Source organism: Lontra canadensis, unplaced genomic scaffold (assembly GCF_010015895.1).
Source record: "Lontra canadensis isolate GAN:19392208 unplaced genomic scaffold, GSC_riverotter_1.0 scaffold6, whole genome shotgun sequence".
NCBI lineage: Eukaryota > Metazoa > Chordata > Mammalia > Carnivora > Mustelidae > Lontra > Lontra canadensis.
Genome location: NW_022631000.1, coordinates 12,999,068 through 13,143,246, shown reverse-complemented (window position 1 = coordinate 13,143,246; position 144,179 = coordinate 12,999,068). Strand labels below are relative to the sequence as shown.

Genomic DNA, 144,179 nt, shown 5'->3' with positions numbered 1-144,179 from the left:
ACTGTATGATAAATGAATGAAGTTACTTGGAAGACAGTATGATCAACTGTCTATCATGCTTCTTTCCTACCTGCTAAAGAAGAGGCAAAAAGAAAAGAAGAGGTAGGGTACATAATACAGATTCATTGGTAACCAATAAATATGATTTGGATTGGAAAGAAATACAACAGAATATCCATATTTGTATATGGTTAATCCTGCCCAAGGTGCCTGCTCTCATAAACACACAGGCTTGGGACTCAATATACAGGGGCAAGTTGTATTTATAAATCCACAGAAATTCAGAAATCAGCCGCTAACATTTACTACATCTAGTGCTAGGTTGTAGCTGGGGTCCAGATACAAAAGGAGTGGACAGTCTAATTAGGAATATAACACAATGAAAATGAAGAAGTAATTTACAATGTAAACTGTTCCATAAACATCCACATTCCATTATTGCATAAACGTCCAGGCATTCATGATAGTTAAAGGAGTTTATAGGAAGAAAAGATTAATTGTGATTGAGATGGTCAGGAAAGGTTTTCTAAAAGGTAAGATATGAATTGGAATTTGAAGGAAGGTTATGCCAGGGGAGATGGCAACAGAGTGATGAGAATGATGGGAAGGATGAAAAACTTTGTGGAGACAAGAGAGAATAAAGTATGTGGGAGCCTATGGGCACAATAGCTTGCTGGAGTGATTTATTTAAAGGAGATATGGCAGAGAGAAATGTGAGAACAACAAAGTTGAGAACAGATTAAGAAAGGTCTTGAATGTTAGGCTACAAAGGTTGGAATCGATTCTGTTAATAACAACAACAACAACAACAATAATAAAACTCTCGATATTTTGAGAAGAGTACATTTTAACAAAAGTATTTTAATAAATTGATTTCAATAGCCCAAGTGTAAGGCATAATTAGGACGGTGGAAAAGGATACCAACTACGTGGGATAGAAGAAGTCATAGACTTTAATGACTGATTATACTTAATGGATGGGCAGTGACTCTGAGGCTTGAAGTTCGTAGAATAGAAAAAAACACTGTGGGAGGGATTCAATTTGAGATATTTTAAGTTTTAAGTACTAGTGCGACAGATAAGTGGAAAAATCCAATAGTTTACTAGAAGTGTGACAATGTTACCCTGCTGAGATATGGCGGGAACTGATGTCCTGGGAGTGAAAGACATCTCTAGGGAAAAGCACGCAGACACTGAATCTTGGGAAATGCCCGTATGTATGGCCTAGAGTGAAGAGGCAGAGGCACACAGAGAATGAAAGAAGAGAGGGGAAGATGGGGGACGGCCGAAGGGAGGGGCCGCAGCATCGAATGCCGCAGAGGAACCTAGCATGACTGGATCAAGGGAAGGTTCCCTCAAGGCTACTCATGCCTTTCCCAGTGTGGACAACACAGAGCGGAAGGATGGAAACCAGATGACAGGAGATTAAGGGGTGAGCAAGTCATAACAAAGTTAGAATTTATGGACTTCCCTTTAGATAAAAGGAAAAATAGAATGGAACCCAAGAGGGGAAATTAAGACAAGTGCTTTTGTTGCTTTTTCACTTATTATCACGGTGACCCAGATTTCTTTGTTTATTGATTAAGGGAAAGGCAAAAAAGGGAGGGAAAAAATGACATCTTAAAAACCGCAGAGAGACAGGAATTTGAAGTGATAAAATACTGCTGGAGATAGGCCTCCTGGTGAAGGGTGAGCCCTATAAATGGCAGCAAGACCAAACCAAACAAAACAAACCTACACCAAAAAATTCCCTAAACAACCCTGCCTCCATATACTTGAAAGAAAAGGGGTACAGGCTCCTGGGAATACTGTCACCTCAATCCTGTGAGACTTGTTTTCAAGTTCTGGGTATGGAAGTAAAGTGGAAGAATGGAGACTATTTGGACCAGCCATTGTTTTAGGAAACTGGCCAAAGGGGGATAGAAATAACTGCCAAACAATGGTTGAGATGAATGTTAACTGGCCAAAAAAGCACAAACACACACCTAAAGATGGTACATAGTGGGCATGACTCAGGGGTATGGAACCAACACCATAGACTGGGGACCATGAAGCACCAGACACAAATGGTTAATAACCTCGACAGGCATGATCCAGAAACTATGGCATATCAACCAGAGGGAGATGATTAAGAATGCTGAACCAGAGCTGCTATTTAAAAGAGACTATTTGAAAAGCACTTGTTTTGAGTCAAGCAAAGGACAATAACTTACTGAGCTCTGTACACGCAGCACTGGGCTTCGGCATGTTGGGATTACAGAAGAATCACCGGGCAGTGTTCCCTCAAGGAGCTTCAGTGTATTTGGGGAGCGGAGAGGAGCACAATCGAACCCTAAGAGCACATCCACATTGTGCCGCAGAGACAGGCTTTCAAGTGCCATGAGGAAGAGCTGGCTGGAGCAGAGCCGGCTGAGAAGCAGCCAGAGCAGTGGAATGGAAGTGGTCCCCCATCCTGCCTTCTCCACAGCCTCACCCAGGGTCACAGCCAAGACTCACACGGGGATACCTGTGAGATCAGAAATGCAGCTGAGGAAAGGGTAAGTGTGACTTTCTCCTCATGTGAAGGAGACCTGAAAGTTATACTCTCTCTCCTCAGAGAAAGAGCTGAAAGCAATTCTCATCATCTTCCTGTTCCTGGTGTGGGGTGCTCTGCTCGGCACAGCAAGCTGTGTTATGAGGAAGATAGGAGATTTGGGAGTGGTGAGAAGTCTGGAGTCCTTTTAAAAAAATCTTTTTACTGATTTCCCCCCAGGTTTCTTGAAATATAATTGACACAGAACAGTAGATATGCTTAAGTGTACAACACAAGGATTTGGTATCTGTATATATTGCAGAATGATTACCACAAGATTAGTTAATACCCATGACCTCACATACTGATGTCTTTTTCTCCTTGTGATGACAAATGTCAAGATCCACTCTCTCAGCTCCTTTGGAATACACGGTGCAGTACTATTGAGGATAGTCGTGGTGGAGTCCTTGATGAGAAGGCATCTGCCAGAAGCCAATCGACAGCACACAGCCACTGAATGCCTGGGCTGCCCTTAGGAACATTCCTCTGCGCTGTGCGGAAGCTGCTTCCGCAGTGCTCCCTGCTCCAGGGGTCTCTCTCCACTTCCGAGCATGCACTCTGGGTCATTCAAACCTCGGGGTCAGTTTTGGCTCTGCGATTACCAGCTGGGTGGCCTTGGGTTAGCTGTTTAAGACAAGTGAGTCAAATATTTGCCTCCAACAGGGTAAGAATTCTTGTAGGAAAAGCGTGTGGTATCAGGCAATTGCTTGATGTTATTGTCATTTCCAAGTACTCTCTCCTTCCCTTATGTTCACTGCTTGGGAAAGAAAATGGTAGTTTCCTCCTTCCTATTTCTTTCCTTCAGTCACACTGCTCGGCAGTGGAGAGTCCTCCCCTGATCCAGCGGATCCTGCTCAAGCAACTGGCCATTTGCTTGGCGTGGACCAGTGCCTGTTATTTGACTAATGTCCCTCTGATCCAACACACACACACACACACATACATGAGGCCTAGAATTCATATTTTTAAAAGTTTCTGCTCCTGATTAAAATTGTTATACCCACTCAGACTCAAGAATGCCATGAGAACACATAATGATATTGTATGAAAAATAGGTGAATTGTTTTCTATCAAGCCGACTAGGTTTGGAGGTGGCAGCTGCCTCAGTCGTAGACTTGGGAATACATTGAAAGGGATTTGTCTTTTGGGGACTTGACATTTCAGAGAAGTCCATCATCAAAAACAACTTCTTTTTATTTGCTGCTTTTTAGAACAGTCTATCATGCAGGCTAAGGTTAGCCCCAATCTTTCTGCTTTTTTGGGGTTGAAAATTATATTCACTCCATTGTGGATCTTTCCTTTACCTGTGATCATGTGACTCATGTCCTTATAAGGAGTCAAGGACCCAGGCATCTGCCAAGGAGGAGTGGAGAAGTGTACCACAGAGGATGGAGGGAGCAGAGGCTGAGTATGGGGTGGTAGGAGAAGGCAGGCAAAGCAGTGGGGGTCACTGGCTGTGGGCTGAATGTCCCATATGTACAGCTCTGGCAGGTGGATGTTACATTCAGCAAGTCTGACCCAAGGAAAAAAACTTTTCAAATATGTCTAAAGTCTTGCCCAGTGTCCCACACTTTTAGAGGTGTGTGTGTGTGTGTGTGTGTGTGTGTGTGTGTGTGTGAGAGAGAGAGATGGGGGGTGGCTGTATACTCAGAGTTGAAAATAAAAAAGCTCCCTCTATTGACTCCTGAATGGCTGAGATAAAGAGAACCACATGGGACCCATTGTCAGAAATGAGAGCTCAGAAGCTGGCCTCCTTTTTCCCATTATTGTGCTATTCTCCTCCTTCCCCCTATCCCTCCCACCTCAAAATGTTTCCCCAGCCTCCACCCAACCCCCACCCCCCCTTCCCCAATAGCCCAAAGACCCTCTTTTCAAGCTCCCACTGTTGAGGCCCCCTCCACGGAGCCCAAGACCTCCATTCAGAGTCACTGGTTTGGGTAAAATCCCTTATTCACCCCCTAGTCTCCCCCCGGCCCCGTCAGCTGAGCCTCAGTTTAGACCTCACAAAACAAAACAAAACCAGCCCATAGAATTGATGGTTGCTGCTGGAGGACCCCCCTCCGCTCTGTCCTCCAGGGGCTCCTGCCCAGGCAGCTTCTATTCTCAGTGTTCCCTCCCTCCCTGCCCCCAATCCTGCTGGATTTTTGTAGTTAACAAGCGCACACTGTTATTATTGTGCCCCCTATCATATTTATTCCCTTTCAGAGCTGATCTGCACTTTTGTCAGAGGCAACCCAGGCATCTTTTGACATTTTAGCCTTTCTGTCTGCCGGGGAGTGATGGCATTGGTGGCAGCAGGGGTGATCCAGGCTTCTAAGATGAAGTAAGCAACGCAGAAATGAGGAAGAAGAGAACAAAACCTCAAAACAGCAGGGACCGGAGAGGAAAAAGAAAAACATTGTAACTTGTTAGTGACCCAATGTGAAAGAGGTAAGGGAAGGAGGACACTGAGTTTGAGGACAGTTGTATTTAAGAGTTTTATTTCCCAGCAAGGCTGCAAGTTGGCTAACTTTGCAATAACCCTCAACTAAGCTTTCATTTTCACAAGTTACCTAAATTTGGGAGAAATGAGAAAGGGAAACAGAGAGAGTGAGAAGAGGTGAAACCCAGGGAGATTCAGAGAGAAATACCAACCGAAAAAAAAAGGTGTTCTTAATATAACACATAGTTCCAAGTGGCTAATAGATTTGGCAAAGGTCTTTTGTGCTTTTTCTAAATGGAAAGCTTAGGAAATGTCACCAGAATCCCAAAACTTCGGTGATTAGTAAATTTCCCAGATTTTTTCATATTCATTCCATTAAGAATTTTGTAGTCAAGGGCTAGAAATAATATCTGAAAGTGTTGTTCCAATTAATGCCAGCAGAGTCCTGAAATGTCAATGGAGAGAAACTTCAAGAAAACACAGATAATTAGTTTTTACTTGACCTGGCAGAGAGGGGCATTTTTATTCCAGTTGTACATCTGAGGAAAGGAAGTTGAACAGCACCGTGATTTGCACTGGCCCAAGGTAGAGCAAGGGACAGACAACATCTGACTGCCGGGCCCCCAGCCAGCTCCTTGAAAAACCACAGCCTTCATTTTTTATGATCTTATTTCTGGGAAAGAATGCATTTGTGCTGATGAGGAAATCTGAACGACAAAATTCCAACATACTCCTATATTCCAACATACTCCTTCTCCTATAGGAGAAGAGCATGTATTGAGAGAACGTTAAGGGAAGAGATTAGCCTGTGGGATTAGTCATCTCCTGACTTGATTTTCTTTCCTTATAAGACAAAAACAGAGGAATCTCATGGACAGTCTACATAGAGGGAGATGCTCCAAGTCCTCTCTGATCATAGTCTTTCACTTTTCTAAATAATCTGTTGTATCCTTAAAGACTTTGTCCTTCCAAATTGCTCAAAGCACTCACAACCATTAATCGAAATTCAGGACAGTTGTAGGTGACATCACCCTCCTCTTTCAGATGGAGAAACAGGCTTAGAGAAATGAGGTTTCTAGTAACTTTTTAGAAACTCTGTAGTAGAACAAGGTCTAGAATTCATCATATCCAGGCTGAAATCCACCCATGTGAGATCAATGACATCCAACAGATCTTCCAGCAAAATCTCCAATGGCCAATTCTTATTTTTAGACCCAAGTTTTCTCTTGTCTCCTCCTTCTGCAAACTTTAAATGGTGGCCATTACACTTTTTATAATCTTTCCTGAGATATGAAATCTAAGATTCTCAGGTTTTGCCTCAAAATAAACCCTTCAGCCTCTTCTTTATTCTCCCATCATATAATTTCTATTCACCCTAGGTTTGATACCTTCCCCAGTTTCCCTTTCTGAGTACAGTTACCCCCACTGGTATTAGTACAAAAATAATCCCTCCATGATATTTGGATAGTGCTTCATGGTTCATCAGAAGGTTTCATTTAACCCTTCTGTTGAACTTCACTATAGTCCTAAGACTTTTATAGACAGGCAAAGTGAATCAGGCTTAAAGAGGTTATGAGTCTAAAGTCACATGGCTAAGAATTTGTGTGGAGGTGTGTGGGTGGGTGTGGGAGACAAGAACCAGGTCTTCTAGGGCTCAGATATAGAATATTTCATGTTAATATTGGAGAGAGCCACTGGAAGATGAGTTTTCTGTATATACTGAAGAAGTCAAGAAGGGCAATAGTGTCTGAAAATAATTCAACTTTGCAGACAATTTGTAGGTTTGATCTAGTAGAGTATTCCTTAAGTGTTACTAAGGAACCTAGAACCACTACTTGAGAATCAGGAATAGTGTAACAAATGTAGGGTAAACTGTAATCTATTTGGGTGCAAGGACCTGAGGTTTAGTTGACATTGAACATTCTTCTACATTGTGGGGGATAATTCATTCATGTAACTGGGACAAGTTTTGAGATGAGTTATCACCAATTTTAAGAAAAGAATGTATGTTCTGTAGATGTTGTATGAAATGTTTTAAAGTATTAATTAGGTCAAGGTGGTCAATAGTGTTGTTCAAGTCATCTATGTCTTTACTAATTTTTTTTGTCCAGTTCTGTCAGTTACTGAGAAAAAGGTGTTCAAATCTCCTACCATGACTGTGGACTTGTCTATTTCTCCCATTAATTCTGCTTATTATTGTTTTGTATATTTTGCAGCTCTGTTATAAGGTGCATACTCATTATTTTATGGCTTCCTGATGAATTGACTTTTTATTATTATGGAAATACTCATTATCTCTGGAAATACTCTGCCCTGCAATCTGCTTTATCTGATATTAATAGAGCTTTCTATCATTTTTAGGTTTATTTTGCATGGTATATCTTTTTTTTAAACTTTTTAAAAAAAAAGTTTTATTTATTTATTTGACAGACAGAGAGAGATCACAAGTAGGCAGAGGGGCAGGCAGAGAGAGAGGGGGAAGCAGGCTCCCTGCTGAGCAGAAAGCCTGACGTGGGACTCTATCCCAGGACCCTGAGACCATGACCTGAGCCGAAGGCAGAGACTTAACCCACTGAGCCACCCAGGCGCCCATGGTTTATCTTTTTTACCTACTTACTTTCAACCTGTATCATCTACTCAAGATCAAATACATCTAAATTTTTGACTATATAAGAACTTTTGTAAATTTAATTAGTTTTAGTGAGATACTGAGAGTACGATCATCTCTGGATGAATCAATAAAAAGGGAATTTCTGAACTTAGCTAAAAGGTTAAAATCAGGTGCAGGAGGTCCAGTAGACAGAAGTGGCCGCTCCTGTGACCCATGTTCAAGACTTATTATCTGAATTCTCCATATCTTCTCCTCTCCTCAACTGGACTTCCCCAGAGTCTTCTCTCCCTTCCCATTGCCATCTTTTCCCCTTTCTCTCCAGAAAGTAAACGCTAGTCTATGACCTTGTCACTTAGTCCACAATCATTAAGTTTTCTTTTTATCTTTTTATTTTTTTAATTTAAATTCAATTAGCCAATGTCTAGTACATCATCAGTTTCAGATGTAGTGCTCAATAATTTATCAATTGCATATAACACCAGTACTCCAACATCCCTGCCTCTCATCTCTTCAACCAAAAGACTAAAGCAGGGAGTCTCATTGAATTTCTTTCTTTCCTGAGACTCTCTCCTCAATGCTCCTTTTGTTTCCTTTTTAACCCCTTGGTTTGGTAATAGCTCCCACTTTTGATGCTCCTTTATCCCTTTTCAAATCCCTCCATAAAACTTACTTCTTTTTCTCAGTCTCAGTTTTTTTCCTCCTTTCCAGCCACATCAACTCAACTAGATGTCTCCCTGTTTATTCAGTGTTTTGTTTAAGCCTAAATCAGACAGTCAACGCCTTGACACTGGGGTTTCATGCTCAGAATTCTGTGCTTTCCAAAACGCCATCTGCACTTACCACACTCTACAAATAATAAATAATCAGACCAAAGAATCAGAAAACCGGTGCCAGATCACTGATTAGCATAAGTCCTCAACACATAGAAAGAGCTGCTGCTGCTGCTGCTGCTGCTACAGAAACATTTTCTCCAAGAAAAAGAGAGCAGTGAACAAGAACCTTGGAAGAGATACTTGGTCACAGTTCAATTTGGATGATGTAGAGGACAAACTGACTGTGGAGGGGAAGGCCCCCGGGGCTCCTTCTCCCCCATTGTGTCTTAAGAAACTGTAGCCTGAGAGCTCTTTCTAGGCCTTATTCTTCCTCTGTACCCAGTCCCTGGTACAGCACCTGACATGAAGGAGGTGCAGGATAAACATATTCTTGAACTGCTGACTCGCACCTAAAGATTTAGGGGAACGGTGAGCTCATTCCAGTACCTAGCTATGGAATTGTTCTTTCAGACAAGTCTGACTCCTGACTGATTTATAGATATCCAATTGCTATAGAAACTGGATTACTACATTAAACCATATTTGATATTCATAATTTGATGCTCTGAACATAGCGCTGTGCAAGGGGGTCTGGTTAAGAAGGCAGATCTCATACGTATAACATTTTCATTTGTTAAGCACAAATATATATTTATATATGTTTATATTTATTTTTATAGATAATAAGTGAAAAAATCTGTGAAAATGAATACATCTATATCTATAATTTCAAAATGGTTCAGTTAAAATATTTGATCCTTAAAGGGACACATCCTCAGTTACATAGAAAACTCAGATTACAGAGGACTTGTAAGGAAGGCCCCCAGTGGGTGGGGTCTGAAATTTCAGTTTATTGTCATTATATAACCTAGCTATATACTGAGCACATACCTTTCTAACTTGCTCTAGAAACACCTGTACTATATCTTTTCAAATGAGATATGGAGTTGGGGTTCTCCAACTACTAAGCTGTAGGGTTCAGTGCTCTGGGTACTGGTAACCTCAACACTCACATGCAACAAGGCTGAGAATGACCATTTATCCATTCATTCAGTACACACTTCCTGAGCTCCTTCAATGAACCAGTTCCTTCATGAGTAAGATAAGGTGCCAGCCCTTTGGAAGACTACAGCAAGGCCTTCAAGTCCTGCAAAAGTTGGAAGTTTCTTTTCTTTTCTTTTTTTCTTTAAACATTTTATTTATTTGACAGAGAGAGATCACAAGTAGAGAGAGAGGGAGAGAGAGAGGAGGAAGCAGGCTCATTGCCTAGCAGAGAGACCGATGTGGGACTTGATCCCAGGACCCTGAGATCATGACCTGAGCTGAACGCAGAGGCTTAACCCACTGAGTCACCCAGGCAGTCCTGGAAGTTTCTTTTGATGTAGCTTTACTTTGGGATGGGAGGTAAGTCAAGGCTGATAAAGACATGACACTGATGAGACCTTGCTTGTATCTTCTCAACTCTGAATATAGAAGACTCCTCTTTCATCTGGGAAAAACCTGCCTACTGACTGGACTAACAGGCAAAACCTTAAGGGCAAAAACAAGGCAGAAGCAAAAGAAAAGACTGAACAAACAGATTGGGGGAGAGGAGGCAGAGATGAGGAAATGTATACCCATGACTGGTCCAATATGAATCTTACAGACATCAGGTTCATGCTTTGGGGTCCAGGGTTGTTCAGATCTGTGCTCCCTTTCTTGGCCTGAGTGGGCCTTGCACCAGACAATGTTTAGCTAGAATAGAATGACTTAGATGGAAATACTAGGCTAATTCAGACAGTTTTAAGCCTCTGGAGAGCTGGGGTATATGCCTCTTGTAGGAAGGGAAGTCTAGAAAGGTGATTTATAATATACATTTTTTGGCTGTGTACAGAAGATTTCCTCAAGAAAACTCAGCTGGCTCTTCATTTAAGGGCCTCTGGATCTCAAGACTGGCTTCTGTTTAGAAATTGGTTGAGGGGCCTCAAGTCTCTATTATGGTGGTTTAACTCATAATTCTCCTGAGCAAACCTAGTTTTTCTGCTTTTACAAATCTAGTAAAACTTTAGTAGACTATCCATCTATTTAGCTTTAGAAACAGCAAAATTAACTAGCCAATGCCAGTGACCTCTGAGGTTCAGAACGTTCTATTTATTATTTTGGCTCACCTACCCAGTCTAGTAATCATACCAGCCTTGCCTTTGTGATTGTCTACCACTTAGCCCCTACCACTCCTGAATCCCAGGGAACCAGTTATGGCAACACAGAGCAGGTTGGGGCTCTGGATTCTGCAGCTCCCTTCGTGAACATATTTATCTCTTCTAGACTTGAAAAATGGGGAGTCTTCTGGATTCTCTTGTGGGCCATAGTTGGAGAGCGCATGTCTTACAAGATAAATCCACTTTAGTATTCAGATGTCCTGAAGCCTTTGAATACTTTCCTCTGTGACAACTGATCTCAAACTTTTTGGTCTCAGACTACTTGACATTTCTTAGAAATTATTGTGAACTCCCAAGAATTCTTGTTTATTTGGGTTACATCTATTGTTTTTTACTGTATTAGAAATTAAAACCGAGGAGTTTAAAATATATTCCTTTGATTCTATACCAGACCTTGATAAGTGGTAGTTTCTTGAAGATTACATTATAAAATTTATTTATTTACTTTTAAAAGATTTTATTTATCTATTTGACAGAGAGAAAGAGAGAACAAGCACAAGCAGGTGGAGAGGCAGAGGGAGAGGGAGAAGCCGGCTCCCTGCTGAGCAGAGAGCTGGATGAGGGAATTTATCCCAGCACCCTGTGATCATGACCTGAGCTGAAAGCAGATGCTTAACCCACTGAGCCACCCAGACATCCCTAAAATATCAAATTTAAATGACATCAATACATTTTTAAAATTTTTTAAAAACCACTGGTCTATCTTGAACTTTCAATGATACGGAATGATGTTGACTTATAAGATATTACAGGGTCATGCATTGGTCATTTGGAAAATATTGGTTCACTGACTTATACCGATCTTCTAAATGTTGATACACGTTATTGTACAATATTGAAAATCGCATTTCTTAATATTATAAATTAAAAGCTATCAAGCTTTAGCAGCAGATACAAGTTTTCTGTATCTCTAATTTTCACTAGGAAGTTCGAACTTTTATCATCAACAAATGCTGCCAGTTGTTTTCACAGAAGTGACACGAAATGTCAAGAGCCTACAGTTTGTCAGGTTTTTTTTTCAAGTAAAAGATCGTATGCCATGAAAAAGAAAAAAAAAAACAACCCTGCTAGTTCAGCTCCCAATCCAAACAGTCACACAAGAGCTTTTCTTAAGACGACCTTCATATTTTAGCATGCAGCAGAAGTGCTTTATAAATACTTCCTATTTGGGGGCACCTGGGTGGCTCAGTTGGTTAAGCAGCCAACTCTTTATTTTGGCTCAGGTCATCATCTCAGGGTCATGGGATCGAGCCCCAGGTTGGGCTCCCCACTCAGCATGAAGTCTGCCCCAGGACTCTCTCTCTCTCAATTCCTCTGCCCCCCTCCCCTCCCTCCTCCACCACTCACACTCAAACACACACTCTCTCTCTCAAGTAAATAAATAAATCTTTAAAAAAAATTTCCCAGTGCATTACAAGAATATTAAAAAGATGTGCACTAGACAACTAAAACCTAATATGATTAATATTATTACTACCTCATCAAGGCTATTCTTAAGTGCAATTAACTCTTTTTATTATGAGTGTATGGCCGTGAAGACCACAAGGGCGACTGGTATAGTTTGGTGATCTTACTGGATTCTTGCTGACACACTCTACCCTAATTGCTTTTGCACCATCAGTGCAACATAGTGAAACATGGAAATAACATCTTAGTATTATTATGAAAATAGTTTTGATCTTACGGATTCTGTGAAAAGGTGTTGGAGAACCCCAGGGCTCGGTGGACTATGCTGTAAGAACTGCTGTTCTACAGCGTATCAAAGAAGTTCTGACATTTTATTTAGTACAGGCCACCTTTGCATCCAGAATTCAACCAACCAACCCATGGTAGAGCCGTTTCCAGCTGCTCTTGGCTGATCAAGCTAGTATTTTGAATCTAGAATCTCTGTTTAGTGCACCCATATCAATGAATTAGGCCATGTCCAACATTATATTCCTTCCACCCTGACCTGTCACTTTTAGGATCTATGTAGGATTCCCATACATTTTCCCCATTTTCTGTGAAAATGGGCAAAATTGCGCAATTCTTTTGGTGTATATTTCACCTTCTTGTGGATCGTCAATTCTGTACATCACTCTTTGGGCCCACCGGGAATTGAATCTGGTCATAGGTCTAGAAGCAATGAGACTGTGTGAGGGAAGTTCTAGAAAAAGACCAGCAGTCTCCTGCAAGGCCACTACCTCAGGATTGCCATTTCAGATTCCTTAAGTGAGGGAAGACTAAGCTCTTCCCTCAGGGAAGGAAGGCAGGCAGGCAGGCAGGCAGACAGGTAGGCAGGAATGCAGGCAGTTTTCTTTCAGCAATGAAGACTTAGCAGAATTTAGGGGTTTAAGGACAGGATGTGCCTATATGTCTTCATTACAATGTGAGCTGAGAATCTGAAGCTCTGAACTCACCATTTTCTTTCTCCCAAGTTCTCCAGCTTCTTAAGAAGCATATAACTAGCTCCTTTATACTTCTTATCTTTATGTTCTATGACAACATCTGTTTGTTCATGAAAAGCTTCAACTTCTGTTAGCAGTTGATTACATGTGTTTGCAGGTAACAGGTGATAATACAAATTCTGCATCGGCATGACAGAGATGACCAGTGTTCCCCCCTTTACCATTGGCAGTAGGGTAATTGATACCTTTAAATCCAATCAGATCAAAGTAACAACTCCAGAAAACCCAAAGCTAAATCAGAGAACCCATCCTTAAGGCCCTGATGCTCTAAAATCACTTCCAATACTAATTTCCGTATCAGTAAGAGTTTGGAGAGAAGCACACCCATAAGTGACATTGAGTAAGGGACTTTTAATATGGATTAGGTTTTGCACAGTAATGGTTAAGCAGTCTACTTAAGGCCCTGTTTCCATATCTCATGTGGGGCCCCAAGTCACCAGGCCAATAGTTAGGAAAGAAAATTAGACATAAACTGGGGAGAGCAGATATTCATTAAGGGCTTATTATCACATGCCCTCTGCTCTTCTGGGCCCCACAGTGGTGTCCTTTGTTCGCCTCATCCCTACTGATATTGCTGGCATTCATGGCTAATGCCAGCGTTTGGTGTAATGTTCACATAGGTCCCTTTTGACTCAGCTATGGATAGTAATCATGGCTGGCAGTCTTGCCTCACACGCAGACCCCTCTGAAATTGAACCAAGACCTATATTTGCCCTTGGTTCTGGTCATCTCCTCTGCTGTGTATAATCCCATGTCAGATTGGCAGGCCCTCTGTGGCAAGTTCTCCAGATAGTTTGAGTTCTGCATGCCCTGGGTAGCTGCATGCCCTGTGTAGCTGAAGGTGGTTTGGACAAGCTATATTTATATGCCTTCCTCTGTTCCACTACACCGTATCCCTGGGTTTACATTAAAGTAACACGTTGATGAAGGGCGGCACAGGAAGTTGTCTTCCAGAGCCCTAAGTGAGGAGTCAGAATAAAGATTACTTTCCTCAGAATTCACTTAACTTTATTGGGTGCTTCTAAAGCACCCCTGCCATTTCAGCTTATGGTCTATGTACAATATGTGCATAATGGGTGGGATGGGGGGCCAGGGGGGTAGAAAGAGAGAGAGAGAGAATAAGTTCTATGGATCCAATGGATCCAATAGCGTGTTGGTCATCTGGCTCTGTGATAGAGAAAAGCTCTGGCATGTAGTGTTTGCTAATTTCTGGGATGAAATGGCTGGTTTCAAGCTAGCAATGACTTAACGAACTGCTCAGAAAATTTTAAAAAAGTAACTTGGCTAGCCAGGATAAGCTGACTCCAGCCTTCAGCTGCCTGGAACGTTCTTTTATCTGTCTTTGTTTCCTCCGTATTTCTCTATTGTCTCTTACAACTCCGCAGCCACAAAGTGTAGGCTTTGTTTTCTTTTTTTAATTTTTTAAAAGATTTTATTTATTTACTTGAGAGAGAGACAGAGAGAGAAAGTGAGCAAGCATGTGTTTGAGCACACGAGCAAGGGGGGAGGAGTAGAGGGGAGGGGAAGAAGACACCCCGTTAAGCAGGGAGCCAGATGTGGAACTCGATTCCAGGACCCTGGGATCATGACCCTAGCCCAAGGTCGATGCTTAACTGACTGAGCCACCCAGGCACCCTGGGCTTTGTTTTCTTTCCAGTCTATCACATCCTTCTATTTTGGAGTATTAAGCCTCTTAGCTAGGGAAATCATATAATTTATCATCTGAATCAGGACTTTTTTGAGAATGAAAGGGAGCACTCTTAATTATTCATCAGGATAATAGGAATAAACCAATACTGTCCCAGAAAACTGGAATATGTGGTCACCAGACTCATGACCTAGTATTCATAATGAGTAATTGTATCTTCCATAAAATATAGGAATACTCTATGACCTGAGTTCTCCATGCTTCCTTCCCAACGAAATTTAAGAAATCTTTTATATCCAAAGCCTAGTTTTCAAGCCTGTTGTCTTGTTAAATAGGCCTCCAATGTGGGGGGCTACAAGGAAACATCCACTATTTTAATATTTTTATCCCTTCCTGTCATTAAATATAAATATCCTTACAGACTGTTGAAAGTGAAGCCCTGTCTTTGAAGTCAGACTGGGATACAAATTCAGGTTCTGCCATCATATAGTTTGTGATCGGGAGCAAGTTTCTCAATTTCTTAGAGCATTAGTTTTGTTGTCAGTGAGTTGGGGGATGGTGGAACTGGAGTTTCGTGGTGTTACCAGATCTTCCTGATTCACCCCAGACTATCCTGATCTTAAAACTAAAATTCTGTATCTCAGGAACCCTCCCAGTCCTGGGCAGACATCCCAGAACAATTGGTATGAAGCTCACATATCATGTAATAGTGCATCTCCTCTAGATGGAACTGCTACCCCCAGGGGAGGGTGAGTGAGTGGTCAGAGATCAACTACCTAGGAGATCTTTTTAGTTTTGCCTTATTCTGTGTCTCTATTGTTCTACTTTATTGCCCCCTCTGCCAAGGGAGTTACCATCTGTTTGATGGACTTACTCACTGATGAAGAGTTTGTCCTTTGTCATCTCAGTAATGTGATTAATTATTAGGCACAAAGTAAGAATTCCAAAGATGAATTGGATATAATTCTAGCCCCAAAATGACTCTTTAAAGAAAACCTCTGTATTCCTCTTGCCAAGAAGTCTATGCTGCCAGTGGTGGACATTATCCTCCTGTTACTTCTGTTGGAATGATCACCGCAATCCGAGAGGCAGAGGATCAATCAAGCAAGACATTCCATCCACACCTCTGGGGACCAGTATGGTACTGTTTTCTCACAAAGGCTTTATTTAGACTGGCTTAATAAGAGCCTCTCTTTTTAAAACAAAATGTGAATTTAATACTGATGACAGGGGCTAGACGGCCAGTGCAGAAACGAGTCTTCTATTACCTGAGAAGGTTCAGCTGGTGTAGCTACAACGTGAGTTCCTCTCCTCAAGTCTGAGTGGTGCAACCCTGACAGGTAGGAATTAGCTCTCGAGGGGCCTGTTTGGTCTCAGAGACTCATTCCAACTGTGACACTTTGGCCTCAGCTACCCCATTATGCGGGGTGGAGTAAATGACTCTTGCAGAGGCAAGACTTGGGGTGACATCAACCTTTTTCCATCTGGAAAGAATTGAAATAATCAGCTCATTTTTGGTAGTTTTCTAGGGAGTAAAGTTTGTGATTTAAGAAATTATGACTTGAAACTCAGTTTGGGACAAAAGATGCTTTTTTCTACTTATACCATGCACAACACCTTCATTATCATCTCTTCAAGCAAACATCCCTTTTCCAAGTTGGCAGGCACTTCACGGTTGGTGTTAATAAACCCAATTCTTCTTGAAACAACACATATTCCATGCACTGGCTGGAAGGAAAGGATTAACGAACTTCCATTCTTCCTTTAATTCCAATCTGCCTCCCATTCTTGCGAGTAAATCAAACTGGAGGTAGCAGTAGGAAGAGCAAGGATTAGGAACCATCACAGTGCCTGGCACGTGGTAGAGGTAATGAATGAGACCTAGTGCTGCCCTGGCCATGCCATTAACTAGTTGTATGCCCTACAAGTCCTTCCACCACTTCGGTTCTATTTCCACAGCTCTAAGTGAGGGGTTGGGCTGGGTAGTCTTTAAACCCTGTCCCATCTGTAAAAGCCAATGAGTTGCATGCTTCAGCAGCTTTTCTACTTTCTCCTTCTTTTTCTGGTTTGTGTTCCTCTCTGCCCCTCCTTAGAAACTGAGTAGATTGATGAGATGGCCTTTGTCAGGGATGAGGAGGGGATGGTGATTAAGCCTGGTTAGGAAAAAAAAAAAAAAAAGGATGACTCTTTTATACTCCACAGTCAAGTACTGCTTTCAACAGAAGCCTCTCCAAAGCACCAGTTGGATCTGCCCCCTTCTGCAGACATGGCTTCCATCCTTTCTCGCGTCAATCCTCATATTCCTTCTAACTCTAAATCGATCATCTCCAACCTCGGGGAATGTCCCTTTATGGTTACTGGCAGTGTGTGCTGGTAAACCGGCCCTCTTAAAATGAAGTCCTAATTTGTAGTGTTTGCTCATTTTCATGGTATAAATATTATTTCTGTGGCTGATTTCAAGCCAACAATGTTTGAACAACCTGCTCGAGAATTTCCTGAATATTTAACTCTGTTCTTATGAGCTGGTGTGAGCTGATTCCAGCACACCACTTGGCCTGGCATAGATTGTAAATAGAAACCAGACCTTCTACTTCTTACTTTGGTCTATAGTATCGACACAATGTGGCACACATAGTAGGAACACAAGTGAAACCACTGGTTGACAGAGCCTCTTTGCACCTTGTTTAGTACAATCTTTCTTACTTTCTGCTGTAGACTGAAGGCTTACATCTTCCCAAAATTCATATGTTGAAACCTAATCCCTAATGTGATAGTATTAGGAGGTGGGGACTTTGGGAGGCTGTTAGTTCATAAGGGTGGGGCTCTCATGAATGAGATTAGTGCCCTTTCAAAAGAGACCCCACTGAGCTCTCTCACTCCTTTCCACCACATGAAGACACAGTGAAAAATGGCTGTCTGTGAACCAGGGAGGAGACCCTCACCAGACACCAAATTAGCTGGTGCCTTGATGTTGGGCTTCCCAGCCTCTAGAATTGTAACAAATGAATTCCTGTTGTTTATAAGCCACCCAGTCTATCCTGTTCTCTTATAGCAGCCTGAACAGACTTAAGTATCTCCATAATCTTTCTTAGGGACAGTAACTGTAATAATTTCCAAGCTGGTCTTGGCCCCAACCCCTAATTTATTCTATTTATTGTGACTTTCTCTTCAGCTTATAAATTAGTCTGGTTTGCTTTTTTTTTTTTTTCCCCTGTTCCTATCCTCTTCTGGTACTTTGATATTTAATGCACACATACACACCCATAAAAACAAAATCACCTTTAAGCTTCCCTGTTTGTATCTTGGGAAAAAGAAGGTACACCCAGAGCTTAGCTTTAAGTCTTGTGAACTCCACCTCACACTGGAGTTTTCTTGTGGTCCATGTCAGTCTGTAAGTTACTCAAGGATTCCTTCTTGAAATGCCATCCAAGGTGATCTCTGGGAATTGCACATCAGGTCAGAGGAATATTTTAGAGACCAACCTATTATTAGCAAATCAGATACTGACTACACAAAAGCTTTAATTAAAATTAAAGAACTGCCTCTGCTGCGCTCTTTCCCCTTCCAGTTCTTTCCTTGTTTAACTTTTGCCCTAACTTTGTTATGCAAGCTTACTTTGTAGGGCTGTGCCAGTTATGGCTCTGGGACCAAGTGTTCCTTTTTCAGGCAGAGATGTTTCATCTGGAGCCAGCCTTGACTTTTCTTGCAGCCATAATGTAAGCATGAAAATATGAAAATGAACAGCACAAATAAGGTTTTATGGCTTTCTCCAGCGATGTTGGAAGCCGAGAAAGGCAATAACAGAATTCAATCCTTCATCCTCCTTTCCTATTAACTTGATTTCAATTTCTCTTCCAGAATAAATAATCGACAAATTTCTTCATTAGTGTGGAACTGGAGGAAGTGTGGTCATTTTGGCTAAGGCATGTCAGTACTGTTCTTCCCTGCCAGTTCTGCTTTGTGGAGTTTAGTGTTGGGTTTGCAATTTCTACCAGGCTATATGGCAAAGACTAAATAAAGAAGGTGATGAGGTTGCTGTGTAGGGGTCCAAGAACAGATATCAGAGGTCAAGGCTGAGATGCGCTGGCAGAGATGAGCTCAAGACCAAATTGTGCATGCACTGGCTATACTCATGCTCAGGGGTGCAATCCATTCTCCAAAGTGGAAAAACACAAGAAAACTACCAGAAATAGTGAAGTCTTCCACAAATTAAAAGCAGTCATATTCTTCCTAGACTTCAGGAGTCAAAGCATTAGGACCTATTTAGCAATCTAATTGCAAATTTGAGAGCAGAGATACATATACACATTCCAAAAGGGGCACACGAGATAATTTTGAGGAGAAGGCATGGTGAGGGCCAGCCTGTAGCAAAATTATATGGTTACTTTTGGCATCCCCAACTTCTCTGTCCTACCTTCTTATCTTGTTTCTAGAGTCTTATGACTCCCTACCCTTTCCAGGACCTTCCAACTCCACCCATTCAGTGAGATGGTGGATTCTTGCTAAAACAGAGATGCTTCCAGGAGAAGCCAATTTACACGTAAATATCACCCTCATTTTGCGCTCTATTCCAATGATGTACAAATGTGCATGCATACTTAGAATAATTTGGGAAGCCTTTCAAAATGCCAATCTATTCCCTTCCTTTCTCACTTTCATCCAAGGAAACAGGGCAGTAAAGGGGCGGCGGTACTATGAGGATGTGGTGGTGGGAGGCAGCCTGATGGCTGAGGAACAAAGTGAGAAGATGTGGAGGTCACAGATGGAGAAGGCAGCTGGAAGGCTGTGCATTGGTTGCTTTTAACAAATAAGCTAATTGAGAAAATGGGTAAAATATTGAGGATAGTCAATTGATATTTCTCACCATCTGAGGCAAGATCTTCAAATGTGGAAATAGGGAAGACCAGAAAGATCCTGAGGTGTTGGACTGAAGCTGTAAATAATGGTATAAACTCATGAATTCTTACATATATACATATATATACACACAGGTATAGAAATAGTTTGAGCATACCATGTCCCCAGATCTTGATTTTTACACTCTTCCTCCACTCAAAGGAGCTGGGCTCCTTAGAAGAATGGCTGACTATAAGGCTAGGGTAAGGAAAGAACCAGATGAACCTGAATCATCTTGTTGTGACCAAAAGTAATGCTCAAAGAATGATGGGGATATATCAATAGGACAGATAAGTCAACTTGAAGAGCTCCCACTAGCCAAATCTAGGACAACTAAAACATCAAGTAAATAAGGAAAACACTGGATTGAAACTCAATGAATAAAATAAGAATCCATAAGTTCACACTCATATAAATAAATGTGTAAACAAACAAATGAAGGAAAAGAAGTGGTTCTTCCTTACATTATAGTTCCAACTATTAAGTGTACAAATTTGATGTATAGTATATCAGTGTGATATTGGACTGTCTCCCCACAAAATACTAATTGAATACAAAGAAAAGCGGTGACTTTGCAGTGGAGAACATGGCAGACATTTGTCCAGATGATCAAGATTAACATCACCAATAGTGGGAGAAGCCATAGTGTAGCCTCTGAATGTGACATGCTGAGAAGAGCATAGCAGCTTTTCTTCAATTTTTCTGCCAAGAATGCATGGCTTGTGTCTAAGGAAACATCCGACTAATCCAAGTGGAGGGTCATACTAGTGAATGAAAAGTCTGTCTCTTTAAGACTGTCAAGTACACAGAGCCAGGGAAAGGAAAGACTGTTCCAGACTGAAGGAGAACAATGAGATGATGGGTGTTCCTAGAGAAGAATGAGAAAAGAGACATTCAGACAGTTGGAGAAATTTGAATGGGGTCAGTGGATTGGAAGGTGGTGTTGTGTTGATGTTGATTTTTGATTGGGACAGTGGTCTAATGGTTTCACAAAAGAGTGTTCTTGTTTTGTGAAAGTCGACATGGAATATTTAGGAGTCATGAGTCATGATGGAAAAAAGACTGTCTCTCTCTGTACATATACATACACGCACACACATAAACATATACACAGACATATACATATATACATATCACTTATATTTATACACAGATAAGCAAATAAAAACTACGTATTTATTAATAACTATAAATATACAATTATATCTGTATGTGTGTTAGAGTTACTAAAATTAGCACAGATATATAAAGCTCTTGGACATTAATGGAGAAATGAAATGGTAACTTCTGAAATTTTTTCCATCTTTACTTGTCATCATTTGCATCAAATGCACACAAGATATCATGGACCCATTAACTTCCTCAGAGTTCATGAAATACCCCTTTTTGGTCATCACATTAGAATGAAAATCTGTGACACCAAACTAGTCATTCATTTAAAGTTTTTTTTTTTTAGAGTGTGTGTGTGTGTGCGCATGAGTGGGGGTAGGGGCAGAGGGAGAGACTCTTTAAGCAGACTCCTCTCTGGGTGAAGAGCCTGATGTGGGGCTTGATCTCATGACCCTGAGATCATGACCTGAACCAAAAACCAAGAGTTGGATTCTTAACTGACTGAGCCCTCCAGGTGCCCTTCATTTATACCAGTATTTTAATAATCTTTCAAAACCACAAGTAGCATTCATTCACGCAGTATTTAATGAGCACTTACTATGTGCCAGGCCCTGTTCAGGTGCTTGCACACATTGTGAACAAGTAAGATCCCTTGCTTTTGTGGTATTTCTATGTTAGATGGTGATTTCTGTGTGCTGTCTATGACATAAGGACAACGGTCATCTGGTGGATACCAGATCATGAAGTTGTGACCACACCATAGCAGTGTTAACACACACTGTTTTTATTCTGACTGAAAATGGAAACCGTTCATACTGTGCCTACTGGCGAAATCTTTCCACAACACCAGGCAACTGAGAAGCTCTTTTATAACATAACCGTGTTCCCTCAGTGTTCTGCATGGGCTACACCTTTTTGGGCTGTGTTGCACACAGGTGACTTTCAAAATTGTCCAAAACTTTTCAGCACCAGCTCTCCCCTGAGAGAGCCACATGCTCTCATGTGTCTGAGGCAAATATGTTTTCTGGACTGGAAATCAGAACCCTGTGTCTCCATTCTTGTGAATTCCCAAACATGTGGGCATGAAAGAGGTGAACACAAACCCTTACTTCTGTCTTTACCTGACTGTGGCTCTGACAGGCTCTGCTGACGAGGCTTAATGTGTTACCAATCGAAGAGAAGCTGAATATCTAGGCCTTGGACCCTGGAGGGAGACTGGGCATGCCAAAATGCTTCCTCTTCTCTGGGTCAGCTTTGGTAGAAGCCCTGGCCTTGGCCTTGAGCCCGACATCTCCCTGGCTGCCCTGGCAATGACCCCAGCCTGACCTGGCTGAGCTTTCCTCCCTCTGCTATGAAATGCAGGTTAGGGAGGCTGGGGCAGGCCAGAGGGGTAAGCGGCTCCACTAAAAGTTTCTTTTACCACAGTGTAGACATTGTGGTTTTGTTGGAATCACATTTAGGTTTATGTGCATTTGGTTTTATGAAATACCCAGGGCCATTTGCCCAGGAGTGAAATGAGTTGACCCAGCTTGGCCACAAATGACATTCTGGTTAGAGATAAGCTCCTACAGGGAAGGGAAAGCCTACCTTCTCTAATGTTAAAAGTTCTCAAGGGGACAGTGTGATGAGGGAGAAACAACACGAGGACCTAGGTTCCGCCACCGCTCTGCTGCCAGTCAGCTGTGTTACCAAAGGTAGGCCACTTGACCCCCCTGTGTCTGTTTTCTCATCTCTAAAATGCATGGGGGGTGGTACTGGTGTCCTCTTAAACCCCCTCAAACACTCTATGATTCTATTCAGGACTGCCTACATAATTTGCAGGGTCCAGAACAAAAATGAAAATGCAGAGCTCCTTGTTTAAAAAATATTAATAATTTTATGACAGCAACAGCAGAACATTAAGGGATGCATACGGTCGTTCCAGTACAGGGCCCATGAAGCCTTGATTCTGTGGGTGTCCCCATTACTACCCTTCACTGATTACATTTGAAGGAGCATCTGCTTGATATAGTGGAAGCACATGGGCTCTGCCATCAGAAAGACTTGGTCCGGGAGCCTGGGTGGCTCAGTCGGTTAAGTGTCTGCCATTGGCTCAGGTTATGATCCCAGGGTCCTGGGATCGAGCCCTGCATCGGGCCTCTCTCTCTCTACCCCGCTTGTGCGCTCTCTCGCTATCTCTGTCTCTCGCTCTCTCTCAAATAAATAAATAAAATCTTAAAAAAAAAAAAAAGAAAAAGAAAGAGAAGACTTGGGTCTTTCATGTTGGTCCTGTGTACTAGTGTGTGATCTTGGGTTACTCACATAACCGCTGCTTGCCTCAATCTCCCCGTGTATGAAGCAGAGCGCCCCCCACCCCAGCAGGCCTGCTGTCAGGGATAAAGACCAACGCAGAGGGCACGCAGGAGGGGTTCAGGAAGCAGCAGTGCTGCAAGGTGCCATGTATTCACACGGAACGGAATTCCATCTGAAGGATGGTTTTGTGGAGCTACAGCTTTTCAAAGCAAGTTTATGTCCTGTTAGAAAGACAGTCAGATTCAAAACAGACTTTATTTTTGTCAAAAAAAAAAAAAAAAGTCACAAATGGTTTTTTACAGTAACTGTGTCTGCGGCGCTCTGCTTTCTGGACCACACACTCTCTGATTTAGGAAGGCATTCTGTTCCCAACTGTAAATTATCTCCTGGGCCCCTTACTTTTTGCACTCAGTTCCCTGTCCTCCCACTCTATCTCCTGCTATTCAGGACTGCACACAGCTTCCGAGAAAACCATCTGAGTTTCACATTTATTCCACGGCTATTATTCTTGTTTGCTTTCCTTCATGTGCCTGCAGACGTGCAGTCTTTCCCTGTTCCTGTGCAGCCAGAGATGACCACCCTCGCCTTGGGTCTCTCTCTGCTCTGCTTAATCCACCCAGCACAGGTCAGCTTCTGCCGAGGAGGGAATTCCACTCATTCATTCCTATGCTCATTCTTCCCACCCTTCACTCACTCAGCATTTTTCTAGCACATACATGCTCTGGCCATGTTGCCACGTGCTGGGAATATAGAGATGAATTAGGACTTTTGAGTAGCTCCAGAGGTAATGGGAGAGATGGATGAGTGAACATAAAACCCCAGATACAAGGTAAATACCTTTGGAGGGATTGCAGGAATGGGGTGGGGGAGAGAGGACTCCCATGAGTTTAGTTTCCACCTGGGTGAGTCAGAGAAGGGAATCTTTGGGGCTGGGTCTTGAAGTAGGAGTAGGAGTTTTCTAGGAAAAGATATGTCCATCTGAAAGCAACCCTGCAACCTCATTGCTGCTTTGCCATCCTTTAAGTCATCCCTTGACATTTCCCTGAGACATCTGTCTGAGGGTTACCCTTGGGAACTGCAGGTTCACACACTGGACAGGCCCTGACACACACTCTACCATCTTGCTCTAGTGGATGAGAATGTCTAGAGGTGAGGACCCTCCACTCTCCTCTTTTCCTTGGTGCTGTGGTGCTTCATTCCTTCCCCTTTTCTTTCCTTTTCTCTCAGGGGAAGATGTCCTTCCTCCTTCCAAAGGCAGCTCTTTCTCAGGGACTCCAAGCCAATATTGACAGAAAGAAATGAGAATAGAACTTTCCAGGTGAAGAAAACAATTTCAACAACTGGGTAAAGATGGGAAAGTACCATGCATGTTTGGAAAATAGTGAACAATCCAGCTTTGCTGAAGCTATCTAGTTTAAATTAATCTACTTGATGAGTATGAAAATCTACATATTCCTTTAGGGAAATATATAAAAAATGACATAACTTAGGACTTTGGTTTATGCTTCAACAAAAACATTTATTTGTTTTATGTTTTTGTTAGGGGATGTACACACACATGCACACACACATGAGATCATGAGGAGGGAAAGGAAATTAAGTTGGCATGGATTGTAAGGGAAATAATGCAGATAGATTGCATTTGACATAGACCTTCAACAAAAGTACAATCTTTCCATGAAAAAGGGAAATGTAGGGTATTTTGGGTCAATGGAACAGGAAGAAATTGTGTGTGTGTATGTATCTGTGTGTGTGTGTGTGTGTGTGTGTGTGTGACTGCATGTGTAGTGGGGTATGGTGTGTGAAAACATGGTCATAGAAGGGTAAGTTGTCTCATGGGCTAGAGGAGTGGTTCTCAAAGGAGGTGAGGTATTTATCCCTGGTGGTTCTCTATGGGGGTGATTTTATGTCCCAGGAAACAGTTGGCAATGCCTTTGGATATTTTTTTGATTGTCATGACCTTGGGGGTGGGGTGCTACTTGCATTTAGTGGGTAGAAGCCAGGGTTGATGCTAAATGTTCTATAATACATAAAACAGCCCTTGACAACTAAGAATTATCCCATTTGAAATGTCAACAGTGCTGAGACTCAGACATCCTGGGGTAGAATATGGCAGTCCTAGAAAGAAGTGACAAGAGATGAGGTTGGGAAGATAGATTAGTGTTAATTTGTGAAAGGTCTTAAATGCCATATAATACAATGGAGTTTTCTAGAAAAGCAAGTTTCATTTTTATTCATTTGATTGGTTGCATTTTACTCAATGATACTCATTTATAATATGGTTCAATTAAAAGTGATGTTTACAAGTAATAACAGAATTTTCTGCACAAAATTCTATTAACTAAAGCTTTGAGATCACTTGAACAACGATTTCTTCCAGAAAAGGGTTCATTCCTGTCCCCTCACTCATTACCAGCTCGATTCCTTTGTCTCCTGCCAGTCCCTCCTCACCTCCCCCTAAGGTGTCCAGGGTCACCTGGACCCATGAAGTACAAGGGTTGAACTCAGGGTAAAATGTGAACTCGGCCCCTTTGCCACTGTGAGTTAACTGCTCACTTTTTTAGTGTTACTGTTAGGTGTGGGCTTTCAAGAAAGATGGGTTCTGATCCAGGACTAATACTGGATGTTTGTGAACAGAAGTCTGAGGATCACTTTTTCTAAGCCTTATTTATATTGGAAAAGCTGAGTTCATAGTCTCCTCACTTAATTCAGTACCCCGCCCCCTTGCCCCCCCCACCCCACTCTTGTATATGAATCCTTGCTCCATCTCCGGAACTGGATGCTGGATCTACTCCATTATTAGGAAGTTGGTAATGAGCTGGGACTTACTTAGGAAACACAGAACTTCCAAGGCCTGGTGTCAACCTTCTAAAATCAGGTATCTGCCCAGAAAGTATTTCCCCAAATATGGGGGGCCCCAGAAGGTTAAGGGCAGGCAGACTCTTCATTCAGATCAAAGATGACTGAGTACCGAAGACTGTATACTAGTGCTTCTCAAACCTTGGAGGCCAGAGAACATTTTCAAATACTAGAGTTTTTGACGGCACACTTTAGGGGATTAAATTTTATCTACTGTTATCACCCCACTATGATGGCTTTCATTCATTGAACTTAAAAGGATACAACCTACATGCCCAGAAAGGAAGAAAGATCACAAACAGAGAGTCAGACAATTCCCTCACCCTTCTGCTCTGAAAGTACATGCTCCAGGGTAGGGCTGCCAGGTAAAATACAGGACGCTTGGTTATTTTTGAATTTCAGATAAATAATGAATATTATTATAGTATCGATGTGTCCCCTGATAAACTCATTTATCTGAAATTCAAATTTAACTGAGCACCCTGTATTCTTATTTGCTAAGTCTGGCAATCCTATCCCAGGGAGAAAATGAGAGGGCAGTCTTCTATTTTATTCAGCCAGTATCTGTGTGCACATACTTCTCAGGGGCAGCCTGCCTTTCTGAATATTATTGCTGTTGAAGATGTACCTCACATGGGCCCTTGACCCAAGACAACTACCTCACCTAAGGTTCTACTGAAGAAATCCTAGTCTTCTTTAATGCTGGAGGTGGAGAAAAGGTTGCCTGGAGAGGGTTTACTCAGAGATACTGGTCTCTGATGTGGGAGATTTCTGAAGCATTTTCTTCATTTGACAGATACTAATTGAGCCCATTTAGTAAGAAAAAGGAACTAAGTAAGAAATACTTAGTAAGAAAAAGGAACTGAGTCACTTCTTGTTAAAACAAAAGGTTCATTCCTGTTTTCATGATGCTTACATGCTTAAGAGGGTAGAGTTTTAATACTAATTTTAATATCCTTAATTTTTATCCCAGAGTAGAACCCGAGTTAGATGGGACTCCATGTGTTGGTTTTGTCACACTTTAGCTTCCTGTTACTATTTGAATACATTGGCGTATCGCCCTGGTCATGTTTTCAAAACTCTTGCTATGTGGCATCTCTCATAGCAGATTTTATGAGAATACATAGTGATATATACTGGTGCGAAAAGGAAAGCTTTTAGGAGCATGACTGTCCTGGGCACTTTTTGTTTCTTGGCTGTGTGCGTGTGTGTATGTGTGTTTGTGAGTATATCTGGGTGCACAGATGGTGAGTCTCTTAAAAATGCTGGGTGTACAAAGACTATCTCCTTTCTGAGTGAAACTTAATTAAAAAAAACAAAACAAAACATTTTCTTGACTAGTTTAGTTGCAAAAGCAAACACATGGAAGATTCCAGTAATGACTTCTTGCACAGGAAAGATGGCCGCTGCGCAAAGCCTGGGTGAGGAGCAGACATTGAAATGTGGCTTGGCTCAGTCCTCTGGCAGAGCACGAGGGTGTTATGTTCCATTAGAGGCCCTGGTACTTTCTCAGAAACCTGCCAAATCAGGCACAGACTTGCTAGCAGCCACAGCCGAAGGATCCTACTGACCCATGCCCAGTTCTCAGGAGGTAACTGGCAAGAGAGAAGAAAGCAAAACAAGCAACCAAATCCCTACGCACGTTATAAATCTGACATGGAAATTTTGCCTCAAGGCTGTCAAAAAATAGTAATAATGATTCCTAGGCCAGTTCTTGGGCATTTAGTCTTTAATGTAGAAAAAAATACATCCAATTATCTGACTATCAACTTGTTTTTTAAGTCTAGCCATTTCCAGGATCAGATGACTCTGGTCCTTGAAAATAAACTTAGGTTATTGCCCCCCCCCCGGCCAAAGCAAGGTCTTCGGGTTACTCTTCAGGAACCATACCTGGAAATCACATGCATCTCCTTTCCTTGTGAGATGTTTCCTTGATTATCTGAATCTCCACTGCCAGGGATAAGTTGATTTGTCTCCATTCCGTCTGAGGTTGTGGAGATAGGTTTCCCTTGGATGAATGGAATGTGGATTAAGTTCCTCTGCTTGGCTTCTAAGTGAAGCCTGAATGAGCTAGAGAGAGTAATCTGGATATGGCCTTTTGCTGCCCTCTGGTGGAAAAGGTGGGGACTGAACTAGCCGTAAAGACTGTTCTTGGGCAAACACTATTAAAGTGTCCACGCCCAGGTCCACGGGGAACAATTATACCTAAAGCTGTTAAGTTAAACTAAATTGTGAATCTACATGTCACAATAGAAAGCTATATTAAATAAATGGAGTTTGAAAGATTTCTCTATGACAGTCTGCTTTCTCAGTAATGGGACTTTAATTCTACCCTCTTTTACATCTCTTTGCTAAGAACTTGTTTCTCACTTTTCTATCTAAATTCTTTTTTTCCCCTTCAGCCATTATTTCATGTATCTTGAGAAAGTTATAAGAATCTTGTAAGGAGTAATCTTCAAACATTTTTAAAAAATGAAAACCAGCATTTGAATGAGAAAAACTAATTCTTACACACTCCAGATGATAAACTGGGATTTATACCTACATGTTCAGATCAAAACCCAAACCAAAACTCACTTCCAGAATTCAAATGAATCATGTTAGTTTTATACCTTCTGAGAGTCCCTCAATGCAAGTGAGAGGCTGTCTTTTTAAGACTTTTGCATGCAAATTGCACTTTGTTTATTTCTAAGTAGACTCCCTGCCCAGCATCCAGTATGGAGCCCAACTCCAGGCTTGAACTCAGGACCCTGAGATGCAGACGTGAGTTGAGATCAAGAGTTGGATGCTTAACCAACTGAGTCACCCAGTCGCCCCTGCAAATTACATTTTGAAAGAGACCACGACTTTTTTTTAAGTCCTAAATATGCCAAAATTCTCAAAAAGTATAGATAGGCACTTCACATTTTAAATCTAGGGCAGAATGCATTTTAGAATCAGGAAAATTTTTGGAGTCTATATTATGCATATAAGTGTATAGCTGACCTTTCAAATGTGTTCCAGTGACTTCCAGAGCTCTTATGTTTTTTGTTTTTGTTTTTGTTTTGAATGAAGAAACTCTTCATGCCAGGCTAGTATTTGGTTCTGTGGGAAGGCTTATTTACTTATGAATTAACTCAGTATATATTCAGCAAGCATTTCCTGAGTACCCATGTGCCAGCAGGATGGAGGATATGTACCTTCTGCCTGGAGGTGCTTACAGAACTGAGTACCAGTGTCTCAAGAACAAGACCAACTGTGGTCAAGATCATGAGAGAGGCAGAGATGAAGTGACATGGAAGTTCAGAGTTGGAAGAGATTAACGCCAACCTTTGGAGCAGGCAAAACGAGGGGCGCCTGAACTGGGAATTAAGGGATGAATAGGATTTGGACATAAAATTATGCCACATGGCAGAAATTTGGAAATTTCTTTGAAAGGAATAATTTTCCTTAGAAAATAAATTATGGACTGCTAATGAATTCCATGGAGATAAACTTTCACCACCCATTCAGGTGACTTCGGATACTGTCAATTCTTGATCGACTTCTGTCCTTTACAAAGAGATTTCTGCTTTCCCCCTCAAAATACTCTTCTCTCTCCTGACCAAAAGCAGTAAAACAAGAGAGGAGGTCGCCATTTTATCCCATCTCTCTGTCCCTATCTTTTCTGTAAGTCACCAGTGCTACTCATTTGATATTTAGCATGCACTTAGCATATGCCTGATACTCTGCCAGATACCAGAAGGCAACAATTAAACAAGCATACCTGATCCTTCGTCCGAAAAAGCATTTACTGGATGGAGATAGCCAAATAAGCAATGGAACAGAAATTCTTAGTGTTCGATAAGAAAACCATACACCCACAGAGGTCAATAACCTGCCTTCTGGTTTAAGGCAGTCTGGATTCGAATGTGGGCTCCATTGAATATACTCGATCATGTGACCTTGGGCTACATACTCAACTTCTTTTCACTTCAAAATTTTTTTTAAGATTTTATTTATTTATTTAGAGAGAACATGAGTGGGGGGGGGGAGGGGCAGAGGGAGAGAGAGAATCTCAAGCAGACTCCATGCTGAGTGGGCAGCCTGACACGGAGCTCAATCTCATGACCCTGCGATCATGCATGACTTGAGCCAAGATCAAGAGTTGGACGCTTAGCTGACTGAGCCACCCAGGCGCCCCTTCATTTTAATATTTGATAGAAATATATTCCTAGCTTACCTGACAGTCTAAGCAATTGTTTCTGGTGTACGATGACTTCCCTTCAGGCAACAACTTCGCCTTGTGAGTCTGCCGTCCTCTAAGGGCATGATCCTAACTGCTGAGCAGGAAAGAGAGAGTGTGGAAGAGGCATAGTTACTTCTTAAAGACACTAGTCTGGGGATGGCATCCATTGTTTAAAACTCAGTGACATGGTCACCCTGAATTCTAGAGTGGCTGGAAAGAGCAGATCAGCTGTACATCCAGGAGTAAGAGGAGAACATGGATCTTGTACAGCTAGCCATCTTTGATACATGGTTTGTATATCACGTGATGAGTTTCAGGCTTTATCGTGGAATTAACATGCCATTGATAGCAAAAGAGTAAAATGATTATATTTTTAATTTTAGAAAAGTAATTCTATCAGCAGCAAAGAGAATGGCTTGGCTGAGATAACCATACGGAGAGAAATGTTATTCAGTCAAACACAGGAAGAGGCGCAAGGTTTCAGGGAGGAAGGTAGGAGGTGAGTTCAGTTTGGGACATGTTGAATATGAAATGCTTTGGCATCATCGGGGGGAAAATACAGACACATGCTCTAGTTACCTTCTCTGAAGCCTGAAGCTCAGGAAAGAAATCTTAGCTGCAGATGGGGATTTGTATTTTCATCTTCCGGATGTAGCCATGGAAGCAGGTAGAGAACACCATATCCAAGGAATGCGCAGAGGGAAAGAGACTGGCAGAGGACACTGAGTGGGAGCATCCCAAGGGAGAAAGAGAACTAGCAGAATGGAATATCAGATGCCACCGGAAGAAATTATTTCAAGTAGGCAGTAGTTGACAGTGTCCAAGCAAGACACTGGATATTTTGAAAAAGAAGCCGCGTGAATGTGCAGGTTATTCTGTTTATTTACCCTTCTCTCCCCTTGTCTGTGCCCCAGAGGCCGAACCCCGTAGACTTTACCATTTGAGCTCTTTTACTCTCTGGCTTCCAATGGGGCTTGGCCAATGGCAGATCAGAAAGTAGAGACGGCAAGGTATTTTCCCCCATTCTCTCCCTGTTTCCTGTCTGGTCTCAGGAAGTAGGTGCACTCCACCTTAACCTCAGTTCCTAGCAGTGTCCCGTTCTCCCTGGTTCTAGTTCTTATTGTTCTACTTCCTGTCCTGCCTCTTCAGCCCCAGGAATGATAATGGCTTACCACTGTCCCTACTCTCTGGGCACATCGCCATTACATGGTTGTTGCCTAATCTCTGTAAGTAGCCTCTTCTTTTGAACCATCTGGAGTGGATTCCACTTCCTTCTGACATACACACTGATAAAATAGTTAGCAGGAAGTTAGAAACCAAGCTGTCGTGGGTTGAAGACTGAGTACCTGGTAAAGAAGGAGTTAGACTCTCAAGGAGTTTGGCCATGGAATTAATTTCTCCCTCCTTTCATTGTGAAAGGAAGGAGTGAGTGGACAACCAGTATAAACACCCTGAAGTGGAGGGGGGAGTTTGTTCTTTCCAAGATGGAAGACTTGTTTATGTTTAAATGCTGATGAGAAAGAGCCAATAGAGAAGGGCATATTGTTGATGTTTAAGAGTAGTGGGTTCATCTATTGCCTAAAGTGTGTGAGAAGGCAGAAGGATTTGAGACATGGAACACAGACAGGCGACCTGTCTTAGGTGAGGGGAGGATTGCCTTGTCCAATGTAACTGCAGGACTAGAAGATGGGATGGGTGGGGAAGACAGGTAGATTTATCGGTTTGGCATTAGGAAGTTGAGAGAGTTCTTGTCTAAGGACTTGTTTTTTCCTGCAATCGCAGAAAACTCAGAGAACGGAACTGATATAGGAGTAGGTATTTGGCAGGCAAATGCAATAGAAATATAATGAGGTGAGGGAGTTGGGAACATTGACAAGTAATAGACCGGGAGGACCTAAGCTGTATACAAATCAGGGTGAAGGGGAGAGAGAAAAGAGTTAAGGACTGGTGCTTCAGGGATGTTTAAGATCAGATTTACAAGGAGTCACTGGAGTAAGAAAGTTGAAAAGATGGGAAGCTGATGTGACAAACAGAAGTGTCTGAATTTATGATTGCAGAGATGGAACAATTGTGGATGACAATAAGATTTAGGACATGACTTGTGAATGAATGACTGAAGTGAAGTGAATGTGAAGGTCACTGGAGATGAGGACAATAAGGTAGCTGGCATGATAGAGGACTTGGGATGGAAAGGAACTAGGGTATTCAAGATCCCTACTTCAAAGAAGTAAAAGTGAATGGAAAAGCATCTCTTCCACATTCCAGGGGTCCTTAGAATTCTCGTCATCATCCTACTCTATGTCTGCCTCAGAATCCTGGGTCTCATATGATCAGGCCAGGCCTAGAAATTAGCTTTGCAACACTTCCTCCCTCCAACTACATCAGGGGCTCACTGACAAGAGAGTGCCAGCTCCTGCTTTTCCAGTGGGAAAACTGGTTCTGGGGCTATGGCAGGGCACAAGCTCCCACTCTGCCTACTGGGGCTTCCAGTGCGGGGAGGGGCAACACAAGCTGAGGAAAGATGTGCTCCTGCTACCATCCTGACTGTGGAAAGCACTTTCCTCTAAGAGTCCTGGGATTCATAGTTGGCCTCTATAGAACCAACGGCAGGGACGGCATGGATGTTGAAGTCAAGTACCTTTGTAGAGCTGGTTCTGGATTCTAATCATTACCCTTTATAATAATTTTATGGGGGAATGCATGCAAACAATGGACTTAGAAATGACTCTTCTAAATTAAAGATTTCTGTATTAAAATTGCATTGGCCTCTCAATACCTCAGAAAATGGAGTGGCAAAAATAATGCTATCAATAACATTTTTTTCTTTACATTTCTATGAGGTTCTAGGAATTGAGATAGAAGATTGACTTGTCAGCAGTGTTCCTTGCTAAGAGTGCTTTGTATTTGCATTTTAGATAGTTTAATGTTTAAAAATATTATTTATCATGTTATAGAGGTCATTTGGGTTCATTGAACACACTTCTGAAAGTAAAAAGAAGAGAAAATGAAACTTCTGTATTCTCACCAATCAGAAATGACTATTATTAACATCCTGGCATCATTTTCACTCCAGATACACATCTTTTTTTGCCTCTTCCCCAGTTTAGAGTCATATTCTGTAGAAAGTTTTATAATCACTTTCATTCGCTTAATATAATGTGGGCATTTCCCTGTGTCATTACACATCTTTAAAAAACGATTGTGGCGCAGACTTTAGCTGTTCACCAAAACCCATTTCCTTCTACTTGGTCATGCACTGGACTACATTTCCCGGGCTCTCTTGCAGTTAGGTGCAGCCAATGGAATATGAGTCAGTGTGGTATGTGCCATTCCTGAGCAAATGCTTTCAAGATGAAGTTGTGTTTCCTATAGGTTATCTATTCCCCCTTCTTACAGCAAGAGACAAATGATAAGGCCCTAGAGGAATTCAAAGTCAAAGGGATGAAAGAGCCTAAAATTCTCAATAATCATGTATTGAATACATTGTGGATGAGAATAAACATCTTTTGTGTTTGAAGCATTGTATTTTTGGATCTGTTTGTTACAGCAGTTTTGCCTACCCTGTTTTTCATCTTATGATAATTTTTCATTTTCTGAAATTTAAAATTGTAATTTATTTTATTTTTACTAATTTTTGAAATTTGAATATAGTTGACGCATTAGGTTCAGGTGTATGACATAGTGATTCAACATTTGTCTATGTTATGCTCACCACAAATAAAGCGTTTTGATAGATGGTCACCATACAACACTATTAAAATATCATTGACTATATTTCCTAGGTTCTACCTTTTATTCCTGTGGCTTATTCATTCCATGTGAAGCCTGCATCTTCCACTCCCCTTCACCCATTTTGCCCATTCCCTACCTCCTTCCCCTCTAGCAACCATCAGTTTGTTCTCTGTATTTATAGGTATGATTTGGCTTTTCATTTACTCATTTGTTTTTTTAGAGTCCACACGAGTGAAATCATATGGTATTTGTCTTTCTTAGTCTGCCTTATTTTACTTAGCATAATTCCCCCTAGGTTCATTCATGTTGTTGCAAATGGCACAATCTCATCCTTTTTAAAGGCTATGTAATATTCTAGTATGTATGTGTATATGTATATTGTGTGTGCCTATATTTATATATTTATATATCACATCATCATTATCTTTTCATCTACCAATAGACCCTTGAGTTGGTCCCCTAAATTGGCTGCTATAAATAAACCTGCAATAAATATAGGGGTGCATGTCTTTTGAATTAGTGTTTTTGTTCCCCTTGGGTAAATTCCCAGTAGTGGAATATATCATATGGTATTTCTATCTTTAATTTTTTGAGGAACTTCCATACCATTTTCCACAGTGGCTGCACCAATTTACATTCCCACCAACAATGCACATCCTTTCTCCATATCTTTGCCAACATTTTTTATATTTTTGTCTTTTTGATTTTAGTCATTCTGACAAGTCTAAGGTGATATTCCATTGTGGTTTTGATTTGCATTTCCCTGATGAGTGATGTTGAGCACCTTTTCATATGTCTGTTGGCCATTGGTATGTCTTCATTGCAGAAATGTCTATTCAGGTCCCCCACCAATTTTTTTAATTGGATGTTTTTTTTTTTTAATGTTGTATAAGTTCTTTATATTTTTGGGATACTAACCCCTTATCAAATATGTTATTTGCAAATATCTTCTCCTGTTCAGTAGGTTGACTTTTTGTTTTGTTGATGGTTCCCTCTGCTGTGCAAAAGCATTTTATTTTGATGTAGTCCCAGTAGTTTATTTTTTGCTTTTATTTCCCTTGTCCCAGGAAACACATGTAGAAAAATGTTTCTGTGGCTGAAGAGATATAATGGACTGTGTTCTCGACTAGGGTTTTCATGGTCTCACACTGAGGTCATTAATCCACTTTGAGTTTAGTTTTGTGTATGGTATTAGAAAAATGGTCTAGATTTCATTATTTTACATGCAGCTGCCCAGTTTTCCTAGCACCATTTATTGAAGAGACTGCCTTTTCCCCATGGCATATTCTTGATTTTTTTGTCCCAGATTAATTGGCTATATAAGCATGTACTTATTTCTGGGCTCCCTGTTCTGTTTCACTGATCCATGTGTCCATTTTTGTGCCCAGCACTACACTGTTCTGATTACAACCGGTTTGTAATATATCTTGAAATCTGGAATTGTGATAACTACAGCTTTGTTTTTCTTTCTCAAGTTTGTTTTGGCTCTTTGGGAGCCTTGTGTGGTTCCATATAAATATTAGTATTATTTGTTCTAGTTCTGTGAAAAATGCTGTTGCTATTTTGAAACTGTGGATTGCTTTGGATAGTATGGGCATTTTAACAATATTTGTTTTTCTAATTCATGGAATATCTTTCCATTTGTTTGTGTTGTCTTCAAGTTCTTCAATCAATATTTTATAGTTTTCATAGTACAGGTCTTTTACTTCCTTGATTAAGTTTATTCCTAGGTATTTTATTCCTGTGGTGTGACTGTAAATGGGATTGTTTTCTTAATTTCTCTTTCTGCTACTTTGTTATTATTGTATAGAAATGCTACCAATTTCTGGGTATTAATTTTGTATCCTACAAATTTATTGAATTCATTTATTACTTATAGTAGGGTTTTGTTTGTTTGTTTGTTTGGTGAAGGCCTTAAGGTTTTCTATGTATCTGCATGTCATCTGCAAATAGTGACAGTTTAACTTTTTCTTTACCAATATGGATGCCTCATTTTGTTTTCTTGTCTGATTGCTGTGGCTTGGACTTCCAGAACCATGTTGAACAAAAGTGGTAAGAGTGGACATCCTTGTCATGCTCCTGATCTTTGAGGAAAACCTCAGTTTTTCACCACTGAGTCTGATGTTAGCTATGTATTTTTCATATATGGCCTTTATTATGTTGAGGTATGTTCCTCTAAACCCACTTTATTGAGGGTTTTTAAAAGTCATGAATGAGTATTGAATTTTATCAAATGCTTTTTCTGCATCTGTTGAAATGATCATATGACTTTTATCCTTTGATTTGTTGATGTGTAACACATTGATTGATTTGTGAATATTGAATCACCTTTGCATCCCTGGAATAAACCCCATTTGATCATGGCAAATTACCTTTTTAATATATTGTTGAATGTAGTTTGTTAATATTTTGTTGAGGTCTTTGCATCTGTGTTCATCAGGGATACTGGTCTGTAAGTTTCTCTTTTTTTGTGGTGTTTTATCTGGTTTTAGTATCAGGGTACTGCTGGCCTTTAGAATGTATGTGAAAATTTTCCTTTCTCTTCTATTTTTTGGAATAATTTGAGGTGAGTAGGTATTAACTTTTCTTTAAATGTTTCTTAGAATTCACCTGTGAGTTCATCTGGTTTTGGACTTTTGGTTTTTTGGTAGTATTTTTTTTTAATGCCAATTAAATTTTGATACTAGTAATTGGTCTGTTTAGATTTTCTACATCTTCCTGATTCAGTTTCGGAAGACTGTGTTTCTAGGAATTTAGTCATTTCTTTCAGGTTGTCCAATTCATTGGTATATTCGTTTTTGTAGTATTCTCTTATAATCCTTTGTATTTCTTGTGGTGTCACTTGTTACTCCTCTTTCATTTCTAATTTTATTTATTTGGGTCCTTGCTCTTTTTCTCTTGATGAGTCTGGGTAAAGGTTTATCAATTGTGTTGATCTTCTCAGAAAACATCTCTTGGTTTCATTGTTTTTTGTTTTGTTTTGTTTTTTAGTCTCTATGTCATTTATTTCTGCTCTGATCTTTATCTTCTTCCTTCTAATCACCTTGGACTTTGTCTTTCTTTTTTTAGTTCCTTTAGGTGTAATTTTAAATTGTTTATTCGAACTTTCTCTTGTTTTTTGAGGTTGGCCTGTAATGCTATATATTTCCCTCCTAAAATGGCTTTCACTATGTCCCAAAGATTCTTGGATCGTTGTGTTTTCATTACCATTTGTCTCCATGTATTCTTAAATTTCTTCTTTGATTACTTCATTGATTCATTGGTTGTTTAGTACCATGTTGTTGTGCTTCCACAAGTTTGTGTTTTTTCTAGTTTTTTTTGTTGTTGTTGTTGTTTCCTGAGATTGATTTCTAGTTTCATACCCTTGTGGTTAGAAAATATGCATGGTATGATTTCAATCTTAAATCTTGTTTTGTGGCCTAACATGTGATCTGTTCTGGAGACTGTTCCATTTGTACTTGAAAAAAAATGTTTCTTTTGTTGTTTTGGATGGAATGTTCTATGTATCTGTTTTGTCATCTGGTCTAATGTGTTAATCAAAGACACTGTTTCCTTATTAATTTTCTGCCTAGATGATCTATCTATTGATGTAAGTGGGATGTTAAAGTCCCCTACTATGATTGTATTACCATCAATTTCTCTCTTTATGTCCACTAATATGTGCTGTATGTATTAGGTGCTCCAGTGTTGGGTGTGTTGATATTTAAACTGTTACATCCTCTTGGTGGATCCATCTGTTTATCATTATGCAATGCCTTTCTTTGGCTTTTGTTACAGTCCTTGTTTTAAAGTCTGTTTTGTTCCATCCATCTTTTCTTCTTTTGCTTCCATTACATGGTAACGTTTTTCCATTCCTTCACATTCTTCACATTATTAAGGTGGAGGTGGAGTGTAGACTGTGTCCCCCAGCCCCTCCCGCCCAGAGAGTGTTCCAATAGCTCCCCTCCTTCTGCAGCTGCCAGGTGGTAGAGTTCTAAGCTTGACTCTCTTTAAAGCTAGTTGCACTTTTAAACCATGGCTTTTTTTCTGTGCCCCAGCATGACTGCAGCTGATGTGGGTTAAAGGACCTGGGGCTTGCTGAAGTGGCAAGTTGGCTATAGTGTCTGGACCCCGCTCAAGTCTGTGATTTCAAGGTGGAAGAGGGAAATAAACCTTGTTGTTCTCCAGATCCTCCCTCTGACTCAGAGAGTGTTCTTGCAGCTTCCCCTACCACTGGAATTCTGGCGGTTGCTCTTTCATATGCCAGTTGTCTTTTAATCCAAGGCTTTTTTTTCTGTGCCCACAGACAGATTCACCTGTCCTCAGTACTATCCCTCTCCATAGCAGTTTGCAGTGTTTGGGGTGGAGTTCCTTTTGTTGGGATTTCCTTTGTTACCAGTGTCTGTCACTTTTGCTATTCTCTTTTGCCATTATCTCTATTTTTTGTTGTGCAAAAGCTGTTCAGTAGGCCCTAAGTTCTTCTTCAGGAGGAATTACTCTATGAATAGGTGTAATTTGGTGTGTTCTGTAAAGGAGGCAAGTTCAGGGTCTTTCTACATCACCATCTTGGACCAGAACATTACCATAATTTTTTTTTTTAAAGAAATGCTTCTTATTAGACTGCAGTACATTGTTAAAAAGGGCCTCCAAAGAATGACTGATGTCTCCATGTGTCTGTGCCTCTTTGCAATGTGTCTTTACTGCTTTTTTCTCAATAAGAGCTAGAGTCTGTTTGCCCATTCTTTGAATCTGACTGCCCTTATGACTTGTTTTGGCCAATAGAATGTGATGGAAGTGGCATTCAGGAACTTCTGAGCACAGACAAAACAAAGCCTGGTAGCATCTGCTTTTGCTCATGGTGCATCCAGCTGCCATATAAAGAAGTGCAGGTTATCCTACTGAAGTGAGTCTATAGGGAGAGATATGTCCTAGAGGATGAGATGCTACATGAGAGAAAAGTCATATGGAAGACAACCAAGGTCCCAGACAATATGTGTGAGCCCAGCTCATGCCATGAAAGGAGAGAGACCCAGACATCCCTTCTCACCCTCAGCCATCTGAGCCATGCCAAAGAGAGTGCCAAAATTGTGAGTAAGGCCATCTTGGGTCTTCTAGATTCAATCCAATAACCTGTCACTAAGTTCTTGATTGTTAACCAGCAATAGGTAACTGAAATACGGACATTTAAATGTTTCCAAAGTTTTGTTACTGTAAGTAACAGCAATGAACATCTTTTTATTGGCTTCCTTGTCTACCAAGGGAATCTATGTTGTTGAACTGTAAATTGAATAAGTCTGTAAATTGAATAAGAAGTCATGTCTCTCCATTTTGGTGTTCAAATGAGGTTTCTGGCCCCTGCTCTACAGATATACAATATTTCATTGGGCTGTAATCTATTCAATTTCCACAGACTCTATCATCAGTTAGCTACTACTTAAGATCTCTGCTAGTCAAAACAATTTGATTACCATTTTGTCCCAGTTGTCTGTTACAGTAAATGCATCAATCTTGTCTCTTATAGTTAATTGGTATCATGTGGCCTTCATTATTCTGGGAGCAAATTTCAAGGGTGGTATCTTCCTATCATCGCCCGAGCCTACAGAAGACAGCCATTACAGAGCTTTGTGAGGATACTGGTAGTAACTCATTAATGTATTTCCCAGTGCCTCAGTGTAGGGAGTGACTTTTAAGAGGACATAGCTGGGGGTTAATAGGTGGATGAGTGTAAAGATCGCAGATTATATATCCATCCATTATTCCAAGCTCCCTGAGAATTTGGATTCCTCCTTCTACATCATGCCAGGAAACTGGACATCTTGCCTTTATTGAATATAAACTGTATAGCTGAGTTCAAGTTTCAATCAACAAAGAAAACTGTCAGACATAGTTCTAACTGCAAAAATCTCTAGCAACTTGTAAGATGAGACTCATATTGACACATTTGGTCCAATCCAGTGTTTCGTATTCCATCTGCTTTAGTTTAATAACCTTAAAATACACTATTACTTCAGTTTCTGTCACTAAAAATTAGCAACACTTCACAATTATTTTGGAGTATAAACTATTTCTTTCCATGTCAAACTTTGTATTTGTCTCCTGGAGTAAACTGAGATTCTACTTGAGGTATAGCTCTAGGGGTTATGGGAAGTGGTTGGGGTGGGTCTTGAAGTTTTTATAGGGTTTTCACACAAGCTTCCTCAGCTTTTCCCAAATCAAATTGGATAATTCCTATTCCAAGTATGAAGAGTCCTTCTTACCAACCAATGTCCTAACTCATATATATGAGACTTGAGAGTCAATAAATTCAATTTACTTTGAAGTTATTCAACCAACAAAAGTAAATTTGGGGGGCACCTGGGTAGCTCAGTGGGTTAAGCCTCTGCCTTCAGCCCAGGTCATGATCTCAGGGTCCTGGGATCGAGCCCCATATCGGGCTCCCTGCTTGGTGGGGAGCCTGCTTCCCCTCCTCTCTCTCTCTGCCTGCCTCTCTGCCTACTTGTGATCTCTCTCTCTCTGTCAAATAAATAAATAAAATATTTTAAAAAAAGTAAATTTGGGGTCAAGTTCAGCCCTGCAGTTATAAGAAATAAGTGATTCTTTCAGGGCCATCACAGAAGCTCTCTGATTCTCTATGACTTGAGCAAAGAGTTAAAGATCTGAGCTTGTCATTTTTTGGTAGGCTCTCTAGGGCACTCAGAAGCATCACTGCTACCATAATAGTCATCTAGTCCTCTTAGGGCTTCAGAAGGCATTTCATCACAATCAGCCTCTGGTAATTAAGCATGACAGTACAGTACAGCATGGATTTATCATGTCCCCTTTCCTCTTGATAAGGAGCTACTGAGTTCAAAGGCTAAGGAACGTGGCCAAACCAACCTTGTACCATTTGAGGGGCTATTTTCCAGGAATACTTCCTGTTCTAAGTATCATAATAGTCAGAATCCATTAATAAAACAGACTCAAACTCTCTATTTCACCAGAGAATTTAACATAAGGAACTGGTTAAATAGGTGTTGAAGAACTGAAAAGCATATATGCAAAAGCAGTTATAAATCCTGGAGCTGAAAAAAACAAGGGGAAGAGTTTGGGGATATCAGAATGTAGACTTTTGGAGGAAGGGATATGCAGAATTGGGACCAAGATTTTGAGCAGAGAACACCATCCAGGTGCTGCTACTACCTTTGAGGGGTCAACAAGTTCTGCTAGTGTGTCAAAAGAGTCAGGGACTAGAACCAACTGCCATTACCCAGGATAAAGAGCTGTTGCAGAGTGATACTGTCAGAAAGAAAGGAGCAAACAGGAAGGTACAAGTCCCTTTTCTCCTCTTTCTGCCTTTCAACCTCCCTCTAGCAGTCCATGTTGATGTAACTACCAGCTGGCAAAGATGATTTGGTTTTGCATGGTCCCAGCCATAGAATCACAGAGGAAAGTATAGAAGGGTAGGGCTGAAGCTGAAAGGCCATAGTAAGATGCATAATAGAAAGCATATATCTCTAAATATACTGTTGTGTGTGTAGAGCATGAGCACACGTGCCTGTGCATGCGCACACACACATCCTAAGGCCCTGGTATACACTATTTTGGCATTAAAAAATATTTTTTCTTGGGGCGCCTGGGTGGCTCAGTCATTGGGCATCTGCTCGGGTCATGATCCCGGGATCCTGGGATGGAGCCCCACATCGGGCTCTCTGCTCGGCGGGAAGCCTGCTTTCTCCCTCTCCCATTCCCCCTGCTTGTGTTCCCTCTCTTACTGTGTCTCTCTCTCTGTCAAGTAAATAAAATCTTAAAAAAAAAAAAAACATTTTTTCTAATTATAATATTAACACATATTTCTTTCCTTATTTTCCTTTCCTTTAAATAAAAAATACACATAAGCTCATAGAAGAAGAAAAGATGTACCCCATTGCTGGAAAGATAATCATTGTTAACACCTTCATTTAGATCCCTCTAGACTTTTTTTTCAATGTATGGGTGTGTATTCTTTCATGAAATTGTATTAAACATGTTGTTTTTTAAGCTCCTTTAAAAAACACCTTACCGTATCACCAAAAATTGCTCATATCAATACATATTTATTTATTTACAACTGTGGGTTTCAAAAGTGTTCCTACGAAGTGTCTTATAACACTTAATGGGAAGGCCTTGCATTCTACCATATACCTCAAAAACTAATTTCACTTTTACTTGTTTTAGATATTTGATTTTTGTGGGGAAAAAATTCAACTGCCAAAATATTAGAAACCAACTGATTCATCATGTAAGTATTAAAATTTTTCCATTTTTATGAAAACAACAAAGGTTAACTTTGTATCTAAATTTTTGTATAAAGTCCTAGTAACATGGGACACCATGCTTTTTAAACTTTTTACTCTGATAACACCTGAAAATCATTTTAACTGGTATTTCTAATCTAATGAGATGGCCAGGGTTTTGTTTATTTGATGGTCATTTGTATCTGTGGCAGTCTTTCTTTACAGATTCTAAATTTTCCAAGCATGGCCTTAAAACCTTACTTTCTGTCTAATGTACAGAGTCCATGTCTCTTCCATTTACCCACCCTCCCCCAGTTCAAGGAAGCTCTGACTTCAAATATCCATCGCTCACAGGCAACCCCATTTTCCTGCCCTCTACCTTTGGTAATGATAGCCAGTTCTCCTCACAGACTACACAGATGCTTTTGCTCTGGTGTCCCTCATCCTCCTAGCACGCCACCCTAAATATCTCCGTATCTAAAGCGATTTTTATTTTATTCCTGGCTTGGACCATAAAGGCTTTTTTGATCTTTAAGTCAACCTCTTTACCTGAATATTTGATCCTATCCTTGTCTCCTCTGGGATATAGTATGGTACCTGGCAAACAACTGATGCTCAAAAACTTTATGGAGTGGATAATGGGTCTTGTTCTATTAATTTTCTCCCCTCTATCTCCATGATATGGCTAGCTTCTCTAACTCTTTGGCTCTTTTCCTTTAGCCTATATGTGAGCAAGTCATTTCCTGTCCGTGATAGTCAATTTTGTGTATCAGTTGGGCTAGGCTCTAGAACCCCATTACTCAGTCAAACACAAGTCTAGGTGTTTCTGTGAAAGTATTCTGTAGATGGGATTGTCAGCTACAATCAGTTGACTTTATGTAAAGGAGATTATCCTGCGAAATCTGGGCAAACCCAATCCAATCAGTTTAGAAAGTCTTAAAAACAGAACTGAGGTTTCTCTGAAAATAAGGAGGAGGAAGAAATCCCATTTATAGACAGTAGTAGCTACAAATCCTGCCTGAGTTTTCGCCTGCTCCTTGTTGGCCTGCTGTTATGGATTTCGAACTTGATTATCCAAACCACAAAATTGTGCAAGCCAATTTCTTTCAAAAAAATCCCTTAAAAAATATATATATATATCCTATTGATTCTGTTTGAACGGTGGAACCCTGATATACTATCTTAAAATGAGAACCAAAACAATACCCTATTACAAGTTAAATGGTCTCCCCTTCTTATCTAACCTTCTAAAAATATTATCCTATATTCACCACTCTATATTCCTCCCTTTGCAATCACACTTTGAGCTATAGTTCCATTTATTCGACTGGTGAATTGGCCATATACTTGTGGACAGCCTGTGGGTGATTTCAAACTTAATATATCAAAAGTTATCTCATTATCTTTGCCACCTCCCTAAATCTGTTCTACTTTTGAATGCTACATCAAAAACTCAAAGCAAAAAATCTAGAAGTCATGCTAGACAACTAAATATCTAAATACCAGACATTTAAATAAGTTCTACTATTCATCTTCAGTGCCTATGTTTGAATCCAGGCTATAACTGTGTCTTGCCTGTTTGCAACAGATTCCTTTACCTCCTTACGCCCAGTCTCATCTCCTTTAAATCTGTTCTTCAAGGTGCTCTTTGATACAAGGTGACTAAAACTGTCCTGCCTAAGACTCAGAGACTCCTTTATCACCTACAGCAAGGGCTCCCCAATCCAAACTACCATCAAAAGGAGCTTAAAAAAAAACAAAGATTAGAGACCTACTCATACCTAATGAGTAAGAATTTCCAAAGTAGGGCCTGATAATTTCTATTTTTTAAAAGCTATCTAGGTTAATTATGATCAGCCAGTTTGGGGAACGACCAGCCTTCAGGGTAGAATCCAAGTTCTGCCCAGAATCTGACACCACCACTCCCAGCTTCACCCCTCAGCACATATCATGCTCCAGCAATACTGACCCAGGACTAGTGCTTCTTCCAACCCATGTTGTTTAACATCATTCTGTCAGGGATGTCCTTCTTCCCTTATCTGTCTGAGAAATTCCTAATCATCTTTTAAAAACTCTATTCAAGCATTATCTAGTCCCTTATTCAATCAGTAAATATTGGCAAACAAATTGTATACATTAAATATGTGTGGTTCTCTTATAGTAATTATACCTCAGTAAAGTTATTAAAATTTATTCAGGTCCTACTAGATGCCAGGCTCTCAGTTAAGCACTAAGATATAAAGATTAGTGAACTATATTGGTTAGTAGGTTAGTATTGCCTTCAGTAAGCTCATATGCCATTGAAGAAGACATACAAATACAACACAGTGAAGTTAATTCTATGAAAGTGTCTATGGTAACTGAATAACGGCTCCCCAAAGATGTCCACATTCTAATCCTCAGAATCTGTGACTATGTTACCTTACATTGCAAAACAGTTTTTGCAGATGTGATTAAGTTAGAGATTCTGAGATGAGATGCTTATACCAGGTTATTTTGGTGGGCCCAGTGTAATCACCAGGGTACTTCTAAGCAGGCAGGAGGATGAGAGAAAGAGAACATGGAGGGAGACTGAAAGATGCTATGTTACTGATTTTGAAAATGGAGGATGGACACATGAACAAAGGACTGCAATGCAAGTAGCCTTTAGAAACTGGAAAAAGTAAATGAATCCTCCACTAGAGCCTCCAGAAGGATCTGGTTCTGCCAACTGTAGTCCGGTGGGATCCATTTTGGACTTCTGACCTCCAGAAATACAGTAAGTCTTTTAAGCAACTAAGTTTGTAATGATTTATTACAGCAGCAATAGGAAGCTAATACAGAGGCCAATTCAAGGCACTATGGTAGTATATAAAGGGGTCTCTATATCAAGTTATGGAGTGGGGATGGGAAGCTCAGGAAGAACTACTCAGAGGTGATGACACCAGAGCTGAGGGAGACTGTATTTCAGAGGCATGATCCAAGTGAGGGATTAGTATTTGCAAAGGCTTGTAGGAAGAGCATGGCCAAGTGATGGCCTCTAAGTTTCTTTGATGTGATCTCGGTTTTGCTGTTGGTGGAGCTAGAGGAAACTTCCTTGACGGTCTTGGACAAAAGAAATCTCTTCTGTGTTTCAATTGCCACACCTTTTATTGTTGATGAAGCTAGAGGAAACTTCCTTGACTGTGTCTGGACAAAGTAAATCCCCTCTTCTGTGTTTCAAATGCCACACCTTCCATAAACCTCTTTATTTAATTTCTTCCGTTCTCCCTAATGTCTGATGCGGAGACAGGGGTGTATGGGTAACCTCAGTTTCTCTTCCGTAAAATGCCTTGAAGTTAATTTCAAACTTCCCTGTGTGGGAGCCTAAACCCAATGCGGATTCCTCCCTCCTTCGGCGATTCTGATTAAGCAGTACTGGGACTGAACTTCCCTAGCTCCCAACCCCAAACTTCCCCAGATGCTTCTGATAACCGGCCAAGCGTTGGTGAACAGAGTCCGGACGACCATCCTCTCCAGTCCACTCTATTGGTACACCATTCGAGAAGGTCCCGCCCCCAATTCCGGACTCCGCCCCAGCCCCACCCCTTGTCCTCTCCCTCCCCCAGATATCCTCTCTTCTCTCCTCCCTCACTCCCTCCATTAGGTCTCGCCGAGCTCCGCCCTTCCGAGCCCCTCCCCGGCCTCCCGAGATGGCTACGGTGCGGCTGGGCCTGGAGCCGTGGAACCGCGTGAGAATCCCGAAGGCGGGGAGCCGCAGCACAGTGACCATACCGCACCCCGACGCAGCTCTGGGTGAGCGGAGGGCCCGGTGAACCGCAGACGCTTCCGGAGGCGGTGTCCGGCCGGGCCGGCGCACGTGCGCGGTGGGGGCGGGACTTCCTGAGCCCTCGGTCCCGAGTTTGCTAGGAATTTTGTAGGGGCTCTGGTTTGCTTTGGAATCCTTCACTAAACCCACTGTGCCTAGGGCACGCCGTGCCTGGAGTGACGGACGCCCAAGGCCCGGCCCCGCTCCCAGGGGGCGGAGAGAGGTGGACGCCGCTGGCGTCTGGGAGAAGTGCTGCCTGGAAAGCCTCGGTTCCCTCAGGCCACCAGCAGCCCCGTTCACCCTGCAGTCTGTGTCCTGATCGCTTAGGAAGGCGCTGGGGCACTCTGTGTTTAGACGGCAGTCTTTCTGGCCTCCGGTTCCTCATCTGTATAACGGGTTAGGGTTAGTGCTCCCTACCTATCACCGGTTGTTGAAAGCGTCTAATGATGTCATTAGGGGAAAGTGCTCTTAACGTGTTTTGTCCGTGGTACGTACGTTTTTAGGCAGTAGGGCCCAGTAGTTAGGAGCGTGCCTCAGGAGCCAAATTGGGTTCGAATCCTGACACTTCGCTCTGCTGGAGGTGGGCAGATTGGGGGGTGTCGTTATTTAACCTTTTTGTGCTCAGCTCATTTTCACATGCGGATAAACATAGAACCTGCCTCAGAGGGCTGTTTTGAGGAAGAGGTACAGGTAGAAAGCATTTGGAACAGTGCCTGATACGGTAAATGGACACTTAAGTGATAGTTAATTTTAAATACAACCTATCTGATCACATCCTCCTCACCATCCATCCAAGCTATGCAATTTATAATCTTCCTCTTCCTCTACTAAAAAAAAAAAAAAAAAAAAATTAACAGGATTCTGTTAGGCCTGGAAATTCAGCAACTCCCCATTCTCAAAGCAGTCCTTTCTGGCCTCACATAGTTGGGACAAAATAAAGTTCTCCCTGTTCTGTGGTAATCTGCCTTTGTAGTCTATCCATCTGGGATGCTAGTGCTTCCCTTAGTGACACAGAGACACACATTACCTCCATTTTCTACTTCACAGCTTTTCAGACTAGGAAGCTGTTTTATCATTCTGAGCACCCCGTGTTCAGTCAGACATTCATCAAATAATGTAACTTCCAGTTACATTACATTACAGTTACATACATTACATAACAGTTGCCACAGTTGTTTCTCTTACCTGAATGTATTCTTACCTGAAAGTAGTACACCCATACCACACCTTTGCTTTTAAGAGTATATCCATTCTGCCTTGCTTATGTAGGTAACAAAATAGGGGATTTAGGGGATTTAGAGAAGCACAGAACAGGTACCCCGCCATCAAAGTACTTAAGCCTAAGTGTACACCAAATGACTGCAAAGTATTCATATGAAAGATTCTTAAAAATCGTAATAAAATGTGATACGAAGATATGTGTTATTGTTTAACAGATGTCCTCTTAATGATTTCTAGACTTTGTATCATCGGTCACCATTTTCCATCTTCTCACATACTTAAAATTGTTAATAATGTTCTTATAGTTAAAGCTGATTATATTAATTTGTTCTTAATCCCCTTAATAAGGGAAGATGTTTCTTCAGAGTATTTTTAAATAATAAACTTCATATAGAAATACATACTAAGTTTTATTAAATATCTCTGGTTTAGACCTTTGTGTTGCAGCTGTAATTAGAGGATGCCGTCTTGTTACACTGTCACTGAAGAACCAAATCTTAGATGCAGAGACAGATGTGCTATGTGCAGTCCTTTACAGCAATCACAACAGGATGGGCCGCCACAAGCCCCATTTAGCCCTCAAACAGGTAAGGAGGAAGCCCTGTGTTTACGACTCAACATGTTTGCCTGATGAAGATGAGATCACACTGCCACTTAATATTTTGTTATTATGGGAAACCCAGTCAATTACTTGTGACTTCATAGATCATCAGTCCACAGTTGCATGTGGGATTTCATTTTTTTTTTTTTTCTGAAACCATGTCAAAAAGCAATTTATTTAGAAAGGTACTATGTTTAATTCTTCGCCAGTCTTGCTTCTAATGGGTAATTTTTATGAAAAATTCCATTATATATAACCTATAATAAATTACAGTACTTTTGCCTAGTTCACAGATACAGTGATTTGAGCAAGACAAAGTGCTGAATTGAGAAACAATTTCCTAATCATAATGAAAATCCTAAAATCATAAAAAGAACAAAGTTGTGGTTTATATATTATAGGGCATATAATCTAATCAGTAATATATTAGACTAAATAGCTGTGTAACAAGTTATGGGAAGTGGTTTCTGTAATTTTTAGAGTTTAAGACACAGTTGGGCCCTCTAGTTTAGGGACTACCCTATACAGACAAGTCTCCTAAGCTGGATTCCTTATAAGGTCATAAATTCATTCACCTTATTAATTCTGCAGGTATTTTTTGTTAAGTTCTATGTGCCAGGCATTGTGCGTGGTGCTCGGAATACAGGGGTGAAACAGACATATTCTCTAACTTTACAGATTTGTGCCCTCTGGTTTTTTCTACTTCCATTACTTAAGGCAAAAAGAATGGCGATTTCTTCATCAAAGAAAGATCTGGGAGCGTGTGGTCTTTCCCTAAGTTTTCCTCGCTGGGGCAGCTTTTTATCTCCTTATGAGTCTTTTACTCCAAAACCAAACCTGAATGTATTTCATGTTGAACATATCAGATTGAACCTATTTTTCCTCCTGGCTTCCAAGCTATGAATAATTATCAGAAAAATTGGGTGTTCTGTTTTCTCTGCATCTTCCTTTTAGGTATCTCTCCCATTCAGTCCATTGATCAGTCAAAACTTTCTCTGCATCTAGACCCTTCTTTTAGTTCTGGCTGCATCTTCTTTCTTCAGAACTTGTCAATGTTTAGTTGTCTTGCTATCCTAATTGATTCTTCCTCAACTCCAGTCTTTCCTCTATGCTTGCATGTTCTATATGCCAAAGCCAGGGTAATCATCCTAAAACAAGGTTTGATATTTTTAATGGTTCTCCATTGTCTTCTGAATAAAAGTGAAACCTCTTAGCTTTACTATCTTGTTTTAGTAGTTTCACTTTTAGAAAGCATGTTTTTCAGAAAAATCTTGAGAATAATCTCATACTTACTTTGGTGCCCTTTATAGCATCAATGACATCCTGACACATAGTAAATTTCTAGTTATAAACTGATTTGAGAAATTTGTTTGGCTGGGTTAATTTCAAATCTTTAAGTAGGGGCAACTGTTTTTGGGCTACATATTACTTTACCCTAAAATGAAGGTATTCTCTTGTGTTGAGTGTATTTCCATACTTTGAACTTTTGCATTTCTTTGCTTTTGTGATCATATCAATAGCCATGTCTGTGTGATATAAATTTGAGCTGTTCTTCCCCTTTCAGGTTGAACAATGTTTAAAACGTTTGAAAAACATGGATTTGGAGGGTTCAATTCAACATCTGTCTGAGTTGTTTTCTTCCAGGTAAGTGGGCCAGTGGCTTTGTAATGGTCTGTGTGGTGAGCTGGGAACTCATGGCCTTCAATGTGATCTCCATTGGACTTCTTTGCTTGGTGTTGGGATATAACCCAACTGGGGTGTTTTACAAATTTTGTTTTAATAAGGGGCACCTGGTATTTGTGATAATCTCTCCTCTGTTGGTTTGTGGGAGGGACTAGCAGGACACTGAACTCTGGGTCAAGATAGATTATATTGAAACATTGTTGTCAGTCAACTCCAGCTAGGAGGTTCCAGCTCATCTGTGCTTGAAAATAGCTGTGTAAGTGTTTCATAAGTAATGAAGTTTAAGAATGAAAATAACATTCTTTTCCATTTTTGTGAAGTGAAAACCAGCCTGTAAATACCAAGGCATGTATCATTCCTAGCCAACCAGTGGTTGAGCTGGTGCTCATGAAGATTTTGGGATCCTGCAAGTTGTTACTTCGCTTCTTGGACTGTTGCTGCAAGACATTTCTGTATCCTTGATCAACTGAAATGCTTTCCTCTGAATTGGAATTCTTTGGATATATTTAATGGTATTTCTGTTTGAAAGCTACGAGGTTATAGGAAGGAGGTTATAGGAAGTTATAACGTATGTTTACAATTTTGCATCTTAGCCTCCTTTTCCTAGGAATTGACTGATACAGCCATTGTCAGAGACTGTCAGTCTCCATCTAGCATGTATTATCCTAAGGGCACTGACAGTTAGAAATTCTACATCATAGAAGCTAAATAATGAGAGCTCTGGAAGAGTGCATATTACTTTAAGTTTCCAGGACTGAAATAGAACATTTTAAGGCTTTAATTTCTTCAAGAAAATTCTATTTCCCATCTGTTTTTTTCGTAAATGTAACTTGCAAAATTCAGATTACTTTGGTTTTGTTTTCCAACTTTAACTTGATTCTCTAGCTTGACTGTGAAGCACCTAGGCTTGCAAGAATTCATTATTTTAAACCTTGTGATGGTTGGGCTGGTGAGCAGGTTATGGTATGTATGTATATAAAATCCTTCATTTCTTTTTCATCTAACTCAGCCTAGGTTTTCATATTTCTTTTCCCGTGGGATGCTGATGGTGCGGGGGTTCTGTTTCTTCACTTGATTAATGTTTTACTTGTGGTGGATTGGGATATAAATGTTAGGTTAGGGATATAAACAGTTGGGATATAAACGGTTGGGTATTTGATGTCTCTCAAGTATTATTTGGGTCTCTCAAGTATTATTTCCAATTATCTTGTTTATTCTGCTTATTCTTAGAGGTGATAAGATTAGAATGAATAACAGCTAATCTATTATTCTTTTCTGTAATGGAAATAGCTTTAATTTTTGCTGATTATAACAATAATACATGCTTCTTTTAAGACATTCCAAAAGAACAGAGACGATGTAGAGAATCTGAAACTTGCCTAAAATCTCACCATGTAGCTAAAACCATACATAAGATATCCTTTGAGACACCTTCCCGTTGAGTACTTTATTTAGTTTTAAGTAACATTTTGTACTTGGATTTTTCTGCTTGGGCTGGACTAATCTCGCTCTTCGCAAATATGCGCTAGAGGATTTTTAATCTATAGTGGCAGACTGATACTTATTTTCAGCTTTGAATCTATTGTGGTTATTATATGAGCTGCAAATTATAATTGCTTGCTAATTCATGACCTCCTGTCTTTTTCTAGGGTTCTCTATAAAGGTGTTTTGAAAAGGCTGACGTCTTTATATGAGCCATTGTTCAGATTGCTTCAGCAGGTCTCTAGGATTCAACCACTGCCTTACTTCAAAGATTTTACTTTTCCTTCTGATATTGCTGAGTTTTTAGGACAGCCCTATTTTGAGGTCTTTAAGAAAAAAATGCCTACAGCTTTTGCAGCTAAAGGAGTAACTAAACTGTTAAATAAACTGTTTTTAACAAAAGAGCAATCACCAGGGTCTAGCCCAGAAACTATACTCAGAATTTCCAAAAACGCTAAACAAATGAGGATCAATACACAGAATAATGTGGATCTTGGACAACCAATAAAGAATAAGAAAGTCTTCAAAGGTAATTTACTGTTATATAGCACAGACTTTTACAAGTCCCTTTATTTCTTTTGTAGTAATTTGGCAAGAAATATCATATACTTAAGAATTTGATTTGAAAATAGTATGCTAATAGTATGAAAATAGCATGATATTGAAAACAGTTTTTGTATCCGTGGTCTCTCCATTTCTACAGAAAAGTCATCAGAATTTGATGTGAGAGCTTTCTGCAAACAGCTGAAGCACAAAGCTACTCAGGTTTGTCTGGCTTCTATTACTATGGCTTATGATTTCTGCTAACTTGTGGAATAGATACCATTTACCAAGGGCAGAGATTGAGTTTCTGTTTTTAATCCCAGCTCTCAGCTTAGTGCCACCTTAGTTTTCCTCCTATGCTTCTGAATGAATAAAGGCCCAAGGGACTGAGTGCATCCAGTAAATTCGGGTTATAGAATGTCTTAAAAAACATTTTACTCAAGAGTTTTGCTAGAATTCTAAAGTGTCTCTAGGATCCATTGTAGGTGTGGATTGTATTAAGAGTATGAGCTTTGGGGGTGCCTGGGTGGCTCAGTCAGTTGAGCATCTGACTCTTCATTTTGGCTCAGGTCATGATCTTGGCGTCCTGGGATTGAGCCTCACATTAAGGCTCTGCACTCAGTGTGGAGTCTGCTTATCCCTTTCCCTCCCCCTCTGCTTCTGCTCCATGCTCATGCTCTCTCTCTCTTTAAAATCTCTCTTTAAGATTTTTGAATAAAATCTTAAAAAAAAAAAAAAGTATGAGCTTTGCAGTCAGACAGAAATGGTTTGAGTCCTGGCTTTAGTTGGTACTAGTGGTGTGACGTTATGTAAGTTTCTTGACCTGCCCACACCTCTGTTTTCTAATACAGTATGCCCCTCATAGGGTTATGCAGTTTCCATGCATGTAAAGTCTTCAGCACAGAGTCTGGAGTATGGTAAGCACTTAATTGTGGTCAGATGTTATTAAGTACTCTCATCGTTACTGTCATCCTCATCTTTTGTCATGAGGCTTCTCTTTCTTTCCCGGTTAGGCTTCAAGCTTTAACATGATTCCTCTTAGTCATTGTCTGTAAATTCTGTTCTGGACCCAGCAACAGATGAATACATCAGGGTTACCCACTTTCATGTGGTAACTACTTGGCTTCTTTTATCACCTGTCCTCAGATTGTTTTCTCCTGGTGTCCTACCTAGATGATACGTTCTTTTCTATTTAAGAATTCTTAATTATTTTTGATAAATCAGAGTTCTTTCTTGAATGTTTACAAGGATTCTAGCTTGGATTTATATTCTGTCCAATTTATGAGTTCCAGAGGGAGGAATCATCATCATCATAGTCCTAATAATAGCTAATATGTGTATTGCATTTACTCTTGAATTGCTTTATGTGTGTTAATTCCTACAATCCTTGCAAAAGCCCTGTTAGGCTGGTGCTATTAGTATTGTTTCCATATTTCAGATGAGAAAATTGAGGCTTAGAAAGGACAAGAAACTTGCTTAGGCTGCACCGCAAGTATGGGGCAAAGCTGGGATTTAAACACAGACAGTTTGGTTTCACAGTCTTTGTTCTTTATCATTATATCAGTCCCCCAAATTGTTTTGTCAACTCTGTCTCAAGAACTGTGGCTCTCTGACCCTTGAAAGTTCTGCAGTCCATCTATCTGTTCCTGGTTGAGCTGGTTTTAAAGCCGGTTGGTTGGTCCCCAGCCCCTATTCATGACTAATCGCTACCACAGTTTTAACAGTTAGCACTAACATGCTCAGCTTGCTTCTAAGGTCAAAGTTCTTTTATCATTTACCAACACTAAGTATTGATAGGTCTCTACTTTTATATTTTCTACTACCTTTTTATGTCTTTCTTGAAAGTGAGAAATTGGGAGCAGTTTTGACTGAAAAATGAAAGCAGATCTAGTAAGTGGCATATTTTTGTAAACAATGAAGGCTGGTACAATTCAGCCTTTACTTGACATAGAAAGATGGGGTTGAAGAGACACATCAAAAGATGGCTGAATTGGAAGTGTTGCTCAGTTAAGCATTTTTAACATACATTCAGCATCATCCCTTTGTGCGTTTTCAGCAACATTTTGGACTCATCATTGAGAAGGGTAACTTCATATAGAAATAAGTGAAAAACAAATTTGTGATAGTCTAGTAGTGTCAAGGGAAAGGGCTCTTCAGTCATTTTTCTTTTCCCTACCAAATAGACCTTGACTAATATTTATTCAGTTTCATTCTTATGTATAGATTAAATAGCTGTATGTGTTAGAATATTTGTATTATGATTCGCATCTGAATTCAGTTATAGATGGGGTCTGTTGTTGCATAGAGGAGGAAAAAAATCTTGTGTTAGTAGCAGTGGATGAAAAAATTAAGTTTTTAAAAAAATTTAAATTCAATTAGCCAACATTAGTTAGCCAACATTAGTTTCAGATGTTAAGTTCAGTAATTCATCAGTTGTATATAACACTCATTGCACGTCACATCACATGCCCTCCTCAATGCCCATACCTAGTTACCCCAACCCACCTTCCCTCTAGCAACCCTCAGTTTTTCCTACAGTTAAGAGTCTCATGGTTTGTCTTCCTCTCTGGTGACTTCCCATTGTTTTTTAAGACAAAGGAAAGCACAGTGAGCTTTAAAAGTTTTCCTTCTTTTAAAAAGACATTTTCCAATTTTCATAGGGGTCAACTTTTCTCTGTTATATATTTGCAAGTCAGTAGGAAATCCAATATATTTTTCTCACCTTTCCATATTTCAGGAGACCAACTTAAAACGTTCTCAGTCCAAACTAAAGGCAACCAAACATTCTTCTCAGAAAGCAACAGGAACTCCCCGTGCCAAAAGTTTTGTGCAGAGATTTCGAGAGGCTGAGAGTTTTATTCAACTTTCTGAAGAAATCCGAACAGCAATTTTGTGGTGCAGGAGCAAAAAACTCAAGGCTCAGGCCTCCTTTCTGGGTAACAAACTTCTTAAAAGTAACCGGCTTAAACATGTGGAAGCTCAAGGGTGTAGGTAGGTGTATAATAAGAATTCCATTCCTTTATTTTTTCTGTTGTTATTTAGGGCAAAAGTATATATATATTCAAGTTAGCTTTTTGAAAAATGGGATAGCCCCCCTTAGGGGGGCTAAAAGAAGGATCTATTCAAACTGCAGTTTTGTTTGCTTTTGTTGGTCACAGCTGTATCACTGGGAAGAAAAAAGTTAACTTGGTTAATTGGATTTATTCATTTATATTCTTCACCATTCCATTTGTTCATTCAGAAAGCCTTAGGAGTGTTTGTGGTATGCTAAGCCAGGGGATGCATTGTGTAAGACGGACTTAATCCTCATGGAGCACTAGCTCTCACTCCTGCTCTGGTAGGAGAGACAGCCAGTCTCCCCACAGCTTCAGAGCAGCAGGATGAGGGTGTGAGAGCAGAAGTACACACACCAGACTCTGGGCTTAGGGTTGGGTAATGTTCGTTCGTGAGTGCCAGACTTTCCATGTATTGATTTCTTCCTTTCCCTCTGATTCTTAGGTTCACAGAACTGCTTAAGGGTGGTTATCTTTGACTGTGAGTCAGTATTACTTGAAGCATTATAATGAAGTCAGATGCCTTAGGGTTTTATATTTTTATTGAAAAAATAATAGATGCCCATTGTAACAATTTTAGACAAAAAAGGCTGTAAAGATCAACAAGAACAAGTTTTGATTGAGAGCTGTGGGAGAAGTTAAGTATTCCTAAGGAAAGAATGGTTGGAAGGGTTTCTACATTAAGGTCCTTTAAAGACCTGTAGCCATCTAAAAATGATCCATTCTAGGGTGGAACTCAGCCTGAGATGGAGAAGGGGTAGAAGAGATGATAACAATTAAGAGTTAGTGAGAAGGGTAACAAAGTGGTATTTGGTTAAACCATTATTCCTTACCCCACAAAAAACCTGCTCTTTTGTACTGTTGTTTTGCTGTTTCAGTATGCTGTAGTATGTTTTAAATTTGCCTAATGTCCATAACTCTCTGAGGTATGCAGTATTATTCCCATTTTGTAGCTGAGGACATAGGGGATTTTGTTCACATTGTTACATCTGGAGATTCTAGAACTCAATTCAGATCCTCTGATTCTTCTGTTTGCATATTTTTCTATTTCCATTTTAATGAGGAGGTCCACTTACCCTCTCCCCACTTAAAAATCACCACTTAGAGTAAGACAAGAAAAGCTTTTGAAAACTGGTCTTGAATCACTACATTATAAAGGCTTCCTCAAAGTTATATATTTATTTAAAAAGGAAAAGGGGAGAGTGACAGCGGTAGAAGTTACGGATCCGGATCCGTGCTAATCTTTTGAAATCTAACACAAACAGTGAGGCAGTTAGCAAGTACATTACAAGACAATGTAATGTACCTTGTTGCAGTATACCTTATTCAGAAGCAAAGTACCTAAAATAATCAGCAATTTGAGTTCTGAATTCCCACACCTGAGGAAGATATATGAATCACAGTTAGGGCAGCCCAAGGTATCAGGTGGTCTACGCCAGAAGCTCTGTTTTCTCATTCTTAGGTAAACTCCGTCTCTGACTTTGATTCCTTTTCCCTTGTTCACTCCCTGCTACAACATGAAGTTACTTAAACAGATAGAGATTAATGCATCCAGGCGGATGTTCTATTTGTGATACATCCTTTTCCCAGCTCCACTCCTGTTACATTAAGAACAGTTTGGCGGTTATCAGGGAGAGGCTCTGACAGCTACCTTGCTAGGCAGTTGTAGGAGGTACTTCACTTTGGGAACAAAATGGGGATATACTTGGCTATAATCTGAATCAGAGGGAAACTCTGCTCTGAAAACACAGATTTGGGTTGAAGCTCCTATTTATTTTTTGTGATGATTCTGGGGTTGTACACAGTTATAGGACCTGTATACAGTTTTGTGTACTTTTCTTTTAGGAGTTGACAAAAAGGGAGACAAAGTTTTTGAAAATGTCTTTCTGTGTCTTAATCCCAGATTTTTCCTTTCTCTTGTCCTTTAAAGTTTGCCAAAGAAATTAGAGTGCATAAAAACATCTATTTGCAACTGCCTTCTTCGTGGCTCAGGAATCAAAACTTCAAAGCGTCATGTGAGACGAAGAAGATCTCAGAATAGATTTTTATTGGAACAGAGAAAACTACAGAGAAAGTTGCAATTGACTCTTTCAAAGGAAATTCAGCCATCCCCTCAAGGGACTCAGAATGCTATAGATAGCAGTAAATGGAGACTCTTGCACTATACAGTTCAGAGAACTGATCTCTCCCCTAACAGTAAGCTTCTCCTGAGTAGCAGAATTTCAAATCCTGTCATACAAACTAAAGAGAAGCAAATTGAAAATTTGAAAAAAGCAAATGAAAACCTTACAGGAAGCAATGAAAATGAAACTGATTCATGGACAATACTGCAAATGAACAAACATAATACATCAGGAACCATTAAGGAGACAGATGACATTGATGATATTTTTGCTTTAATGGGAGTTTAGATGCTCATTTGTGAGATATTTAAGTGCTTAACTGATCTGGTATCCTGCTGTTTTATGTGGAACTGCTGAAAAAATATCTGGAAAGACTTGGAAGTACCACTTGGACTCAAAGAGGAGTTGCTTTAGTGTAACATTGTACAGCAGTTCATTTCAGTTCAATAAACATTTATAGTAGCTCTGTGTCATTTAACTGACAAGTATTTGAATATTAAATAGTCAAATTTTGAATTTGACTTTGTGCCAGGGGTTTAGATGAAAAAAGAAATCTACCATATCCTGTCCTTGAGAAGCAGATATAATTCCTTGATTAAACCTGGTGGGTCCCTGAAAAACAGAATAATTTTATGATTTACCAGGGAATTAAGAACTGAGTAATTAGGTTTATAGAACCCTACCCCTGTGCCTTAGGGTGTATATAGGGAGTCAGCTGGCCTAGGAAGTATCAAGGAGTGCTTAAAAAGTCACTTTGGTCTTAACTGGCTCCATTGTAGGTAAGTCCATCACGGAACACCCGTATTTGTAGCTTCTAATGATTGTGCTGTCTTGATTATAAATTAGATTTGATCATCACAAGGGTCTAAAAAATTTTGCCACTAACTGTATTCTCAGGGACTGGTCACTACCATTATTTTACTCCATTTGTTCACCTTATCTCATAGGAGGGCAAATTAAAATGCTTTTGGAGTTCTCTAAAAGTTTTTGGTTTTTTTTCTGGTTTACTTATTTGGGTGCTAGTGAGTGATTCTGAATAAACTTTTTTTTCCAAAAAGGATGTAAGGTGACATGTATAACCAACCATACATGAAATACAAAGAAGACAGCAAAGTAGAAGAAGGTAAGAAAGTTAAATGAAAAAATAAAGCTTAGTTACACAAAACCGAACCAGGAGTGAGGCCACACATATATCTATAATTTAATGTTGATGCTACCATCTGATATTTTTATATTGTTTTACCATTGCCAGAGATGGTAAATCTTACAAATTTTCAAATATTCTAGTTTACTAGAATTAGGTCAGTAAGCTTCTATTTGTTAAGAAGTTTGTGGCATTAAGTTTTCTGTTACATGTATTTTTATAGAAAAGTAAAACAGTTCTCCGGTATATATCACACCCACCCTTTTCCTTCACCATCCTCACTCTATTTCCATTCCATTCTTTATCTGGCCTTGTTCTTTCTGCACCTTTTCCACTTATCTATACTGGGGGTTCTCCTTTTGAGAATCACTTGGTGGGTTGTTTAAAATGCAGATTCCCTTCTGAAGAGACTGATAAACACAGCCAGGGGACGGGGACAGAAGCCTACATGACCTCATGAGCCTGAGATCAAAACCCAAGTTGAGATCAGGAGTCAAATGCCCAACTGACTGAGATTTCCAGGTGCCCAGAAGCCTGCATTTTTAACAAGGTGCTTAGGTGATCTGATGCAAGTAGCCTGCAAAGCAGAGTTAAGCAGCGCTTTATAGATTCCTTCTTTCCCGAAGCCTTGCAAACATCCTGATTTACTTCAAAGTTCTTAATACATTTCTAGTCCCTTTTCATTGTTTATATTTTTCCTGGCTTGCTACCAAGTGATAGTAGCTACTTAGTGCCTTAAAACACGGATAATACTAAGGAGATCTCATTTATAACAAGTCTAGCTATAGCCATTAGCTTCTGTGATTCTAAGATTTAAGGTCCAGTCTTGCTTCTGTTTTCATTTGCAGATGAATCCACACAGTTAGTTTCCCTGGACTTAGACTGCTTATATGAAGTGGCATCATTGTTCAAGAATCAGAAACTTGAAGTGTTCAAAGAGATTTTCCCTCAGTGGGAAAACCAGAGTGTTCAGTGATTTGTCTATGGAGGCTAGAGCCTGGATTGAACTACAGGCCTATCACTTTTTTGTACTTAATTAATGTTCCTTTGGAGTAAGTTTCCTCATCTCCTCTTCCCCTCTCTTGCTCCTTAGAATTCTGGGGGAAATAGTAAAAAAGCTTCACATGTGTTCACCAAACGACATTTTATATATATTTATAAGAAATGTAATATTCTAGATCAGTTAATCTTTCCAAACAACTTAAAATTCCAACGTCTTAAATTTTTAAAAGTAAAATCTAAAATATACAAACCATAACTTACTAGTAAATTAGATTAGAAACTACTGTTAGTGGGGGTGCCTGGGTGGCTCAGTTGGTTAAGTACCCAACTCTTAGATTTCAGCTCAGGCCATTATCTCAGGGTCATGAGACTGAGCCCCACGTTGGGCTCCGTGCTGAGTGTGGAACCCCCTTAAGGTTCTCTTTTTTCCCCTCCCTCTGGTCTCCATACCCCAACCAAAAAAGAAAAAAAAAATACTGTGTCATCATAGTGAATACCTATTTTACCCCTTTGGTAGCATTAAAACACTTAGATCATTCATAAGAGCACTGTGGTGAGACCTCCCATGCCCAAATCCTCTTGGCCTTACTTCAGCCACTCCTGTGGCCACCAGTCTCCAGTAGGAGTGGACAACTGCACTTTGCATCATGTTCCAGAGACCTCTCTCCTCATGCTCCTTCTGACAAGTTGCAGGAACTGCTTGGCACTTAGGCATGCACAAGTTGGAAGAAGTGTGCAGCCACCTTCTCCCCACTTCAAGGGCAACACAGAGGCACGTTTCCTAAGTCTCCCCAAAAGGTGCCTCAAGATCAAGACATGTACCTATGTGATGTCCAACTCTTGCATCATTGATTGACTTTCCTTCTGTTTCCTTTCTCCATCACTCCTATTCCCTGGGGTCACTTGCCAAATAAACGACTGCATGCAAACTTGTCTTGGGCTCTGGTTTTAGGAGAACCAAGGCTAAGATAAGGAGTAAAGTAATAGTGGCAGGCAAAATGATGACTTCTAAGATTGTTCTATTGTCACCATATATTTCACTTTGTGAATGCCTACATAAAGTTTTTTGTTTCTTTCAGCTTAAAACACTGGTGGTTAGAATAGACCAGGATTATCAACTATAAAACTGAAAATATATTCATAATTGAATTCCCTAAAAAAGCCACAAACTTGTTTTACAGACTTAGTTTTTAACCAGGGCTACTGCTATAATCTTAATATTCAGCCTCACATTGAAAAGCTATGCCACTTACACGAACAGGTCAGTAGCATCTTCATAAAAATTTTTTCTGTTAACTTTAGCTCAAAGTAAGGCTTTATCTTTCCATTCTGAATCTTACTGTACCAATTCTACACTGGCTCATCAACTTTTTTCTTTTCTCCCTTTTGCAAATATCAGTGTTCTCACTTAAAACTAGTTCTTGGTTTTTGTCTTTCAATAGAGAAAATGTTACCTCCTCTATGAAAAGAGGTTTTCTGTGATAAATCTGAATTTTGCTGTATTCTTTGTTGGTTTCACTTTACAAATATATAGAGTATATAGATACTTTTACACGTACAATACATTTTAATCTCTATAGCTTTGTGAGTTATAAATTAAGGGCAGAGAAATCAAGTAATTTGCCCAAGGCCCAAACTAATAAATACTAGAGCTGGAACTTAAATTCTGGTCTTCTGATTCTGAATCCTCTGTTCACTTGAAGGTGAATGATCCCAGTCTGAAAAGACTGATGTTTTCAGCATGGACTGACTGAAATTTTATCAAGAATATTTTATATTCAAATAAGGACTCGGAAAAAAGACTAATTATAGGCATAGAGAGAAGCATTTATCTTCCATCTACCTGTAAGTGCTCAACAGAAAAGTAGCCCCTTTTTACCTAGTCCATTTTAATACTTAAATATACATAATAGACATTTTCTTTAAAAGACAAAAGCCCAATAAAAACCATTCTCTACATAGTAGTAAATAGGTTTTCATATTATGGACTTCTATATGCTCTTGTTTGTCAGTTTGTTAAAACAGAAACGCTATTAAAATAAGAAGGGTATCTGTTCTAATGAACTGCATAATTTAATTATTTACAAGATCTTTTTCCCCAGCACAAATTCATTCGTGCTTTGGAAAGATGCAGGTTTTAAAGCTGAAATGTTCCTTCTGCAAATTACAGATATACAACATTTAAAACAATGTTGAAATTCTAGGTATTCAACTCCAGTTGGCCAAAGCCATCAGTCTTAAGATTTCCTGTTATATCTGCTATAAAGCATCTCAACAGATGGATTCCAGAATAGGTCACGGAACTGTGAAAAGAAAAGAAAAATTTTCTTCTTTACTTAAGATGTAGTAACATACCTGAATTCATCTAACTTAAAAACTGCTTAAAAACTTTTGAGTTCCATGTGTGAAACAGAATGTCTTGATTTGTTCTACCTTTCCTCTCTTCCACCAGCCTCTTGTATTCTAAATCTGATGATACACATTATTTGATCAGTTTCCTTCAGGATCCTAAAAATTTCACCATACCTACTACTTTGCCTTTTATTAAGCAGACTAAGTTTTTTTTTTTTAATTGAGGTTATAATTGACATGTAATATTAGCTTCAGTTGTACAACATAATGCCTAGGTACTTATATATATTGTGAAATGATCACAGTAAAATTTAGTTAACTTCTGTCACCAGGCATAATTACAATTCTTCCTTTTCTTGTGATGAGGACTTTTAAGATCTGCTCTCAGCAACTTTCAAATATGCAATACAGTATAAATACCACCATGCTGTACATTACATCTCAATGACTTGATTATTTTATAACTGGAAGTTTGTACCTTTTGATCCCCTTCACCCATATCTCCTATCCCCTAACCTCCACCTCTGACAACCACCAATCTCTGTATCTATGATTTTGCTTTTTTGTTGTTTCTCAAATTCTACATATAAGTGAGATCATGTGGTATTTTTCTCTGCCTGACTTATTTCACTTAACTTAATCCCCTCAAAATCCACCCATGTTGTCACAAATGGCAAGATTTCACTTTTTTAATGGTTGAATTGTATTCCATTGTATATCTATATACATTTGCTTTGTCCATTCATCTATTAATGGACAGGCTGTTTCCACATCTTGGCTACTTGTAAACAATGCTGCAGGAATTGCAGGGGTGCAGATATCTTTTCAAATTAGACTTTTTGTTTTCTTCAGAGAAATGCCTATAAGTGGTATTTTTGGATCATATGGTAATTTTATTTTTTGAGGAATCTCATACAGTTTTCCATAGTGTCTGTACTAATTTCATTTCCAACAGTGCACAAGGGTTCCCTTTTCTCCACATTCTCACCAATGCTTGTTATTTCTTGTATTTTTTTTTTCTTTTGCCTTTTTGATAATAGTTATTCCAGTAGGTATGAGGTGGTATCTCATTGTGGTAGTTTTGGTTGCATTTTCCTGATGGTTAGTGCTACTAAGCATCTTTGCTTTTCATTTTTTCCTGTTGGCCATGTGTGTGCATTCTTTGGAAAAACATCTATTCAGATCCTCTGCCCATTTTTTAATCATTTTTTTTTTTTTGCTATTGAGTTATAGGAGTTATGTATTTCAGTTATTAACTCCTTATCAGATACATGATTTGCAAACATTTTCTTTCATTCAGGAGGTTGCCTTTTCATTTTCTGGATGGTTTACTTTGCTGGCAGCTTTCTTACAGTTCAATATAGTCCCTCATGTTTATTTTTGCTATTGTTGCTTTTGCTTTTGGTGTCGAATCCAAAAAATCATTGCCATGTCTGATGTTAAGGGCCTATGTTTTCTTGTAGGAGTTTAATGGTTTCAGGCCTTAACATTCAAGTCTTTAATCCATTTTGAGTTAATTTTTATATACAGTATAAAACAGTAATCTAAGTCTCATTCTTTTGCATGTGGCTCTTCTGTTTTGCCAACACCATTTACTGAAGGTGCTGCCTTCTTCCCATTTTATATTCTTGGCTTCTTTGTCATAGTGACCATATATTTGTGGGATTATTTCTGGGCTCTCTATTCTGTTCCATTGATCTATGTGTCTTTTTTTAATGCCAGTACCATACCTTTTTGATTACTGTAACTTCATAATATAGTTTGAAATCAGGGAACATGATACCTTCAACTTTGTTCTTTCTCAAGAGTGCTTTGGCTATTTGTGGTCTTTTATGGTTCCATACAAATTTTAAGATTGTTCTATTTCTGTGAAAAATACCATTGTAATATCTTCTATTTTGCTTTTTATTTTACAGACTAAAAGTTTTTATTTCTTTAGTTTGTTCTTTTTGTGACAAAGATTCAACAACCTTGATAATTTAGACCTTTTTTTGGTCATTTTAAAAAATCATAATCACCACTATTGTGTCTATTATTGTCTACTCATCTTACTATATCCATCCATATGTCAGCTGGAAGTGACCACATGATTTCTCAGGATACATGGACTTTCATGAATACACTATGACTTTCGTGGATACAAGAATCATATATACCTGTACATAAAACAGGTAAAATATTTTCTGCTGTACTCTTAATTCCCTTCTTGATATATTATAGCATTTTAGACTTTTTGACCAAAGCTGCTTGCTTGAGAACAGCCTATAATGATTTCTGGGTTATAAGTGAAGTTATATAGCTTGAAGGAGAGATATAAGTTGGATTGTCCACACACTAATTATGGCATCTTGAACTCAATTGCAACATTTTTGTCAATTAATGTGATTTTCTTTGTCCTTAGAGTCCATTGTCTTTGCTTGGAATTCCACTATATAGAAAGCAATTATGCTCTACCTACTTACATATTTCTCCCATGAAGTTATAAGAACAGATTGATCCCAGCATCATTAGGGGCTTTACACCATTTACGAATCCCTACTCAGTAGGTGCAGAGTTCTGACATGAAGTTCAGCATTTAACTTTTGCCAAAGCCTTATAGGCCAAAGCTTGCTGGACTATAATTCCCCCTTTCTCCTACAAGGATCGTATAAGAAGGAAATAAAACCCGACTTATTTTATAATAATTATTTTGTGAACAGGCCAAACTTCTTTCTGGAGGGATGGACTAGGACTTGGTCATGCACATAAAACCAAGGAACGTATATAACTCTACTTTCTGAGTTGGATTTTGAGGGCTACATAGTATAGTATGCCAAATTCCTCTATATACAGTACGTGTTGAAGTTCTTGGAAGTCACCAGGTTCCTGCATCTCAAGTCTTAAACTTGTATGGCTTCTACTGTGCCTTGGTCACTTGTGGCAAGTATAGTGGCAGCAGTGATTCCAGGGTCATATAGGAGAGAATGCTGACGTATCTAAAGAAGGGAGTATCTTTAAAAAGTAGTGAGACTCTGATACTACGGGTTGTTGGCCTAACCTTGCTACTTACTGACTGACTTGACAAGAAAGGAAGCTAACATTTATTATGTGGCTGTGTGTGCATCAGTCACAATACATTTTATTTGATTCTTGTAACAATCATATTTTTACTAGTGAGAAAACAGACTCAGAAAATGAAATAAGTTGCTTTAAAATCTATGGCCAAGAAGTAGAGGAACCATGCAAAATCTAGGCTGTCTGACCCCAAAGCCCATGCTCCTTCTATTTAAACAATTACCTCTCTGCAGCCCACTTCATTTCCTTGACCTGTGACCATAACTGGAAATAGGGATGTTGGCTGTGAGGACCAGGTGAGTATTATGAATGATGTAACCTTCCCCAAGACCATCTGTTTTCAGATAACTCTAGTTCTTAATGTCTAGCCACAGTCTATCCTGATTGGTCTGATGTCCTGTAGCTCAAAGCAGTATGGAACTAGTGCTAGATCATTTCCTTGTTTGGAACACTATAATTCTATTAATGTAGGTCAAGAAAACATTGTCAGTTTCTCCCCAACTCCATTAAACTGTTAATTAAAATTCAGCTTACAGTCAACTAAAACTTAATTTTTTCCCCAATAAATGCTGCTGTTAAGCCATAATCTGTCCATCTTATGTTTGTGCTGCATTTTTAGTGAAGGTCTCACTTCCTTCTTATTAAACAGTTAAAAGAATAGCTATTCTTCTAAGCCAATGCTCAGGGCTCTAAGAAATAGGATTTCATTCCTGCCCTTAGGAGTCTCCATTATACAGATGGGACACAGACAAGTGAACAAGATAAATACTTGAAAGAAAGTCAAGGGAGAAGAGCACTTTGTAGGAATGACTGAATGAAGGATTCTGATAGGCATGTTCATAATTACAAACAATTTGAATGTGATCTGGATTGGTAGGACCTTGAATGACTGATTAGAGGACCGTTTCATATACAACAGTTACTTGGTTTTAATTATTTCTCATTGCAAATACCCTATTACTTTCCACAAAGAAGTGAGAGTAAGAAACTCAAATGGAAGTGGCACTGTATCTCTGCTCTAGTACAGGGTACACTATATCCAAGGTATACGCTAAAAGTATAGATACACGTTTCATCACTAAACTCTATCAAATATCTCAAAATTGTCAGCTCTAGAAGTAACCATTCTATCTGCTACCAATGCTTAATTCTAACTTAAAGGAAGTATTTCTTTACATATGGTCCTTTTAAAGAAAAATTTTTATTCCTCACAGCCTGAATGAGCTTTCTACCATAAAGATAATTTTTCTTTGAAATTGAGAAAAGCATGGGAGTATCTTTATTGTGGCTGTTATTTAGCTGATTTTATAAAGTAAGAAGTTTTTATTTCTGCTGTGATCTAGGATTGAGCTAGGATGAGGCAGAAAGAGAATGAAGATACCTACAGGGAAGATACCTACCATGTAGAAGGAAGACAAAATAGAAGGAAGAAAAAATAAAAGCGCTGATGGATTGTACCAATAAATCATGGTTAAGTGCATAGTCTTCCAAACTCCTCTTATTTTAAGTGATACCTCAATTTAAGAAATACTATGTAATACAAAAGGATGTTAGTACATAAAGTTACAAAATAATTCAGCTCTTACCTTACAGGAAACAACTGAGGAAAACATCCTTGTGTTTCACTGTCAACAAATTTCTGGATCTGAAGCACTTGTTTTAAAAGATGTCCCTTGGAAGATTTGTCAATTTTTGTTAATACCATCTGTAAGAAAACAAATAATTAAGCATTAGAAATAAAGTCTTTTTTTAATACAAAATTTTGGGCACCTGGGTGGCTCAGTGGGTTAAAGCTTCTGCCTTCGGCTCAGGTCATGATCCCAGGGTCCTGGGATTGAGCCCTACATTGGGCTCTCTGCTGAGCAGGGAGCCTGTTTCTCCCTCTCTTTCTGCCTGCCTCTCTGCCTACTTGTGATCTGTCTGTCAAATAAATAAATAAATAATCTTTAATACAAAATTTTATGTTTCAGCTACAATTTTTTTTTTAAAGACTTATTTATTCTACACAGAGAATGAGTGCACAGTGGTGGGGGAGGGAGAGGGAAACAAAAAACTTAGCAGACTCTGGCTGAGCGCAGAGCCCCACTGCAGGGCTCAATTCCACCATACCAAGATCATGACCTGACCTGAAACCAAAAGTCAGACGCTTAACTAACTACACCACCCAGGCGCCCCTAACTACACATGGTTAATAACAACTAGATGACCCTGGTAAGTTTCTTATTCTTTCTATACTTATTTTTTCATCTATAAAATAAAAGCAACACCCCCAAAAGGAGTCACCATGAAGATTAAATGAGTTAATGTATGCAATGGATAAAGCATATACTATGTGTTTGCTGTTTAATGGTGCTTTAACTACAAAGGGCCAAAATATCTTGGATTCAAGACCAGTGAAAAGGACCTTGGGCCATATTTGTAATTGACATAAGACAAATTTCATATGATCACTATATATCTTATGTTAACTAAGACGAATAGTATTAGGTTGATCCAAATAAAATTGCCAACTTAAAATCATTTTTGACCTACAAAATGGTTCTGCCTTATATGCAATAATACAAAGGAAAAACTAGAAATCAGGCTATTTGTATCTTATATCCACTACACTTATAGGAATGACTACAAAATCAATTAAAAAGTAAAACTCTGATCCATCAATTTCCTGGGGAATTTCTACAAAATTAAAATTTCCTGACTAATCATTTATGCTTTCCAGTTATTAAAAAATGTTAATGGTAAAAGAAGTGAGTAGCAGAAAGCATGTAGTTTCTAATGACTTGTGAGTCCCTCCAATTGGGAGTCTTTTCTCATAAAAGCAAATATGCTAGTATTTAAAAGGAGGCATAATTCCTCTATCACAACCTCTTTCCAAAAAAGAAAGTAAAATTTCTTTTAAATTTTGAAGCTGAGAAAAATATACAATTTTATAAACTGGTACCTATGATACCAAATCAGGAATACTGTATCACTTAAAACCAGTTTGGCACTATTGGGTATTTTCTACTATGTGGACTATAATCAAACCTTCGACTCCTCATACTAACTATAGTTATAGCTTATGTTTCATAGGGCTTTTGCAAAATCCCAAAATTTCATAACCCCAAGAATACAAAAACATCACTGACTAGTAACATGGTTTTATTTGCATTAAACTTCACTGTTACATTTTAGTGGTTTCTTTTTTTGAAACCAAATTATAGTCAATGGATTCTTTTTCTTAGAAAGGAACTTCAGAGGTCTATGTTATCTGGAAAACTCATGAAACAAAGTAAATGTGGATACCAACCTACTAATCTGTATTCTATTCTAGGGCAAACAACAGAAAAAAAAATACAAGTAAGATATTCCCAGAAGAAATATTGTTTTCTTAAGGAACATAAAAATCCTACCTGTATGTGCTGGAGCCCGTTATTTTCTTGCAATGGTTCTTAAACTACAAATTGCTTTAGCAAATTTTTCGGTTGCAACTTCGTTTACACTTTGATATGTACTATATGCCAAACTGCTGTTAAAGAGCCACTAATATGTTTTAGACAAATATTTATATTGCCATTAAAAAAATGAAAGGAAAAAGCACTTAGGAACACTAAATGAACAGCTTAAAAATACTTTACTTTGACTATAATTTTGAAAACTTAAAGCTGAGAGAAAGAAAAGAGAAAGTACCACAGAACTTACCTAATAATGGTTGATAATCAAAAAGATTATTCAAAAACTATTCTTGCAGAGATAAGAACTGCTCTCTCACTGAAAAGACACACACACACACACACAAGCATTTGCACATGTATACACACAAACTGGTATTTCCAATAGCAACTATGATTCAAAGGAAATACTTACCACATAAGGTAATGAAAATTCTTCACACATTCCTATGGCAATACTGTCGGTTTTTTGAATTCCGACAACACTATCCACTAACAGAAATGTTCTTATCAAACTATAAGAATACAGAAATAAAAATCAATGACAATATCAAATATACTCATTCATTTCTTCCCCGACCCTCACTATGCTGAGAAATTTTCTTTTGAATAATTTTCACTCCAAAATTTAAAAATTTTTTAGGCAAAAGGAATTTTCAGTTCATTAGAAGTTCATCCTATAATCCAATAAATCTCAATTACTTTCAATAACTAAATTTACTAAATATTAATTTATTTCAATAGCAGGTATTAGACCTAAGATCCTCTGCTTAGGGCTGAACACAAAGATGAGTAAGTACCTTCCTTTAAAAGCCTGAATTCTAGGGATGCCTGGTGACTCAGTTGGATAAATGTCTGCCTTTGACTCAGGTCATGATCCCAGGGTCCTGGGATCAAGTTCTGCATTGGGCTCCTTGCTTGGCGGGGAGCCTGCTTTCCCACTGCCTGCTCTGCCTGCAGCTCCCCATGCTTGTGCTCTCTCTCCAACAAATAAATAAATACAATCTTAAAAAAAAAAAAAAAAAAAAGCTCGAACTCTAGTGGGAGAAAGAGACATGAATCCAATTAACCATAACATGCTTTTGGATTAGATTTATAAGAAAATATTTTCCTTACTTCCTTCGTTCTTTTAGATAGGTCTCTACCATGTCAACAAAATCTTCGGGAGCTCTATAGCCATAACCTGGCATGTCCACCAATGTAAAATATTTTCCAGCTTTGAAAAAATTCATTTTCTTTGTATGCCCCTGATAAAATAAATGGAAAATAAAAGCTTCCTTAGAATACATCCTGTATATATTTAATGACTCAACATTTTCTATTCAATCAGCAAATATTTATTAAAAGACTAAGTGTTCTGAATATAATCCTAGCTATGCTGATGATGATACATGAAAAGAATACAGAAGAGAAGTGGCTGGAGATAAGCTTAGATGATGCTACTTCTTCCCTCCAATTCCTTTTTAAGAGCATCTATATGACTTAAGAAGAACTTCTGATTAGGAATATGTACCCAAAATATGTCGGAGTCTTTTCATTAGCTCTTTCTCAGTGAAAAGTTATTCTATAATGGTGTCACTGCATTAGTCAATATTCTCTGATGAATAATTTATCCCCATTTTAAAGAGAAATAAATTATGGCACAGATTGGTTAAACTAAAAATACTTACTGTCAGTCATACAGGTTTTCATAAAACCTAGATGCAAAACTTGATAGTTTATAACATCTAGACTACTGCTTCCCTAGAATCAAGATGTTTTGCATGTTTCATTAGATGGTTTTAGTGCTTTCAGTAAACCATTTTTTAAAAGCATGTACAACACTATAAAATATGTGTTAAACTAAAATGATGTAAAGATGGTAAAAAGTCATGGTTTTGTGTCTAATGACACTATTAATCAGAAAACAAAAGATTAAGATAAGCAACTTAAAAAGTCAATTGTTGAACTTAGAACAAATATCTTCAGAGGCAAGATTCTGTAAAACAGTGCTTAGGTTCCCAGTCAGTTGATGTGTCTATCCATAGAAAAATGACAGATTAGGAATGTCAAGAATACACTTCTTCCATTGTCCTCTCACACAGGAAGGGAACCCACCCTACCTAGAAATCAGAGTTTAGCTTTGTTATTTGAGGAGACAGAGTAGGCCTAAGGATAGGAGATTTAATGAACTACAATCATCAGCATTAGTGATGAAGCCAGATTAACTACATGAAGAAATGGGGAGCAAGACTAGGAAGTTTCATGTAAGGGTTCCAATGCAAAGAAAGGGGGGCAGTGAGCCGCAGGTTGGTGGGAACATTTTGCCATGGATAGATAATAAGGTGAGAGGAACTAGGGGTGAATTTTAATGACACTGTATCTTAGATATTGGTAGTCTGCATCATTGAGAAAGAGTAGAGGAAATTTTAAAAATGCCAGAAAGCTACTACAGCAGACTGGCTGGTGTAATCACATCATTTGGCCTTGGGTAAACTGGGGTGTGCCTAATATATATACGTATATGTATGTATACATATATATATCTGTATCTATTATCTATATATAAAGAGAGAAGGGGTAGTAGGAGAAGGGAGGGAGAAAGGACTTAGCAAGTTATACAAGATTATAGGAGGGAAAAACCACTTCAAAGCAGTTTCCTCTAAAATCAGGGCAGGAGTAGATGATCAATCTTAAAGAAGCAAATACAGAACGGCAACAATACTTTATGCGGCAACTCTTTGGAAAAGATTTGAACAAAAGATTTCCTCAAGAAACTGGCAAGACAACCAAAATAAAACCAGACATACTTCCTTCTTCTTCAGGGATATGTACAGGTGTCAATAAAATGTCTTAATTTACTACTTGTTTGAAAGAAATCACTGTTCTAGAAACTTAGCAAGTATGATTTCTTCTACCTCTCAACATTAATTTGTCACTTTAGTCAATTCAGAGATGGTTCAGACATGTTTTACATTTCAATATACTGTTCTTTTATAACCCATGGGCCTCCCCAACCCTTTCCTTCAACATACCGGTTTCTTGGAGACTCTGACTTCAACCTCTGGGGCGAGGGAAAATAAGGCTTTTATTAGAGAGGATTTTCCAACATTGCTTCTGCCTATAAAACACACCTAATACAAGGAAAAAGAAGATAATTGAGTACAAGGTTTCTATATACATTTTTATTATATATTGTATTAGCTGCAAAAATCTGTTAAACGACTGTCTTTCCTAGCCATGTAAAAAGGTGGCTTGTGTTTAGTTGAACCTCAAATTCTAACATATAACTACTATCTACTGAATGATTCCCAGGGTCAGGTACTGTTCAAAGCACTTAGCATAAATCTTCTTATCTACTTTTTACAACATCCCTATCAGGTAGGTAATATTATTATCCCCATTTTACAAATGATAAAACTAGAGGCAGGGAGAGGCTAAACAATTGGCCCAAAATTATATAGCTAGAAAGGGAAGAAGTTGGAATTTAAAAACTCAGGACATTTATAACCAGAACCCATGCCTTTAATGACATTATGCTACTCAAGAACATCTGGGACATTTAATAAGCATTCCATATTTACAAAGCTTTTTGAAGTTAAAAATTATATGCATGTCAACAAAACTTATTCTAAAGTACAACTACATATCTCAAACTGCATTGCCCCACAAACTCCCAGAGTTGACTGTAACACCATTGCATTTATGAGGTTATTCTTTTCGCTTGACGTCTCTTGTTGCAATTAAACTTTTCTCCTTTAGACCTCTATAGTGTAGAAAGGAACATAATGTTCCTGATACTAACCATTAATATACATGACTGCTTTTTAACATGGTATTGAAGGGGGTACAATACCAATCAATGGTTCTAGGTGAGGGTGGTTATCACCCTCTGGGGGGTGTTTCAGAAATTTGTAAGGGCATTTCTACTTATGAATAGGACTGGGTGGCACTTAGTGGGTGGGGCCAGGGATGCTACATATTTTGCAAGACTGGGGTAAGTCCTTCAGTATGAATTGATCTGAGTCCTGCATAAGTTTCAAATGCTCTGCCAGATTAAATCCAATGATAATATATAAATAAAACTAAATTTCAAGAAACAAAAAGTTACTGGACAAAAAGCCCAGCAATTCAGAAGCTTCAGTCAAAACACGATGTCATGTCAAAATTATTAAACTACTTATGTTCCCCTTAGTTCTATTTAAACTATCATTGCAGTTCTAATTCGAAGGAAAGTTTCCACAGCAGTGGTGCAGTTGCAAATAATGAGATTTTAAGACATGCATAAAATGCCTACTCGTGGAATTTCACTAAAGTTGTTTAATAAAAACCACACTGTTGCCATGTATATATAATTATTATTTCTGCACGACAGGAAATTCAGATTGGGTGAAAATCACGTACTGATAAGGACCATCACATTTGTGTAACTATTGCACTTTTCCTATTCACTTTGTCTCATTTGTCTCGGCATGTTTTTCCCTACGTCAATGAAGAAGGAGAAAGAATAAAAAGCCATTTAATTTTTGAACTGGTTTGGTTTTTACAATCATTTAATCTTGTACATTCATTACCAAAGTAACTAAAACTATATATGCTTATTTAGTTAAAATAATTTTATGCGTCCCCGCAAAGCTAGAAAATCTCTCTCGTTCGGTGACAAGAATAGGTGAGGGCAAAATGCCTGCCCCAGTCTTCACCACCTGAGTGAGGAGTGAGCGCAGCGGCGGCTCTCACCTCAGGTTGGGCGAGGTCCGGGGCGTGGTCGAGACGCACGGCGGAGCTGAGGTACTCGATGCGGTTGCGGCCGGTGGCCGTGAAGACGCTCTCCGCCTTGGAGATGTCCTCCAAGCTCGGGTCGAAGATCTTCACGTGAAGGTCCAACCTCGCGTCTGGAGTGAGCTGCCGCTGGAGTTCCTGTAGTGGAAACGCGAGCTTCGTCATTTGTCTCTTGGGCAGCCTGAGAACTTCCGCGAAGGTTTGGAACGTGCTGCAAGCTCGGTTCACGCGCCGCAACGCCCGGGTAAGCTCCAGTAGCTTGCGGGTGATCGGCCGCAAGCCTGGGGCTGTCATTTTCCTCTCCCAGAAGTCCCGCGCAGGGCTTCGCGCCAAAGTCTGGCCTGCGCCCGGCGACACCGCTTCCGCTATGCCTGCTGGGAATTGTAGTCTCATGTGGCCTCACACGTTTCCGCCGCAACGCTTCCAATCCAGAGAGCCCGAGGCCGCGGTTTCCTCGAGACGAGGAGGTGGGGGTGGGGACTCGGGGCCTGAGGGTTGACTCACGCTCAGTGGCAGACTGACAACTGAGCCTTTGACTTGTATATCACTGTAGGGAGGTCGTTTGACAGTTTGCAGAGGTGAAAAGACACACCTGGGCCCTGTGGCCTTTGAGTGACACACGAAGGAGCAAACGTGTGAAGCTCTGGTGGATTCCAGGCCTGTTTACTCCTCACAGAATACAGTTATCTCACGATCGTTGATGTTTGTTGACGTATACATCACTCGGCAAAGCTGATTCCGGTGGAGAGCGGCGATGGATATAGAGTCCGAGAGGGAACTGTCAAAGTCTAGGAAGATCAGACCAAATCAGTATTAAAGGGGATTCGGTCTGGTGGATGGGATGTTGCAACACCATTCTCCATGTTCTTGTGATATTCTCACTGATGGTTAACAGCATGTTGGTTCCAGGTGGTCCGTCTGGGTGAAGTAGCACCCTCTTCAAAGGATCTAGCCTCCTGGCTAGGTAGGGTGTCAGGGTTTAGATTCAGAATAGGATTTAAATCTTACTGGGGGGGAAAGGAATGTGGATTAGGAAAGCAAGCAGCTACTTAGTCATGTGGATTGTGGAAACGTAACAAGGACGTGAGATAAAGCTTGAATTGATCTAAGGTGATCGCTCCTCCCAGAGAACTGTGGAAATCCCACCCTGGGTCTAGTTCTACATAGCTGAGGTCGGGTGTATTTTGCTAAACTGTAGAAGCCTAGGGAGGCCAATAAATGAAGACTGTATTCATGTACTGTACTATGATGTACTTCCCTGTTTAATACTATAATCTACCTTATCTAACAGAGTCATGAGGCATCCCTGCTAGATTCCATCATTTGTTAATTCATCAAATATGTAATGAACACCGATTATATGCCAGGCATTACACTAGGTGCTGGAGATATATCAGTGAGTAAATGGAACAGATAAGAGTTTCTGTCCTCATGCTGTTGCCTTGAGACAATAGTTAAGTAAAACACAGAATATATTAGATAATAAATGCTTAGGAAAAAGCCAAAGCTGAGTCACTAGGTTCTGTGTGTGTGTGTGTGTGTGTGTGTGTGTAGAGCTGTAGGGGTATTGCATTGTAGTATGATCCTCACTGAACAGATGGCATTTGAATGCAAACTTGAAGGAGGTGAGAGAAGCATTCCAGATATATGTGCAAAGGCTCAGAGGCAGGAGTGTGTATGGCTTTTTGAAGAACAGCAAGGAGGCCAATGTGGCCAGAGTGGAGTAAACAAGGATAGATGCTTACAGTGACTCTAACTATTCCTATCAAATTAGCGTTTGGATAAAGACATTTGAACTGAATGTGTATTGTCTTTTGCTGTTCAGCATCCCTTGCATAGAGAGGAAGCATCTGCTCCTGTGGTTCTGTTGGGGCTATTGATAATAGAACTCCACCGATCACAGGAGGTAGGGTTTGGTCATACATTGTATGTATTATGAGAATAATGACTACGTGGGTAATGTGCAGGTGACCCCAACCGGGACAGTCATTGTGTTGAAGTTGGTTGGGCAGCTGGCTCTGCCATTAAGTCAAAATGCTAGAATGTGAGTCTAGCACTCATGATGGCCATTCTTTCCGGCTACATGGGGGACACCTACAGTGCTTTAAGAGACAATGATGCTAACACACAAAAACAATACAGAGAGATAGGGGTCCAGGCAGTGTGACTCCTGATGAACTATGTTGAATATCATGTTCTCTGTCCCTCAGCTCCTCAATCACACAAGTCAATTAGTTCCTCATCTTGCATTTACTGGATCTGATTTGACATAGATTTGACTGCAATCATGCATCTTGATTAATACAGCATTGTAAGATCTTTTGTTGTTCTCTTGTAAATCCGGAGCCATCAGACTAGTGGGATAGTTGGAGTGGCCTATGTAAATGTCAAACCTATTACAGAGGACACATAGTAAAGCTTTAGGGCTTAAAGCACCTGTGGCTGCAGGTTAGGCAGGCCAAAATGTTATCCTCCCTGGACTTCAGGGAGTTCAATTTTCCCTTCCATTCAGGATATTTCCTCATCCAGTGGGTATTTATGATGTTTGGTAAAGGTCACTAATCTAGTTACATTGTGAAAATTAGCAGAGTTCAGGATGTGTTTATGGTTCATCCTCCTGAGAAAAAGTACCTTCTGTTTGACAGCTTGGGAGGTTGTTCACCACAAAGTTAACAAGATTTTCCTATTTAGTAACTTGGGGAGGTATTACCTACTTTGCATACATTGCTTAGCACCAGCTTTTATTGCTACACTCTATCTGGCCTAAATCTGGTCATGTTCACCTAATGAGAATGGGGGGAACACAGGTAGAACAGTGGCAGGATCTTACCATGAGGACAGGGCTATCTCAATTGTTCCATCAGTGATGTCTGTCTCTATAATGATTGGCCATTAGTTCCAGAGCGATCTCAATTTATGTTTAAATTCTGTAGACGTCACGTTTAGGGAATCCATCTAAGATCCTGAGAAGGCTAACACTGTAGGCCAACACAGGTAGAATCAATAACATCAGAGAGTCAGCAAGCATAGCATACACATAGATCAACTCTCATCTTAGGCCAAAAATGGTTTGCCTGCTCTGACAGAAGCAAAGGCAGAGATTCTAGGAAAACTCACTTTTAAATGAGGAGAAAAGTAATGGACTAGGTCTCAGTGTCCAGTCTACACGCAACATTGTCCCTACCATACTCTCCCCTTGTTTTAGCAATAGTAATTAACATGTAATAAGTGCCTGCTGTTCCTGGGATTGATATGGGTGCCAGGAATAAAAATATAAGAAAAACATGGTCGCAACCTAATTGGGACCTCCAACCCTTGTTTTAGGAAGAAAATAATGGGGGGAAGGAAGAAAGAAGAGGCACTATATGAATGAGAGCAATGTGTGAGAACCTGCCACATGTGACTTAAATTGCTTAAGTTGTCATAACTACTATCTGAATGGATGCTGTAAATTTAAAATGCACTTAATTATGTTTTTCTCAAGTTTTCTGCACAACAGCTCATTTCATTTAAAAAATGTACATTAGCAGTGCCTGGGTGGCTCAGGTTAAGCATCCAACTCTTGGTTTCCGTTCGGGTGGTGATCTCAGGATTGCGAGTGGGAGCCCTGCATTGGGCTTCGTGCTCACTGTAGAGTCTGCTAAAGTTTCTCTCTCTCTCTCTATCTCTCAAATAAATTTAATTTAAAAATATACATTAGGTATCTCCTAACATGTTGACAAAACTTTATGGCCCACACATACAACATGATGTATGACTTGTTTCTCTAATTTTCTAACTGGATTATAAATTATTTTTGAGATATATTATTTTGCCATCATTCAAGAAACAGCAGAGATGTATTTCCTACGATCCTCTTTGGGAGCTCATCAAATAATTTAGTTTCACTTTATATTTCATTAATGTACCTTTAGAGAATATCTCTGACTTCAGAGAGGGTTTTTCCTTTACAGAAGTCTTTTGAGCTTTCTTTTAAGGTTGTGCCTGCTGTACTAACAGATTTCTTTAAAGAGATCTGGAGATTAAATAGCAGACAGTGCTCATGTGTAGGAGGTGAGTTCTTAGAATGATTTGGGTTTGGAGGAAGGGTAGTGTAGAGCTTCACTTCCTTCAAGGTTGTTTTTCTCAATAGAAAAAGTTGTTTTATGTAGTCAGTTTTTCTCATTTGTAGTTGTGTGTTTGATTTCTCTGCCATATTAGTGCTATTAAAATATTTTAGAACACTCTTCAACCGGTGTTTTTATATATAGGTTTGTTTGTTTGCCAGAAAAAAATGTGGATTTTGCTGTTCTCACTCATAACTTCAGTAACTTTTAATTCTTCTTGCCTAGTAGACAAGGTTATTTTAATGCATACATTTACCTTGTTGTATATCTCCAGTCTGTATCTTCATTGCTTTATTGTAAGTGAATGCTGTGTTCTCTTGCACCCTGAGTAGATGAGATGGCGTTCTAGAGGCAGAGAGGTTGAGATATGTTCAGATTGTTTAATTCACTTACAGATAGATTTTTTCAGCAGTCCCCAAGATCACTCTCCAGATTTGGTGGATCCTTAGGAAGACTCACAGGACTCAGCATATGATTGTACTTTTGGCTATGATTTATCACCATGAAAGTATACAAAGCAGAACTGGTTAAGGGAAAGGCACTCAAGGTAAAGTCTGGAGGTAAATCAGTCTTAAGCTTCTATGTGTCCTTTCCCAGTGGAGTTGCTCAGGATGCACCTGACTGTGCCAGTAATGTGTGAAACGTCTCCCAGGAACACCTGCTTGAGCCTAGACTCCAGAATTTGTATCACAGGCTGGCCTTGTAAGCCCATAGTGGCTGTGTAACTGACTATATATAGTCACTGAAATTCCAGACTCTAGGAAGGAAAGCAGGTGCCTAGCATAAACCTCATTGTATTGTTCGTACAAATAGTAGAGGTACACTGAGCCACTGTTATCATTTAGGGAACGTTTTCTAATCAAGTTCCCAGACAACAGCCAAGGGCCAATCTGTAAACAAGCCTTTCTGAGACTGCCGTCACAAGCCTGCTATGTTAACTCTTTTTTGTACGTAGATTAAAAGGTACCAAATTTAAAGATTTTATTTATTTAAGAAAGTGAGAGAGCAGGTGTAAATAGGGAGAGGAGCAGAGCAGGAGGGAGTGGGTAGAGGAATGAATTCCGAGCAGACTCCATGCTGAACACACAGCTCAACCCGGGGCTGGATCCCACAACCGTGAGATTACCACCGGAGCTGAAACCCAGAGTTAGAAGCCCAACAGAGTGAGCTACCTAGGTGCCCCATAAGGTAAAAAATTTAAAAATAAGAAGTCTCTCATCTGCACTTATTATGAGATTAATTGTAGGGAAATTATATTGCAAGTTCTGCTCTAAATACAAATGACTTCTCTGGAGATTTTTGAGAAAAGTGTGATAAACCTGCTCTCGTCTTTTTAGTAGGACATGGCAAAACTAGAACTGTGGGGGAAGTAGCTACATCAGCTGCCTGTAATGAAGTATGGGGCCTCTAGAGAACAGTTTGCACTGCACTATAGTGGCTGCTTTGAACAGCAGATCCTAGGTTGACTAGGTGTGCCCTGGGGTATTTAACTGCTGTTGAATGCAGCGAGGTCCTTGGTCATTCATTCCCTCCAACCTGCTTTCTCATACCCTCATGGGCTGGATAATATATTACAAAAGATTTTTTAATGATTACTTTTACAAAGGATTAATGCCTACGGTAGAGGTACCAGGCCATTACCTGATAGATCTCATGGGTGGAGGGTACAGGAGTGGTTAAGTGTAGAATGTAATGTTAGGTTGTCTTCATGCTGTGATGTACCTCTCTACTGCCTAAACCGGTAAAAACCAGGGCCTAGATGTTGACTCTTCTCCCTGGATATTTGTTATTTTCCAAGGTAGCTAACTGATTTTACCATGATGAGATGAACTCACAGACTCACATTATGAACCCAGAATGAAAAAAAAGAAAATCATTCTAGAAGGAGTAGAGTGAACACACTTGGTACGCAAAGAATTTAAAATAAACCAGTAAATATCCTCACAGAAATGGGAGAATATAGGAATTATGAAACAGGAAACTTCCAAGAAGAACAAATTAGGTACTGGACATCAATATATTATTGTTGAAGTAAAGATCCCAATGGATGGGTTTCATAATTGAACAGCAGAGTGAATACAGCTGAAGAACAAAATAGTGACGGCTCAGTGGGTGAAGCATGTGACTCTTGGTCTTGGGGTAGTAAGTTCGAGTCCCATATTGGGTGTAGAGATTACTTAAAATAAAATCTTCAAAAATAAGAAAATAAAGACATTAAGAGCTGTTGGGGATAAGAGAGGAAAAGTTAATATCAGTATGACTGGAGTCACTGTAAAATAAATGGTAAGATGATAGTATTTGAAAAATAATTATTGGGGTGCCTGGGTGGTGCAGTCAATTGAGGCTCTGACTCTTGGTTTTGGCTCAGCTCATGATCTCAGGGTCATGGGATTGAGCTCTGCATTGGGCTCTGTGCTTAGCAGGGAGTCTGCCAGAGACTTTTTGCCCCTCAGTCTTCCCCTCCCTCTCACTCCCCCCTTGCTTGCTCTCTTTCTCTCTCAAATAAGTAAGTGAATAAATACAATAAAATCTTTAAAAAAATAAAAAGAAAAGAAAAATAATTACTGAAAATTTCTGGAATGGAAAATGTAAGACCTCAATTTGAAAGGGCTCATAGAATAGAATAGGTGAGAAAACTCTATACCTAGATATATTAAATTCACATTTTAGACCACCAAATTCAATAAATCAAGTGCTAAAACTTTCCAGAGGAAAAATGCAGGACAACCACTAAGCAAAAAAAAAAAAAAGTCTGACTGAGTTTTCTGAGTTACAGCACTAGATGCAAGAAGAGAATAAAGTAGCATTTTTAAAACATTGTTAAAAGTAAAAATCAAGCTTAGTAAATTTTATTGACTAAGCAGTGATGCATGAAAATATATCCTAAAATCCAAGATCAATGCTACTCAAAGGCCCAATCCAAAAACAGTTTATTGTCCTTATCTGGATGAGATAAGGAGCTTGTGTGTGAATGTACATCAAATCAATATGCTGCTTCTTTTATTGAGAAAATCTTGCTAAGAAAAGAAAGTCAGCTGGACTATACTGTGTGCTTAGTAATAGAGTGATTTACACTGGCATAAACCTTTTTTTTTTATTGCAAATTTGTGGACCAGTGCTTGTTTGTGGATCATCTTTTCAGTAGCACTGATTTGGAAGCTATCACCACGTTGTGAGGTGAAGGTGTGCAAGACCCTAGGAACAGAAGAGTGAGCTTAGAGGTTTTTCTTGGTTTTGCAGTGGAGAGAAGATGTAGGTACTGATAAACCTTGACACTTTATAGGGAAAAATAAGCATATATATGAACTTATTAAGTTGGACTATCCACCATAAGACTAGAACCAGGATGCAGATCTTTTAAAATAGAACAAGGAAATTGCATTTTTTTCTAATGGAAAAATTAGAAAAAGATAAGTAAATAACCTTAAAGAGAATGGTAATTAAATAATTAGAAATAAGATGACTGAAATAAGACCTAATATCGCAGAAACATAATAAATATAAATAGTCTAAGCCAATTAAATGGTAAAAGATTCTTATATTGGTTAAAAAAAATAAGACAACAAAATACAAGTTTCAAATCCATCAGATAATTTTATATGTTGTCTTTGAGTCAAAGTTTAAAATAAAAATATGTAGCCTTTCCAGAAGACATGAATAGACATTACTGCAAAGAAGACATCCACATGGCCAACAGACACATGAAAAAGTTCTCCACATCACTCGGCATCAGGGAAATACAAATCAAAACCACAATGAGATACCACCTCACTCCGCTAAAATTAACAAGTCAGGAAACAACAGATGCTGGCGAGGATGTGGAGAAAGGGGAATCCTCCTACACTGTTGGTGGGAATGCAAGCTGGTGCAGCCACTCTGGAAAACAGCATGGAGGTTCCTCAAAAAGTTGAAAATAGAGCTGCCCTATGACCAGCAATCACACTAATAGGTATTTACCCTAAAGATACAAATGTAGTGATCCGAAGGAGCACGTGCACCCAAATGTTTATATAGCAGCAATGTCTACAATAGCCAAACTATGGAAAGAATCTAGATGTCCATCAACAGATGAATGGATAAAGAAGATGTGGTATATATATATACAATGGAAAACACTCCAGCCATCAAAAGAAATGAAATCCTGCCATTTGCAATGATGTGGATGGAACTAGAGGGTATTACGCTGAGTGAAATAAGTCAATCAGATAGAGACAATTATCATATGCTCTCTCTGATATGAGGAATTTGGGAGGCAGGGTGGGGGATTATGGGGGGTAGGGAAGGGAAAAATGAAACAAGATGTGATCGGGAGGGAGATAAACCATAAGAGACTCTTAATCTCACGAAACAAACAGGGTTGCTGGGGAGTTGGGGTGGGGTATATGGACAGTGGGGAAAGTATGTGCTATGGTGAGCACTATGAAAAGTGTAAGCCTGATGATTCACAGACCTGTACCCCTGGAGTAAATAATACCTTATATGTTAATAAAAATAATTTTAAAAATGTAGCTTTCATTTTCTTCTAAACTATTTATTGGAAGTAGGATATAGCTGAGGGGACTAATATCTAGAATAAAATTATAAATATATATATGTATGTATATATACATGTGTATACACACACACACAAATAAATAAATAAATAAATAAATAAATAAATTTAACTTAAATAGAAAAAAACCTACGCAAAGCATATGAGTGGTTAGTTCACTAAGGGGGAAACTAAATTGTGTAGAAATAAGAAACGGATTTATGACACAATCACACAATGGCTTATGACTCTTCTAAACATAGAGGGACCATTAAAAGAACACCCACGCTTAATACTAGTAATTAAATTTTGACAAAGTTGATATTTTGCCAGCATTTGTCCATACAAAAACTACAGGTTTCCATTAAAAAATTTTTGTTCCAAACATATACTTGTTAAGGTAGGAGGATAGAACGTATTTCATTTAATAATTTGTTACCTTGATTTATAACTTTAAAAATATTTGGCCGTACCACCCGTGGGCCTGCACCTGCACTCTCACCTGGCTCCACAAATATTAGGGGTGGTCCTGATAAAGGAAGCAGAATTATAAAGCAACATCATAGCAGGCCTTTATACCTACCTCGGAAGTTTGAGTAAGTACTGCAGTGGTTAAATGATGTAGTAATTTCCTATTGCTCCTGTAACAAAGTAACTTAGTGACTTATAACAAGACACATTTTTTGTCTTACAGTTCTGGAGGTCAGAAGTCTGAAATAGCTTTAACCGGGCTAAAATCAAGGTGTTGGCAAGGCTGTGATCCTTCTGGAAGCTCTAGAGGAGAATCTGTTTCTTTGCCTTTATCAGGTTCTAGAGGCAGCTTGTCATCCTTGCCTTGGGACTCCATCCTCCATCTTCAAATCAGCCTATAATGTTTTCTCTCTCTCTCTGACTCTGACTCTCTGCCCTCCCTCCTTCCCTTATGAGGACCTTTATGCTTATATAAAACAAAATAATCTCCCCATTCCAGGCTCCTTAATTTAATCACATGTGCAAAATCCCATTGCTATGTAGGGTAACATATTCACATATTCTAGGGCAGAGGACATGGATGTCTTTTGTGAAGACATTCCTCACTCTACAACAACTGGAGCATGGAATTGGAAGGCAGGTGGAAATTGGAGATCTTGGATGAATATTGTTACTTTTTACCTTAGATTATTTTGTACTACTGTTTAAATTGATTTTGCCAGAAGATATTACCTTTATAAGAATAACTATTAAAAATATTTTGATCTCTCAGTCACTTTTGTTGTTTCTTTTAATAGAAAGTAAATTTTATATTATGCATCTCTTCGCCTTATAGAAACATTATTTCTATGGACTCTTAAAGTCATTGGGTTGAACTAATCCCATTTAAAAAAAAGATTTTATTTATTTATTTTAGAGAGGGAGAGAGAGAGCGAGCTTATACACGCAAGTGGGGAAAGGCAGAGGAGGAGGAAGGGGGAGAGGGAGAGAGAATCTGAAGCAGACTCTGGGCTGCAGCTCAGAGCCTGAGGGAAATAATATCCCATTTAATAGAGATCCAAACTGATATATATATAGAGCATAATTGAATTACCTAATCTTCGCACTTGAAGGGAATATCTTTTGGAAGAAGGAAAAAAGTGGGATAAACAACTGTAAGTAAGGCATTAAAAAAAAAAAAAGATGTTTAGGAAGTATTTCAGCATGTCACTTCCCCCAAACTAGTTCCAGTCTGTGTATGGAGTCTTATTCATTAATATTGCTATCCCAGGGGACAAGGAGTTAGTTACTTTCAAATGGGCCTAAGACAAATATTAAGTTAAATACTCAATAACATCTAATGCCATCTTGGACAATTCTGCTCTGAGGACTGCTCTAGGACCTGAAGCCTTCTTAGGTACAGTCTCCCACCCCCACATTCTTTCTTTTGTTCAGCCACACCCTTAGTACGCCCTCTAGGCACAACGTCTTTGATCTGCTGTGGAGATATGACCATGACTCACACCAATTCTTAAACGTTCTCTTGGGTGATCCCCCAGCAGTTTCCCAGCTTCTAGGACTATCAAAAGCAGGTCTCTAGAAAGGTGGGGTTGCTGAGCTGTACTTGTCCTGTGGTACCAGAGACACATGTCTGTCTGTAAGTCTCCTTAATAAACCACTTTTTATCAGGCTGGACTTGTCAGCCTTTATCTTCAAATGTGTGGTTCCTTTGGCCTTTGGAGGCTGTTTTGCAAACACCTCCCTTTCATGGAACACCTGGAAAACTTAACTCTTTGCAGTAATTATTGTTTATTTCCCTCTTTTCCTAATAATTTCATACTGGCAAACCACATTTAAGTGGTCATAAAATGCATGATCTTAAAGCAGAAATTATTTAATACATGTACAATGGACAAAGATAAAAGCAGCCTACTTTTTACATCACTGCCTACATCCTTTCTTCCCAAATATCTCCCAAAAGTCAGGGCCGTCCCTGTTGTTGGAGGTGCCTCAAGGTAGATATTGTGATAGTGATTGACTTTTGAAGATGGAGGGATGACTGCTGGTGTTTCCATGGGTGGTGGTTCTGAGGTTCTCGTTTTGAAGAATTAGGGTTTATAGATTAACTTGTGGTGCAAGCTCATCCCTGCCTCATTCTCTCCAGGGTTCTTATAACCAGCAGTGGCTCAGTCCTAATTGGTTTACTCACTCTTAGGACAATTTGGTTAGAAGCTTCTCATAGTTCCGATTGCTTTATCATGCTCAGCCAAGTAAAATATAGAAACACTAAATTAAAAAGAAAAAGATCTTATCTACCTTTTCTCAGCACAGAGCATTTAACATCTAAACATTTTCAAGTCTCATAACCTTTTTCCCCCCAAAGGTGAGATAATCTTAACAGTGTTCTTTAGAAATTCCCCTAGATACACTTTCAAATCATATTAAACCACTCCAAAACCATCAGTAGCATATTAAATAAGAATTTAAGAAGAAGAAACAGAACATTTAAGAAAGAAAGGTCACTAGCAGGAGAGCAGTCGATGGAAAAATAATTTAGATAGATGTTAATGTAGGTATTAGTACTCAAGGAAAAGTGCTCAAGGAAAAATATCTTAATGTAGGACTTAAAAATTTTTTGGATTTGTTAAAAGGAATATCTGAGATTTTATATTTCATTAACATAATCGATGTGACAAGTGTCTAAAATAAGGGACATTTTGAAGACTGAAGGAAGTTGTATGAAATGAAGCAGCTGTTAAACACAGGGTTCTTCAGCTTCTGTTGTCTCTATGTTTTTGCTGCTGTCCAAAAGTTAAGTGACATAGTGATTTATTTTTAAAAACCATGAACTCACAATTTTATCCTCTTTTTTTCCCTAATCCAATACAGTGGAGACTGGTAAAATGGTCAAGATCTGGAAGTATTTAAAGGAGGAATCAGAAAGACTTGCTGAGGGATTGTGAGAGATTAGGAATAGTATAGAATCAAAGGATGAGACTTCCATATCCAGTAAGGGCAGACAGAAATTTATACCAACCTTCCCAATAAAGGAAAGTAGAAAAGTTAGCAATAGCAATAAGTATAAAATTCTTCTGGAATTCATCATGGAACTTGCAAGGTAACAAAGAATTACCTGGCCAAGATTGAGAAAAAAATATAGGGATTGATGAAGCTGGTATTTGAAACTACTTTTACTTTGGGATATTCATTAATCTGAATGAACTGACTGAAAGCTTAAGGGGTGGTTTTTTTTTTTTTAATTTATTTTTAAAATTTCTTTTCAGTGTTCCAGAATTCATTGTTCATGCACCACACCCAGTGCTCCATGTAATATATGCCCTCCATAATACCTACCACCAGGCTCACCCAACCTCCCATCTCCCACCTCTCCAAACCCCTCAGATTGTTTTTAAGGAGTGTTTTGATAGCCTCTTCTGGGGCAGGGAGAGGAGGGATGAAGGGGGAGAAAATAAAACCATTCCCCACATAGATTTCAATCTAGCTTTGAGGTTAGATTTTATGAAAATCTAACCTTAAAATTGGATTAAGATGATCCCAGATTGTTAAATTCACAGAGTCCTGACAGAACTCTGTGAACATTGTCTTTGGAGGAAGATAAGATCATTATAGGTCCTCAAATTATTTCTACAATTTGAAAAGCAAAATGTAATACCTGAAACAGGAGGAATCTAACTTCACAGAAAGAACAGAAAGAAACAATAGATAATATTTACCCACAGACACTCTACATACTGGAATTATCAGACAGAGACTCTGAAATAGTCATTTAATGTTCAAAGAGACAAAAAAAGGCAAAATTAAAAGTTTTGGTAGAGAACTAGAAATTACAAAAACAACAGCAATTTTTTTTAAAGATTTTATTTATTCATTTGACAGACAGAGATCACAAGTAGGAGGAGAGGCAGGCAGAGAGAGAGGGGGAAGCAGGCTCCCAGCCGAGCAGAGAGCCCGATGCAGGGCTCGACCCCAGGACCCTGGGATCTTGACCTGAGTCGAAGGGAGAGGCTTTAACCCACTGAGCCACCCAGGTGCCCCAATAACAGCAATTTTGAAAAAAGAATAAAATAAATATTCTAGAACAGAAAGAAAAAAACACAATACAGTAAACAAAAACTAAGTAGCAAAACTGAAGTGTGAATTGGGGAAGTTCATCTTCAGGGACCAAAGTCCTAACAGCTATTTCAAAACTAGGAAAAAAATTCTAACATTTCTAAACTTCCAAATTTAACTCCTTGAAGTTAAACCACTTACACTATTTTCTATTTATTCATTGAAAATGTAACAACATCTTATAAAAGATAGACAGCATGGTTCAAACATGTACTTTGGAAACAAAAATTTTAAGTTGCTGATATAGTAAAACCATAGTAGTTCAAAAGAACATTTCTCATTCTCCTGAAAAAGGTCCCATTGTAAATTAAATGAAATTGCAGACAGATACCAGCTTTTTATGTTTCATATTCTTTTACTAGAAAGTTACACAGAAATTGTTTATTGTTAATTTAATACCGTCTGAAACATTTAAAGTGATCCCATTTGGCTCATTCTGGAATCTTTCTTTTTTTTTTTTAAGATTTTATTTATTTATTTGACACAGAGAGAGAGATTACAAGTAGACAGAGAGGCAGGCAGAGAGAGAGGGGAAGCAGGCTTCCTGCTGAGCAGAGCGTCCGATGTGGGGCTCGATCCCAGGACCCTGAGATTATGACCTGAGCCAAAGGCAGAGGCTTAACCCACTGAGCCACCCAGGCACCCCTGGAATATTTCTTTTTAAAATTTCTTGTCCCTTCTTGCCTAAATGTTAGGTTTCAGGCATGGCGTATGACTTGGATTTTTATTCTTTTTAATCCATTTCTGTATTTTTCTGGACTTCCCCTTCCCATTTGTCATTCATAGATGAAAATAACATAACTGCCTCTAAAGTTCACCTCCCATCCCCCACTGTGAGAATTGCTGTCTAGTCCCAAAGTGGCCAAAAATCATCTCAGAAGATTCACCAAGGGGTGCATAAGGGGAAACAAGAGGATCAGACTCTTGGTTGAGGGGCTGATCGAGAGTTTACAGAAAGGGGTAAAAGTGGGAGGGACCCCAGCTATCCCTCCCTTTTCTAATGCCATGAGAAAGGGGTTCTCCTCTGGCCAGTACCCTTCCCCATTCCCCATGTTCCCATCCCTCAGGTCTAGTTTCCCTTCAGGGAGGTGGAATATGGGGCTGTAGGAAGAAGGTGTAGTGTGTGTAGGCCTCAGGAAGTGGAGGGTTCCAGCATTGGGGTGGGGATTCCTTTTTCCTTTTTTGCCTGCACCTTAATGTAGAAATCCCCCAGGTTCCGTTTCTTGTTTTTTGTTTCTTTTTCTTTTTCTTTTTTTTTTTTTTTTTTTTTGAGAGAGAGAGAGAAAACCGTGAGTGGGAGGTGAGAGATGATGAAGAAGAAAAAGATGAGAGAGAATCTTAAGCAGGCTCCATGCTGATTGCCTGATACAGGGCTCGATCTCATGACCCTGAGATCATGACCCAAGCCAAAATCAAGAGTCCCACACTTAACCCACTCAGCCACCCAGGCACCCTGGTTACATTTTCAACAAGATTTTTATTCAGTAATTTGGTTTCTTGGGGGTGAAAGACAGTTGACTGACTGGCATACCACTGTACTTGAGACCAGAATTAGATCAGATTATCTTCCAACATTTATCCACATGGCAGGCATTGTGAGGTACCATCTGATTCCTTCAGTAAAGGATTTTTTTCTCCAGTGTTGGTAAGTGTTGTCAGTTAAAGTCAGGCCCTTCATGGATGACCTCACCCTATGTCATGCTCCTTCTTAGAACTATATCTAATGACTGATAGATACAGGAAGATAAAACATGGCTATTTTAGCAAAACAGAGGACAACCCTAAAGGGCATTCAAGCTCCAGAGCTCCCCAAGGGGTTAACTGAACTTGTGGACCTACCTTATCGTTTTAATTCTGGCTCTGCCCACTCCAGTTCCTGTTTCTTCATTTTCACAAGTGATGAGTTCAAGGTTATTCTTTAATAAACATCTTTCACACTAAACTCCATTTTAGAGTATGCTTTCTAGGATATTCAACCTATGACAATTTTATCTCAAATTTCCCTGGAAGAAGACATGGAATCTATCCATCCATCCATCCACCAATCCATCCATCTCTTTATCCTACCATTTTTATTGAGCCATCTGTGTCTCAGAAGATTATTATTCTTTTCAATAATATTTTTTTTAGGTCATCATATCTATACTGCCCATCAAGTAGTCATATGTTGTTTTGCTAGCTTCCAAAAGAGGTAAATAAATGTGCAATGTGAGGCATGCAATCAAAACCACATCAAAACGTTACCAAAATCTCAAAGTGCTTCTATTACTGAATTTATAAAATAAGTTTATGAAAACATTAATTTTAGTTTCACCAAATTATCTCCAGGGGGCAGCAGAGAGTAATATTAAATTAGTAAATTTGCAAATAGATGATTAGGGACAGAGCAGGGTTTTCTTCTTTCTTTTCTTCCTTCTTCCTTCGTTGCTTCATTTCCTCCATCTCGCTTCCTTTCGATCCCCACTCCTCTCTCTCTCTCTCTCCAAAGCAGGTGACTGTGAAGTTGTAGGAGTGCCCAACTGGGCAAAAGAGTGAGGGAATGAACAGATTTAAGAGAGGTGAGGAGTGTAGGAGATGTATTGGAGACAAGGCAGAGAGTTAAAACATAAATAGTAAGCTAATTAGTCCCTTAGTTAAGGGATAGACACTGGGGTGAGATTTCTGGGGTCAAATATGTCTTCCTCACTCATTAGCTATGGAACTGGACAATTTACTCAATCTCTCTGGCTTCAGTTTCCTCAACTGTAAAATGGGGATAGTAGTATGCATTTCATAGGGTTGTTAAGAGGATTAAATGAGGCCATATTTATAAAATGTTTAGAATGAGACCTGCATGTTAAACTAAGGGTTTGACATATGCTATTGTATGGACATGAGTGGTGCCTAGAATTAATATTTAGAAAAATTCAAAATGTGGTTACTAATTTTTCTGCTCTGGCTTTACTTGGTGATATTGTACTTATTTTATTTTCAAACATTTTCAAATTTTTCTTTTTGCATAAGTAGTGAATTTTATAAAAAAATAATGATTAATTCTCACATGGTAGATGTTATGTCTAACTTTTTAAGAAGAATTATAGGGATGACATAGCATCAGCTGTATATTGGAAGTGAAAAATTTCAAGGTAAACATTGGCATAATAGTAGAATGTAGAAATACAAATAACAATTAGTGAGGCTCTTTTAAGTTATTTATTGGTACATTTAATGATTATGCATGGAAGAAGATCCAGGATTTCAGAAGAGCTTGAACCTTCAAAGCTTGAATCAATGAAGATTGCAGAAAGGTGAAGTAGAGAATGGGGAAATAAGGTATGGCCAAGAGAGCAGCCATTTTATGTTATTGTATATTGAATTATCATGTCTCAGTTATAGTAGTAATTCATTAGCCTCAAATCTCTAACCATCATGCCACAAGGGCAGGGCAGAAGTAAATAAATACTGGAATGTTGTAGAGTTTGAGGTCTTTGAAATTCTCCACATTGCTAGGCACTGGTCTTTCACCTCTGTGAAATTGTTACATTAGTACTTGGGTAGGAGGAGGACAGGGTCGATTGAGAGATTTGGGACTAAGTGTTTAGTAGTGTGTGTGTGTGTGTGTGTGCGCGCATGCGTGCACGCACACGCACGCAGGGTAAATCAATCCATGTGTCTAAGGCAGAGAGCTCACAGAAAGTAAAAATAATAAGGCAAGTAAGTATTGGCTCATTTTTGCAAGAATACACATCCGGAAAATTCAGCTAAGAAAGGAGAGGCAAGTAGGTACTTGTGTTCTAGGCAGTGAGCACTCAAATCCAGGAGGCAAAAGACAGGCAATGGAGAACAAAGAGTCAGGAATAAAAAGCCAATAGAGTCTGTGCAGTAAGTATTCAAGATCATGCAAGGCTTCTACGAAATGGGCAAGAGAGCAACATCTTACCTGGTTTCAATTGTGGCTAAGTATGAGTCTAACACTGGGGACATTTGGCTGGAAAAAGTTTACTTCAAAAGCATTTATAGGCAGATAAATCAGTTTTTGAGTAAATCAACAGTGCAAATTTGGGGGCATTATATCTTAAAGCAGCTCTAATGTATTAAAGCTTCCTAAGCCCCTTTGTTTTGGCTACCACAACATTAACCAGCATAACATAGTTCTCTCTGTTTCTCATGTGCGCTAATTCTTTTTTTTTTAAATTTTGATTCCAATATAGTTAACATACGGCGTTATATTAGTTTCAGATATACAGTATAGAGACTCAACCATTTTATACATTACTCAGTGCTCGTCATGATAAGTATACTCTAATTCCCGTCACCTAGTTCACACACCATCCCCACCTACCTCCCCTTTGGTAACCATCAGTTTTTTCTTTATAGTTAAGAGTCTGTTTCTTGGTTTGTCTCTCCCAGCCCCCCTGCACCTTTGCTCATTTGTTTGTATCTTGAATTTCATATATGCGTGAGAACATACGGCATTTGTCCTTCTCTAACTGACTTATTTCACTTGGCATTATACTCTCTAGCTCTGTCCATGTTGTAGCAAATGGCAAGATTTCATTCTTTTTTATGGCAGAATAATGTTCCATTGCATATATATGGACACTTGGGCTGCTTTGCAATGTCTTGGCTATTGTAAATAGTGCTGCAAAAAACACAAGGGTGGGGGCGCCTGGGTGTCTCAGTGGGTTGGGCCTCTGCTTTTGGCTTGGGTTGTGATCCTGGAGTCCTGGGATAGAGCCCCGCGTCGGGCTCTCTGCATCAGGCTCTCTGCTCAGCGGGGAGACTGCTCCCCCGACCCCCCCACCCCCCGCCTACCTCTCTGCCTACTCGTGACCTCTGTTTGTCAAATACATAAACAAAATCTTTTAAACACACACACACACACACAAGGGTGCATGTATCCTTTTGAATTAGTGTTTTCAGGGCACCTGGGTGGCTCAGTGGGTTAAGCCTCTGCCTTTGGCTCAGGTCATGATCTCAGGGTCCTGGGATTGAGCCCCGCATCAGGCTCTCTGCTCAGCAGGGAGCCTGCTTTCTCCTCTCTCTCTCTGCCTGCCTCTCTGCCTACTTGTGATCTCTCTCTGTCAAATAAATAAATAAAAATCTTAAAAAAAAATTAAAAAAAAAACCCCAAAAGAGTGTTTTCGTATTCTTTGGGTAAACACCCAATAGTGTGATTACTGGATCATAGTGTAGTTCTATTTTTAATTTTTTGAGGAACCTCTGTACTGTTTTCCACAGTGGCTGCCCCAGTTTGCATTCGCACCAACAGTACATGAGGGTTCCTATTTCTCTACAGCGTCACCAACACTTGTTTTTTGTGTTGCTGATTTTAGCCATTCTGACAGGCATGAGGTGATGTGTTATAGTAGTTGTTTTTTAATTGCAGTTTTGATCTGCATTTCCCTGATGATGAGTGATGCTGATCATCTTTCATGTGTCTGTCGGCTATGTGTGTGTCTTTTTTGGAGAAGAGTCTGTTCATGTCTTCTGCCCATTTTTAAATTGGATTATTTGGTGTGGTTATTTTTATTATTTATTTATTTATTTATTTGGTGTGAGTTGTATCAATTCTTTATATATTTTGGACACTAATCCTTTATTGGAAATGTCATGTGCAAATATCTCCTCCCATTCAGTAGTTTGCCTTTTAGCTTCATTAACTGTTTCTTCTGCTATGTGAGGCTTTTTGTTTTGATGGTCCTCACGTGCACTGATTCTTAAGTGGCAGTACTGAAAAGGAGTTGGAAGATTTGAGAGAACAAATGGTTTGGGCTTCTGGTTTGAGCCACACCCTTCTCTTGGTCATGTCTTACTCTTCTGCTCTGCTTTTGGATTTCTGTCTCTGTGCCAAGGACCACAGCTCAGGAAAATCTGGGAGCTTTAGATTTTTTCAGGGAGGTGCATTTACTTGAAGAGCACATTTTTCTCTTATTATATTGACATTCATGGCATATTGTTGGCTTGCAAACTCCTGGTCCCTTTATTGTTTTTCTAAGCACTGGCACTCCATAAGAGGTAAGGGTGAGAGTTGGGAGGTCAGGGGTTTACTCCCCTAACCTCTGGATGGAGGAGGTAAAGAAATGGGGAAGAAAGCCTCATCCTCCCAAATCTACTTGGAGAATTCTATGTGTTTCTACACCATTCTGTTGATTGCTAATTGTAGATGCGTCTGACTGGCATGAGAATGTGAGTCTCTCTGAAAGCTGTTGGCCTAACATTCAACCCAGAGAGACCACCAGTGGGGAGACCACCAGGCTAGCACACATGAAACTCTGGTTTTACACCCGGCTATGTCACTGGTCACTTGGAGATCTTAGGCAGGCCATTTAGTCTTCCTGTGCTTTAGTATGGGCTGTGGAATTGAAAAGGCATTAAAATAGATGAACATCATAATTGTTTGATGATATGAAATGATATGAGAAAAAAATGCTCATGTCAGTATAATTCTAAGTGGAAAAAACAGGTTTCAGACTTGAGTAAGAAACTTGCCTCATATCATTAGATGAGTAATTACCCAGCAGAGGCTCAACCTTGGATCTCTCCGTTATCAAAACCCAAGGTCTTGACCTCTTAGCCTTAGCCTCTTCATGGTGGAAACCAGAATGTTTTATTTTTTTAAAGATCTTATTTATTTATTTATTTATTTATTTCAGTGAGAGAATGAGTGAGAGAGAGCGAGTATGAGCAGGGAGAGAAGCAGACTCCCAACCAAGCAGGAGTCCCATGCGGGAGTAGATACCAGGACCCTGAGATCATGACCTGAGCCAAAGGCTCTAGGTGCTCCTAGAAGCTTTATTATTATTTTTTCTTTCTTTCTTTTTTTTTTAAAAAAGATTTTATTTATTTATTTGACAGATGGAGATCACAAGTAGGCAGAGAAGCAGGCAGAGAGAGAGGAGGAGGCAGGCTCCCCACTGAGCAGAGAGCTTGATGCGGGGCTTGATCCCAGGACCCTGAGACCATGACCTGAGCCGAAGGCAGAGGCTTTAACCCACTGAGCCACCCAGGCACCCCTAGATGCTTTATTTTAAATGACATTTCATTACTGATTTTCTGACACCTGGTGAAATTTTAAGCAAGGGGGAAGTTGCTTTTGCTATAGTCCATCATTGTTACACAGCATATATCTTCAAGTACTCCATGCCCTCGAGTGTCTGATTTCACTGTCTCAATCAAATTAGTTCACAGGAAGGAAAGCTTAAGAAGGGGAAGGGGGGAAATATATATATAGTTTAATGTTTGGCAAGAGGGAAGATGAAACTGCTAACCTAAAAGAAAAAAATGCATGTTGTTTCATCTTTATCCTGTTTGCAGTATTTTCTTCCCTTTCCTGGAGAGTTTTGCCGTGGGTTAGAAAATTTGTAACACATAATGGATTTCTTTCTTCCCAAACATAATCTAAATGCATGTGAGGTAGCCACATTAAGGCAGAGTTGTTTTGGGAAAGTCTGATTTCCAGGTGTGTGACAGCTAAAGATGGGTGTTTATTGGTAATTTGGCTCAAATGATCAGTTTTAAGAGGCTCTTTAGAGGTGAAAGTAAATAAATGGAAGTAAGTACTAAATCGTGATAGAATAATGGCCTCCCAAAATGTCTGTGTCCTTGTCTGAAACTTATAAATAGGTAACCTAACATAGGAAAAGGGACTTTGCAGATGTGATTAAGGGTTTTGAGGTGTGGAGATTATCCTGGATTATCTGAGCAGTCCAATGTACCCACAAGGGTCTTTTTAAAAAAAAAAAATTTTTTTTGATGGATTCCTTTCTCACATTGAGGTCCTTCATCCATTTTGAGTCTATTTTCGTGTGTGGTGTAAGGAAATGATCCAATTTCATTTTTCTGCATGTGGCTATCCAATTTTCCCAACACCACTTATTGAAGAGGCTGTCTTTTTTCCATTGGACATTCTTTCCTGCTTTGTCGAAGATTAGTTGACCATAGAGTTGAGGGTCTATTTCTGGGCTGAGGAGAACACAGGCAGCAACCTCTTCGACCTCAGCCGCAGCAACATCTTCCTAGGAACATCGCCAAAGACAAGGGAAGCAAGGGCAAAAATGAACTATTGGGATTTTATCAAGATCAAAAGTTTTGCACAGCAAAGGAAACAGTTAACAAAACCAAAAGACAACTGACAGAATGGGAGAAGATATTTGCAAACGACATATCAGATAAAGGGCTAGTGTCCAGAATCTATAAAGAACTTAGCAAACTCAACACCCAAAGAAGAAATAATCCAATCAAGAAATGGGCAGAGGACATGAACAGACATTTCTGCAAAGAAGACATCCAGATGGCCAACAGACACATGAAAAAGTGCTCCATATCACTCAGCATCAGGGAAATACAAATCAAAACCACAATGAGATACCACCTCACACCAGTCAGAATGGCTAAAATTAACAAGTCAGGAAATGACAGATGCTGGCGAGGATGCGGAGAAAGGGGAACCCTCCTACACTGTTGGTGGGAATGCAAGTTGGTGCAACCACTCTGGAAAACAGCATGGAGGTTCCTCAAAATGTTGAAAATAGAACTACCCTATGACCCAGCAATTGAACTGCTGGGTATTTACCCTAAAGATACAAACGTAGTGATCCGAAGGGGCACATGCACCCGAATGTTTATAGCAGCAATGTCTACAATAGCCACACTATGGAAAGAACCTAGATGTCCATCAACAGACGAATGGATAAAGAAGATGTGGTATATATACACAATGGAATACTATGCAGCCATCAAAAGAAATGAAATCTTGTCATTTGTGACGACATGGATGGAACTAGAGGGTATCATGCTTAGCGAAATAAGTCAATCGGAGAAAGACAACTATCATATGATCTCCCTGATATGAGGGAGAGGAGATGCAACATGGGGGTTAAGGGGGTAGGAGAAGAGTAAATGAAGCAAGATGGGATTGGGAGGGAGATAAACCATAAGTGACTCTTAATCTCACAAAACAAACTGAGGGTTGCTGGGGGGAGGGGGGTTGGGGGGGTGGGGTTTTATAGACATTGGGGAGGGTATGTGCTATGGTGAGTGCTGTGAAGTGTGTAAACCTGGAGATTCACAGACCTGTACCCCTGGGGAAAAAATATATGTTTATAAAAAATAAAATTAAAAACAAAACTAAAAAAAAATTTTTTTTTTAAGTAGGCTCCATGCCAACTCACAATTCTGAGATCAAGGCTTGAGCTGAGATCGAGTGTCAGACGCTTAAATAACTGACTGAGCCACCCAGGCACCTGTCAGAAGAGTCTTTGTAAGAAGGAGGCAGGGGGATTTACAACCCAAGGAGATGTGACAAAGGAATGAGGTGAGAATTATGCAGCCACAATCCAAGGAATGCTGGTGGCCCCCAGAAGCTGGAAAAGGCAATGAATGGGTTTTCTGCACGTGTCCAGGAAGAACACAGCCCTCTGATACTTTTTAGTCCTGGAAGGTCCATTTCAGACTTCTGACCTCTAGAACTGTAAGATACATTTGTGTTTTTTTTAAGCCACTGGGTTTGTGGTAATCAATTATAGTATCAATAGGAAACTAATCACATTACGATTCTTCTAGAGTTGTAGACCTTATAAGGGAGGATATTTTCCTCCAAACTTTATTATTGAGGCTGCGCAGTTCTTCAACACGGAGAAGCTTCTAAAAGTTACTGTGACTGGGAAATGTAAAGGGATGGGCCAAGGACAGATAAATATCCTGTTTTGCTTTGTGATCCACAGTTTATACAGATCTGTTTATCTTGGGCACATTCAGTGCTTTACTGTAAAGTTGATCTGTGAGCAGCAGAAGTGAGAGGGGGACCAATGAGCTGAGAGAGACCTCAGTCAATCTGCTTCCTCCGTCTTTGCTTCACTGCATACAGGAAATCTATTGCTGTGTCAAGTTCCAGAGAAGAGTTTCTTCTGTTCAACTTACGAATCAGCCTGAGACACAGAGTGGAAGGAGGAGGTTGGTAGAAAGGAAGTGTCCTGTTGTGGATGGGCTAAGAGGATCCAGCCCCGAGCTGCTAACCAGAGAGAGCCCCACCATGTCCAGAGCTCCTTTCATACCTGTGTGGAGGCAAAGTACCAAGTAAAGGCAGAATACGAGAAATCGGAAATGCCCTGCACTAGGAGAACTCCTAAACCACGGCTTCTACCGATTTTGACTGTCTACTTAGCCCTCGGTAAGTCTTAATTCTCTGTGAGAGAGCGACAGGAGAATGGCCAGAAATGTGGCTCAGCTTTTGCTAAGTTTACTTTGCTTTTCTTGTGGAGCGAGGCAAGATAATGTGGTCACAAGAGATGGGGGCAGGGGTTACTCTCAGATTTATTTCACTTTATTCTCCTTACTCTGTGCTTGGTCTTACTTATTTTACTTTGTATCCTATGGTCCTATAGGTATCTATAATTTGCTTCACTGCCTACTTCCTTATTTCCACGTTCTCCCCCTCCCCTTTTCTGAACGAGGCAGAATAAATCAAGTATTTTCTAGTAACGATCCAAGTCATCTGGGTTCTCTCTGCCCTTCAAAAAAATTAATCCCACCTCATTCAGGTCCATATTGTTCACAGTATAAATTAGGAGAGTTTATGGCTTTTAATCACTTTCTATGGCCAGGTGCTTTCTAAAATAAAACACACTCAAAGCGTGGTGGTGCATCTGTGAGGTATGTCTGTATTTATCTTTAAGACATGTAGGCTATAAAAGACACTTTCTGGATGAGAGGACACTGCAACATCTAGGTTCTCGTAGGAGTTGTAGGACACTGGGGGCTCTTGGAGGGGGGGTGTCCTGGTTTCACTACAGAGGGTTGGTAGGAGTTGATGTGGGAGGGAGTTTTCAGGTTTCACTTTTAGTAAATGGGAGCAGCAGCAAGGGAACAGTGTAGTTGGCATTACATTTCATAATTTGATCATTGAAAAAATAAAAGACTTATAAAATACTGCCTACCTTCCAGCAAAACTATCTGTTTTCCACATGACAGTCTTCCTGGTGAGCACAAGTAAAATAACCGTATTGTATTCCTGTGCCTTTCTATGCAGAATTTTCATATACTTTTTGTCTGATCTGCAAAGCAAACCAGTGAAGTAGGCATGGAAGACAGTTTTCCATTTTATGAAGGTAGAAATTATGAAGGCCTGGAGAGGTGAATTGATTTGTCCAACACCACTTGTCAATGACAGAGTCTCACCTAGTCCCACCTGTAGCATCACCAGACATTTGAATAGGCTAATGCCTTTCACTAAAAAGCACCACTATTTTTAACACCATGGAAAAAAAATTATGCCCATGCTTGGTTATAGGCTTAATGGACTGCTTACTCACTTAAGAAAAATCAAGTGATCTAAATATTTCAGTAGTTGAGATCTGATTGTGGAAAGCAAAGACCCAACTTGGCAGGGAAGCCAGCCAGGCAAGAGGCTATTTTTCATGTCAGATCACATTATGACTTTTGGGTAAAGGAAAAAAAAAATCAACATGAAAATGTAATGGATAATTTTGAATTGTAATGTTTTAAAGGTTTGCATTTTAAAACTGTTTCTGAATGCAACCAGAAGATACTACCTAAGTCAAGTCTCTGAAACTTGTGCTTATATAATTGTAAAGTTATCGAAATATTTAGGATCAGGATACAAAAAAGCAAATTACATTACAGGCAGAGATTTACATGATAAATTCACCATGAAATAATTTAGAATAACGAGAAGCAAACTACTTGGGGTATGACTTTATGTCTTTATTACTAATACTGCTTGGTTATTAATACTGCCAAACAGAAATAACTCAATTTGTTGTACAAGATAAATTCACAAAGGCGCCTAAGTATTAATGACTTCAGAACTAGGCCAGGGTGGTTTATCGGCCTTTGGCTCAGGTCATGATCCCAGGGTTTTGGGATTGAACCCCATGTTGGGGTTCCCTGTTCAGTGGGGAGGCTGTTTCTCCTTCTTCCTCTGACTACCACTTCCCCTGCTTGTGTTCTCTTTCTCTATCAAATAAATAAATAAATAAAAATCTTTAAAAAAAGAACTAATGACTTCAGTGTAAAACATAGCACTTAAAATCTTTTTACTTTTATGTGGATTTATTTGCCTATGAATTCAAGCAATGTGGTAGTTGGTAGGCAAGGTTTATTAAAAAAATGCCTGCAGGGAAAAATTAAAACAATCTAAGCAGTCCACTGTATAGCAAGGCTCTCCAATGCTGTGTCTGGTCTTCTTCCCTCACAATCTCCTTACTGTAGCCTATCCGTATTCTAGCTTTTTTTCTTGTGTTCACATTATATTTTGCTATCCTAATCAACTTGATTCTACCTTTTATCAAAGTCACTGATACTAAGATCCTGATTACTAAGGACTCCTCCACTTTTTTCCTTCTTTGGGCTTATTTGGTTCATTTGTCATTGTCTTCCACTAGAGGGCAGGAAGTAACAAGAAGAGGAACTAAAAATCAAAACAGGACTGTTGATAGCTTCAGCATGTTTGCGAAAGACAAAAAACAATTGCAAAAGAGAAGGGGTTTGTTTTCATTAATTTCAGTCCTGTCTCCTTTTTCTAGTTTGAGAGTTATGAATTTGCATAATAGCTTCCTCTAAGCATCTATGCTTAAGCAATTAATAAAGTAATAAAAAGTATTAGGAACACTGAATTGTTTATGATGTGTTTGTGAATAGTGGCTAAAAGTTATTAGCAATATAAATTAGGGAGATCAAGGTAAGACAAAATAATTGGAGAATATTTTAAATTGGTCCCAAAGATGGTAGATATTACAGTGGATTAGAGCTGTTGAAGTCTTAATGGAGAAAATGGATCTTGAATGATAATTTTGGATAGATGGGGAAAGGTAGATATTTACATTGAAATTGAATGTATTATATATTATTTAATGCCCCTTTGCTTCCAAATTTCATCCATGCATTGAATATTTTGGTGCTTTGCATTTTCTCAGTAAAATCTCAATCTCCGGGTGCCTGGGTGGCTCAGCTGATGAAGCATCTGCCTTCCGCTCAGGTCATGATCCCAGCCAGGGTCCTGGGATAGAGTCCAGAATCCGGCTCCCTGCTCTGCGGGGAGCCTGCTTCTTCCTCTCCCTCTGTGGCTCCCTCTGTTTTGTTTTTTTCCTCTTTCTCTCAAATAAATAAAATCTTCAAAAAAATCTCAATCTCTTTTCCCTAAATTTCTTGATTCTTATATATCTCTGTATTACGTTTAAAGGTTTGTCGTGAGGTATACTTTTAACCACTAACTGTGTCATCTTTAAAAAATTGTTTACCTTCTTTGACAATAATTTCCTCATTCGTGAAATGAAGGAGATGTAGGAGACTTTTGAGAAATATAAAGTTTTTGAACAGGAAGGGCTTTAGAAACCTTCAAATTTCATTTCATACGTGGGCAAATAAAGCCCAGCATTTGTTCAAGGAATTACTAAAGATACCGCCCAACTATTTAGTAAATGAACCGAGCTTGAAACTCATCCATAGTATCAAACACACAAGGTAGGAGAGATGTGGCAACTATGTGTGGGAAAATAGGAAATTCCCGTCTAGGAAAAAGAAGGCAAGGCTAAAACGTGGGTTAGTTATTCTTTTAGTTAGTAAGGGTGTGTGTGTCACGTGTGAGGAACTGTGCTTCATGCTGGCGATACTTGAACAAGACAGACATAAATCATGCTCTCATGAAGCTCAGACTCTCAGAGGAGAGGTAAGCATTAAATAAACTATTGCACATAAGTAATGTGTAAGGAGAAATAGAGGGTGACATGGAAATGTGTAATTGGTAAGTCTAGTCTCGTCTGTGAGGGTCAGGGAAAGCTTCCCTTTGGAAGTGATGTTTGAGATGAAGAGAAGCAGAAAAGATCGAGGCAGGAAGCGTTGAGGGACTCACATTCCAGGCAGGTCAAGCACCTTGTATGAAGGGCAGAGGGAACTGAACTATGATTGCAGTGGTAAAAAACAAAAACAAAAACAAAAACAAAAAACCAAAGAGAAATCAACTGTATCGAGGCTCAGTTGGGGTTCTGGGAGTGAGGGAGAATGATAAGAAAAGGTGCAGAGAGAAAGCTGGGCAGATGAGACATGGGAGAACGTCTGCATTAACGTGCCTAAGGGAAAGACAGGCTTGTAGAGAAAGCGAAGGAGACAGGGCAAAGTTCAGGGGTAGTAGTAGGGGGTAAGAAAAGGGATTCACAAGGAAAGGGAAGTGGTTAATAGCATCAGAATCTTCCAACAACCCAGTGGCACCAGCCCTGAAGAAAGGCCAAAGGAGCTGGTGACCTTCAAAACTGGGTTCTGAATGGAAGGGTATAGGAGCCACAAGATTGCTGGTGTTGAGGAGAGGGTGGGTGTGGAGGAAATTGAGACTGTGGTCACAGACCACTCATTCCAGACATTTGGCAGTAACAAAAGGAGAAAGGATCACAGTTAGAAGGAGAAAGCATCTAATTTCTTTCAACCAACGTAGGGGAAACCTGAGTGTGTTCAAAGGGTGTCATCTGAGAACATTCAGTGATTTGGTCAAGGTTCTTTTCCAAACTGGGTGTGTGTATATGTAGCTGTTAGTTGTTTAGTGACTTATTTTCTTTTTCCTTGCCATTTTGTTAGTTTGCCATGAAATGCTACCTCTCTCCGAAGGTGAACTATTACATAATATGAGAGTATCTGGTTATATGATCCCGTTTTGTGGTATTGACAATTTTTCAGAAAAAATGTCCAAGTCAAAATGATGAAATCATGTTACTTTTATTTTCTAAAAAATCATCCCATCTCTTGTTCATTGGATCCTTCCTAGATGTTCCCCAAGGGTTATTCTACACCAGTAAATAAGCTAGTTGAGTCACCTATAGAACCTAAATCATTAAAGATACTGTGATGCCAACTCAAATCTACTTAATCAGACTAATCAGGGTGCAGAGTCTGAGATCCAGGCTTTCATAAATCTTCGCAGATGGTTCTGATGGGAGCTTGGATTTAAACACTCTCTTAGGTCTTTATCACCCAAACCATCCCTCTTATCCTGCATACTCAGCAGATGGCTGCTCACTTTTGATTTACCTGTCATCCAGGGTGGATTTCTTAAACCAAATGACCTCTCTGAGGGTAGAGACCTTACTTCATGCATCCTGTCACCCCACAGAGCTCTGCACGGGTATGGACGCTAAGTAAGGAAACTCCAAAAATGTTCGTCAACATGAGCTTCCTCCAAATGTCTCTGTGTCTGTAACTTCTCTTGCCCTTTCTGCTTCTCTCTTAAGAGAGAGACAATGTATTTTCCCCTTCTTCTTTTTCTCCTCCTTCGCCTTCTTCATCTTCTTTGATTTATCTATTTACTTGAGAGAGAGAGAGATAAAGCTCAAGCTGGGATATGGGCAGAGGGAGAGAGGGAAGGATAAAATAAAAAAAAAAAATCATGTGGGAAAAGCCTTAAGTTAAGGACTAAGAGGCTTTATGATTTACTAACAAGAAAGTGGTCAGAGAGCTGTAGCGTCTGTAAGAGAGTAGTGTTAAGACAGACGTATGAGCACAAGATTGAAAGGAGCCAAGCAGAAGCAACTGTCAACATATGGAGAGAGGGAAGGAAAGAGAATCCTCAAGCAGACTCCCCACTGAGCAGGGAGCACAAAGCAGGGCTCAATCCCAGGACCCCGAGATTATGACCTGAGATGAAATCAAGAGTCTGTCACTTAACCAACTGAGCCACCCAAGAGTCCCAGTATCAGTCTTTTCAAAAGCAAACCTCCACTTTGCTTTGGCCTCATTTCCTGCCAGTACCGCTAGGATCCTGCTTTACCATCACTGGTGTAAATTCTAGCTCCCTCCCTTTCTGTCTACAAATAGGCTGTGCTCTCCTCTGTTAGATACCTTCTCCCTCCTCATGGTTCCATAATTATAAATGTTTTTGAGACTTTGATTTTGGCCTCTTCTCTAATTTCCACATCAGAGACAGCAATTTGGCAGTCTATGGACTAGATCTGGCTTGCAGACACTTCTCATTGGCTTGTGTAACATTTTAAAAAATCTGAATTAGTTGCCACTACTTTAAAATTGGGAGATTTTTTTTACCCCAAACCCCTGACCTAGAATCTAGGGTCACTCTCTGTCAAATAAATAAATAAAAAAAATAAAAAAACACAAAAAAAAAACTATCAAGCACATAACACCATCTGAATTTTACATTCAAAAAGTGGTATCTTAATTATTATTTTGCAGTTTTCAAATATCTTTCATGGATATTATTTCAAAATTTATTTAATTAACCCTTAGAGATCAACTTCCTTGTTGTTTTGTTTTCTGGAATTAAAAACTATGCTGAAATTAACATTCTAGTACATATAGCTTTGCATATTGATATGTATGGATATTCCCTATCCATTCAACACACTGTCCCTTGTAACTGTTACACATTTGTACAACATCTGTCCTGGACTAGGGAACAAATCTATCCCTATTCACTAGTAAATGGCCTGAAAAAAAAAAAATTAACCCAGCAATATGGGTTTTATTAGCACAGTGTCCTGACCAACTGATACAGGCTTTTTGATGATATCATTTTGGAAACTAGGGTCAAATTTGTTACTTACCATAATTCTTTTGGCTTTCCAAATTTTATTCATCCATAGAATTCGTTATTGGATTCTTATGTTTTGGAGCTTGATACTTAAACTTTTCTCACTCTTCCTTTTTATAAACTGTTTGGGTGTTTTATTTTTCTCTCTGTGTTGTATCTGAAGAATATAATTATAGTTACCATCTAAGTCACCTTTCAACATATTACTTAACCTTATCTTTTGTTGGCCTGTTCGTATCTTTTGCCCATTTTTTCCATTGGGTTGTCCATCTCTCGCTCTTTCTCTCTCTCTCTGTTTTTTTCTTGGTTTATGTGTTTTCTGTATATTTTTTGGAGGAAATTAGTCTTTTGTTTATTGTAAATGTTCAAAATATTCCACAGGTTTTTGCTTGTCAACATTAGTTTGCACATTTTCTTTTCTTTTTTGCCATACAGAAATGTAAGATTCTTTCTATAGTCATCTTTCTCAATGTTTTCTTTTGTGGTTTCTGTTTTGTACCAGGGTTAGAAGGTTTTTTTACTCACAGTGACAACTATCCAGTTTGCCTCGGACTTTCCTGGTTTTATTTTTATTTTTTAAATTTATTTTTATTTTTTAAAATATTTTATTTATTTATTTGAGAGAGAGAGCATACGCAGGGTGAGCAGTGGAGGGAGAGAGAGAAGCAGGCTCCCCACTGAGCACAGAGTCAGATGGGAGTGGGGGGCTTGATTCCAGAACCCGGGATCATGACCTGAGCAGGGGGGCAGACACTTAACTGACTGAATCACCCAGGTGCCCTGACTTTCCTGGTTTAAGCACTAAACATCTTATGTCCCAGGATACCCCACATTCCCTGGCAAACCACGGTGTTACTCACTCCATGTTCCATTTAAGATTAAAAAAAAAAAAAAATCACCCATGCTTTCTTCCAGTTAATCTATCTATCATCTATCAGTGATTTCTGTCTTTGGTTCATTTTATTTTATTTTTTGTGTGAGAAGTGAGGTAGGAATCTGTTGTTGTTGTTTTCCTAAATGACTAGATAAGTTTCCTAATACCATTTATCAAGGATATAAGTAATTATCTTTCCCCTTATGAGTTTGAATGACCACTGTTATCAGATACTAAATTCTTACATGTATAGATTAAGCAACTGAGATTCAGAGAGTAATCTGTGCAAGACTGTAGAAGTAATAAATGGAAGAGCCAAAATATTGGTCAATTTTCTTTACTCTAATTTTGTTGTTTTCTGAATTTGTTCTGCTAGAACTTTGGGTTCCCATCCAATATTTTGCTTATTGAACACCTTATTAGGTGTTGTCTGCTACTAAATAAATACCTTTGAAAATGCAAATCACATTTATAAATTAAAGCATAAGAACGCAACATCATTGATGCTGTGATACAGGGATCAGTTGCTCACATTGTTATATTAAAATGTGTATATACTAATTGTAGTTTTTGTGTTTCTTTGAACTTGTTATTTTAATTTTCTTTTATATTAACATATATATTGCTGAGTATATTACATATGTGCATTTCAAAGAACAATTACACAGTGAATGTTTATGAAAGTTTATGTAAGTTCTACCGCCCAACCTTTGCTGTAAGCTGTTATCTTTTGGGATAATAATTCCCTGCCTTTTTTTTTTTTACATTTTACCACGTATGTATCCAGCCCTAAATTTTTGTTTGCATGTAGATGAAATCATACTCTGTATATTATTTTATCATTGTTTTCATTTGCTGAATAGTATGTGTGAGATTTACTCATGCTTAAGTTTGTAGTTATAGTACATTAATATAAATAATTTTTATCCTAAAATTTCAAATGCTTGCAATACAGTTTTTTTCCTTGAAAAAGTTCTGGTGCAGAAATAACAAATATGATTTAAGATAAGAAATCTCAGGGCACCTGGGTGGCTCAGTGGGTTAAGCCTCTGCCCTTAGCTCAGGTCATGATCTCAGGGTCCTGGGATCGAGCCCCACATCAGGCTCTCTGCTCAGAGATAGGGGGTCATTCTGCCCTTTGAATGAAAACTACTAGTGATCATAATCTGATCATAATCTTAGAAGGCAGAAAATGTTTCCTTTATTTCCAAAATTTATCATAAAATTAATGTATTAGGCTTCAGGCAGCTTTAGTAGAAAAAAGAGTCAGATAAGTCTTTTAGTTCAAGCATTCTTACTTGGTATATATAAATAACAGAATTTAGGGAAGAATTAGTGATGTTTTCAATTATTCCTACAGGGTGATACTGCTTTTTAATTATATATTGAAATAAAATTATGATTTAGGCTTCCTCCTCCAAAGGTTATGAAGTTCATAGGTTTTTTGTTTGGCTACCATGGACTTCCATAATTCCTAGATCCCGATGTGAAAACCATTGCATTAGAGGAAGAAATAGAGCTAGCTTATTTGGGTGACAATTCCTCAGTATCTGTAAAAAAAGACATAATTTAATTTCACAAATTCTTGCTTGAATCCATTCATAACTGTTGGGAAATAATACTTTTATGTCTAACCTACATCTGCAAGGTGAAGTTTTATAAAATGCAATACAAATATTCACTAACTAAATGTTAAGTTTGGTATTTAAAGCTTTCTGGAGCCAGAAGTAAAGGTTGAAAATAAAGGTTTCTGTATTGTATTGACTTTATCATACTGTTGACTAGAAAAAGTTATGTACTTAGTGTAGCTAAATAAAGATTGTTCTAGCAGTGTAATTTGAGTTTCCAGATCTTTGTGTGATCAAGATCTCAGCTTCAAAGTTGCATTTATTTTAAATGAAACCTTGAATCTTTAGGTGAGGTGTACTGCTTCTTTATGACTAGGTTTAATACCTCAGTCTGTCATGTGCTTTGAATACTTTTCATGAGTTATTCCTCTCATTAATTTAAGAATGAGAGTCTGTGTTTTGCAGAGGGGGAACCTAGAGCATATGAATTCATTTAATTATCTAAAATGAAACAGTGAGAAAACTCATATCTCTCATATTTTGTAGCCATTGCTAATCCATGATGGTTCAGCACTATATTTGTTATAATAACCTGTAGAGTTTTGAAGTTTGAAAGCTTGAAACATCAAATGTAGAATGAAATAATTCTGTTATTTGGTTTTCTTTATGAAAAATATCAGGATATTTCCATGTATCTCAATGTGTTGAAATGTATTTCAGTGTATTCTGTATTTTTCAAAGTAGTAAATTCATTCAATGTTAAATAACAATAAAGATGACCAGTGATGACAAAAAGACCATAATAAGCAGTAAAAATGACTTCTTATTAGTTAGTACTAGCTTAGAGACTCCAGGGTCTGTAAAAAAATGTCAAAAGAAAGTTAAAAATGGAACTATGCCACGTGATTTTCTTTTGCAGACACATGGGCATCTTATTAGAGCATAACAAATCGTTTAGGCTCCAATTTTGTCCCCAGTTAAGCATTATTTTAACTTAAAATTCATTGTTTTAGCCTCCTTACTGCTTTGTATGCCTTCTCCTCAAAGAACCTGCAAATGAATGAAAGGACAAGATATCTTTAACTTTTCCGTTTCCCATCCCCATATGCTGGAAATACATGAATTTTAGCAACCCTAGTAACTATTGGAGGATGCATAATCCACATTCTAATTAGGTTACTAGCAGTTGCTTGACCAGGGGTTTTTATTGGGAGTGGTGAAGTATGAACAATGCCTATCTCTCCCTTTTTTAGTCAGGACAGCACAGCAGACCACAGGATTTTAGAAGAGATAAAAACTATTTAACCTCACAAAAAAACCATGTATTCTTTCTGAGGGCCTTTTCCCCCTTCACTGGAGGAAGCCTTTGGAGTATGGCTTTGCACAGTCATGCCCATACAATGTCTGCTGTGTGGGTGGTGTATGCTTGCTCAGGCATATGACAATGACGATTTGGGAAAGGAAACTTCTGGTGCTCAAAGTGAGTAAGAGGTTTCATTTGTACTAAAATCACAAAACAATCTTACTTCTACTGATACTTTTGACTTAGATGGAAAAGTTTTTTTTTTTTAACCATTATTTTCAGTGTCAAGGGTTTTTCCATTTGTATTTTGTTTTGTGTTTGTGTGGATGCGTGTTCTAAAGTTACATGTGTTAAAACCTGGTGTTTCTAATACTGTATTTAGTTCAATTGAGGGACAATTTATGTACAATTAACCGTATCCATTTAAAAGGTACAGTTTGATAGTTTTGACCTATTCCTGTGAATCATCACAAACAAGACAAAGGACATTTCCATCATTCCCCATATATTCTTTCATGTATATTTGCAGTCCATCCTTGCCTTGGTCCCTATCTGTAGGCAACCACTGATCTGCTGTTTGGCACCACAGACAGATGAGTTAGCATTTCATCTCAGCAGCGTTCTTTTGTGCAGTGTATAGTGTATACTCTTTGTGTCTGTTTGTTTCACGCAACAGAATGAGTTTGAGAATCATCAAGGTTGCTGTGCACTCCTTTTGTTGCTGAGTCATATTCCATCACACAGACAATTTACCCATGTATCCACTAAATGATGTTTAGGTTGTGTCCAGCTTTTGGTCATTGTGAACAAAGCTGCTATGAGTATTCATGCACAAGTCTTTGTGTGGACATATATTTTCATTTCTCTCGAGTAAATACCGAGATTGGAATGGTTAGGTTGTATGGTGGGCACATGTTTGACTTTTTTAGTGTAGTTTCCACTAGCACTAACAATATGATTATTGAAAATAGGTAAAGATTTTTTTTTTGCAATTATTTTTGTCATTAACTTACATTCCACTAAATGGCATAGAGTCAAATTGTTGTGTTTTGAAAGTTGGTTGGAATAGCTACTCCGTATGTGGTTATGCAACCAATTCTACCTGCACTTAGGTTCATTTGTTTCACTTTGCTTCATAATTTTAGTGTTTACAAGTAATTTGGTTATGTTTTATAATTACGGAAAATGGTTACATGGTTCCAAAGTCAAATCTATAAAATCAGAGACATATTATTTCTATTCTTGTTCCTATTTCATCCGTTTAGTTTTGAAATTATAAGCAAGGAAAGAAAGAACACGCAGACACACACACACACATCCCATGTAGCTTAGATGAACAGTAGTGTACTATATACGATTTTGTGTATCCTGCTTTCTCTTCTTAACAATATATCTTGGGTATCCCTCCATAATAGTTTATAGAGCTATCCCTCATTCTTTTTAAGAGTTTCATTATATTTCATTTGGTGTATGTACCGTAGTATAGAAAACTAACCCTCTATGAGAGGTCATTGGGTTATTTCTCAAAGTCTTGCCATGACAATGTTGTAATGAATAGTCCTTGCATATATTCTTTTCATACTGTTGCCTGTGCTTCTTTAGGATAGATTCTGAGATTTGGTATTGCTGGGGAAGAGAAATGCATATGTAATTTTGCTATATATTGCCAAATTTCCTTCTGTGGACGTTGTAACGCTCAACATTCCTGCCAGCCTGATATCGGCATGCCTATCACTCGACAGCTCCAAAATACATTGTCAAATTTTTGGCCTTTGGCAGTCTAATAGGTGAGAAATGGTATTTCCGCATAGTTTTAATTTGCATTTATTTTACCATGAATGATATACGAGCATCTTCCTATATGGCTAAAAGACTTTTGTACTGCTTCTGTAAACTAAATCTCCATATCTTCAGTACAGTTTACTGTAAGGTTGTGTTGACCTTTATATTTTTAGCACAGTTTGAGTCACCTACATGACAGGCAGCTGTGCAAACCACTCTTCTAGGCGCTGAAGATGTGGAATGAAAAATGTAAATGAAAATCCCTGCATTTATGGAGTTTATAATCTAATATATAATCTAGTATATAATGTAGTTTACAATCTAGTGAGGGAGTGATGAGTTTGGCCCACAAATTTTGGCAATTGTCTCCCACCCTCCTCCTTACCTTAACTATTTCTGTTCAGATTTGGAATTCATACTGCTTGTGTCCATACATCATTGTAATCTTGATTCTATTGACTTACCATTTGATGTACTCTTTCAGACCTTAGTCTCTGTGTTTCCCCCAAAACATGGGTTGGATTTGCTTCATTGACTCTCTTAATTTAGATTAATTTGGGTAGTGCTTTTATCCCAGTGCATTCTTTAGATCCAAGCCTTGGTTTTTATTCAGTAGTAGGACCTTTGTACAAGAATAGTTGGGGAATTAGAGCAGCTTACAAGCTGGGCAGCCTTGGATGAATTGCTTCATCACCATGAGTCTGCATTTCTTTATCTGTAAGATGATGTTAAAATACTTGTCAGTGTGGGGAGGCTGAAATAAATAGCATATGCTAGTTACCCAAAATTTGTTCCTAGCAAACTTTTGAGCAAGTGCTCAAAAACTGTTAATTTTTAAAAACAGTGATTTATTAAAGTAAATGGTAGCTTGGAGGAGCAGTGGGTTCAAAATTTCTCCAGAAAAACACTGCGTTAAATCTTATGCTAAAATGTTTGTCTTTGCTAGTCAGGTGCACCCACTCTAGATGTATTGGAGATGTATCATTTTCTTGTGAACACTTTCTAGGAGTGTTGCGCCTTCCACAGTGAGAACCTGCCAATATCCAGCCTCAACTCTAATTGCATATCTGGTTTTTCTCACTTAATGACAACACCGAACTATTTGTAATTCTTTGAAAGTCCCATGTAGCTTCCTATCTTCTTCTTCTTCTTTTTTTTTTTTTAAGATTTTATTTATTTATTTAACATACACACACAGAGAGAGAGAGAGAGATCACAAGTAGGCGGAGAGGCAGGCAGGGATAGAGGGGGAGAAAGCAGGCTCCCTGCTGAGCAGAGAGCCAGATGCAGGGCTTGATCCCAGGACCCTGGAATCATGACCTGAGCTGAGGGCAGAGGCTTAACCCACTGAGCTTCGTATCTTCTTCTAAATGAATTTTCTTTTTGTATGCAAAAAGATTTCCTACTTTCTCCCTGCAGAACTCATCTGCTGAGATCCAGCTCAAATATCACCTGTTATAGAAAATCTTCCCTTTTATCCTTGCTCTTTTAGAATTAAACATTTTTTCTTTTTAACTTCTGGACATTATTTTACTTCTATCATCACTCTGAAAACTTTACCTTCTGGTCATATAAATAGCTGCTTCCTTGTCTGGACCTTTAGCTCTTGGAGAGAAGAGGGCATTGTTTATTATGATGTTTCTATGCTTGGTGAGTACTTTGCCAGAAGTTGCTGCTCAAAATTTAAAAAAAAAAAATTTATTAGCAATTCCCACTTAGAGTTTGCCTTACAAAATTTGAACTTCATAGACCATTGTCCATATGATATGATTTCAACAATGCTTAGGAAAATCCTTTTTTGTTCCATACCAGCCCCCAATGAACACATCACTACTAAACTTTCTTGACCTACTCAGTGGTGGCCCCAAAGCCTATAATGGATGGTAAAACCCTTTTCACGATTGGAGGTAAAGTAAATGCATATAAGCCAGGAATAAGAAATACTTTGACTTGAATATAAAGAAAGCAGGGTGGTGACAGACACTTTGCATCTAAAGTAGGGGTATGCCAAAAAGGTAGGAAGTTAAAGTCAAAAGTTCATCGTGGGGCAAATTGTCCTGAGGTGTCTTGACTGTCATAACTTATATTTCTTTTGGCAACTGCAATCCAAAAATGGCCTGTAGAATGTGAAAAAATTGTGACTTTAACTAGGAGTCAGAAATACTAATGTTATTCTTCTGATCACCCCATATGTCTTTTCAGAGTGCATACATGCAGGAGTGGGAAGTTCTGGGACACCAGGGAACTCAACAAAGCAGCAAACAGGTAAGGACAAATACAGTTTGGGTAATGGTCATCTTTTAATGATAGTTCTATTAGAAGCGTGCTTGATGCTGGTACAGTTTGTATGTTAAGAACTTGAATCGTCTTAAAAAAAAAAAGAACTTGAATCATCTGTGTAGTTATAGGCTCTTGTTTAAAAGTGTCTAAATAGAATATTGCCTGTTTTATGAAGAGTTCATAATTTTTTCATTCTAAAATGATTTCTGTGCTTATTTAGTAACTTTTTCAAGAATGGTGATCACTAAACAAACCAATGGCATGTTAAAAATTTTTCACTGGGTGTTATACCCAAATATGAGTCATGGATACTACATCAAAAACTAAAGAAGTACTCTATGTTGACTAACATAACTTAATAAAAAAAAGAAAAAATTCTCATTCAGTTTTTGAAAAATGGGTTTAAAAAATAAGTCTTAGCAGATATTAGTAATTTATTGTCTCTGTTCCCCACTCAGCCCTACTGTCTTCCAAAGTTGCCATTATACTTAGCTTCTTCTTTATATTTTAAATTTTTATTTTTGTTGTATACCTCACTTCATTGAAAAATAATTCCCGTGACTCCAAAATGCATTACTGATCTTATAAATATCCTTTCTAATTTCACTCAATTATTTCACCATCTAGAAAAATTAGATTCCAGGTAAATAATTAAAATAATTATATAATTATAATTATAGGTAAATAAGTAAAATAATTATATAAACTATAAATCTAAAGGTTGGAAACAATGCATCAGTGGTGCCCCCCACAAGAATGGTGGGTTGAATGGTGTCGCCCCCCACAAAAATCCAGCTGGATCTTGCGAATGTGGCTGCATTTAGGAAAAGGGTCTTTGAAGATGTAATTAAGTTAAAGCTCTTGAGAAGAGATCATCCTGGATCAGAGTGGGCCTAAATCCAATGATAAGAGTCTTTAGAAGTGAAGAGAAAAGAAGAGGACACAGGGAGAGGCAATATGAAGATGGAGACAGTGATTGAAATGACATGTCTACAAGCTGAGGAACACCACGGATTGCTAGTTGCCACGACAAGCTGGAAGAAGTAAGAAGGATTCTTCCCTTGTGCTGTTGGAAGAAACACAGCCCTACTGACATGTTAGTTTCAGACTCCTGGATTCCAGAAATATAAACAAATACATTTCTGGTTTTTTTTTTTTTTAATTTGACCAAGTTGGTCATTTTATATTAAGGTAGCCCTAGGTGGCTAATCTAATGAGTCATTAAGTTACTTTTCTACTATAAATATGTTTAAAAAAACACAATTCACACTTCTCTCTCTCTCTCTCTCTCTCTCTCTATATATATATATATATGTACATTGTGAAAGTGTTAAATTAGGCTTCTGATGTTAACAATGTAAAAATATAATTTTTATGAACTTTAAAGAAAATTTGGTTTCAGATAAATAAAGTAAAGAAAGAAATCACAGGACCACTGACCAGAGGCTGATACATTTGTTTTACTACTTTGGTGTACATGAAGCTTCAAGCAAGACTGGACAAGGAATTTTCAGTGAAGATATTTGATATGAAATCAGAATTTCATGGCAACTAGCTGAAGTTGAGATAATAAAACTAAAGGACTCCTATATCAACAGTTAACAAAGTTTAAAAGTCATTTCCAATATCGTAAAAGTAATTAGAGGAATATTTGTGAAAAGAAGCGTTTTCTTCTCTTCTGAAAACAATCCTTTTGCACATTTAAGAATACATTCTGACTTGTGGGTTTTATCTCTGGCATGAGAAGTTGTAGTCATCTTGTCTGGAAGTATCGGCAATTTAGTTCTTATCAGATATAACTAAGTCTGTGTCTGGATAGTATAGGATTCTGTTAGAAGAGCCTGGTCTGGCATTAAGTGATGCCTTCATAACTGATTTGAATGAAGTTTTCAAATATTATATTTTTAAAATTAAATTTAATTTTTTCAGTGTTCCAAGATTCATTGTTTATGCACCATACTCAGTGCTCCCTGCAATACATGCACTCCTTAATACTCACCATCAGGCTTGGCCATCCCCCCACCCCCTTCCCTTCCAAAACCCTCAGTTTGTTTCTCAGAGTCCACAGTCTCTCATATTCATCCTTTCTGATGGAGGCGTAATATTCCATTGTGTATATGGACCACATCTTCTTTATCCATTCATTGTTGAAGGGCATCTCGGTTCTTTCCATAGTTTAGTGATTGTGGACATTGCTGCTTGAATTGGGTGCATATGGCTCTTCTTTTCACTACATCTGTATCTTTGGGGTAAATACCCAGTAGTGCCATTGCAGGGTCATAGGGAAGCTCTATTTTTAATTTCTTAAGGAATCTCCACACTGTCCAAAGTGGACAGATCAACTTGCATTCCCACCAACAGTGTACTTTATAAATCGAGAGTCAGTAAATTATAGCCCATGGGTAAAATTCAGCCAGCTCATTTTTGTAATTAAAGTTTTATTAGAAAAAAAAAACCATGCCCATTTATTTAGATTTTATACATGGTTGCTTTCTTGCTGCAATTATAAGATTGAATATTTTCAATGGAGACCATATGGACTGCAAAACCTCAAATGTTTACTCTTTGTTCTTTTATGGAAAAAGCTTGCAGTTTTTGATTTTTCTCTTCTAGTACCCCCAGCCCACCTCACTTATACTCTTTAGACCTAATACAACTTAGAAATTTCCTTTTGATGACTGTTTACTTTGCTGTGCAGAAGCTATTGATCTTGATGAAGTCCCAAAATTTCATTTTTGCTTTTGTTTCCCTTGCCTTTGGAGATGTGTCTTGAAAGAATTTGCTGTGGCTGATGTCAAAAAGATTACTGCCTATGTTCTCCTCTTGGATTTCAGCAGAGTCCTGTCTCACATTGATAAAGAACTTCTCAAATTCAACACCCAAAAAACAAATAATCAAGTCAAAAATGGGCAGAAGACATGAACTAACAGTTCTCCAAAGAAGACATAAGAATGGTTAACAAACACATAAAAAAATGTTTAACATCATTAGCCATCACGAAAATGCAAATCAAAACCACAATGAGATACCACTTATACCAGTTAGAATGGCCAAAACTGACAAGGCAGGAAACAACAAGTGTAACAACAAATGTTGGAGGGGATATGGAGAAAGGAGAACCCTCTTACACTGTTGGTAGGAATGCAAGCTGGTATAGCCACTTTGGAAAACAGTATGGCGTTTCCTCAAAAAGTTAAAAATAGAGCTACCTTATGACCCAGCAATACAGATAAAGTGAAAAGAAGGGGCACATGCACACCAATGTTCATAGCAGCAATGTCCAAAGTAGCCAAACTGTAGAAGGAGCCAAGATGCCCTTCAACAGATGAATGGATAAAGATGTCCATACAGTGGAATATTACTCAACCATCAGAAAGGATGAATACTCATCATTTGCATTGACAGGGATGGAACTGGAGGAGATTATGCTAAGTGAAATAAGTCAAGCAGAGAAAGACAATTATCATAAAGTTTCACTTATATGTGGAACATAAAGAATAGCATGCAGACATTAGGAGAAGAAAGGGAAAGAGGAAGGAGGGGAAATCAGAGGGGGAGATGAACCATGAGAAAGAATGGACTACAGGAAACAAACTGAGGGTTTGAGGGGTGGGGGATGGGTTAGCTGGGTGACAGGTATTAAGGAGGGCACGGATTGCATGGAGTACTCGTGGTTATATGCAAACAACAAATTATGGAACACTACATCAAAAACTAATGATGTACTGTGTGGTGACTAACATAACATAATAGAATAAAATAAAATAAAAAAGAAATTTCTTTTTGACACTTCCAAATGGAAACTACAGTACCATCATCAAAACTACCCATATCCTAAATTTTATCTCATTATAAACCCTCAGTCTTGGTTGCTGGTGAATTTGACAAAGGAAGAAATTGTCAGACCTTAGGCTTCTGAGAAGCCAGATATAATAGGATGGGAGAGGTCTGGGAAGACTAAACTGTATTGTTACAATTGAGCTTTAAAATCTAAAATATCTAATTTATAGCTCGATTTCAGTAAGCCCTCTGAAGTCAGCTCTGACTTATTTGTTTCTGGAATAGATTCTTGAGCCCAATATGAGCTAAATTTAATCATTCAACTTCATGTAAAAAAAAAGACTTTGTTTATTTATTTGAAAGAGAGAGAGAGAGTGCACATGAGCAGGGTGAAAGGGCAGAGGGAGGAGCAGGCTCTCCGCTGAGCAGGAAGCCAGATGCAGGACTTGATCCTGGAACTTCAGAAGCATGACCTGAGATGAAGGCAGACACTTAACCAACTGAGCCACCCAGGTGCCCCACAACTTCATTCTTTGCCTTCCTTCCAGACCAAGCTAATAAAACGTAGTTGCCTAAAAAAGCCTAATTATTTTAGAGATCTGACTATGTTTATTTCTAAGACCTTTACTGAATTTTTTGTTTATTTTTTAATGTGGTAAAATTGGTTATATAATTAGAATGGGGAGCAAGAAGTATATTTTTATAAGCAGAGAGCATAAAATGCTTATTAAATGGTGGTCTTATAAACCCAGAGGAAGAACTTTGTTAGGCTCTTAAGTCACAGAAATATTTTTTTCATTGTTGTTGCTTTTAAAAAACAATACTTAAATGGGAATTATCAGAAACCAAGTTTGAAGTAGATTAGCACTATTTTGACTGTCAGTAACTCTACAGAACACAAGGAAAGAATACATGTGGATCTCATGAACTATACATATTTAGAAACTTGAGCTAGGTGAAGGATGTCGTTTCTCTCTCTGTTTCTGCTTCATTCTTCAGAAGGTAAGTGTATTAGTCAGGGTTCCTAAGAGAAAAAGAACAATGAGATATTTATCATCTATCTGTCATCTATCTATCTATCATCTATCATCTACCCATCATCATCTATCATCATCTCTATATCCAACTACCTATCGGTATATCGAGAGAAATACTTATTTTAAAGAATTGGCTCATATGATTGTGGATGCTTGGCAAATGCAAAATCTGCAGAGTGGGCAAGCAGCCTGGAGACCCAGGGAAAAGTTGTAGTTTGAATCTGCAGGCAGTGAACTGGCAGAATTCCTTTTTCAAGAAGGTCAGCCTTTTTCTACTAAGGTCTTCAACTGATTGCATAAGGCCCACCCACAAGTTGGAGAGTACTTTGTTTTACTCAAAGTCTACTGATTTAAATGTAAATCTTATATAAAAAACACTTTCACAGACACATCTAGAATAATGTTTAATTAAATACTTAGGAGCGATGGCCTAACCAAGTTGACACATAAAATTAGCCATCACAGTAGGAAAAATGAAGGAGAAAGGGAGATGAACTACTTGTCTAAATTTGGTTCCAAAATTCTTTTTTTTTTTTTTTTAAAGATTTTATTTATTTATTTGAAAGACAGAGATCACATGTAGGCAGAGAGGCAGGCAGAGAGAGAGGAAGGGAAGCAGGCTCCCTGCTGAGCAGAGAGCCTGACGTGGGGCTGGATTCCAGGACCCTGAGATCATGACCTGAGCTGAAGGGAGAGGCTTTAACCACTGAGCCACCCAGGTGCCCCTGGTTCCAAAATTCTTGAGAAAGTACTCTGATTTGGCAGGTGTTCACATGCTTTTCCACTTGATGGAATAACCTCTAATTTCTGTTTTGCAGGCTTTTTATGGAATCAGTTACAGTTAACTTGATTTTCTATCATGGTCTCTGTAAGATTTGTGAATACATAGTGGCTTGTACTCCTTTTAGGCACCTAAAATTGATTTTTCTACTTTTCTCTGAATATTTTCTAGCTTCAACACAAAGTTCATCTGTGAAAGGAAAGGAGAGAAGCCTCACACTTCCTGCAGAAGGTAAAGTGATTTTTAATTTTTTTCTAGAATCCAGTACTAAAAGGAGTAAGTTTGGAATTGCCTTAGAAACACTGGTTAGGAGGCCAGTCTTGAGCCCAGTTGAAGGCTGTGGTGAACCAAATGCTGCAATGTGGGGGAACCCGTCATCCTCCCCCAAACAGTTCAATTCCATGTGAAGATTCTGGAGTTCTCTCTGTCAGGCCCTGCGCCAGGCTTTGTGGGGAGCACAGAGATGAGCAAGGTGAGCTAGACTGCCAGAGCACCCTAAGGGGCTCAGTTTTATGGGGGAAACCAGAAATAAACACAGATGCCATATAAAGTAGGGGAGATAAGCCCTCAGATCAAGTGAGCTGGGAATGTAGAGGAGGGAGCATGAGCACCAAGGCTCTGGGAAGGCTTCAAGGAGGAAGCAGCATGTGAATTGGCTCTTGAAGGAAGAGGAGCATTTTTGTAGACAGAAGTGCTGTGCAGGCATCCCAGACTGCAAGGACCAGAGGGAAGACCTAGATATGCAGTTGTGCTTGCATTTCCTTTCTCAAGTGTGGCAGCAACAGAGGGGTGATAAGATTGCCAAGGTGAGTCAATTTGAAAAAGAGGAATTTCAAAGCCAGCACAGACGTGTCAGTGTTGTCTTCAGGCAGTGAGAGATCTCTGAAGGGTGTCAGAGTGGAGGGGATCACCCCTGTGTTACAGAATCCTGGACCTGGCTGCAAGGTAAGGTGAGAGCTGAGGAGAGGAGAATTTTGAGACAGAGAAGATGTAGGAGTCTTCTGTAGTAACCCAGATGTGGTGATGGGGTCTTAAAGTAGGGTATGGCAGTGAGAAGAGAAAGGAAAAGGGATTTGTCTGTGTGCAGAAGGCTGCAGGAGACTGGAGGGGAGTCAGAGACACAGGATGCAGAAATGCTGGGACATCGCTGCTGTTCTGGAGCAAATATGAGAATCTACCTGCTACCCCTCTGTGAAGGGGGAGGGGAAGTCACCATAGCTGATCACAGGGCTATGTGGAGATTATATTTGTTGGACAAGGGCCAACCCATTGAGTGTGGGGGAGGAACTGGGCATTGGCAAATTATCACAACAGGTATGAAAAGAGGAAGAAGAGGATTAGGAAAAGGTGAATAACAGCAATCAGGTAAGGAGTCTCATTGAGAGTGAAGGAGGAATGCTGGAGGGTCACAGAGCAGAGCAAGGAGAAAGAGCAGAGACTACGCATGGTGCACGGGATCCTCACTGATGGAGCTTCTTGACAGGAGATGGTGCCCTTGTTAAAATGCATATGTTTGATTGATCAGCTCATAGGTTCCTTTAAAATAATAGCACCAGATCTTGAGAATAAGTATCAGGCAAAATATGAAAGCCTAAGATTGCTCACAAGCTGAAGTGCAGAGAACACTCTCAACCTGCTTCTCACCAGCCTCTTCTCTTTCTGGGTTCATCTTCTGCATCCTGCCCTCGGGCACCTGTGTGCTCACCCACACCCACCTCTAGCTGATTTCTAAGCCCTTGTGTTGCTGCTCATCTTTAAGCTTTGGCCACGTTGCAGGGTCCCTGTGCACGGAGTAGGGACACACTTGCAGTGGGGGAAGGAATATGGATTCAACTGCCTCTCAGATCTGCTCTAAAGTCCATCCCCACTTGCTTCCTATACCTATGGGATCTTGATTTAGCTGTGAAATGCAAGGGCTTGAGTCCATCACAGAAGAGGCAAATGAACCAAAGGAGGAGAGGAGAGGAGAGACCACACATGCACAGTTTAGCATTAGGAATTTCATCCACATAACAACTTTGCTCCACCTCAGCTGGCTCTCCTCCTGTTAAGGTGATGAGCTAGCTGCCACTCACCCGGGTTGCAGGTATGTTGTACCTGACACCCTTAACCCTCTCTCAGCCAAGCCAGTCATGGATGCATTATGAGTGTTCATGGGAGAGCTAGAGCTTCTAGATTGGAGAATAATTGTAGGTTTCAGGGCTAACTTTTTACACTGAAGATGGGCAAAAGCAGTAACCGTCTTCATTTAATCCTAATAATTAGGTAAAACATAAACAAGATCTGTAAACAAAGTTCACAGTTGGTCTGTTTGGCAGTATATGTGTGACTGAATAGGAAGGAAGGAAGGAAGGTTGGTTTGTTGATTTTACTGACTTTGTGAATCTCCAGATAAAGAATAGCTTAAGGAAGTCCAGTTTGTTCAACCCGAATGCCGTGTGATACTTTTTATTTGGGTTTGTCCAAAGGGGTACCCTTCGGTATAGGCATTTCATTCTGATACTACTGATTTATTGTCTCTGATCAAAACTTAGGAGGAGGAAAGCACATCACCAATTTTTCCACTTTCTGTGGAAGGAGCATGAGTTATAAGATAAGTCTAATAGCTTCTTAGACTGAAGGATTAGATTTAGATGTCTTTGTCCTTTAATTTATATTGTGTTTTCTTGTTTGTTTTCAATAAAACTTCTGTGGCAATTTTAAGCCCTTAAAATATTTTTCACACATAAAATAAATGTAGTTTATCTAATAATACGAATACAGGAGAAAAACGGGATTATTTTTGGATTAGGTTTAATGTGTTATACACATTTTGTGCATGTTTAATTTTTTCATGTAAACCTAGTATTTTGGAATAGGATGACCAGCAAAGTCATGCGTTAGTACACTTTATGCAATATGTTGTGGAAAATGTAACACTTGAAGTGTTTTTAATCAAGCTTATCTTTCATCATTCTCCTTGTGTGTGTGTCCAGCTAACTCTTCTCTGTCTGTACCTGTGGATACAAAGGCTGTGCTCCATTGTCCTCCTGACAACTCCACAGCTTTGGTGGTAACATGGACAATAAGCCCCAGAGACCAGCCTCCCTGCACTAGAGCCTACAGGAGAGACAACAATGAGACCAGTGAAAGAAACTGTACTGATTCGAGAATATCCTGGGAGTCCAGACCTGATCAGAATCCTGCCCTTCAGATTGACCCCGTGGCCATCACTCATGACGGATATTACAGGTGTGAAGTGGCTGCACCTGATGGGCATTTCAGTCATACATATTGCCTCCGCGTGTTAGGTAAGGAGCATGTCGTATTGTGGTACATCACATAACCAGATCTGAGACTGAATCAAATGTGTCTCTGTATTCCATACCCCACGTGTTAAGCCTGAAGCATTTTCCCCTGCATCTCTGCAGTGCCCCCCAAGGTGACCCTGTTTCGAGGCAGCAATGGAACTATCGTGTGCAGGGCAGCTGCAGGGAAGCCATCTGCTCAGATCTTCTGGACCCCGGGGGGAGATTGTCACACTGAGGAAGAACCGCTGGGCAATGGTACAGTGACTGTCCAGAGTACATGCCACTGGGAGGGCCGCCAGGTGTCTACTGTGTCCTGTTCTGTCTCCCACGTGACTGGCAACAAGTTCTTAGAGCTGAAAACAGGTTAGTAATTCCAGTGTTTGCTTGTATGTTCATTCTTTCAGGGAAGTTATAGAAAAATGAAAAAGGAGAGTGTGAAGAATTTCACTCTAGCATAGTCTCCCCACCCTCTTTCTTTTGTCCTTCTCCTCCATAATTAAGGGTTATATCCAGAAGAATGACACAGAAATTTGTTTTCAAGAAGCCTTATTTTAGAATGAAGTTTATTATTTAATAAAGTAAAATGAAAAATAATTTAATAATTTAATATCCACTTTATACAAGCAGTAAGTTGGCTTGGGGAGTGTACTTTTAAGTTAATACTTACGGTTTTAGGAGAAGAATAAATTGTATTTAAAAATATCTTTGTGCTTTTAGAAGAAGGATCAGGTCACTCATAAATTTTCTTTACAAATGTTTAGTTTGGTGTGATTTCTACTCTAGGTTCTTCCTAGAATTTCTTGGATATATTATAATAACCTCTTAATCTTTAGTTTCCTTAAAAATATATGTACTTATTGTTAATTATCACTAAGCTCAGTGACAAAATTAGAAAACTCCTATTAATCTTAATTTCCACATGGTCAAATTTATTGGGTAATCCATCAGTTCTATTTTTTTTTTTCTCTTGCCGACTTCCCTTCTTGAGTTTTATATACCCTTGTTCTAATCTAGTCTCGGTAGTCACTAGATCTGCTGCACAACTATTGTCCTGGGCACTCTCCCACAGTGCTCTGCTTGAGTCCATGTCTGTTTAATCTGGGTTCCTTCTGCCTCCAGACATTTGCTAGTTTTAATCTCTTTGTTTTATGCATGTAGCATTCCTTTACTCTCTGGTAATCCTTGGCTATCCATTAATTTCAAAGTGAACATTCAAAAATGAACTTATTGGAAGCTATGTCATCTGTGGGTGGTCCTGTAAACTAGTTAGCTTCAGTAGGCTAAAAGGAAGTAAATGAAAAAAAGTTTTTTAAATATGGATTCTTTAGTTATCTGAAATTCTCTTCTCTGAAATTGTCCAGCTTTTGCAGAAAATAACTCTCCAGTCTATTGTCTTAGAGGGATAAACCTATTAGTGATGAGAGCAGGAAACAAGAGGGGAACATGTGTGTGTATGTGTGTGTGTGTATGTGTGTGTGTGAGAGAGAGAGAGAGAGAGAGAGAGAGAGACTGTTCAGAATTCAGACTTTTCTTTAATATCTCTTTTCAGTCTGGTCTTCCTCTCTACCCTCCACTACGTTTGGGTCCTTGACCCTGGAATCTCTCCAGTTCATCTTTTCTGGGCAAACTTCCTGTTTCTTGCTGTTTAGGAAGGTGTGGTGACATGGTGACCTGGCTGCTCAGGGTGGGAGTAGACTTGGCCGCCTATCTCTTCTTAACGTAGACCTTCAAAGAAGTTTCCAACTTTTAACTCACACTTTACCCCTCACTTATCCCATTTAATATATTTAGCCCCTCTTGTTCTAGAGTCTTTTTGGTGTTCTGTGAACACTAAGATTCTTACTTATTCTACCCTAAATTATTTGCCTTCATCTGTTCATTTTTCACCTAAAAACAGGTTGAATTTTTTCATCCTCTTATCTTCATCCATGTTCATTGTCTATATTTAAGTAGTCTAGACTTAGAAAATTTTCCTACCGATGATTTAGCAAAGTTTGAGAGAAGAGAAAAACCCGTGTCTTTAAACCACAATTTTCCAATACCCATTATTAAAGTGATTTTTAAAAAAAGTTTTTTAGCAGTATTTACTGAGGAGAGTAATGCTTATGTATGCAATCTGACCACCTGGTATTAGAATATGTTGTCATGTTTATGGATGCTTAGACTTGAAGGGACTGTCTCACTCACTCTCAGCCAGTGCTGGGGTCTCCTCCCTGTCTCCTTGCATGGTGGACCTTCAGTGTCTGTGGCCATACTTCCAACAAAAGAACATGCATCAGTGTGCAAGAGAGGGTTTCAAGACAATGATGTTGATTTTAACTGTAAAAATTTTTTTTCTTTTTCAAATAAAAGAAAAATGCAATGTTTAGAAACAAACTGTTGAAGGAATGTGGAGGAAAAGGACACCAGTCTGCTTAGCCTCCATTCACCTCTGTCTGTTCCCCTCAGCCCCATTCATGATATAGCCCCAGTGAGGTCTTAGAACCCCTGCCTCCCAGAGCTGGCAATTCCTTTGTTGACTTTTCTTGTCAAACTGAGCCTTATATTGTTGCCGGAGTTAATAAATAATTGAAAGTTGCTGCCATGCATTCATGTCAGTTTGAAGTACCTGGAAGAAAGGTGACTTCAGGATTAGATTGTTTTTCCAATTACCTCCTTTACAACTCCTTATTTACTTCTGAATATTGGAGATGAGAAACACCCTGCTATCACTGTAACTGAGAAATCTAGTCTTCAGACCCCCACCTCCACCAGTGAAGTCACCATTCATGAATCCTGAAAGCCACAAAATATTGATTTAGGATTAATGTCTTGATAAACACTCAAGAATCAGCAATACATCAATTTATTATAATGATGATTTGAGTTATTAATGAGTCAGAACTGTTTAAAATCACAGAAGTGAATTTCATGAACCATGAAACATTCTTGAACTATGTGTGTGTGTGTGTGTGTGTGTGTGTGTGTATATATATATATATATATATAATTTGTGTGTGTGTGTGTATGTGACTTTAGTTTTTAGAGCAGTTTTAGGTTCACAGCAGAGAATTCCCATATTTCCATTGCCCCAACAGATGCACGGCCTCCCGCTCTCTCTACATCAACCATGTCACACTTGTACATTTGTGAGAATCGATGAACCTACATTAACACAACATTTTCACTCAAAGTTTATAGTTTACATTATGGTTCACTCTAGGTATACATTCTATGAGTTTTAACAAATGTAGAACTGGTATCTCTCCACCATTGTAGTTTCATACAGAGCAGTTTCACTGTCCCAAAGGTCCTCTGTTCTCCACTTAACTCATACCTCCCTCCACCCTAACCTCTAGCAACCCCTGATCTTTACACTATCTCCATAGTTTTGTCTTTTCCAAAATGTCATATGCTTGTAATCATATAGAATGTAGCATTGCTAGATTGATTTCTTTTATTGAGTGCTATGCATTTAAATTTCCTCCATGTCTTTTTTTTTTAAATTTAATTTTATTTTTTCAGTGTTCCAAGATTCATTGTTTATGCACCACACCCAGTGCTCCATGTAGTACGTGCCCTCCTTAATACCCACCACCAGGTTTTCCCAACCCCCCACTCTCCTCCCTTCCAAACCCTCAATTTGTTCCTTCATGTCTTTTCATGGCTTGATAGCTCATTTCTTTATAGTGCTAAATAATATTTCATTGGATGCACCACAGATAAACCATATGCTTTTGTGTCTATGTTTACAGGTGACCAGTTATCACTAAACTCTACTTTTTATATAACCTCCTTTATTTGGTTTGCCTTGGTTTTGGTTGCCTTGGTCATTGTGGGATCCATTGGGCTTTGGAAAACCCGTTGCTGCAGGTATTGAGTAATGCTTTTTCTTCGGCTTTATTGGGCTAGAAGGGATGAGGTATATGGAATTGATGGGGTAAAATTAATATGTTAACATTAACATTCCCATAATCAAGAAGCATGTCCTAAAGGTGTTCTATGTGGACTACTCTAAATGACAAGAGGGACTTTACTTGGTTACTTAGGTATGCAAACATAGTGAATTAAACTGTTTAGGACAATATCTTGGTAGAGACAGATTTTAATTCTTTATTTGGGTAAAGAATTACAATAATTTATTTTATGTAACAAAAAGGATGTGTCACATTTATCCCATATATCAGGATTCTTTTGCATAAGTTCACTCCTCTTCCCATATGAGAATTATCTCATTTACGTGTATTAGCTACCAGTAGCATTCTTATTTCTGGTAATTCCTTTCTATATTATTATAACTTCTATAAAAAAAATGAACCACACTTGTCAATAGTATACTGTTTTGTTTTCCCATTTTTAATTAAATAACGATGTTTTCTGAATTCACTCCAGCTTATTTTTATTTTTGCAGAAAATGCAAATTAAAAAAAACAGAAGCTACTTCAGTTGTTGAGGAGGTAAGATAATATTAAAAAGTATTTTTGCAAATTTTAAGCTTCAATGTCAAAATATAGCCAGGCAATTTGTAAGTTGCCTCAATACTAGTATTTTAATTAAAAAGCAAAAATTCTAATTTTATAATGCTAATACTCAGGTGTGCTTATTTTGTCAATTATCTTATACTATTCATACACATTCTGAACAACATTTTCATTTCAAGAAATGTATCTTATATAGCACATAGTATTTGCCAAATTTTGATTGTAATGTTTGGAGAAACTGAATTGGTCTTTCCTCCCTCATAAAACTCTCTAATTCTTGACTTCTCTTTCTCCATACCATCATCATTTCCTTCTTAATTGGTCTTAAATCTCTCCTGCTCCATAATCTCATAACCAGTAGCTTACCAAGTCTGTGACCCTCTCCTTTGAAATACCTCTCATATTACTTCATTCTTTTCCATTCCTACCATCACACAACATTACCATCTCACACTGAGACTTAAATAATTCAATAAATTTTTGACTAAATAATAGAAAATAGTCCTTCTTTTATATCCATATAAGCCCAGAGACACAAATATAAGCACTCTTGTAGATTACTGAATCTGGGGGCACCTGTGAGGAAAACATAGGTGTAGTTGATGATTTCTGGCTTTTTTGAATTGCTTTTGACTTTGAGTTCTTTCTTAGGAAGAAATGCAGCCTTATGCCAGCTACACAGAGAAGAACAATCCACTCTATGATACTGTGAGCAAATGAAGTGGTCTCAGGTGTTATAAAGTAAAATTGATAGACTATCTCCATACTTCATAAGTTATTGGATTCTAGCAGCAGAACAAATGAATAAATATAAGGCAGAGCTACTATTTTTATTTTCTTAGAGCTCTATTATGGAAAACCTATTTTGGAATTAGCTTTTCAAGGATTCTGAGAAGATAGAGATTTTTAAAGAGTTTGGATACATATCCTTTTGTAATTGAAATTTTAGAATATTAGCTGCTATTAGCTAGTTCTCTGAAGAACTGATATTATTACAAAGAAAGCAAATGCTCATGATAAAATATTCAAATTGTTTAGTATAATAGATAATGAAAACTGAGTTTCCTCTAGAAAGAAATCTGTAGAAAGAACAATCAACATATTTTATGTATTCTTCCTGAAAATTTTATGTACATACATCTGTACACCCAAGGTATGGGTGTATATTCATAGGTCCGTTTACATATATATACACATATCCTTGCTAAGACACAAATGGGAACATATCATGATGCTCTTCTGAACTTATAGAAAGCTAATAATATGATAGGTCTTGGAGATCTTTTATATCAAAGAAGCAGAGCTACCTCATTCTTTTTAATGGTTATACAATTCCATTGTATGGTTATGTCATAATTTAATTAACTACAGTCCTAGTGATAGACATTTAGATTCCTTTAAGTTTTATTTGTTTGTTTCAGTATTATAAACAATACCACATAGAATGTTTCTTTTAGAAAGATCTCTTTGTATTTGTTTAAGTATATTTATAGAATAAATATAGTGGAATTTCAGGTCAAAAGGGTTTGTGCATTTTTTTTATTGAATTGGTATGTCAAATTGTATCAATTTACATTCCCTTCAAACGTGTTTGAATGTGTTTGAATGTGCCTTTCCATATACTGTTATTTTAGTATCTACCAATTCCCACTTCTTGTTTTTAATCAGTTAACTAATGTAATATATGATTATAATAAAAATTACACTGTTTGACAAAATTGGATTTATGTTTTTCTGTCATGAAAGAAAGCAGGAATAAGAGAGAGGGAACACATGTGAGGAATTACTTTCTGAACTCATATCTCAATAGAGATTGATAGCTAATGCCTAATAGTTTTTAAAGATGTGATAAATTGAAATTGTGTATTTTCCTGATGTACATTTTATTGTGAGGTGTTTAGCAAATAACCAATGTTCATTGAGTATATGAGCAGCTAAATATGCATTATGAAGAACTTGAATATCCATAGAATTTGGTCTGTGTGCTAAGATAATGGCCAAGGGATGACATGACTCTTGCCTTCAATTTTTCTGTGGAATACAGTATTAACAATGTGGAGGTGGGTATTAAGGAAGGCATGTATTACATGGAGCACTGGGTGTGGTGCATAAACAATGAATCTTGGAACAGTGAAAAAATAAAAGAAAAGAAAAGAAAAAAGAAAAAAAGAATGTACATATTGTTTTTAAGTTTATGAAAAATATATTTTATTTATAAAAATTTACGAAAAAAAAGTCTGGCTCTCCATAGCAGGAAAAATATTAAAAATTTTCATTATGGTAGAAATTAAAACAAAATCCATTCATTCTTTCATTTTGCCACATGAAACTTTTAAGACAGTTCTTTTGTCACTGTTTTCCTCTCTCCAGATATTTTGGTTACACTAGGCTTTATCATTAAAAAGATTCTTAGTTTCTTTTGGAGGTAAACTAATCTCATCACATTGAGCACATAATTTTGACCAAACCATTTTGACACCATTTAGGTATGCCCCAAACCAGTCCATTAAGCTTCCCCATATAAATATTACCAAGCAATACACAATAGACATCAAACCCTGTCCTTGACCTTTTCTTTATTCTTCATCCATTCCTGGGTGGGATGAGGTTTACAAACAACTGGGTTCAAAGATACCTGCTTAAATATTACTGAAAAACAAAAAAGCAAAATTGTGTTTACACCTTAACTTGATAATATATGTCAAAACAGCCCTGTAGGGGCACCTGGGTGGCTTAGTGGGTCAAAGCCTCTGTCTTCCAATTGGGTTGTGATCCCAGGGTTCTGGGATGGAGCCCCGTGTCGGGCTCTCTGCTTGGCGGGGAACCTGCTTCTATCTCTCTCTCTGCTTGCCTCTCTGCCTACTTGTGATCTCTGTCTGTCAAATAAATAAATAAAATCTTAAAAAACAAACAAACAAACAAACAAAATAGAATATATTTGCCCTGTAAATAAAGACTTCAAGATAGTTTACAAATGCTAAACTATGATGTACAGGAAACAAATGTATTAGAATCTTCCACTATAGGGGTGCTAAATGTGGTTGAACCTGAGAATTATGTGGGGAAATAAAAAAAATTATATAATTACCCAGATCCACTTTTTAGACCTGCTGAATCAGGAGAAATCTAGAAACTAAAACAGGTGTGTCAGTTAGGTCCTCCAGGAAGCAGAGGCTGAGATGAAGTTAGGAGCAGTAAAGATTATTTGGGAGAGAGGGGTTCTATGTGTGAAAGATTAAAGGGGCAGGAAGTAGGATAGGGAAGGGAGAGGCTTCAGACCATGACACTGATCTGAATGAGACCTGTGAAAGGAAAGGGGAAGAAGCAGGATACAAGAGCCTCAGATCCAGACACAGAACTGCCAAAGTCTTAGCCAAACCAATGAGAAACCCTGGAGCAAAGATTGCTTCTAAGAAGACTCTTTCATGAACAGAAATGCAAAACGTTTAGTCAATGGCTGGGAAGTGTATGACCTCAGCTCAAAAGCTGAAATGGATCCTGAAGGCCTTAGCAACTGGAGGGCGTCAGCTGATTGCACTCCTTGCATGTGAATGGGAAATTCTCTCTTGATGGGAAATCTGAACCCCTTATCTCCATGGCTGCCCAGTCCATCCTTTCACTAGTTAGTATTTGCCAGGTATGTCATAGTCTGTCTCTCTTCAATTCTCTGTGACATTTTATATTATGTATACCTTTTACAGCTACAGCTTTTTTTTTTTTTAAGATTTTATTTATTTATTTTACAGAGATCACATGTAGGCAGAGAGGCAGGCAGAGCGAGAAGGGGAGAAGCAGACTCCCTGCTGAGCAGAGAGCCCGATGCAGGTCTCGATCCCAGGACCCTGAGATCATGACCTGAGCCGAAGGCAGGGGTTTTAAACCACTGAGCCACCCAGGCACCCACTACAGCTTTTTAATAGAAAATATATACCCCATTTTTATGAACTCTGAGAATTTTAACTTTTAATGGGAGAGTTTAAACCATTCATATTTGTTGTGGTTACTTACATATTTGCTCACTGTTTTACAGTCTTAATTTTTATATCTTGTTTACTATGTTTACTCTCCATGCCCTGTTTCACTTTTTTCTTTGCCCTGTTTTGCTAGATTGGCTAACATTTTTGCTATTCTTTCTTTTTCCGAGTACTAGTTTAAAAGATATTCCTTGTAATATAAATATATTAGTGTTTATGCTTTATTTCAGAACACCTAAAAATAGCGGTATAATTGATATAACAATTTGTTAAGTTTTGCACGTATTTCAAGCATATAATTTATTACATTTTGACCTTGTTTTATACTTGTGAATCATCAGCATAATCAAGATAATGAACTTATCCATCATTCCCATTTTCTTATTCTTCTTTATAATTTTACCCCAAAACTCTTGCTCTCCTTCCATCCCCAGGCAACCACTGATCTGCTTTCTATAACTATATCTCAGTTTGCATATTCTAGATTTTTATATAAATGTGATTATACAATATGTGTTCCCTTTTTTTTTTGGTGGTGGGGATTCCCGGTTTCTTTCACTGAGTATAATTACTTGAGATAAGTTCACACATTAATAGCTCATTCTTTTTATTGCTAAATAATATCTCTTTGTATGAATATACCAGTTTGTTTATCTGTTTACCTGTTGATGGACATTTGGGTTGTTTCCAATTTTATGCCATCATAAATAATGCTGTAAACATTCTTGTGCAAATATTTTCGTGGACCTGTGCTTCTATTTTCCTGGGTAAAAACCTGTGAAGGCTATAGCTGTATCACATGGTATGTAGTTGTCTAACTTTTAAAGAAATTGCAAAAGTGTTTTTTCTAAGTGATCACACTATTTTACATTCCTCCCACCAATGTCCGAGATTTCCTGTTCTCCTGCATTTTTATCAATTTATGGTATGGTTGGTCTTTTTAATTTTAGACATTATGGTATATGTGTATTTTCTCTTATGGTTTTAAAAAATTATTATTGAAGTATAGTTGGCATACAGTGTTATGTATTAATTATCTCTCATTGTGGTTTTAATATAATCTCCATAAAGACTGATGACTGTCCTATTATAAACTTACTTAACACTCATATATTTTCTTTGGTAAGTGCTGAAATATTTTTCTCCTTTAGAAAAACTGGGTAGTCAATATAATTCATAGGCTCTGATAACAAATATCTTTTAATCAGAAAAAAACCAGGGTATAGTTTCTCTTTATTGAAAATTCTTTGTATATTCTGAATTCAAGTTCTTTCTTTCTCTTTACAGTGTTCAGTGTCTTTTGAAGAGATGTTTTTGGTTTTGGTTGTTTTGTTTTTAAAAGAGGACCTTTTTTATTTTGATGAATAATTTATTGACATTTTTCTTTTATGGATTATAGTTTTGGTATTGCAACTAAGAAAATTTTTTGGTATCACAAAATCTTAGAGTGTTTTATTCTAGAAGTTTCATAGTTTAGGTTACACATTTAGGTCTAGAATCCATTTTGATGGAATTTTGTATGACATATGACATTTTTGTGACATATAGACTGAAGTTCTTTTTTTTTGCATTTTGATACTCATGTGCATATCCCAGCACCAGTAAATTACCTTCTATCTTTGTCAAAACTAATTTGTGCCCATCTGTATGGGTCTACTTATGGGCGCTCTGTTCTGTTTTATTGAACTATTTGTCTATTGTTACGCCCATATCATACTGTCTTGTAGCTTTATAAATCTTGAAGTCAGGTAGTTTTAGCTCTCTGACTTTGTTCTTTTTCAAAGTTTTTTTTGCTATCCTAGGTACCTTCCATTTCCATATGAATTTTAGACTTAGTTTATCAATTTCTGCAAAGAAGACTTTTAGGATTGTGACTTGATTATGTTGAAGTTTATGTCAATTTGAGGAGAATTGATATCTTAACAATAATAATTCTTCCCGTCCAAGATCATAGTAGCTTTCCCATTTATTCAGGCCTTTTCCCATTTCTCTTTGCAGTGTTTTGTAATTTTTTTGTGTATAGTTTTTATACATCTTGTTCAGGCTTAACCCTAAATACTATATTTCATACTCTTTGATGCTATTGCAAATGATATTATTTTTTAAATTTCAATTTCTAAGTTTTCCTTGATATTATATAAAAACTCATTTGAATTGATGGAGCACCTGGATGGCTCTACCTTCAACTCTGCCTCAGGTCATGATTTCAGGGTCCCGGGATTAAGCCCTGTATTGGCTCCCTGCTCAGCGAGGAGTCTGTTTCTCCTTCTCCCTTTGCCCATCCTTCCCTCATTTTCTCTCTCTCTTTACCTCTCAAATAAATAAATAAAATCTTATAAAAAATTCAGTTGAGTTGTGTATGTTGACCTTATATAATCTGTAAATTTGATAAATGTACTTGGTGGTTCTAATAATTTTTGAAGTTACTGTCAGATTTACTACATAGATGATCATGATGCATGTGAATGCAGACAATTTCATTTCTTCCTTTCCAATATGGATGGCTTTTATTTGTTTTACTTAATAAATAACTGCTTCTCTACTCACAACATTTCTAACACTTGTGGATTTTCAACACCAACCAATTCTCCAATTCTCTCTGGATACAAACTGGATGACCAATTTCATTCAATTTTGACCTGAATTACCCAGAATTAACTTAGACCTCATAGATTAAGGGATGAGTACCAAAGGACATCCCTTACTTCAGAGGCCAATTTTAAGTGGTGGGTCTCTACATTACTCACACTTTTCATTCAAGCTGGCTACAAATTGGGGGTTCCTATAAGACCTCTTTCTCCAGGTTTGATAATTTGCTATAATGTCTCACAGTACTCAAGGAAACACCCTTATTATTTCTGGTTTATTATATTGAACAGTCAGATGAAGATGTATATAGACCAGGTGTGAATAGTTCCCAAGAATAGGAACTCTGTCCCCATGGAATTTGAAGTGTGCCACCTTCCTGGCATATGGATGTATACACCAAAGCAGAAGTCTTCTGAACCCCTTGTTTAGGACTTTTATACAGGTTTTATACAGGTTACATTGTGTAGGCATGATGACTAAATTATTGGTCCTGGAGGTCATGGGGTAGGCCTGAAGTTTTCAACTCTGTAATCATGTGGTTTGTTCCTCTGGCAAGAAGTCCCCTTTCCTGAAGGTATTCAGAGGCTGATCAAGGTCACTCACTAGCATAAACTCAGGTATGATTGAAAGGGGTTTGTTATGAATAATAAAGGACATTCCTCTCATCTCTATCACTATCACAGGAAATTACAAGAGTTTTAAGACCTCTGTGGGAACAATAAAATATGTATTTATTTTAACCCAAGATCAAGCTTACTTATTACACTGGCTAAATCCTTCAGTACAATGTTGATGAGAAGTAGTGAAAGTGGACATTCTTGTCTTATTCCTGGTCTTGGGGCAGAGCATGTAGACTTTCACTATGAAATACAATGTTAGTTACTAGGTTCTGTTTGTTTTCTTTGTTTTATTTTCAGATGCCCTTTATTGGTAGAAGAGTGTTTCTTATAATCCTCATTTCTCAAAGTTTTAAACAGGAACAGATCTTTGATGTTGCAAGGTTTTTTTGTGCCAACTGAGATGATCAAAAATTTTTTCCTTTTAGTTTTTAATATGGTAATATTGATTTTTGCAAAATATTAAATCAGCTCGCATTCTTGGATTTAATTCCACTTGGATATATGTATCATCTTTATTTTATATATTGTTATATTATATTTGCTAAAATTTTGCTTTGAATTTTTGCATCTATGGTCACTTCTTATCTGTAGTTTTCCAGTAATATTTTGCCTTGTTTTGTCTGGTATCAACTTAATGCTGGTTTTATAGAAGGAGTTGGCACAAGGTCATGGACTGATGTTTGTGTCCCTTCAAAATTCAATCTAGTCCCCAATGTGATGTGTCAGGAGGCCACAGCTTTGGGTGATAATTTAGATAAGATTATGAGGAATCTATGATGGGATTAGTGTCCTTATAAAAAGAGGAAGAGAGGCAAGATCTCTCTCTCTACCACTAAGGACACAGTGAAAAAACAGCTGTCTACAAGCCATAAAAAAGATCTAATCAGGAACCAAATTGGTCAGCACATTGATCTTGGGCCTCCCAGCCTCTCCAACTGTAAGAAAAAAATATCTGTTACTTAAAGCCATCCAGTCTATGGTATTTTGTTATAATAGCCTGAGCTGACTGAGATAGGAAGTAATCCCTCCTTTTAGTTACTTCAGAAGAATTTGTGTATAACTGGGAATATCTTTTAAAATGGCTTAAGAGAGTCATGTGTACTTGGAATCTTCTTTTGTGAAGGTTTTAATTTTCATTTAGCTCAAAATACATCATATTTTTTTTTAGATTGCTTTTTGACCTGTGGATTATTTAAAAATGTGCTATTCAATTTCCAAATATTTGAGGATTTTCCAGATATCTTTCTATAATTGATTTCTAATTTCATTCCTTTGTGATCAGAGAACATATTTTGTATAGATGGGTTGAGATCTTTCAAATTTATTGAGACATGGTGTGTGATTGTGATAGAGGACTAACTTGGTAAATGTTCTATGTATATTTGAAAATAGTGTGTATTCTTCTCTTCTTTGGAGTGTTCAACAAATGTCAATGGGTTGATAGTGTTGTTCAGATCTTCTATGTACTTGTTGATTGCGTACTTCTGTTATTGAGGAGATCTAGTAAAATCTCTGATTATTGTAAATTTGTTTCATTTTCCTTGTAGTTCTATCTGATTTTGCTTCACATATTTTGAAGCTCTGGTATAAAGGTAAAAAATTTTAGGAATGCTACATCCACTTTATGAGTTCACTCCTTTATCATTATGAAATAAAGTTCTTATCTCTGGTAATATTTTTTTCTCTCAAATTTACCATGTTTTTTATTCATACAGTCTCTCTAGATTTCTTTCAATTAGTGTTAATACCGTGTATCTTTTCCCATTATGTTCCTGTTAAATTATTTATCTTTATATTTAAAGTATGTTTCTTATAGGCAACATATAATTGTTTTGTCTTTTTTCTCCAGTTTGAACATTTTTTTTTTAAAGATTTTATTTATTTATTTGACAGAGTCACAAGTAGGCAGAGAGAGAGAGGGGCGGGGAGAGCAAGAAGTAGGCTCCCTGCTAAGCAGGGAGCCTGATGCGGGGCTCGATCCCAGGACCTTGGGATCATGACCTGAGCTGAAGGCAGAGGCTTTAACCCACTGAGCCACCCAGGTGCCCCAAACATCTTTGTTTTTAATTTCAGATTGAGACCATTGACATTTGCTTATTGATATGCTTAGGTTGAAATCTATCAATATGCTATTTGTTTTCTACTTTCCTTCATATTTTATTTCTTGTATATTTCCCTTTCCCCCCTTTTACCACTTTGAGAATTTACTAATTTTTATGATACTATGTTATATCCTCATTAGCTACAACACTTTTTGTTGCTGTTATTCATGTGGTTGTTATAGGATCTATAGTATATCTCTTTAACTGATTGCATTCTACCTTCAAGTGATATTATGATGCTTCAATATAATATAATTGTCTTGAAATAGTAAACTTCCATTTCTTCCTCCCAGCATTTGTGTTTCGTGTCATGCTATAACTTTACCTATGATATTAATATTATGTTACATAGTACACATACCTAACTGAATTTGACTAAGCTAATTTTGTGGATTAAATAGTTTTAAAATATTTCTTTATTTTAATTCTGTATTTTATTTTTAAATATTAAATATTGAAAAGATGTAAATATTTTATCAGTTATCTTTTTTAATTTTAAATTTCTTTTTAGTTTCAGTGTTCCAGAATAATTGTTTAAGCACCACACCCAGTGCTCCATGCAATACGTGCTCTCCATAATACCCACCACCAGGCTCACCCAACCCCCTCCCCCCCTCCCCTCTAAAACCCTCAGTTGGTGTCTGCACTAACTTGCATTCCCACCAACAGTGTAAGAGGGTTCCCCTTTCTCCACATCCTCTCCAACACATGTTGTTTCCTGTTTTGTTAATTTTGGCCATTCTAACTGGTATAAGGTGGTATCTCAATGTGGTTTTGATTTGAATCTCCCTGATGGCTAGTGATGTTGAACATTTTTTTATGTGTCTGTTAGCCATTTGTATGTCTTCTTTGGAGAAGTGTCTGTTCATGTCTTCTGCCCATTTTTTGACATGATTATCTGTTTTGTGTGTGCTGAGTTTGAGGAGTTCTTTATAGATCTTGGATATCAGTGCTTTGTCTGTAATGTTATTGGCAAATACCTTCTCCCATTCCGTGGGTTGCCTCTTTGTTTTGTTGTTGTTGTTGTTGTTGTTGTTGACTGTTTCCTTTGCTGTGCAGAAGCTTTTGATCTCGATGAAGTCCCAAAAGTTCATTTTCGCTTTTGTTTCCTTTGCTTTTGGAGACATATATTGAAAGAAGTTGCAGTGGTCAATGTCCAAGAGGTTACTGCCTATGTTCTCCTCTAGGATTCTGATGGATTCCTGCTCATGTTGAGGTCTTTTATCCATTTTGAGTTTATGTTTGTGTATGGTGTGAGAGAATGGTTAAGTTTCATTCTTCTACACATAGCTGTCCAATTTTCCCAGCACTATTTATTGAAGAGACTCTCTTTTTTCCACTGGGCATTTTTTCCTGCTTTGTCAAAGATTATTTGACCATAGAGTTGGGGGTCCATATCTGGGCTCTCTACTCTGTTCTACTGGTCTATGTGTCTGTTTTTGTGCCAGTACCATGTTGTCTTGGTGATCACAGCTTTGTAGTAAAGCTTGAAATCAGGCAACATGATGCCACCAGTTTTGTTTTTCTTTTTCAACATTTCCTTAGCAATTCGGGGTCTCTTTTGATTCCATACAAATTTTAGGATTGTTTGCTCCAGCTCTTTGAAAAATGTTCGTGGAATTTTGATTGGGATGGCATTGAAAGTATAGATTGCTCTAGGCAGTATAGACATTTTAACAATGTTTATTTTTCTGATCCATGAGTATGGAATGGTCTTCCATCTTTTTGTGTATTCTTCAATTTCTTTCATGAGTGTTCTGGAGTTCCTCGAGTACAGATCCTTTATCTATTTGGTTAGGTTTATTCCCAGGTATCTTATGGTTCTTGGTGCTATAGTAAATGGAATCGATTCTCTAATTTCCCTTTCTGTATTTTCATTGTTAGTGTATAAGAAAGCAGCTGATATCTGTACATTGACTTTGTATCCTGCCACACTACTGAATTGCTGTATGAGTTCTAGTAGTTTGGGGGTGGAATCTTTTGGGTTTTCCATATAAAGAATCATGTCATCTGCGAAGAGAGAGAGTTTGATTTCTTCATTGCCAATTTGAATACCTTTTATGTCTTTTTGTTGTCTGATTGCTGTTGCTAGGACTTCTAATACTATGTTGAACAAGAGTGGTGAGAGTGGGCATCCTTGTCATGTTCCTGATCTCAATGGGAAGGCTGTCAGTTTTGTCCCATTGAAGATGATATTGGCTGTGGGTTTTTAATAGATAGATTTTATGAAGTTGAGGAATGTTCCCTTTATCTGTACTTTGAAGCTTTTTAATCAGGAACGAATGCTGGATTTTGTCAGATGTTTTTTCTGCATCAATCGAGAGGACTATGTGATTCTTCTCTCTTCTCTTATTGATTTGTTCTATGACATTGTTTGATTTGTGAATGTTCAACCATACTTGCAACCCAGGGATGAATCCCACCCGGTCATGGTGGATAATCTTTTTAATGTGCTGTTGGATCCTATTAGCTAAGGATCTTGTTGAGAATCTTAGCATTCATATTCATCAGGGATATTGGTCTGAAATTCTTTTTGGTTGGGTCTTTGCCTGGTGTGGGTATCAGGGTAATGTTGGCTTCATAAAAAGAGTCTGGAAGTTTTCTTTCTGCTTCAATTCTTTGAAACAGCTTCAGGAGAGTAGGTGTTATTTCTTCTTTGAAAGTTTGGTAGAATTCCCCAGGGAATCCATCAGGTCCTGGGCTCTTGTTTTTTGGGAGGTTTTTGATCACTGCTTCAATCTCGTTACTAGATATTGGTCTATTCAGGTTGTCAATTTCTTCCTGGTTCAATTTTGGAAGTTTATAGTTTTCCAGGAATGCATCCACTTCATCTAGGTTGCTTAACTTATTGGCATATAACTGTTGATAATAATTTCTGATGATTGTTTCTACTTCTTTGGTGTTAGATGTGATCTCTCCATTTTCATTCATAATTATATTAATTAGAGTCTTCTCTCTTTTCTTTTGGGTTAGTTTGGCCAATGGTTTTTGATCTTATTGATTCTTTCGAAAAATCAGCCTCTATTTTTGTTGATGCATTCTGCTGCGTCTCTAGTTTCTATCTCATTGATCTGTGCTCTAATCTTGATTATTTCCCATCTTGTGTGTGGAGTTGGCTTAATTTGTGGTTGATTCTCCAGCTCTTTGAGCTGTAGAGACAGCTGGTGAATTCTGGATTTTTCCATTTTTTTGAGGGAGGCTTGGAAGGCTATGTGTTTCCCCCTTAGGATTGCCTTTGCTGTATCTCATAGGTTTTGGACTGAAGTGTCTTCATTCTCATTGGTTTCCATGAATTGTTTAAGTTCTTTGATTTCCTTGTTGATCCAAGCATTCTTAAGCAAGGTGGTTTTAGCTTCCAGGTGTTTTAATTCCTTCCAAACTTTTCCTTGTGGTTGAGCTCCAGATTCAAAGCATTGTGATCTGAGAATATGCAGGGAATAATCTCAGTCTTTTGATATTGGTTGAACCCTGATTTGTGACCTAGTATGTGATCTATTCTGGAGAAAGTTTCATGTGCACTGGAGAAGAATGAGTATTCTGTTGTTTTAGGGTGGAATGTTCTGTATATATCTATGAGGTCCATCTGGTCCAATGTGTCCTTCAATGCTCTTGTTTCTTTATTGATTTTCTGCTTGGATGATCTGTCTATTATTGAGAGTGGCATGTTAAGATCTCCTACTATTAATGTATTCATATCAATCTTACTCTTTATCTTGATTAACAGTTTTCTTATGTAATTGGCTGCTCCCATATTAGGGGCATAAATATTTATAATTGTTAGATCTTCTTGGTGGATAGTCCCTTTAAGAACTATGTAGTGTCTTTCTGTATCTCTGAACACAGTCTTTAGTTTAAAATCTAATTTATCTGATAGGAGAATCACTACCTCAGCCTTATTTTGAGGTCCATCAGCATGAAAGATGCTTCTCCAGCCCTTCACTTTCAGTCTGGATGTATCTTTAGATTCAAAATGGGTCTCTTGTAGACAACATATGGATGGATCCTGTCGTTTTATCCAATCAGCAACGCTGTGTCATTTTATGGGTGCATTTAAGCCCTTCATGTTGAGAGTGATTATTGAGAGATATGTTTTTATTGACATTGTGTTACCTGTGAAGTCTTTGTTTCTATAGATTGTCTCCATATATTTCTGTTCAATGATATTCTTGGGTTTTTTCCTCTTTTATAGAACCCCCCTTAATATTTCTTGCAGTGCCAGCTTGGTGGTCACATACTCTTTTAAACCTTGCTGGTCTTGGAAGCTCTTTATCTCTCCATCCATTTTTAATGTCAATCTTGCTGGATAAAGTATTCTTGGCTGCATGTTCTTCTCATTTAGTGCTGTGAATACATCTTGCCAGCCCTTTCTGGCTTGCTAGGTTTCTGTGGACAGGTCTGATGTTATTCTGATGGACCTTCCTCTGTACATAAGAAATCTCTTCCCCTTAGCTGCTTTCAAGAGCTCCTGTCTAAAATTATGAATCATCATTTTCACAATCAGGTGTCTCAAGGTCTTTCTAGATTCTATGACCTTGGGGGGGTACCTTTCTGCCTCCAGTACATGAACACTGGTTCCATTCGCGAGATCGGGAAAATTTTCATGGATAATTTGTTCAACTACATCTTCTAGTCTTCTTTTTTTCTCCTCCCCATCAGGGATTCCAATAATTCTGATGTTGGAACATTTCGTGGCATCATTTATTTCCCTAATTCTGTTTTCATGGCTTCTAAGCTGTTTGTTCCAGGCTTCCTCCTGATCCTTTTTCTCTATCTGTTTGTCCTCCAGATCACTAATTCTATCTTCTGCCTCAGTTACCCTAGCTTTTAGAGAATTTAGATCAGATTGGATGTCATTAATAGCATTGTTAACATCTTCTCTGGTGACCTTCACTTCTGTCCTAATCAATTCCATTTTGTCATCAAAACTTTCTCCAACCTAGCTATTGCCTGGATAATTGTTATCCTGAATTCCATTTCCAACACACTATTTATGTCCATATGCAAAAGCTCTGATGGAGAAGGACCAGTCTCTGAATTTTTCTTCTGTTGGTTATTCCTCCTCTTAGTCATTTTGGTGAGAGATGGCTGAATGGATGTGTAGCTGAATGTATCAACTGTAGTGCAGGCAAGGTGCACCCTGGAATGCTTCTGAGCAATTGGAAGTTACCACCAAAAAGAAAGAAAAAAGAAAAAAGAGACAAAGAAAGAGAGAGACAGGAAAGAAAAAGAGAAGACCCAGCCAGAATGGGCCCCAAATGTAAGATTTATGAAGTATACAAGGAAAAACAGACAAACAAAAAGACTGACAAAAGTAGATATCAAGAGAAAAAATAAATAAATAAAAAGAGAACCCTGTCAAAATGAACCCCAAGTATAAGATTTATATACTACAAGAACAAAAACAAATACACACTGATAGAAGAAAAAGATGAGAGGGTGGTTATAAATTCTCAGTGTGGACAAGAAAGCTTATTTTGATTCTTCCTGGATGTATATTGATATCTTTGTTAAAGGACTCAAATTTCCTGAGATAAAGGGGGATTAAAACTGGTTTACATATAGGGGTAGCATTGATTGGGGGAAGGGGATTACCTTGAAACTTCTCTCTATATGAATATTAAAAAAATAAAATAAAATAAGGTAAATTAAAAAATAGAAAAGCAAAAGAAAAACACAAGTATATATCAAAAAAGTTCAGGTTATTATGGAATTTAATGTACTGAACATCTCATTGTGATGGTAAATAGGTTAAAGAGTTATATAAAAAATAAAAATGAAAAGAACCAGAATAGTGGGAATGAATTAAAAATAAAAGTTGTATCTATGAAGTAGTGTAGTTGTTCTCTTGTTTGTTTGTTTGTTTTGGCTGGATTTCTGGGGGAGTCCCTAACTGTAGTTTTTAGGGAGTTTTGTTGTAGTTGAGTTCTCCTGCCTCCATCAAGGGGCTGGGCTCCGAGGAAACCGGTTTTTCAAGCCTTTGTTCTCTGGAGGTTTTTGTTTGTTTGTTAGTTAGTTTTCTCTCTTCTTGGTGGCTTTTGGCAGTTCTTTGGAGATTTAGAGGAAAGCAAACTGCACCCAGACCTCCCTCTCAGAGAGAGGCCTCAGTCTATTCCCCTCTGGGTGCTCCAGAGCACATAAATTCCCCCTCTGCTGCTGGCAGAGCAAGTCCCCAGTCATGGTCTCTGGGGTCACAGGAACTCTTGCTTGTACCCAAAACCATGAGAAATACTAGCTGTGGCTGTCTGGGCAGGTCCAGACCACCAGAGAGGTCCCACGCAGATAGCACACTGAGATTTTCATGCTGGCCTGGGCTGGGAGTGTTCGACTCTCCAGGTCCTAGAGAATGCTGGCTAGTGCCCATCTGGACCTCTCAGGGGAGAGTGTGGGGCATGACTGAGACTCTGATCATGCAGCAGGCGTGCAGAGTGCAAAAGGCTGTGGTTCTGCCTGCTGGCTTCCACCCCAGACCTCACAGGCACTGCCACCCAGATGCTTTCAGGCATACTGGTGGCTCGGGGACCAAGACCAGGCTTCGCTGCACTCTCTGAGGGTTCTTTGCCAGCGGTGGCCATCCTGGGTCCATGGGCTTAAGGCCCTGTCCCTAACTGCCCAATTCCACCAATTTCCCCTTAAGATCTTTGCTCTTTTTGAGTGCTTTCAACCAGACTCCAAGTTAAGGCTGGTCCCCAATCACAGGGCACTCTCATATTGGGGTATTACTTTCCAGTGGGTCACTTTCCAATGGGTTTGGTGGTTCTCTCCCCCTTTTTTTTTATCTTACAATATCAGTCTGATGTTCTCACTCTGATTTACCTGTCCACTGGCATCTTCTGCCCCCATAGAGATCCAGAAGTGTATAATTCTAATCTCAGGCTGATTTCATGGGTGGTCAGAGTTCTTTCAGAAGTAGGTAATCAGTTCACTTTAGGGGACAGGTTGAAACAGTGCGTCCGATTTTTCTGCCATCTTGTCTCCTCCCCCTTTATCAGTGGTTTTGAGCAATTTGATTACTGTATGCTTTGGTGTAGTTTTCTTCATATTTTTTGTGCCTGGAATTTTTTACATTTTTGGAGCTGTAGTTTTGTACCATTTATCAAACTAGGAAAATTTGTTTTGCTATTCTTTCCTCAAAAGTTTTTTCTTTTTATTTTTGGCTTTTCTCTCTTGTCCTCTGGCGACTCCAAATTTGTATATGTAGTCAAGCCTCTTGAAATTGGCCACAGTTCACTGATATTCCATTCTTTTTTTATGTCTATCTTTAGCATAATTTCTATTTTCAAAGTCAAAAATTTATTTCTTTAGCAATGTGTAGTCTCCTGTTAATTATATTCAGTGTACTTTTCACTTCATATATTGTAGCATTCATCTTTAGAAATATTTTTTGGGTCTCAGTTAATGTCTTCCATATGTTGTATTAACCTTTGGAACATATGGATGATAGTAATATTTTAATGACTTTTAGTGTCTTTGTTCACTATATCAATCATCCGTGTTAGTTTTGAATTAGTTTTAATTGAATGTCTTCTTTCCTCATTGTGCATTGCATTTTCCTGTTTCTTTGTGTACTTTATATTTTTTGTAAATATTCATAACATAAAATGACCATTTTAACTACTTTTAAGTGTACAGTTTAGTGGTATTAAGTACATTCTCACTGTTGTGTGCATTTTAGGTAGGTATTTTATTACATATCATGTTATCTAGGTTCAAAAATAATGAAAATTTCAATATTTATTGTTTTTATGTTTATTTGATATAATATTTAAATATTAATATATTATATTTTATATTTTCCTGATTTTTCTGTGCTTATCCTTTCCCCCTTCCCTTTAGACTTTACACAGCATTCAAAGTTCTGTTTTTATTGTACTGGAAATCACATACTGCATACCTATTCTTTGAGATTCCCCTTCAGTATATATATACTTAAAATCTAAAATTAATCAATATTATCTTACCTAAAGAATTAAAATATCTTAGGACATTTTTACTCCAATTAATCTTCCATCTAGGAGTTTTATTATCTAGTTTTGAAATTTTACATGTTTAAAAAAAAAAATTCTCCAAACTAGATATTATTATAATGGTTTATAAAAGTTTATTTATGTATTTAACAATTTTGTTTGTTCAGCATTTCTTCCTAAAACTTAGAGCTTTTTGATATCACTTTCCTTCTTCCCTTCCTAAATTAAAAGTTTTTTCCAGAGACTTGGTAGTGAGGTCTGTATTTGTTGGTAATAACTTCTCAGTTTTTGTTTGTCTCAGGAAGAGGTCTTTATTTTCTCCTCATTTGTGAAAAATATGTTTTTCTGGATAAGTAAATCTAAACAGTTATTTTCCTTCAGCACTTTGAAGATATTGGATATCTGAAGTATTTAGAATAGGCATATACATAGAGATAGAAAGCAGATTAGTGATTGCCAGTGGCTATGGGTTGAGTACTTATGAGTATGGAGTTTCCTTTTAGAATGATGAAAATCCCCTGGAACTTGGTAGTGGTGATGATTTCTTTACATTGAGAATGTACCAAACGTGCAAATGTGAATTGTACACTTTAAAATGGGTAAAACTGGTGAAATTTAAGTTATGTATATTTGCCATAATAAAAAAAAAAAGTACACTTCAGTTACTTGTTAACACCTGAGAGGAAATTACTTAGGCAATCTTACAAATAAGAGAATGGAATTTTCGGGGAAAGATTTTATTTATTTATTTGACAGAGAGAGAAATCACAAGTAGGCAGAGAGGCAGGCAGAGAGAGAGAGGAGGAAGCAGGCTCCCTGCTGAGCAGAGAGCCTGACATAGGGCTCGATCCCAGGATCCTGAGATCATGACCTGAGCTGAAAGCAGAGGCTTTAACCCACTAAGCCACCAGGCACCCCAAGAATGGGATTTTCACTTTATATTATTATTATTTTTTTTAAGTTTCGAGATGATTGGAGGAGATACACAAGCCACTGTAAGAAATAAGCTAGAGATGGGGCACTTAGGTCACTCAATTGGTTAAATGGTCTGACTCTTGATCTTAGCTCAGGTGTTGATCTCAGGGTTTTGAGTTCAAGCCCTTCCTTGGTCTTGCTGAAGTCCCAAAAGTTCATTTTCACTTTTGTTTCCTTTGCCTTTGGAGACATATCTTGAAAGAAGTTGCTGTGGCTGATATCAAAGAGGTTACTGCCTATGTTCTCCTCTAGGATTCTGATGGATTCCTGTCTCACATTGAGGTCTTTTATTCATTTCGAGTTTATCTTTGTGTATGGTGTAAGAGAATGGTTGAGTTTCATTCTTCTACATATAGCTGTCCAATTTTCCCAGCACCATTTATTGAAGAGACTATCTTTTTTCCACTGTATATTTCTTCCTGCTTTGTCAAAGATGATTTGACCATAGAGTTGAGGGTCTATATCTGGGCTCTCTACTCTGTTCCACTGGTCTATGTGTCTGTTTTTGTGCCAGTACCATGTTGTCTTGGTGATCACAGCTTTGTAGTAAAGCTTGAAATCAGGTAACATGATGCCACCAGTTTTATTTTTGATTTTCAACATTTCCTTAGCAATTCGGGGTCTCTTCTGATTCCAAATTTTAGGATTATTTGCTCCAGCTCTTTGAAAAATACTGGTGGAATTTTGATCAGAATAGCATTAAAAGTATAGATTGCTCTAGACAGTATAGACATTTTAACAATGTTTATTCTTCCTATCAAGAGCGTGGAATGGTCTTCCATCTTTTTGTGTATTCTTCAATTTCTTTCATGAGTGTTCTGTAGTTCCTCGAGTACAGATCCTTTTCCTCTTTGGTTAGGTTTATTCCCAGGTATCTTATGGTTCTTGGTGCTATAGTAAATGGAATCGATTCTCTAATTTCCCTTTCTGTATTTTCATTGTTAGTGTATAAGAAAGCCACTGATATCTGTACATTGACTTTGTATTCTGTCACGTTACTGAACTGCTGTGGAGTCTCTTAAAAAAAGAAGAAATAATCTAGAGATCCTATGCACCTTAACCCTGTTTTTTCCAATAGTAACATTTTGTAAAACTATACTATAATAATTACTATTTTATTTTATTTTTTTTAACATCTTAATTTTATTTTATTTTTTTCAGTGTTCCAAGATTCATTGTTTATGCACCACACGCTATGCTCCTTGCAATACATGCTCTCCTTAATACCCACCACCAGGCTCATCCATCCTTTCAACCCCCCTCCCTTCCAAAACCCTCAGTTTGTTTCTCAGAGTCCACAGTCTCTCAAAATCACTATTATATTGACATTGACATTGATCAAGATATAAAGCAGTTTACTCATGTTCTTTTCAAATAGGAACAGATTTCTTTTTTTCCTTTCTCATCTGTAGCTTCCCCCCCCCCCCCTGCCTTTTTGCACTGGCTAGAACTTTCAACACTCTGAATAAGAGTTCTGAGAATAGGCATCCTTGCCTTGTTCACTACTTAAGGTGCAAAACATCCAGTCTTCAACAATTAATTATAAGGTGAGATGTAGGTTTTTATAGATGCCTTTTATCAAAATGGGGACGTTTCCTTTATTGCTATTTTTCTGAAAGTTTTCATCACAAGTTTGTGTTATGGCAGTAGGTGTGTTGAAGTCCTATCACTGGTGTGAGTGTGTTAAGAAGTAGGTCTTTAGCTGTCTTAGGCAAGATGGTTGGAGAAATAGCAGGCTGAGATGACATCAGGTAGCAGGAGATCAGCTAGATAGCTTATTTAACCATTGCCAACACCTACAAATCCAATGGGAAATCAAAGAGAAGAGCAACAATTCTAGAAACAGAAAATCGATCACTATCTGAAAGGTAGGACCTGCTGAGAAGTGAACCAAAGTGATGGGAAGATAGACCATGGGGGGAGGGGCTGGCTCCCAGCAAGCAGTGGAGCAACAGAGCACAAAATCAGGACTTTTAAAAGTCTGCTCCACAGAGGGACATCGCTCCGGAGGCTAAACCGGGGGGAAGCCCACATGGGGTCAGTGTAACCCCGGGTCCTGTGGGGTCACAGAAGGACTGAGGGTGTCTGAGTGCCGCAGAGCTCGCGGTATTAGAGCGGGGAAGCCGGCTACAGCAACAAAGCCAAGGAGTGAGCTCTCAACTCGGAGTTACCTTGAACCGGTCACAGGCTGGGTGGCTTGGAGTGCGGCCAGAGGCCACGGAGACGGAAGCGACCAGGTGCTTTTCTCCAAGTGCGAGAGATTGAGCACTTTCCTCCAAGTGTGACCAGAGGCCAGGGAGACAGGGGCGATTGGGCACTTTTCTCTGAGGGCACACTGAGGAGCGGGACCCCGAGCTCTCGGCTCCTCCGGGCCAGAGATTGGGAGGCCGCCATCTTCATTCTCATCCTCCAGAACTCTATAGAAAGTGCTCAGGGAACAAAAGCTTCCAAAAGCAAACCCGAGCAGATTACTTAGCCCGGCCCCTGGTAAGGGTGGTGCAATTCCACTTGGGGCAAAGACACTTGAGAATCACTACAACAGGCCCCTCCCCCAGAAGATCAACAAGAAACCCAGCCAAGACCAACTTCACTCACCAAGGAGAACAGCGGAATTCCAGATGAGGAGAAAGCAAATCTTATCTGGACAAAATGACAAGGCGGAAAAACTCACCACAAAAAAAAGAACAAGAGGCAGTAATGAAGGCTGGGGACCTAATCAGTACAGACATTGGTAATATGACAGATCTAGAGTTCAGAATGACGATTCTCAAGGTTCTAGCTGG

The 144,179-nt window shown here is 38.6% G+C and overlaps 3 protein-coding genes across 7 annotated transcripts; 2 read left to right on the top strand and 1 right to left on the bottom strand.

The window, feature by feature from the left end:
* The first annotated feature begins 45,662 nt into the window (after positions 1-45,662).
* On the top strand, positions 45,663-56,994 carry NEPRO (nucleolus and neural progenitor protein). Of its 2 annotated transcripts, none has more exons than XM_032852212.1 (9): positions 45,663-45,811; positions 47,478-47,632; positions 49,211-49,290; positions 49,650-49,781; positions 50,215-50,292; positions 50,979-51,340; positions 51,515-51,576; positions 54,092-54,345; positions 56,338-56,994. In XM_032852212.1, the coding sequence occupies exons 1-9, from the start codon at positions 45,709-45,711 to the stop codon at positions 56,816-56,818; spliced, it is 1,707 nt and encodes a 568-aa protein (XP_032708103.1). In that variant the 5' UTR covers positions 45,663-45,708; the 3' UTR covers positions 56,819-56,994. The 2 variants fall into 2 exon arrangements, with proteins under 2 accessions (XP_032708103.1, XP_032708104.1); XM_032852213.1 differs by having other exon boundaries at positions 56,311-56,459.
* Positions 56,995-57,617: 623 nt separating this feature from the next.
* GTPBP8 (GTP binding protein 8 (putative)) lies at positions 57,618-72,624 on the bottom strand. 4 transcript variants are annotated; one of them, XM_032852216.1, is made up of 6 exons: positions 72,230-72,624; positions 70,528-70,626; positions 68,630-68,760; positions 67,929-68,028; positions 65,674-65,787; positions 57,618-58,251 (listed from the first exon to the last, which is right to left on the bottom strand). In XM_032852216.1, exons 1-6 carry the CDS (start codon positions 72,563-72,565, stop codon positions 58,168-58,170), a joined length of 864 nt encoding a protein of 287 aa, XP_032708107.1. In that variant the 5' UTR covers positions 72,566-72,624; the 3' UTR covers positions 57,618-58,167. The 4 variants fall into 4 exon arrangements, with proteins under 4 accessions (XP_032708107.1, XP_032708108.1, XP_032708106.1 ...); XM_032852217.1 differs by lacking the exon at positions 57,618-58,251 and adding an exon at positions 58,263-58,771 and having other exon boundaries at positions 65,669-65,787; XM_032852215.1 differs by lacking the exon at positions 57,618-58,251 and adding an exon at positions 58,263-58,771.
* A 22,672-nt stretch (positions 72,625-95,296) lies between these two features.
* Positions 95,297-124,766, top strand: LOC116864554 (cell surface glycoprotein CD200 receptor 1-like). Its single transcript, XM_032852210.1, has 8 exons — positions 95,297-95,639; positions 109,747-109,809; positions 115,594-115,653; positions 118,398-118,712; positions 118,833-119,075; positions 122,447-122,564; positions 123,103-123,148; positions 123,824-124,766. Exons 1-8 carry the CDS (start codon positions 95,573-95,575, stop codon positions 123,890-123,892), a joined length of 981 nt encoding a protein of 326 aa, XP_032708101.1. The 5' UTR covers positions 95,297-95,572; the 3' UTR covers positions 123,893-124,766.
* The last annotated feature ends 19,413 nt before the right edge of the window (positions 124,767-144,179 follow it).

Excerpts from the sequence above, each read along its gene's own strand:
- LOC116864554 (XM_032852210.1), top strand. The coding sequence starts at position 95,573 with ATGCCCTGCACTAGGAGAACTCCTAAACCACGGCTTCTACCGATTTTG. Across the intron at positions 109,810-115,593 it reads CTCAACAAAGCAGCAAACAG|CTTCAACACAAAGTTCATCT; the intron begins GTAAGGACAAAT and ends AATATTTTCTAG. Across the intron at positions 119,076-122,446 it reads GTTCTTAGAGCTGAAAACAG|GTGACCAGTTATCACTAAAC; the intron begins GTTAGTAATTCC and ends CTATGTTTACAG.
- GTPBP8 (XM_032852214.1), bottom strand. The coding sequence starts at position 72,565 with ATGACAGCCCCAGGCTTGCGGCCGATCACCCGCAAGCTACTGGAGCTT. Across the intron at positions 70,627-72,229 it reads CGGACCTCGCCCAACCTGAG|GTGTGTTTTATAGGCAGAAG; the intron begins GTGAGAGCCGCC and ends TCCTTGTATTAG. Across the intron at positions 68,761-70,527 it reads TCAGAGTCTCCAAGAAACCG|GGGCATACAAAGAAAATGAA; the intron begins GTATGTTGAAGG and ends TTATTTTATCAG.
- NEPRO (XM_032852212.1), top strand. The coding sequence starts at position 45,709 with ATGGCTACGGTGCGGCTGGGCCTGGAGCCGTGGAACCGCGTGAGAATC. Across the intron at positions 45,812-47,477 it reads GCACCCCGACGCAGCTCTGG|ACCTTTGTGTTGCAGCTGTA; the intron begins GTGAGCGGAGGG and ends TCTCTGGTTTAG. Across the intron at positions 49,291-49,649 it reads TCTGAGTTGTTTTCTTCCAG|TGAAAACCAGCCTGTAAATA; the intron begins GTAAGTGGGCCA and ends ATTTTTGTGAAG.